This window comes from Taurulus bubalis (genome assembly GCF_910589615.1).
Source record: "Taurulus bubalis genome assembly, chromosome: 5".
NCBI lineage: Eukaryota > Metazoa > Chordata > Actinopteri > Perciformes > Cottidae > Taurulus > Taurulus bubalis.
The window spans coordinates 22,424,826-22,546,721 of NC_136593.1; the positions used below are offsets into that span (position 1 = coordinate 22,424,826).

The 121,896-nt window shown below is 42.8% G+C and overlaps 1 protein-coding gene across 1 annotated transcript; it reads left to right on the forward strand.

Moving 5' to 3' along the window:
* Nucleotides 1-19,830: 19,830 nt before the first annotated feature.
* On the forward strand, nt 19,831-117,813 carry epha8 (eph receptor A8; the record flags this gene model as incomplete). The annotated part of the gene is made up of 20 exons (XM_079218348.1): nt 19,831-19,918; nt 47,055-47,119; nt 63,565-63,618; nt 66,134-66,277; nt 67,286-67,435; nt 73,216-73,531; nt 96,178-96,333; nt 96,516-96,935; nt 102,084-102,208; nt 104,726-104,888; nt 106,152-106,248; nt 108,127-108,194; nt 108,466-108,591; nt 109,133-109,318; nt 110,257-110,318; nt 110,987-111,196; nt 115,490-115,639; nt 115,736-115,926; nt 116,823-116,981; nt 117,699-117,813. 20 exons carry the CDS (start codon nt 19,831-19,833, stop codon nt 117,811-117,813), a joined length of 3,045 nt encoding a protein of 1,014 aa, XP_079074474.1.
* Between the last annotated feature and the right edge of the window lie 4,083 nt (nt 117,814-121,896).

Here is a 121,896-nt window from a genome sequence, read left to right on the forward strand (position 1 = left end):
TGCGATGAGCAAACACAATGTACCACTAGAACACTGAGTGATACTTGCTGGAAATGGCCTACACCTATGTAGATATTTCATTAAAAACCAGACGTTTCCACCTAGAATAGTCATTTACCACATTAACAATGTATAGTGTATTTCTGATTAATTTAATGTTATCTTCATTGAAAAAAACAGTGCTTTTCTCTGAAAAATAAGGAAATTTCTAAGTGACCCCAAACTTTTGAACGGTAGTGTGTGTGTGTGTGTGTGTATATATATTTTGTAGACTTAATACTTGCAATATGCAATACTATACTGAATATTGTTTTGCGACTACTACATTTCACTTCATAATATTACACTTATATGCCATAATATGTATAATGTACCAGCCTTTTTATTTGACCATATTATGTCATACTGTTATACCACTTTACTTTGAGGAGACGTCACTGTTAGTCTAGATCAGGGATTCCCAAAGTGTGGAGCTGCCTCTAGGGGGTGCACGAGAGGAAAAATGTAATGGTGGTCTAATGGTGTAATAATTAATATTAAACATAATAAAAATAAAAAAATTAAGTAGGATTTTTTAATTATAAAATGTCCCTTTGTAAGATTTAAATTTAAAATTAAAAACGTACAATTTAATAAATAGATGCACTTCCGGTCCGGCCGCCAGACTGTCTTTTACTACACACTAGCTAGCTTGTGCACCTAACGTCATTTCATTCATTCAGCAACATCCATGAAAACATGTTAAACTGGCTGAAATCGGGGAAGCTGTCTGGTGGGACATCTGAAGCTATCAGTAATTATAGAGGAGAGGGACAGAGAGAGAGGGAGGAACCGGAGGCGAGAGAAACGGAGAGGTGCGTTGGGGAGAGACCGGGATAAGAAATCGACCGGGAGTCGGAGAAAGAGGAGACGAGAGTGAGCTTGGATTGGCAATGCAGATTGCCCGAAGCCACAGTGCGTGTTGTGCAGTGAGGTTCTGGCTAACAGCTGTCTGAAGCCTCTTATTTGCGCCGCCACCTGAACAAGCATGTCAGTGCAAGTCAGAAGCCCCTTACATTTTTTAGATCAAAATTGGAAGAGTTACAAAACAGCCAAAAACAATTGCAGTCTCATTCACGTGAGAGAGACTCACGTCTCTCACTTTCTCCCTCTGCCTCTCTAGCTCTCTTGCTGCAGGCTGCGCTGCATGTGAACATCCTCATATGGACTCCTCCTTTTTTATTTATATCCGTTTCTGAGCCTATGCATGTGCCACTCTTTGTTCTTTACGTGGCTTACTGTGTTTAAGTAAATACATGTGAAATGCAATCTGCCTCTGAGCCTGTGCCCTCGCCATCCAGGGAGCTGTGCGACTGAGCTGTGCGACTTCGCGGAAGGCGCTTAAAGTTGAGAATATTTCAACTTTTAAGCGCGCCAAAAAACCCCTAGAAAAACGCGTCGTGCGGCATTTAAAAAGCACGCATGAAAGGCGCGCCGTACCATAGGAAAACAATGGTTTTGCTAGCGACGCGTTTTTGAGAGTCGCGTCTGGTGTGAACGGCCCCTTATTGCTCTTATCGCCTTGTGTAACTGAAATGTATACAGCGGACTAAATCTTGTAACAAACGCCACGCGCGAGCAAACAGTTCTCGCATTGGTCCGATTTTACGCGGCTATAAATAGGCTCTGTTGCGTTTTTTTTTAAGGTGTGGGGGATTGGGGGTGCGTGAACCCGGTCGGGATGTAGAAGGGGGTGCGTGGCCTAAAAAGTTTGGGAACTGCTGGTCTAGATAGAACACTGAATAATGTTTCCACCAGTAAACCTGAACATGCACACCTCTCTCTGTGTGACAGTGATTATAACCGCATAATGCCGTGTTCACACCAAAACAGTTGCGAATTTTCGCAACGCCACTTCGCCTATATCGCGCCGCAGGTAAAAAATTCGCTCTGTGGTTAATCCGTTTTTTCTTATCTCTGTCTTGAAAACATTTACTATTTCCTTCATCCACCAGATAAATAACCACTAGTTCTGCTTTATACTTGTTGAGGAAGTCCCACACACGTCGGAACATCAACCACCCCCGTGTCTGGGTTCATAATATTATCCGTAGTCGCACACAGCTCCGACTCCTCCAGGACGAGTGTCTGAATGAAGCCGCTTCCAGCGCTCCTTCAGCGGACCAGCAGTTTCATTCACAGGGCTCTCAAGTGTCACGCATTTCGGTCTTAAGTCACGCCCTCCTGCCACACATCGTATTTCTCACGCTGAAAAAAAACTCTAGGCTATTTAATGTGCCGCAGCGCGCAAATATGACCTGGTCGCGCTGCCCTCACCATGGAGGAATCAAGCACGTCTCCCCCGAATCCCCTGCCAATCAATAAAAAGAAATGGGCTACACGAATAGCCAATCAGAAAAACGTATCTGTTGTATCTGGGTGAAATGTAATCCCGACCGTGCCCCCCACCCCGGCCTGGCGGAGCTTCTCAACGCTGATTGGCTTTCGCAACTCCGCGTCATGCGAATTATTCGCTGGAGTTGAAATATTTGAACACCGGCAAAAAAGCGGAGTTCCGAATATTCGCAACGCCGTTTCGCCTCTATCGCGACGCCCAGCGAAAAATCCGCTTTTTTGCAACCTAACGCGTCTGTGCATTGACTTAACATGTAATCTGGTCGCGCCGCAAATTCGCGCCGCGTCCGGTGTGAACACGGCATAACTATATAGATTATAATTAACTAGAGGATACACTTTTTCCTACACGTAGATCTTAAACCCTTAAATATAAACAGTAGCCCGGCCACCCTACGGAGGAAACTCATTTCGTTTTTTTTATTAAAATAAAAGTTGGATAAAATCTCTATTGTTCTCTCCTTATATGTAGTCAGGTGTCGGTAAGTAGAACTGCAGCGCCGCTGACTCGCCGCTCTCCTGTCTGACGTCACACGCTGCCACGGACTCTCCGCTGCCAGTAATCTCACTCGCTATCTCTCCAACAACGTTAGCTAACGTGTTAGCAGGCTGACTAGCTTGCTATTATTAAACTGGTGGGAGGAAAATTAAGCCACTGTAGACATCTTAACGCTGATTGGCCAAGACTCGCAACGTCAAAGATCTCCTATTGCTAAGATGATCACGACCTCATTTTTTTTTCCGTGTCCCACTCCAATCTCAGAAACGGCGGACAGTTGACTCCCTCTCCCAAAAACAAAAACTTTTCGGATCTACGTGATTCACGTGGATGACATATTTTGGTTTAAAAACGGCGAATTCCGCCGAAAGGTGAGGGATTTTCATGTCTGAAAGTTAACTCATTTCAATGTAAGTCTGGATCTCTGTTACATTTTACAGTGTACGGCACATCTCTACGCTCCGAGCCCAACTCCTTCAAGAATGACTGGGACTGGCGGTGATTCAGGCCACACGCCCGAATGAAATTCACGGTTTTCATGACTATGGTCATTATAGCATCCAGTTCCAGAACCTTTTCACACAGAGCTTCTTGGTGGGTAATGCAATGATAATTTATCAGAAAGTGTGTGGAAGTTAGCTTTTTGGATTTTCTCCTTCACTAGTCCATCCAAGCTTGTTTTTTTTCACCACTTTTCCCAGGGCAATTTAGTTACTTACGCACCTCTCCACTGCCTCAAATGTTCCTCCCGGTCATCGTCTCATGCATGCAGCTACATCCAACAGCTCACTGACAGTCAAGTCTGCCTTCACGGCGCTTATGAAAATGGATAGCTTGCGCTGTATCCGTGGTGTCTGTGCTTTCATCAACAGCTAATGAAAAAGCCATGTAACCGCCACAACTCTTCGGCTAGCTGGATATAAATTCTGCTGCGATCACAGTCTGCCTTTTAATTCTTGGAGGCTAAATTTAGCATACTTGGCTCAGTGTTTTGTGTTGAAATGCTGACGTAAATTGTACTCTTTCATCACCGCCACATGAAGACATACTGGTTTTTCACCTAAACACTCTGGGGTCTGGGGTCATTTTCTGGATTTTACATCATTTTTAAAATTCTCTTTTTAAAGTCACTTGCATATGATACATACATACAACAATTACAGATGAATCTCAGCTATCTATATAATGAGGCACCACTGTCCCAAGGCACAAGTGTAAAGAGAAAATATGACTAAAGCTGAAAAATTGAATCTTGATTTTGGAAATTGTTCATATTTGTTGTGAAAACATAACTTTACTCATGTGGTATAGCGGTTTTGGTGATGGAAATTGGTTTACCAAAGGTCTTAGGTTCACAAAAGCAGTGGAATATATGAATAAAATGGTAGACACATGTAGATAAATGTCAAAAACCAAATGTATTATTATATGGTGGGGATGATGAGCTGTGGCTGGCTTTGAGGCCTGCTATGGTGATGTGTTGGCAGGCAGACGGACGGACAGGGAGACTGCTGCAGCTGCATGTTGCATGTTGTCCTCTGGACCTTTGCAGCTCTGAATCCACTCTGTAAAATACATTAATACAAGTCAGTATGAGTTCACTGAAATAAAGTTAACGGTCATAGAGACAACAGTTGATTACCCACCGTTCATAGCTGTAGTCAATTATCTCCGTTAGCTCTCGTTAGCTCGCGCCGTGTTAGCAGCACCTAACGTGACATAAACACTACTGTTGTAACGATTAACGGAGATCCAACGCTACTAGGCGTACTAAGTTCACTGTAAGAAAGTTAACGGTGATAGAGACAACAGTTGAGTATGCACCGTTCAGTCGTAGACACGGAAGAGACATCCAAAACGGCGCTATCTAGTCACGTGCTAACGCCAAGCTATCGTCAACAAACACACGTTAGATACGGTTTTACAAACACATAATGGAGGTCCAACACTACTGGTCGTACTAAGTTCACTGTAAGAAAGTTAACGGTGATAGGGCAACAATTGATTACTCACTGTTCAGTCTCACACAAACGCTGTAGCCAGCTATATGGCCCGTTAGCTCCGGGTAGCTCCTTGTTAGCGAATCCGTCAGGCACTGAAGCTGCGCCGTCTGTCCCATCCAATATATTTGCTCAGGACTCTTTGCTTGGCATCTTCTGACTCACATTGAAGCTTTGCACACGTCGTAAGACACGTCCATGTACAGATGCTCAGATGCGGAAACCATATCCACCAGATTGTAAACCATATCTATGTGACGTATTATTGTGATGATATAATTTTTATTAAAAACTTAAACACCTGCCCGGTCGCGTCGACGCGGGCCCCGCCCCCAATGGGTTAAAAGGCACAAACATGTATTTGCTTTCCCATCTTTCATTAAAATCTTTCCTTCCCTCTGCATCAATTTTTCTTATCCTGGACATTTTGGGATTATTTATCGATCTTAAAGAAAACCACTTTAGTTAAACGCTGGAAAGGAAACACTGCTATAATTTTGCGGGTCACGACATCGACATGCATTGACGTGCCGTGCCTCGAGTTTGACACCAGTGTTGTAGACTTTGATAGTGTTGCCAACTCCTCAGCAAGAAAAATCGCTATTGGCTGTCCTAAAAGTCGCTAAATGACGTCATCGCCTAATTTGCATAATTGTAATGGAAGCTGTAGGAGACAGGAATATAGTGCTTTAGCAATTGTTTTACTCATTAATGGCAGCTTGCTTTGGGTGGAACTGTTATAATGTTGCTTTGCCTTTTGAGTGTTTTTTAGTTGGCATATGTTTATTTATCACACAAATTTTGACATAAATCTGCTTCACAGTACAGGCAGTATGGCCGTGTATCATCTCCAATAAATGGCTACAGCCAGCGTTTGCATTAAGGGTTTGATTCCCACACAAATATTTTTGAGCGTACAGTTAGACTGAGACATGATGACTATATGTTTAGCTGATGTCACAGAGAGGCACACAAAGTGGACAAGGTGACTGAGGTCATTTATTTTAGTGTAACAGTGAAGAAACATTTACATCCAGCCAGGGCGGGATCAGCGGCGACTGTGCGCATGCGCGATTCATTTTTAGTCTGGACGAGGAGACGTGTGGGTCTAGGACAGTAGATACGTGCGGCGCTTTCTCGGAAGTCCCCAAGACACCAGGAAGTCTCCAATAACACACAAAAAAGTCTCTAGATTTGTCGCTAGTCGCTTTTCACAAAAGAAGTCTCCAAGAGGGTTTGGAAAGTCTCCAAGTTGGCAACACTGCTTTGACATGTCTTCTGTGGTTTTCCAGGCCTTTTTTGTTGGTGAGCTTGCCAGTACATTTCTAATTTTTAGGGGTTTACCAAACTGTTGATAAGTTCAATCCTAATGTTTCTGCTATCTGCCTGATAGGTTTGTGTAGTTTGTCAACCTTTTAATGCCCTAGCTCCTACACTTGCATTGACACCTCTATTGTCCTCATGCTGAGAGTTCCCTTGACCAGCTACCAAATGCAAACTGAACATTTTTAATTATCTTCAGACCTTTTTATCTGCTTAATTTGTCATGAAATAACGAGGCAACAGGTCACACCTGGCCATCAAAACATTTGTCCAACTACTTTTGAGCCTCTGAAAATGTGGGGTACTGTTTAAAAATGGTTGTAATTCCAAAACTGTTAATGCAATAGTTTAGTTATATCCATTGAATGAAAGCTGAAAGTCTGCATCATTTTTAATCTGTGTAGAGTCCTGTAAATAAGAAAATAAGAAAAGTTGTGTCACAGTCCAAATACTTACGACCCTGACTATAAAATAGTATATATATTTGTAGGCAGGTGAAATTTGAAATGACAGAGCTATAGTCAGGGATCTTTATTTCTCGAATACTCTTAAGGAAATAGAGCAGTATTAAATTAATTTGGAATGTTCAATTTATGTTAGGTTTTTGGCAAATTCCACTGTAAACACAAAGATCTCACTTTAACACATTCTCTCAAATCAAGTGCATAAATAAAGTACACAAATAACTGTAGTGGTAGCACTTATGTTAAAACCATATAAAAGACAACAAACAATACCACACAGTTAACTCTGAAATTAAACACATGAAACAGTTGAGTCCATAAATAGAGAGAAATGATTACATTACAACATACTCACTACATTCTCTCTTTGCGTTAGCTCAAATGCACATGTGGCGGCTACGGACACTCACCCCATACAGCACTACATAACGAAAATAAACATTACTGTTAGTAAAATCGACACACTTGAACATAAATGATAACAGAAAGTGTCTCTGTAGGATGGTCTTTAAAATGCTGTCACGGCCCGGCTCAGGCGCCGCAACAAAGTACACGGGAGACGCAGCGTTCCAAACAAAAAGGCTTTATTAGTTAAGCAAGGTGGCTGGAGAAACACACAAGCGGCCGAGAATGTCGACAACGCAGAGCGTGCTATCGCTATCGAGAGCCAGACCTTGGCCGTCACAGAGGCGGAGATTTAGTATAGAAATAACATTTTGAACATATTTACTGACCCGGAAAACAACAAACTCTCCACCGGTTCGTCCCTTATAGCAAAGGATTCCACTTCCTGTTTTGCTTTAAACGTCTCGCTGGCTTCCCTGAGACATTGCCCTCTAATGGCTTTAGTGGTGACAACACCTTTCCCACTGGGTTACATATTGACTGAATATCAAATTTTAAAATGTATTTTGTATTAAATCTAAAGGCCAGGTTGGTTGGACTGAGCAGAACCTTGCAATGAGACCAAGCTACTAAAAACAAAACAACCATTTAGCGCTCCCCATATGAAGGGAAGATGAGGCAGACTGCTCCCATGCTGGGGAAGCCTGATCTATTGAAATAACAGCATTGGTGGCTGGTGACTCAACAAATTGGGTCGAACAGGAGGAAAACCAACCCACGGCTTAATGTTATTTTACACTAGTTGGCTACTGATCCCTACGGTCTTATGTTCAACACAACATTATGCAGTACATTTTCTTAGAACAGCTGAGGCAGCGAGGCCCGGGGCTTCGCCAGCAGAGTGCTCCATCTGCTTCCCAGTGGCGTCCTGCCGCTTCCGTGCCCCCAGTCCAACGCTGTTCTCGCCGCTAGCTTAACAGTCCTTCAGGGCTGCTACAACAAGCTAACTTACGTTGGCAAACGCAAGTATCAAGCTACTGCTCAATTCAAAACAGAAACGTAAATATGGGCGGAAAAAAGTTTAGTAATGTTTAGTTTGCAATTTTCACAGAATATATATATATATATATATATTTTTGATAATGTTAAAGTATAATTCTTTACTATCATGTCAGTTGCTCAAACGTAGTACATACAGTGGTAAATTGAAGATGACATTTTGAAATCATCATTGGACCAACGCAATGTCAATACTGTGTGTAATTATTAAAGACCGACCAACCACAACTTTCTTGCCTGCCGCAGGTGTCACTTTTCCATCAGAATGTAAGTAAAACTTACATTGAGTAATGGTTTATTTCAACAACTTACTCTTTCATATATTTTCACCTTCTCTTCCCCTATAGAGAGCCAAAGCCCAGCCCTCTCCCGGTTAATGCCGAGGGACCCTTACTTTGGAAAGAATATGCACAACAGAAAACAAAACACCGCCATGAATTACACACGCGATGCTTGTCAATTTAAAAGATAATCTTGCACGTCCAGAAAGTCGCAATTGTTGTAGGTTGGACATAGTACCATACATTTTCTTGAGAAACTGTTAGGGAACTGGGAACCACAGGGAGCAGGACTCAGAAACAGACCTTAAGCAAAGTAGTCAGGTTCAAAACAAGGCCTTTACTTCAAGCAGGGTAGTACCAGTGCCGTAACGGAAACACATGAGGCCCCCCTGCAGAATAACCCTGAGAGCCCCCCACCCCATATGTAAGGGATAATGTATTGTCCGGCGGTCATTATCCAAAGATAAACGAACAGGTATGTGAGCGAGTGTGTTTGTGCTCTTTGATTTTTCTAGACAGTCCTTGCCAATCATTTATTCCCGTAGTCCAGGCACTGTTATGGCATGCAGATCTTCTCTCACCAAAAAGCCAACAGGGCTCACAATAGGGCTCTCTGTCAATTTTGGGGGAGTAAAACAGCCATTTGCGTTGTATCTTGGTTTCTTTTTTTGACACTATGATACAAATCTTTAGAAAAACATCTCCCCTTTTTATCTTTAAGATACGGACCTTCACATTTACATGGTCCCTTAAAATGAACTTTTTCATGTCAGCATCAGTAATATCCACCGGGAAATGTGCCCGGTCACCAGGGTAAAGTGTAGTATTAGAAGTTTCATCTGACGCTGTCGCACGGCTACCCGAGGCCTCCTCACTGCAGCCTGGCTCCTCACTGCAGCCTGACTTCGCTGGACTTGCAGAACCTTGGCGCACACCTGGCTATCCCTTATCCTCTGTCACAGAATATGATTTAAGTGTCAACGGTGAATGGGACTTTCATTTTGATGGCCACAGAGATTGGAAGGAAAGGAAGTTTGGAACGTACACAAACCAGGCATCATTCACAGCAACAATCAACTGTCACATAGCAAACTGTGAAGACCCATTCCCCCGGTACTGGGGGAGCGTCTCAAGATTAAGTTTTCAAATAGTTGTATGAACCACAAATGAGTTCTAATACTTGTATTATTTCATATCGTTTTTTTTCAGAATTTTCTTGTGAAGAAAATGTATATTGAAAAAAAAAACTTTTATAAAATATTTTGATCATAACTATAAACATCCAGCATGATCTAATTAAGAATGACAGAAGAATGCTTTTCGAGAGGTTTCCGACATGTTCAAAATGTGTGCTTCAGACCCTTACCAAGGTCTCACATACTATAACACCCCTTGTTAGAAAGAACAGAGCCTAAAGAACCTGAATATGCAATGAAAACCACACAAAAACAAAGTGTTGGGGTCATTTGAAGGCTTTTCAGGTGAAAAACTGTGTAAATCGGTTCAAAAATGAAAAACGTCAAAGTTCTATAAGAAAACTACATTTCCCAGAAGCCAGCCCGGGTGCATTCTCTTCAGTAGACTGTGCATGTGCCGTCTGAGGTGGATCAAAGATCGTCCATTTGACAGGGGAAATGCTGGACCCAGTGCGGGGGTAATCTCTACGGGCCTGGGTAGTACAGACTTGTTCTTTTGGAGTTTGACTCCCAAGAGGGCGCAGGTCGGTTTTTCTGAGATATTTGTCTGTCCCAAGTCACCTCCGATGCATCCCCGGTAAACTGGGCGAATCAAGTCACATCCGGGTGTTTGGACCGTGCTTGGCGAGTAGCAGACTTTTGAATTGGAACAGTATTTGGGCTGGGACGTTTCACAAGTCCACGAGAACACAAGTACAGAAAAGAACGCATATTGAGAAACGGCCAAGGTTTGTGACAGAGAACACAACAGAAACAGACAGTGACAACATAAACTACCCAGAAGGTCTGGGGGTTACAGAAACAGATCATTGAACTATATCTCTCAGCTCGCACAATGTACATCAATCACACCAACCTGCCCGTTACCTTGGGTTGCTAGCTAGCTAGCTAACTTAGCTATGTTCCACGCACCAATGTAACATTGTCTTACCAAATGTGTTTATTCTTTTATTCAGCTGAGACGTGAAAGAATGAGCAAGACCCTGTTGTTAGTGTGAGTACAGCCAGGAAACACAGTGAGAATCGTCACTTAAGCAACGTTTGGGTGTTTAGTCTTACTACTCTCACGTAGTTTCACAGTCGTATACTTTGACAGACTCCTCTGGATAGGCACGTGTTACTAGCGGGTCTTTTCAGCTGTCCGTGTCGATGGGGAGTCTGTTGATTATGTGGAGCGTTTGCGGCTGTAGCTCATGGGGAGAGTGGTCGTCCCGTAACCACAAGGCACCCGGCTCGATTCCCAGCCTCCACATAGTTTGCATGTCAAAGTGTCATTGAGCAAGACACTGAACCCCCAGTTGTTCCCCGGGCACCTCACATGGCAGCACACTGCTCCCTAATTCTAAGGCTGGATCAAATGCAGAGAATAATTTCCCCAAGGGCATCAATAAAAGATCATTTCTTCTTCTTCTTGCAATACGGCTTTCAAACAGCAGACAGGTGAAAGGCGCTGATCGTCTAAGGCAGGGATTCCCAAAGTGTGGAGCTGCCTCTAGGGGGTGCGCGAGAGGAAAAATGTAATGGTGGTCTAATGGTGTAATAATTAATATTAAACATAATTAAAAAAAATAATTAAGTAGGATTTTTTAATTATAAAATTTCCCTTTGTAAGATTTAAAATTAAAAACATACAATTTAATAAATAGATGCACTTCCGGTCCGGCCGCCAGACTGTCTTTTACTACACACTAGCTAGCCTAGCTTGTGCACCTAACGTCATTTCATTCATTCAGCAACATCCATGAAAACATGTTAAACTGGCTGAAATCGGGGAAGCTGTCTGGTGGGACATCTGAAGCTATCAGTAATTATAGAGGAGAGGGACAGAGAGAGAGAGAGGAACCGGAGGCGAGAGAAACGGAGAGGTGCGTTGGGGAGAGACCGGGAGAAGAAATCGACCGGGAGTCGGAGAAAGAGGAGACGAGAGTGAGCATCAGACTGAGAAAAAAAAGAGGAAATATGATGACAATTATCTGGGTCTGGGCTTCACTTGGATTGGCAATGCAGATTGCCGGAAGCCACAGTGCGTGTTGTGCAGTGAGGTTCTGGCTAACAGCTGTCTGAAGCCTCTTATTTGCGCCGCCACCTGAACAAGCATGCCAGTGCAAGTCAGAAGCCCCTTACATGTTTTTCGATCAAAATTGGAAGAGTTACAAAACAGCCAAAAACAATTGCAGTCTCATTCACGTGAGTCTCTCAAAGTCTCACTTTCTCCCTCTGCCTCTCTATCTCTCTTGCTGCAGGCTGAGCCACCTGCGCTGCATGTGAACATCCTCATATGGACTCCTCCTTTTTTTATTTATATCTGTTTCTGAGCCTATGCATGTGCCACTCTTTGTTCTTTACGTGGCTTACTGTGTTTAAGTAAATAAATGTAAAATGCAATCTGCCTCTGAGCCTGTGCGTGTGTCCTCGCCATCCTTATTGCTCTTTAAAAGTGACGCCTTGTGTAACTGAAATGTATACAGCGGACTAAATCTTGTAACAAACGCACGCGCGACCAAACAGTTCTCGCATTGGTCTGATGTTATGCGGCTATAAATAGGCTCTGTTGCGTTTTTTTTTAAGGTGTGTCGGGATGTAGAAGGGGGTGCGTGGCCTAAAAAGTTTGGGAACCGCTGGTCTAAGGAACTGAAACTTTTGTTTTTGTCCCCAATATTACTGATTGGATCTGAAAACATTTTGTAACTCTTTATTATATTCTGCCATGTGCTACCAATATAACTATTTTTGCATAAAGCCCTCTGGCTGTTTATTTTAACCTCATTTTTGCAGCCTGTTATGGCTCAACATGTCTATGCGGGGCTACCTGTTGAGTGCAGCACCTCTGACCCCAGGCTGTGTAAGCTGCAGCGCCCTGATGAGAGTTCACTGACCTCCGTGTTGGAAGGGTTGAGGAGGGGGAGCAGAGAATTGGGGGATGACAAGCAAAACAGATGAGATGTAAAAAAAAAAAAGAAGAAAAGAAAAAGGCATTTGCAGGAGATCGTTTCAGATTCTCTGTATTTCTCCCTTGCTGTAGCCAGAGAGTGGAAAGGAAGAGGAGGTTGGAAATAATTATCTGAACGTGTCAGGACATTGGAGTGGACGGTCGGGTAGCAGAGTCTGACCGAACAAGCCATACAGATGATAAGAAGATTAGATGAGATGAGAGTCTCGGCTGATGCGGCTGGCTGACTTTGTGATAGCAAACACCAGGTAGTTACCTTCATGTTGGGATGTAGCAGAGAGAGGATCCATCTCAACTTGGTTGCCCGGTCTTTCTGGGAAATAAGGTATGACTCCTTTAGCTGTGCATGAAACAAATTTCTTCATTCCAATCTGCTGTCAGAAAAGGTTTTGCGAAATTTTGGCACAATGTGAAACAATTCATAAGGTTTAGGTAACAAACCTACTTGGCTAAGGTTAGAAAAATATCATGGTTTGTTTTCCAATATAAACTTAAAGTGTAACATTACAACGTAACTAACGTAACGCATCAATGTATAGCAACAATACAAAGCAAAAATGTAGAGAATGTAGATACATCTTTATTTAAAAAATATAGTATTCATAGTCATACAGTTGTAAATAAAATTTGGTATTTGTATTAACTTCCTACATTAGGACTTGTTATGCTCTCATTCACCCACTCACCCTCCATCTCTGGCTCTCTCATCAGCTGACTATGGGCCATTTCGCCACAGCCTCCCTAAGACAATAATATATGCAGTGGCGGGCCATCAGGGCCTAGTAAGCCTAAACAGAATCACAAAGTTATAGCTATTCTATAATTACATTTTTAAAATTTTTAAATGCACTACATGTATTATAATTATTTTTTCCCTATTAGCTAGGGGGGCGGATGCGTCGACCAGCTGATCCACTGAATGGCGCAAGTACAAAATCCACGGCCCGCCACTGCATATATGTACCCATTGTGCTCCGGCAGCCCCGGCGTATGTATTTTACAGAATTAAATTGACATTGGCAAAGGGATTGGCAAATCCACCTAAAACCATAATTCTGACCACTTAGTAGACATACAACAATATAGAAGTACTCGATTAACTTAAAGCATTTTCCAACGTCTTCACACAAATATCTGTGAATTAAAGGTGTCACTGGATGTCAACGATTTTGCCTGTCGCCAACTTGGATTACCGCCGTTGCAACGTTTTTATTCGCAACCATTGGAAGACCATATTTGGAATCAATGGTTACCTAAAACCTAGTGGTTTCGTTGCGTAAACAAATCTAAAGACTAATGCCGTGTTCACACCAAAACAGTTGCGAAAATTCGCAACGCTTTTTCGCTTCTATCGCGCCACTGGTGTTTTTCGCAACCATCGCTGGGGAAAGGGGGCGGGGCTTCAGTCCCTTTTCGCCGCGAAAATCTCCTTCTTCATTTCCGTAAAGTACAACAAATAGCTAGAATAAAAGCATATAAATACAATAAAAACTTACCAGGTAGCCCCACGGCTTTGCTGACGGCTCTCCATGCGGTGTCCTTTTTAATTCTATTACGAAACTCGTATGAGTTTGTGTTGTAAAGCACCGGGTGACCGCAGACGGCAACTATAAGTTGGTCCTCCATTTTGCTGATGCAACATAGACGACCGGACGGCGGTGACGAGCGGAGCTTCTCAACGCTGATTGGCTTTCGCAACTCCGCGTCATGCGAATTATTCGCTGGAGTTGAAATATTTGAACGCCAGCGAAACAGCGAAAAAGCGGCGTTGCGACGCCGTTTCGCTTCTATCGCGACGCTCGGCGAAAAATTCGCTTTAACGCAGCTGTGCATTGACTTAACATGTAATCTGGACGTGCGAATATTTCGCAACTGTTTTGGTGTGAACACGGCATAAGAAAACCTACATTGGAAGTTTATTTTGAAAAGAGACTGAATGCACGTTGTCGGTGCGAGGGCCCTAATAAGCCGGCAATCAGCAATAAAAACTGTAAAAGTTATATATTTATTCTGCTGATCTATATCTCCTGGTACTCCTAATGTTGAGGTAATTAAAGGGGCCCTGACTTGAGCATGGACCATACTGGTAAATGTTGTCAAACATTACGAAATACGATAAAGGGAGAAATGCTTTTTTATATATATGATTAGAATTGGCGACGATCACAGTTATCAGGTTAAATGACACCTCTCTGTGTCCTTCTGCATAGTTAGTCACACTGAGGGTGAAATGAATGGGGCTGAACTGATCAAAGAATTAAAGTCGGCGACCATGCTCCAAGCAGCTCTGTCGCTAGCGCGCTATATTTAGCCAACACGCACCGACGAGGCCCACAACACCAGGCACACAGTGACCCCCACCATCTGCTTGCTCACACACACACTTTTAGGTTTTAATGCCAACTACTGCCCATGGATTGCCCAGGTAAACACACACACACACACACAAATGCAGGGGACTCCCCACATCGTCGCCACGGCAATCAAGTCGTTAGTAAATTTCCTCATTATGGTGGATGCATATACTGTACGCGTATACACACAACAAGGCTTCTCAAAGACTCGCTGTGAGAATAGGGAGCTATGGGGAGCCATTTTAATGAGCTTGCCTTAGTGTGTGTGTGTGTGTGTGTGTGTGTGTGTGTGTGTGTGTGTGTGTGTGGAGCTTCAGCCAGTGTCTATAATAACACATCTATCACACATTTCTGTTCCTCACGCTGCTTCGATTACGGTAAAAGGACAAAATGACCCGACAAGCATCACTCCTTTTTGTTTTCACATTTATATTCATGCTCCCGTTCTCCGAGTAATATCATCCACGTTTTTACGCTGGCCGTGGGCATTCTTTGCCACCTCCTGATTCAAGAACAGGAGACTTTACAGCGCTGCCTAAAGCTGAGATGTGACACAGATGCGCCTCTGCGTAGGAAATCAATTACCAGAGGTGCAAAAAGGTGACTAAGACGGAAGATTCTGGACATTTGAAGGACTTTTGATTTTGGTTTCATACAGTAAAAGTGTCATGTTTGGGAGCAAAAACAGAACATTTTGTATCTGTATTTTACAACAAACAGCTCCAAGCCTAATGGAAAGTCATTCCAACAGCAAAATCTTTTTTTTTTCTCAATATCATTCACGCTATGCTATTAATGGGAAGAATATAGATTTCATTCCTCTGCTTTTAAACCCTATTTTGTCAGCCTGCTATCTTACAAAGCATCCTCTTTTTTTCTTCTGCAAAAAAATCCCCTCTGGTCGTGTTTACATCAGAGACTGACATAAATCAGTGATTATTTGTGTTGCGTTTAAGGGTTCAGGGAACGTTCTCTCGTGGAAGACCGTGGGGTGGGGGGGTGAAGATGACAGGCGCACAGCCTATTAGACAGGCAGACTGACAGTGCAGCCTAGTGGCAAAGCGGCGGAGCCTCACGCGCTGCAGATCTGGGACAAAACAGCTGCAGGGAGCAGCGACGTCTGGCCGAATATGACGCGTAACCGTCCGCACTTTAGTGTGTTTGTGTGTGTTCGTCTCCCGCCTTTACGGGGACACTGCACATAGGCACAATGCTCCCCTATACACGCTGTGGAGGAAGCATTCTGAACTCACACAGAAACCCCTGTGTCTCCGAGCCTGAGAGAGGGGGAAGAGGAGGACGGGGGTTTTGGCAGGAGCAGCGCTGCCTCAATTTGGCCTGGACACTCGTCTCAACTAACCCTCCGTCTCCCTCACTAAGCGGGGGGCCAGCTGCATGTATGGTCACACTCGATATTCAGAGACATTCCTCACTTATAGTCTGAGATATCTTTTGGGCGGATTGTGTGTGTGTGTGTGTGTGTGTGTGTGTATGTGTGTGTGTGTCTGTGCGTGTGTGCGCGTCAAGAGCTCCCCTCAATTACGCTTCAGCGGTGGTGTCGGAGGCCGTTTGTCGTGATGGCAGCCGAGCGGAGACAGTGTTGTGCTGCCACTGGTCCATGTACAGTGCAGTTTGGAAACTCGGCACGGCAGCAGTGCTGGCAGACCTCTGAGCTGTGCCGTGACACACACACACACACACACACACACACACACACACACACACTTCTTACTAACATTGGACCCACAGCTACAACTTGTGAGAGCGGCTGGCCACGGTACACATGGGCGATCTGGGCAAACACACTGAAGCCTTTCAAATTATGAAATGTCTTAAACAATTCTAAATGGGATTTTAAAACCAACAAAAGTAAAAGTAGCATTAATATTATTATATAAATATATATTTTCATTATTAATTTTATAATTATTATGTGTTAGTAGTATTAACACTAAGTACAATATCATTATTAGTATTTTTTCAGAATTGATAAAACAAGATCATTACTTTTTAGCAATTGGAATTTATTACTGGTAGTATTAAGAGTAAACTGCACTATATGTGAATTAATTATAACCCTACATCAATCTTCATAATTACTATAATTATTATTTACTCGTATTAATAGTACACAAAGCACAGTATTATTATTAGTAATAATTTATTTTAGTTGATAAAACATGTTTATAATTTTCATCAGTATTATTCGTTTTTGTCATTAATAGCAGTAGTTGTGGTAGGGACAGCACACATATTTGCAATCAACTCTGAAGTCTAGATTCTGAGTAGTAGTAGTAGTATTACCATAAATATTATTGTTAGGAGTACTAGTAGTAACATCTATATTTTCATCATTGAAGTATTTGTGGGAGCAGTTACTCAAAGTTACTTCAAATAACATAAACATTTCATATTTACATTTTATTAGTATTACATTATAATGGTATCATTAGCATCAATGAAAATAGTAATGTCTTATTATGTGTAGTATTATTAGCACAAGCAAGTTGGGGGTGGTAGTATACGTTATAGTAGCAGTGCCAAATATATACAATAACACTTATGTCGTCGTAGTAATACTAGTAGTATAAACTAAGTAATTATTATTGTCAAGCATTATTGATAGCATAATGGTAGTAGCAGTAAGACGAAAAATAAGTCACTATTATACGCACATATTACATCCTATTAGTATCAGTATTATTATTGTGGGTTATTTGGGGCAACTGGGGCAAAGCCTGCCATCAGCTTGCGGCAGGGAGAAAAAATTTGGTTTTAGTGATTACTGAGTAATTTAGAAAGAATAGTTATAATTGTGCTTGGCTCGAGTTGGCGCTATGTGGGCATAGCCCCACTCTCTTACCAAATGTAGTAAAAACAACATTACACATGCACAAAGCCTTTGCCGAATTTGATGCCAAGCGGGCAGATTGTCTGTTGCCCCGCGCCTTTGCAGTTTGTCTTTTGCTGTTAATTGCCAGACGTTGGTATTTCTTTTAACTGCCGGGTATTACTTAAAACCAAAGCACTGGTAAAAAAAAAATCATATTCAAGGTGGAGTGGTGGAGCGGAGTGGGAAAAAAAAGTCTAACTGCTAGCTTGTCAGAAGACGTCGTCTTGTTTCCGGCGTTTGTTTATGGTTGGGGATGGTACCTGATCAAGACCAGGCTTCCAGCCATTCAAGTGTCTTTTTGGAAGGATTACCAAACATGAAAGCAGCAGGACAACGGGGTAAAACTGGGTTTGCTCTGCAGAGCAAACATACAGTTATCCAAAGCAACAGCGCATACAAACAGTGAATTGAGATGTATAATAGCAGGTCGAGGAGAACATCTACTCAGGTGGATTATCACCTGTGTGGAGAGTGTGAACTAGTAAATTGTATAATTGTGCAACTTTAGGGTTTTGCATCTATCCAAATAATTTGTTGACCCACCAGGTTTTTCCGCCTAAAAACACCATTGATCATATTTATATTATTAGTTGAAGTAGTAGTAGTGGTAGCAGTAATACAAATTGCCCACAGAAGTTTTAGTATTACTATAAAGAGTAAGTGTATAACAGTATATTTCGTTTCAGAGTCCATTGTTGACATTAGAAACGGAAACTGACTCACCTCCATTTCTTCCATTCAGTAGTTGTCCTGGAGCTTTCGATCTTATCACATGATTTCCACGAAGAGAACAGACCCAGCCACCACGTCAACCTTGAGGTGAGACTGTTTTGTCAACTGTTTACACTATCAGTTTAAAAAAGTAAAAATCTTCGATCAGCTTTTTGTCCTCACGTCATGGGTTTACATCAACGCAGCTCTGGTCACTTTGCAGCAGTCTGAAGGTGTGTGTATGTGTGTGTGTGTGTGTGTGTGTGTTCGTGGGCATTACTGATGTTGTGGGGACCTCTGTGTACATAGTCACATTGTGGGGACTCGTCTTCCTTTTGGGGACAAAATGCACATCCCCACAACATAAATCATTACATTTTAGGGTGAAGGCTTGCTTTAAGGTAATGTTAGGTTTAGGGTTTAGTTATGGTAAGTCTCCAGAAAATGAATGTAAGTCAATGCAATGTCCTCTAAAGTGATGGAAACACGACTGTGTGTGCGTTGCAGCATAACCAGAGAGAGAAAAAACAATTGATCCGGACAGGTGCTGTGATCTGGCACATTTGCAGAGTTCCCCACTATCACACAAATCAATAAATGATCATAGTCCTTGAACAACACACACACACCACACCATGTGAGGACACACTCCTCTGCACCTGGACATACTATAGATAATAGCTTTATGAATACAATACAGGAGATCGATAAGCGATCATTGTCCTTGAGCCTCGCCGACATGCTGCGGTTCATCCCATCAGTCAGATATTTGCCACTGGGTAGGTGAGTGTGTGTGTGTGTGTGTGGGGGAGGGGGGGGGGGGGGGGGGGAGCAAAGCGATGATGACAAATGGGAGTAAAGAGAGAGCGAGAGGGAGGGTGGGTGAGGCTCATGACCCAGAGAGACAAACAGAGTGAGAGTTGGCCTGGCAGGTAGGATGGGAGGGTGTGGCAACGGAGAGAGCACTTAGCGTTCAGCGCCGGCCGCTCCAGCGCTCTAATTGGCTAGTGAGAGTTTGACAGACACACTTGTTCCCGCCCCCTCCCACCGGCTGCCTACCGAAAGTGTATGTATGTATGCGCGTGTGTATGTGTGTTGTGTGTTGTGTGAGGGAGCCCGGCAGACTGAAGCGAGCCACAGAGGCAGGCTCTAACTCCAACCCAATGAGCTCGCAGCCCTCACACTCACACACACACGCTCGCCTCACCGCCGGCTCTCGCTCCAAACCCTGGGACTCAGTAGGAGACAGAGGAGAAGAGAGAGAGAGAGAGCGAGACAGAGGCAGCGAGTGGCAGAGAGGCAGAAGGGAGTAAGAGAGGAGAGAGGCAGAGGGAGACTGGCGGGGTGAGAGGGAGAACACCATGGCTTCAGATCCGGGGCTGGCTGCGATGCTGCTTTGGACTATATCACTACAGGCTCTGGGCACTGCAGGAACTAACAGCAACGAAGGTAAGTGTGTGTGTGTGTGTTTAAAAAAATACATCATCTATGACTTTGACAGCCAAAGGGATTAACTTCACACATGTGGAGCTCCTGAAAAACCCCAATGCACGGCACAAACAGACGCACTTAGACGGCGCGTTCGCGTGTGACAATCCAGGGGGGATGGCACGACATCAAAGTTGGCTAAGCACAGCAACTCAAGGAAATCTGGGTGACGTCTGTGTGTGTGTGTGTGTGTGTGTGTGTGTGAACTCGTTTTGACATCGCTCATATTTGCCAGTGGGTTGCGTGTCGGGCAGCGAACGGCGCATGTGTCTGCTGCGAGGTTAAGCTGTGACGCCAAAAGTGAACGCCTTTTTACGTCCCCGATCCGAGGTGAACGTCTTCTTTTGAGCTCCTTATATGATGTGTGTGTGTGTGCGTGTGTGTGTTTTTGCGTGTAAGTGTGGCGGTGCTCCCTTAAGCCCCGGCCTGGGTTTGTTTACTTCCATCCTCCTCCTGTCCTTTATCTTTCCACCACGAGACGGGAAACTGTTGTTGTCACTTGTTCAACTAATGCCACACACACACACCACAAAGTCCCCCGGCGCCTTTCTTTCTTTGTGTGTGTGTGTGTGACATAGGTCTGGTCTCAAGAGGTTGAGTGACGGCAGCGATTCGACCCGTTAGGGCCTTCTTCGTCCCCCGACAACAACATTCAGTTTGCCACTGCAGGAGGGTGAGGAAGGGGGGTGAGAGAAAAAAGAAGACGAGAAAAAGAAAAACGAGAGAGATTAGGTGGGATCACCTCAGTGGAGAGGTGAGGGTCAGCGCTTATCCTCTGTTCAAGCTGAGCAAAGTCGGGACGGGAGAGTCGGGCCGCCTCGGGTCCGACGGAGCAGGAGGCGAGACGGGGAGCCCGTCGCCTCGGCGACGACCGCGTGCAGCATCACCGCCCTGTTGTGACTCACACGTCGGGCTTCGTTTCCTTTCTCCCCGGCCGCTGCTCCTGTTTTCTAATACGCTCACTGACGTCCCACGCCAAGCGTCCTGATCGTCCCACCTCCCTCGTTCCGATTCGTCCGACCTCCCCTGTGTGTGATCGTCGCCTATTTTGCAGATTAATGATTTCGTGTGATTGGAGAAATAACGGCAACGCGACCCGGCGCCCGCTCTCCGTTTACCGGGTTTAAATATTTGCTTTATTTGATCTGGATTGAATATAAAGCGCACCTGACCGTCTGTTTCCAAATGTGTAAAAAGAAAGAGTTCCTTGTGCGTTTCACCGTCCCATCATGCGTCCGCAGGTCTGAGCGTGTTTCCGCCGCGTCACTGAAACACAAACTGTTTCTTAATACAAAATCGCCACAACAAAATCTTTGCGATCAGTTTCATCTCATTATTTGCTAGAATTAATAAGGATTTTGGTCAGTATGTCCCGTACAGGTATACAAGTCTTATCTCTGCGTTTACTCCAGATTGTGAGGCACATTTTGAAAGCGGAAGGATCCACTGAAACTGGTTATATTTTCTTTAGTGCAGGGTTTATTTCACACAGATTTTTCTTATTTTTGTGTGGCATTTTTACCTTCAAGACGGTATAGCGAGAGACAGACAGGAGAGGGATGTGACGGCAAGGTTGCTCTGGTGGAATCAAACCGGGGACGATGCGGTACGTCATACCACGATGCTCCTGCAGTTCCATTTTGAGCCAAAACGCTTTCCCAAAAATGATTGGGGGTTGGAGAACCACCTAAAACAGCAACGAGGCTGTCATGTGACTCTAAAACCAAATCCCATTTCAATGCGTCTTGTTTTCCTGCTGATACAACATGAACCTTTTACAGAACAACAAGTTATTATGTGCAGCTTTTGAATTGTCCCCCTGGAGTCCTTTCAGCATGAAGCATACTCCTGGATCTATAAATACAAAGACGACGAAAACTGCTATTTGTCATGTCATGAGACGGCTTTAAAAAAATATAATGTATAGTTGGTCCCATTACGTTTACAGTTTAGTTGACGGGAATGACTCAATTGGTTTATATTCACACTAGTTCACCCTAGGAAACTCACTCTACGGGGAAAAGTCACCAGAGAATTGTGAATATAACAAAATGAGATTTTGCTCCCATCGCCCGCGCTAATTTATCAAAATGAAAACGAGAAAAACTAATCCAATATTTTCAAGATCCTTTAAAAACTTCTTTAATTTCATATTGGAAGTGATTGTGTGTGTGCGTGTGTGTGTGTGTGTGTGTGTGTGGGCCGGGGGAGGTATTGTTATAAGCCCAAACAAATAGTTCATGTCTAAATGACATCTAATGCATTTTATTAAAAAGACGATAAAGGCAAAAATGTCATTTCGCCTCTCAGCTTTGTGTTCGGCTGCGTCGTGACTGCAGGGCAATTAGGAATATTACATGTTCGTGGAGGAGGCGACCTTTGGAACGAGCTTGAAATTAAATAGGTGGAAGAACAGGCAACTGCTCGCACAACCATGAAGAGCTCCACTCGACAACACACACACACACACACACACACACACACACACAACTCTTCAGGGGCACTCACGAAAAAGACAGACGCTGTGTTTGTGTACGTTTGACGTAGGAGCAGAAGGCATGGCCGGCCATTTTGTTTTTGTTCATGTTTGCAGTCGTGCTCATTTTGTGGGGACACAAACACACATAAAGCAGGCGGGTTTCTTAGAAGGCTGCACTCAGCCACCACTACTCTACCACTAATTTGAATGTATATATACACACACGCATACATATATATGTACATATATATTTATGTATACGTATTTGATCCCATCCACATTGTCACTCAAGCGTCCGTCACTCATTTGTTAACGGAGTGCTGTGTGTGTGTGTGTGTGTGTGCACATATATATGTATATATATGGTAAGGTGGAAGGATAGCACAACGGCCGACCTATAATGTTTCGTCATTTCATTAATGTGTTTTCCTTCAATAGAGACACAGTAAATATTAAGTTTTTTTTTTTTCTAATCCAGGAACGGAAAGAAAAGCATAAGCGCTGGGATCAGTGAGAGCAGCAGGGGATGTAGTGGAGGAAGGTTAAAGCTCACTGTACCAGCGTGTGGTTTAGCACTCTTTAAGCGGATGTACAGCTTTGCTTTCTTATCTGAGCACACACTGTAGTATCACAGGTGAAAGGTTAAGATGAGGTCATTGCAAAAACGTATTCTTTTATAAAGTTTTGTATTTTTTTTAAAGTGCTTTCCGATGCATTCTGTCTTCAAAACTTGTTATGAGCTAGTAACAACGGGTTTTCACCTTTGTAATAAAGTGTTTTCTCTTTTCTCAGACCTTAACACTTAAGTTTGTCTCTATAATAAAATAAAAAAAATTGGAGATACATGGATTTTCATTGGACGGGGACAATATTGGGAAAATCTCCTGTCAATTTAACTGCAATCTTGCCGAGTTCAACCCACAACATCCGTCTGTGTCTTTCCCTAGTTTTCCCTTTTTCTCTCTATTGTAAAAAATGGGTGAGACAAAGTATGAGCGAATTATGGAGTCCATCAAAATACATTTTGTTTCATGTATTAATTTATTTTAAGTTTTTTAACAATTAATTGAATAAATAACATAAATATATACAGAAGATACGGTGATAAATATAACTATGAAATTGTGAAATAATTTGATACATTCCAAGTCGTGTTGATTTATTATGATGAAATGTTATGAAATGTAATTGCAGGTCATTCAAGTGACTTTCTATATATTACATAGCCTCCCCAATGACCATTTTATTTCATTTCATCACAAAGTCTGAGAATTGTATGCATTTGGTGTCTTTCACCATACGTATTGAACATAATATTCATTTCATAATGTCATTTATTTTTCTGAACACAGGTTGCAGTATTTTCCTGCGATACAAGGGCACATTTTAGGATTCCACTTTTCAAACTTTGTTTCCTGACACTTTTCTTTGCTGACAACCAAAACAACAAACGCGACACATCCAGTACGTCCTCAAACTAGAACTGCGAAGTCCGAGGAGGCTTTGAACGCTAAACATCAGCACTGAAGTAAAATTCCAGAAAAAATATTTTTCAAGGAAACAATTCAGACGGGAAACTTCGAAATCCGTCGTATTTCGAGTGACCAAAATGGCCACACCAAATTCTGTATCGCTATGTATTCTGTATCAGTATTGAAAATTCTGATAAATCCATGAAGGCCAACCACATATAGGGAGCGTGACATGAAGCCGAACTGTAATGTATCCAGAGGCCCCCATCTGTGTTGTAATCGGGGGTTGCAGTGGGGTTTGTCAGTTGGGGAACCCTAACGGCCAATCCACACAGTTTATATTACATCTGTTACCCGCGCGTTTCACAGAGCAGCTAAGCTTCCGTTTGTATTAAATGTATTGCCACAGGTGGGGGGTCAGGGTCAGGTCAGGTTGTCAGACTTTGTGATGAAACAAAATAAATTGGTCATTGGGGGGAAAACGGCGTTTGAATATCCAGAAAGATACTTTTTGGGGGGATAAAAGCTGGAGTTAAATAAAATAAAAGACCTGCAATTACATTTCATACCATTCCGTCATAATAAACCAAACCCCTAGTTTTAAATACACACAAGTACATTTGTTGTCGTGTTTAGTGAAGCGTAATCTGCAATTGTTTCAATCCTACAAACATCCCCCCCTCACTCGTCATAGGCTGGACGGGGAGAATACAAATACAATGAATCGGTACAAGTTACTGTTGCATTTCTTGAGTTAGTTTCCAGCAGACGGAGTCGCCGTGGATCGATCACGTCTCGTTTACGTCTCGCGTCCAGTGACTCCAAGTAAGATCCAGTGTTGCGTTGCCGGACGGGGGAAATCACATTGCTTTCCAATTTGTTCAGTGAGTATCTCAAAGGCATCGATGAAAAAATGAACTTGCTTGACATCGTCATGTGTGAAACTGGCAATCTGATTATTTTTTTGCACAATATATCGTTCCGGCCCCAGTTCAACACGCTGGTTGTGAGTGTGTGAATCATTTGCCCGTATGGAGGCGATGTCCTTCCTCGAGCATCTCCTCCAATCTGCCGGGCCACTGTACCCGATTAAACTCCTGAAGACTTGTTTCGCACTGTCGCTTTCCCCAGCGAGGACAGAGAGCATTCCTTCAGGTTGCTGTTAGCAGCGAGGAACATGAAAAGACACATGCAGAGAGCAGGACTCGCTGCTAATGAGCAAAAAACGTAGGTGGATGATTATTCCCACATACCTCTGCAGCAGGAGGACCGGGGGGGGGGGGGGGGAACCAGAGGCACGGAACGACAAATCGTATTATTTATTTTTCAATATTTAAAGATTTGAACATGTAATTTAGAAGCAACAAAATCACAGGAAAAACAGTGAATTTAGAGGGAGAAAGTTGAAAAGAAGCTGGGAGCTGCATATTTTTACTCTTTGTGCAATAAAAAAGGCAAAGACAGAATTTCTGTCTGTGAAAAATAAATAAATAAAGGGTTTTGATTTTGATCACCGCTACAGCAGATGCTGCTGTTTGTATTGATCTCTCCTCTTAGTCGAGTATACCTTCTGCATGTTTAGAAACATCACACAAGAGGAAAAATGCGCAAGAACTTGTGGTGATTAATAGCTTGGAGAGGAAACCTTTCTGCAACAGATTACTGAGGAAAAAAAGCATTTAAGCTCTTGTGATAAGTGACGAATTTGCTGAAGAGTGTGGTCCTCAGTGTCTTGCTCAAGGACACTTCAGCAGGCTGACGAGGGAAGATATTTCCTTTCACAGGGTTCATATTGGAGCTCTTAACACCTTTTAGTGACTTGTGGAGCTGCCTCTCTGCACCTTCAACACACGGTGTGTGTGTGTGTGTGTGTATTTATTTATGGATGTATATGTGGACGTATATGCAGATGTATTTGTGGATGTACATGTGGACGCATTTGTAGATTTATTTGTGGATGTACATGTGGATGTATTTGCGGACATATTTATTTGTGGGCGTATATGTGGACTTCTAGATGTAGTTGTAAATGTATTTGTGGATGTACATGTGGACGTATTTGTAGATGTATTTTTGGATGTATTTGTGGACGTATATGTGGATGTTTATCTGGATGCTTTTTCTTTTTCTTTTTAAGCCTCCTGTAAACAGGTGTTTGAATTAAATTAGCGTTTCACTGTAAACACTAGACACAGTGCATCTGAACCTTTTGCATAATGATACTATGGTAATTCTACTGGGATGTTTATATAAAATCAAATAAATTAAACTATATCCTGTCTCATGCATCAAAAATACCAACAGCCTCATTAGTCAGTCTGTCAGTGTGTTTCTTTCTATCACACACATACACACACACACACTTCTGTTTTTGTTTCGCTCAATCACTTACAGCTGTCAGTTCTCGGCCCATAATAGATAGAAGAGCATTCAGAGATGTGGGGTTCTCGGAAAAGTCTGTAAGAGGGTAGGACGTAGGTATCGTTTGTATCATTGCGGGAACACATTTTAAGAAAAGGGGGTCTGCCAATACGGAAAGTTTTCAGTGTCAAACACTTTATTTCCTGCCTTAGGGTAGAAATATAACAAATATGTAATTTAATGCAGTAAGACTATTACTTTAAAACATTTATTCTCTACGTAGATATTTTCTCATTTAATGAAAGCATTAAGTCAGCACACATGTAGGCGTGATTCACTCTTCCCTCATCTCTTGAGAGGTAACCTCTTTAAATGTGCATATGGCACCTAGTCACGTCAATCGATTCATCAGTCATCTGTGTTGTGTTCTCTGAAAAGTCATAATATTTTGAGGAAAAAAGTGACGAAATAGAGTCCTAATCTAATGAAAATAAAGAAGAAAAAAACCTGTCCTGTAGTCCGCTGTGCATTATGTTATTGCTCAGCGCTGTAGAGGAAAGCAGCCGTGGTTCAGGCAGGATAAGAAGCGCCGCGAATTTACTTCTTTGTATCAGTTTAAATAATAATAATAAAAGCAAATGCATGCCTCGGCAGTCTTTGCTAAGAGACCATAGACTCTATATGAGAAGTGGCATCACCCATTGGTTTGTGGACTGCCGTTATGATGCATCGAGTCGTCGCCATCTTAGATTAGTTCAAACAAAAATTGCCACCGATAAACGGAAGTTACCATATTTGGCATGCCGAGGAGTGAGGTAGAGACGCTTTATACGGCTCTGGTAGCGGCAGCAACCTGTCAATCACAGGAAGCCTGCCCTAAAGCATCTTTATGGTCTATTTGACTCTAAATGGGAGCATAACTTAATCATATTCACAACGTTTACTGAGGGAATAAATCAAGGGAGAAGTCATCTTCTATACAATTTGACTTATTTTTCCAACCGGAGGAGTCGCCTCCTGCTGATCAGAAGAGAGAATGCAGGTTTTAGGACACTTCCGCAGCGGCTGCACTCGGCAGACCCGCTGGAGAGGGCCTGTATGTGCGGCGCCGTGGGAGCGCATTTGAAGACCCAGAGGGGTGTTCGCCTCTGTCTTCCGGTTCGCCTCAACACAGGTTTCTGTCGGCCGGCCACCAGCTCCCCTCCCCTTTCCTCCCCAAGGCACCGGCCTTCATTGAGACATCAGCCTTGTTAGCCAGCTGTCGACAGGAATATAGGAGTGAGCAGATCAATACGGCCGCGACTGCCAGTTCTCCAGCAGCTCGCCAGGCCTCAGAAAAGCAGGGGGCCTCTCTTGAGCCCCTTTTCCACCCATTAGCAGGACCTGACGCTGGGCTGGCCAGAGTTCTGCAGCCTCTGGGCCCGCCTCCGCTATGCCCTGTGATCGAGTCTGCATCGTTGGGTAATTCATGTTTCACTTGCTCTGCTACCATAGTGGGGTGGAGGAGACTTCACTGATGTGAGGAAGAAGCAAGAGTGAGAGGCAGAGGTGGGCAACGGCTGACAGCTCTGTAACGGGCTGGTGTTGCGGTTGTGTTAGCGCATCCCTCCTGGAGAGAGATCTCTGTGATGTTCCCCATCGCGGGGACTGATGAATGACGGAGATCTGGCTCTGCAGCAGCAGCCACATCTCCTCTGGTATAGACGGACAGGGGAACACAGCGTGGGTTGGGAAACAAAAGAGAGGCTGCGTGATGGAGGGAGAGAGAGAGAAGGATCGAAGGGGAGAAACAAGGAGAGTGTGAGGTGGTCACGGGGGAGGGAACTAAGTGAGACGGAGGGGGGGTCGTCTGAAACGCATCTCTGCGAGTTCCATCGGCGGGTGTCTTTATCAACGCCGGAGCGGAGCGCTGATAATTTGTCCGTTCTCAATTCCCTTCAATCCATTAAAGGATTTAAATGTTCATTAAGTTTAATAGAAGCCCAGCGCAGGTCTGATACGCTCTTGATAAACGCCGGCAAAACCTGCCAACCTGTTCCAATAGCTGAGGCTACAAAGAACCATCCGAGTAATGAGGTCAAACTCAAGAGTTTGTGCTCGGCTCACTTAGTAAAGAGCGCCCGGCCCCCTCCGAGTCACAGGAACGAGCCGAGAGCGAGCAGCGCGTGAGTTCATCAACAAGTCCTGCAAACTAAACGGGTTGTTCGTCATTACGTCGTCTGAGCCGACCGAATCCTTTTGGCAGGACGGCGTTGTGCCTCGGGGTCAAGTTGAGGCAGTGAAAAGTATCTGCTAGAGGTTCGAGGAAAGAATAGTGTTGTGTTTTAATGAAACAGTTAGGGAATAAGCATGCAGTGGAGTCTAGGGGGGCCCCCAAGGACTACAAACCTCAGTAACCTCATTGGCCACCATACACACCTTTGGGGTGACTTTTTTTCTTCTTCTTTTTTTAATCATAGCACCTTTGTGGTTTTTTAGGCAGCAAACATTTATATTTTAAACCAAACTAAAATCTTTTCTTTTTAACCTAAACATGTCATTTTGTTTCTTAAAATCAACAGATTCTGCATTGCACAGATGGCTCGTGTTGCTGTAAATTCAGAGGTCATTTTTTAGCAATACTCTTTTTGCAAATGAAAGGTTTAATACAGAAATAATGAAAAGCCTCTTACCTAATTCAATACACTGACTTGGTCTGGCTTGACCATTAGCTTATGGTGGTTAATGGTAGCAATGTTACCAAACCTTAGGTCTGACTGACATGAAGTCGGTTAACTAACATAAGTTAATGAATTAATGACTCGTCTACTATCGTCAGATAAACCATAGTTTTGTCACAACATTTCAACTAGAAGTAAACAGAGTGTGCTGTCAAGTGTCGTCATTTGGGTTCACATAAGATAGATAGATGTATACTTTTTTTTATATCAGAAAGAATATCAGAAATGCAAAATACACAATATATACAACAAAACAAAACAGAGCAGCATCGGTATTTGACGTTGTGAGTGAGAACGAGTTGAACAAACACCTTACTAAGAGTTTTAAGAAGTTCTCCTTCTGCTTTTCCATACAACAGTCAACTCGTCAGGTTACCTGACTGTAGTTGTAGGCTCATCTGGGCAGCGCCGAGGACAGTGTATAATGAACAGAAAGGGTGCAGGAGGATAGATTCCTCTGGCAGGTGTGTAGCACGCTCATGTGATGTAGCGAGTCCCGAAACGACCGTGATGCAGACTGATGGATGGCTCCTGGGGCCTGTTTCCATGAGGAAATAATGCATTTTACACCCTGTAATCTGTCCATATATCACGGGTCTGATGTAATTAATATGTGGAGAGAGGGGGCAGATAGCTCATTTCTCATCTAATGAAAATCCGTGTGCACACAATCCAAACAGATGCAGGCACGGACGAATCCACGCATTCGCTCACGCACATCTGTGTGGACGATGTTAACGACGAGTGCATGAGAGTCTTAAAGGAACGGTTGCGTTGAAACTGTCTCGTACACCCGGAAAGGGGAGGAGGAGAAAGTGAACAAATCAAATGGAGGGTATTTTGGCAAAAAAGGTTTGTAAAAGTCTATTTCAATGTCTTGCATCAGTGCCTCGTCTGTGAGTTACCTCCCGCTGTAGTAACCGCAGCATTTAGTGTGAAAAAAGTGTGCGTGCGTGCGTACGTGTGTGTGTTAAAAACGTTCTCCCCTTGTTTGGAGGACAGGATTGTCTGTGTGGTAAATGAAGCCGTAAAAGAACCTTTGGCTGTCCTGACCTCCTGACTTTTGCGGTCACCGTTTTACAGCAAATTCATCACTTGCCCGACAGACATCCAGAGCACAGGGCGAGACATGAAGAGTAGTTTTCATACTCCTTATTGAAGTAATTTGTAATTTTTTTAATTTGCTACTTACTTGATTAATTTTTTCACCACTACCTTTGGGGTAGTTGTGAGATCCTGTTGGAAATGGAGCAAATTTGAAGATAAACTGCATATTGGCAGTCTCTGGAATGTTGCCTAAAAATGACTTACAATTCTTCCAGACAATCTTTCCCGTGTTTAATGGGACGATTTAGTCGTGGCTAACACTCAAACAGAGCCAAAATCGGGGAGTCCAAAGACTTTATTCTCCTCTGTCGCCCTCTGTTCATACTAAATCCACACTGCTACTCATTCATCTACTCACACTCAAACTAGATTAACAACAAAGCCTGTGTATCCCTGCAGGGCCGGAGACTGTGATGACATAGGGAGGAAAAGTTAGCGTTAGCTCTGCGCCGCAACTTCCCACACTCCGACACGTCCTCCTGTGGGGGAAACAAACACATTATTATAAGACAACGGACCCCTAGGCACTGCCTTGCTTAGAGGTCTCGCCACCACTCCTCATGGAACATGTTACAGTTGTCCAAATGTGTCTCTGTTTATTTCCTGCTGCAGTGCAAAGAATATATAAAAGCAGGCAGCTTCATTACATCATCGTGACAGCACTCCAATTTTGCATTGGTGCCAGACTTTGGTGCCAGTTCCAATAAAGGGAATGTGGCGGGCAAGGTGCTTCCACACAATTAGAAAAACAAATAAAAAAGATATTGTTATCAAAATGTGAGGTTTTTCGTGTCTTTGTAGTCGTTTTGTTTCTTTGTGTCTATTTGAGTTTGCTTTGTCCCTTTTGTAGATATTGAGTCTCTTAGAGGTTGTTTTTTTGTGTCTTTGTAGTTGTGTCTCTCTTTTGCCCCGATTCAGAGTTGCTTTGTGTCTCTTTGTAGTCATTTTGAGTCACTTCCTGGTTGGCCCCGTGTCTCTGAGACAGTGCGTAGGTGAAGGCCAGGGGCCCCCTGACACTCTGGGCCGGGACCGTTTGTTAATCCATCGATGTGTGGAATGGGAAGACTTGTGCTGTAAAACTGCGCCATACACCCACGTTCTTGCTCCTGGCGTTCGTTGGCTGCGTGACATCATCAGGACCACATACAAAGAGACAAGACAGAAGAAGAAAAAAGTCACATGCATGCGAACACTTAAAAGATTCATGAACTTTGGTAACGAGAGAAAACTCATTAATCACAATCATTATCTATTATCTCTCAGGGATTACTGGCTTGGCGCCTCCTGTTGTAGGACTAGAGATCGGTCTGAAAAACATTTTCTGAAGGTCTAGGTCTTGTCTCGGTCCGGGATTTGTTTTATTTCAAGATATAAAACGTCCACATTTCTTTTTAAATTATTTGTAACATTATGTGGATAAAAACTTCACTCATTTCTAATTTGAAACTTTTGTTACTGCCCCCCCCCTTCACACCCACTACAACAGGGCTCTCAAGTGTCACGCATTGAGCGTGACTGTCACGCATTTCGGTCTTAAGTCACACCCTCCCGCCACACATCGTATTTCTCACGCTGAAAAAAACCTCTAGGCTATTTAATGTGCTGCAGCGCGCAAACATGACCTGGTCGCGCTGCCCTCACCATGGAGGAATCAAGCACGTCTCCCCCGAATCCCCAGCCAATCAATAAAAAGAGATGGGCGACACGAATAGCCAATCAGAAAAACGTATCTGTTGTATCTGGGTGAAATGTAATCCCGGCCTCCGCCACCCTGCACTACAATATTGTCTTTATCGAGTAGTTTCTGATGGTATACTTGGACAGACACACATGTACAGTATACACGGCAACAACGGTGAAATAAGACAAATCTTCATTTTGTAAAAAAAAAAATGGGAATGTGGATCTTTTTCGGATCAAGTTAACAGACATGAAAATCCCTCACCTTTTGGCAAAATTCGCCGTTTTGAAAAATAAAAAATAAATATATATATTTCATCCACGTGAATCACGTAGATTCAAAGAGGTTTTTTTTTTGGGGGGGGGGGGGGGTCAACTGTCCGCCGTTTCTGAGATTGGAGTGGGACACAGAAAAAAAACTTTCTCCCCAATAGAAGCAATAGAAGATCTTTGACGTTGCGAGTTTTGGCCAATCAGCGTTAAGATGTCTACAGCGGCTTCATTTCCCTCCCACCAGTTTAATAATAGCAAGCTAGTCAGCCTGCTAACAAGTTAGCTAACGTTGTTGGAGAGACAGCGAGTGAGATTACTGGCAGCGGAGAGTCCGTGGCAGCGTGTGACGACAGACAGGAGAGCGGCGAGTCAGCGGCGCTGCAGTTCTACCTACCGACACCTGACTACATATAAGGAGAGGACAATGGAGATTTTATCCAACTTTTATTTTAATAAAAAAAACGAAATGAGTTTCCTCCGTAGGGTGGCCGGGCTACTGTTTATATTTAAGGGTTTAAGATCTACGTGAAGGAAAAAGTGTATCCTCTAGTTAATTATAATCTATATAGTTATGCGGTTATAATCGCTGTCACACAGAGAGAGATGTGCATGTTCAGGTTTACTGGTGGAAACATTATTCAGTGTTCTAGACTAACAGTGACGTCTCCTCAAAGTAAAGTGGTATAACCGTATGACATAATATGGTCAAATAAAAAGGCTGGTACATTATACATATTATGGCATATAAGTGTAATATTATGAAGTGAAATGTAGTAGTAGCAAAACAATATTCAGTATAGTATAGCAGTATTGCATATTGTAAGTATTAAGTCTACAAAATATATATACACACACACACACACACTACCGTTCAAAAGTTTGGGGTCACTTAGAAATTTCCTTATTTTTCAGAGAAAAGCACTGTTTTTCAATGAAGATAACATTAAATTAATCAGAAATACACTATACATTGTTAATGTGGTAAATGACTATTCTAGGTGAAAACGTCTGGTTTTTAATGAAATATCTACATCGGTGTAGGCCATTTCCAGCAACCATCACTCAGTGTTCTAATGGGACATTGTGTTTGTCATCGCATAGAAGACTAATGGATGATTAGTAAACCCTTGTGCAATTATGTTAGCACAACTTAAAACAGTTATGCTGGTTAGATAAGCTTTACAACTGGCCTTTCCAATGCATAGCATCACATGTGTGGGTTCCATTATACTCTCAAAATGGCCAGAAAAAGAGAACTTTCATGTGAAACTCGCCAGTCTGTCCTTGTTCTTAGAAATGAAGACTATTCCATGCGAGAAATTGCTGAACATTTGTCTGGGTGACCCCAAACTTTTGAACGGTAGTGTATGTGTGTGTATGTATATGTGTGTATATATATGGGTATTGACAAAAGAATAATTAAAACCCATAATGATCATAGTTTGTCAGCTTCTCGACGAGTGACGCTGTTCGGCACTGACTGCCCCCCCCCCCCCCCCGCCCCGCTGGTGTCACCTTTTTCACCCCTCATGAGTTTGCAGGTCTGACTGTAAATGTTAGACCCAGTGACAGGCTGGCATGAAATGGCTTGCATAATACTTAGTAAGGAGGCCATAATCATTTTTGACTCATGGCTGAAGTTAAGTTTCTCCAGCTCTCCCCAGGTTGACAAAAAAAAGCATCTCAAAATGCATCAGATTGATGCTTTAAAATATGGAATATTTAAATTTTTCTTACGGGGGAGCATGCCCCCGGACCCCCCTAGAGGGGTAATATCCTTCTCACCCTTTTCATCCCGACCCGTTTTCATGCCTGAGTTAAGGAGTGACTTTTTACTACGCCAGTTATTCCAACTGTCGAATAACAACGCAGTCACACACAGCTCTGACTCCTCCAGGACGAGTGTCTGAATGAAGCCGCTACCAGCGCTCCTTCAGGCGAAAATTAACTTTTTCGCAACCATCTGTACATTGACTTTACATGTAATCTTCTCGCGCAAATATTTCGCAACTCTTTTGGTGTGAACGCAGCATAAGCGTCGGTATCTGACGAGAACGGGCTGTAAAGTCATATAACTGTGTTAAGCATCGGCCCAAGGTTGGGTCCCTCAACAACTAGTGTCCTACTCATGGTATGCATTTCTCATGGCTCCGATATGTGGCCCCCTTTATGATGTCATCCCAATAATGACATTGTGCGCTTGTTTCTCTCAAAGCATGCACACTTCAGAGCAGAAATTCTGATGTGACGCCACTGACTGACAGTAATGATCCCTATGCGTCATTAAGCGCACGCTGGAGGTGATGAGAGCTCTGTATGTAACATGCCAGCTCGCCGAAACCATGGAAATGATTAAAGGGGCGTCGGTGTGAAATAGAGACAGACATGCAGCACGTGGGCTGAGGTGAGCCGACTGAGGGGGGAGAGCAGTGCAGAGAGAGTGTGTGTGTTATTTAATAAATAAAGAATAGAAGCCGTTTTTACTTATTGAGGAGGAAGGCAGAGCGAGAGCCGGGCTCGTATGGAAACATCACAGAGATCTCTGGACTGCGAGGCGAGTCTGTATCGATGAAGTATCACTGTCGTCTCGACTCAACTATTCTCTCTGCTCTGCTCTCGCTGCCTCTCCGTGCTGACCTCCACGTGAACTCCCCTCCGCCATAAATCAATAAGTTGAGGCATGCTTTGTCTTTGGCTTTCGCACCGGCAGACCAATGCTGAAAATCAAAGCCTCTGTCCAGTTCGGCGGGTGTTGCGGACATCCGACCCGGATCTCCGCGGCAGCCCAGACTCTTCTGTTTCCCCTCTACTTTCTCGCCCCCCCTACTCTCTTTCTCACCTCACCTCTTTTACCTGCCTCTATAAATATCTCTGCACGCTTTTCCCCCGCTACGTCTCCGTCCCTCTGGAGGTTTTCCCCAGGGAGAGGAAGCAAGGCAGACCTGGGCAGCAGCAGCAGCAGCCTGCTATTCGCTCCTCTGTACCCCCCTGGGACAGGATGAGCCTCTCCTGGCCCTGAGCCTCCTCCACCCTCCATCATGCAGCAAACACTATGTGCCTTGCAGGGAAATGCAATGCGGGGGTCCCGTGCTCCGGGCCGGGAGCACCTGCTAAATTATGATACCCGGGTAGTGCCGGCCAGCGTGAACAGAATCATTTCAACAGCCGCCCAGCCCACTCTCTGTAATAGTTTTTAAGGCATGAACTCGTGCGCTGTAACGACACATTTCGTTTTTTTAGGAAAAGCGCTATCTCTAGTGCATTTTGTGCTGATCTTATAGGGGGGAGTTGCGCCGGTGTGCTCATCCGTGCCTCATTTCCAGAACAATTCTGGATGCTCCAGCTGTGATAATGATGTGTGCTGTTGCGTCTGCAGAGTAAAAAAAAAGTACTGAGGTTACGGAAAACAGCGAATCCATGCCTGCGTGTTGCAGTGTCGGGTTACAGCTTTGGTGATGTGACATGGGTGTGAGTCCCTGCCTCAGTACTGTGATATTTTTTATTAATACATAAGAGGCACTGCAGGTACACTATAATCTGAAATGTTTCCTAGTTTGATTCTTAGTGAATTACAAAAAAGGATAATACCATCTTGACTCGCGTGTTAGTTTAATATCAGCAAACTCAAATGTATCAGAATTCTGCGCTGTCGTACCGTAAAAAAAAAAAAATCAATCTGGCGAAGTCAATAAATATAAAATATATGAGTCTGAGTAACTATTTCATCAAAAAAGTATCAAGCATGGGACAGAGTCCTATTACTCTGGGAGGATGCTAGAAACGGTTAAAGGCACCTCGCAAACAGAGTCTCGATGCTGGGCCCTGGGTCCTCCGGGGTTTCTGTCCGCTTCTACTTTCATGTATGATCAGGAATTTGGAAATCTTTCTTGAGAATTATATACATGAAGCAACTGGACACTGTAACGAGCTTCACTTTCAAAATGTTTGGGTACGTGAGTGATGGGAGAAGTCCTTAAAGTACTAATACAGCAATGTTAATATGACCCATTACAAGTGCAGCCAAGCTCCTACAGGAGTAAGTATGAACAGCAAAATGTACAAAAAAAAGCACTGGTTCTGCAGTAGGATGTCCCCTGTGGCTGATATGTATTTATGTAATTCACTATTAGATTGGTAATACTGCTGCATTGATACGTGAATAGCATTCTACTGGTTAAGGTGCAGCTGTTTTTAGTTTAGTCCAGTAGTCCCCAGATAAGTAATACAGAAAAAACAATGTTCTGATACACAAAGTATATGTTTTTTTATGTGTCATCATATTACTAAGTTCTACCTAAAAAAATTGTTGATGCCTTTTAATTCTATATATTATATCATCACTGTGATTCAAAAACCTGAATGAAAATGGAAAAATCACTGAGATACATGGTTTTACCTTGGATATGCTAAAGTGTGTGTGTGTGTGTGTGAGAGAGAGATATTTTGGCTGGTTACTGTTGTTTTCTCTGTTTACCACTTTAAACCTCTGAAATCTCATTTGATGCACTCACCATACAAACAGGAGAGTTCAGAAGGAGTAGATGAAAAGTAAAACTAAAAATTGTGGCTTTTTTATGTTGGGGGGGACGTCTGCATCAGAGCGTCATAATAAGTCTCTCAGCAGTCTTCTCCCTCCATCTGTTCCTCTGCACCAAGAACAAAATGCTTACACCACAATGGAGACACAGGGAGAAAAGAAGGGCCCTGGGGAGAAAAACTTCAGGGAGAGTTAGGAGAAAGATGAGCGGGGAGGAGGAGGAGGGAAGAAGGTGAGTGTAGGTGTAGAGGTAACGAGATGAAGTTTTAATGATCCCTGTGGGGAGAATGGGCCACTGCTGCAACATATACTAAGAGAATAAAGCAAGACAGAAAGGAAGAGTGTCAACAGCACTGCTCAGAGGACAAAATGTTTCCATAGATTTCTTAACACCCCTGACCGAACCACAGTGTTCGCTCGTATTTTCTTTTAGACGTAAAGGAGAGTGTCTGGATCGATTCAGTTACGCACTTGTGTCGTTAGCTAGCGCTGGCTGAACCGTTGAAAATAAAGTTCCTCTGGCATTTATGGCCGTTATCAAATCAGCTTCAGGTGCATCGCATACCATCTCCTTCTGGACTGGAGGAGGGGCGACCCTGACGGCATGGACGCTGGCAAAATGGAGGCGTCTTGAAATTACATCGGTCATCTGATTCCAAACGGTGGAAGTGTTTTTATCGGTGTGTCTCATCTGAATTTTTATATGGATACCCGACACTTGACATGACAAGTGTATATGTATGTATGTATGTATGTATGTATGTATATGTGTCATTCCAGGGCGTACCTTGATCTTTGCCCAGTGCATCCTGGGAAGATGTGTTGAATTTGGATCATTAATATCTGGCCTATACCCCATAAGGCTAATGGGATCAGTGTAGTCCTACTTTCTACTCAAGTATATTCCAACACATTCTCACTCCCAGCTCATCAAATACGTAGTCACCGGCCCTGCGCTTCAAACTATGACGCTCTGGGTTCCCCTCAAAATAAACGTAGTCAACGTACAGTTTATACTCGTTACATGCAACTTAAATTAAATTTGGTTTTCCTGGGTGTAAGTCCTGTGTTCGTTTGACCCGCCCTACACAGTTTCTCACTCTTTATACAACGTTCGTTGCTCTAATCGTCGAGTAATGCCGTGGATGGCTTTAGGGAGGAGTTGGTTGAAAGCCTGGTGCGTCTTATACAGATGCTAAAGTTTTCCTCGGTGTCTCGATATCAGAAGCCGAAGGGTTTTTGACGAGTTGGGAGAGAGAACATTTTTATTTTTTTATTTTTTATTAAGGCAAGTACACAAAGAAACAGTGCAATTGTGATACATTGAACATTTTTCTTTCCCCCCCAAGCATTCAAGTCAACAGTATTATTCTTCTTGTGAACAAACTCCCTCCTCGACCAACAAAAACAACAACAACCTCTTAATTGAGAATACAAAAACAAAAATACACGATAGCTGCTCGCATCCTGGCTCAGCAAATGAGAACCTGCACTAGCGAAAGAGTTTTGTTATTAGGTCAAACACAGGCTCGGGGGTGCAGGGGGGCGGCCAAGGAAAGAGTCTGTAACAGCAGGTCGCGGTATACTACTACAACACCTCATCAGGAGAAAGTTGATCAAAATATTGGATGGATTGACGATTATACCTAAAATGTCAGAAATGGATTTTAAAAACGATTGCCAATAATTATCTAATTCTTAACAAACCCTTATAACCAAAACAAGAACAAAAAACAAATAACAACAAAAACACTGTTGCTTTTTACTCATCGTTATTGTAATCATTATTCCTCAATCCCACATCCAACATTCTGCTTCCCCAAATACTCCCTGCATCACCGAATGTATGCTATTACGCAGCTGAAAGTAGTTCCAAACCGATGCACTAATTCCTCCTGTTTGAGTAACAATTTGTTAAAAAATTATAATGACCAGATGTTTAAGGTAAATACTGAGCCTTAAAAAAGTGAACCTATGTATTTGCTTGTCGATAAAGATTTGTATCTTTGGTAAGAACCAATTACTTGGGGAAGAAGAGGCTGGGAGGAACAACACAAGTAGTTCTACATAACATGTAGATCTACAGCATGTTTGCAATTCCACAAAAACTAATCATTTGGGTTGAACTCTGAATATAAGCACTTCATGGTCTTCGTCTTACCGTTGAACCGGGTTAGTGCGACGGTCGCTATCAGCCATTTTGCTTCACAATCATTCTTCTGGCTCAAAGAAAAGAGAGTCTCCAACGTGCATCCCTGCTCCTATCGATCGTCTCTTCCTGAGATGAATGTTATTAGAATGCAGAAAGTTGGACTTGATGGTGTTTTGTCCCACTGAGATTGGTGATGAGTTGGAGGTGGGTCGTTGTGAATAAATGTCTCAGGGCAGCTCACTGTGAACGCTCCTCACTGATGAGAAGGTAGTGATCTGTGACTGAGGGGAGCAGTCGTTGAAGTTAACTTTTAGACGTAAAGGTGGAGTCAGCGATTCTGGAGGAAGGTTGTTGGTATTTGAGCTCAACAGCCAAACTTGTGACTTGTTTAGTTTGCAACCTGTACTTCTTCTGCTCAGTTTCCTGGATTACAGCCATGTGTGGCCTCCAGTGCCAACGTCTCACCAAACAACGCTGCCGTCGAGTTTTTTCACTCCAAACCAGTCGATGGAAACACTTAAAAAAGTTTGCTTATTAATAATATTAATAATTCTAATTATTTACAAAACACTATGATATAGTTGTAAGCTCACATACGGAAATTTTTAAGTGTTATGAATGTATTTGTCAACTATCATAATTGTGTTATAAAACATTATTCTGAATGATTTAAACACATGTACAAATCAGTTACAGGTGTGTTTAAATAGATAAATACTTCATAATAAGTTATTTGTACGTCATATCGGTATAAAATGTTTTATTATATTGTCAATTGTACCTTATCTCTTCATACACTAATTACAGATGCTTCACAAGCTATACACGTTGATAAATGATAATGAATACCATTAATGATAATGAATTACCAGTTATAATGGTCCGTATATCTGCTTAAAACTATATTATAATGTGTTATAAATAATTATGAAATGTTTATTTCCTGTTTAAACATGAATTAGATATGTTTAAAATAGTGTGTTACCAGTTGCCCTTCATGAGAACATGTCTATCAGTTCATAGGGTTTACAACACAAAAAACACGTACTAACATAATGTGGAGGGAAAGAAGAAGGGGGAGAAAGGACAAATCACCAGAAGGAAAGCTGGCATAACGTGTGTCGACATATGTCAGGTTGGGAGAAAGCAGTTGCAGCAACACAAATATGTTATGTATGGGGTGTGATCGCAGGTTGGAGTTTCGGTCCCATGTGTTGTGGTTTATTTATAGCACACTTGTCATCCAGAGGGGCCACACCATGTTGTTCCCTACTCTGTAAAAATAAGAGATTACTGGCTCAGTAAACTTTTCAAAAATAGGTTTAGAGACAGTTTTTTACTGCTGCAATGTTTACAGTACATTTCGTCAAACACAAACCAAATGAGGGGGAGAAAACTAAAAGTGTATCTCAATGTATTCTTAAAGAAATCCTTTATGTGGCAGTGTTATTATCTTTGTGTACTATTCTATGGAAGCATACAGGATGTCCTACAATATGTTTTAATTTTAATTTTAAATAATATTGTAAAGTGAAAAAGAAGATGAAATGAAATCAATTGTGGTTTAACAACCAGGGTAAAAAAAATAAATAAGAATATGGCTAAATATCCTAACTATGTTCAGGGCCTAAACTACCACTAGTGGCCAATAAGGTTTAATCTAATAACCACAATGAGGAGATTACCTCTTTCAAGTACATATACATGTTGTTTTTTAGAAAACTGATTCTGCCTTTTGTCAACAAAATATTATATTATAAAAACTTTTTTTAGCCACACTAGCAGCATGGCTTTAGTATTGGCAACGTTGGTCTGTTGGTTAGTTGGTCCACTACTTTGTGCTGGACTGAAATATCTCAACAACCTGTTGATTGCATTGCCATGGAATTTGATGCGGACGTTCGTGGTCCCCAGAGGATTGTCCCTTGTGACTTTGGTGATTCTCTGACTTTTTTCTCTGGTGCAATCATAAGATCAACATTCTCAATTTTCCCAATGCTTTGGTTTATGACCAAATACCTAAAGATGTTTCCATCCGCCTCGGCTGTACGTTGTGTTTAGTGCTAATTAGCAAATGTTAGCACGCTAACCTAAGATGTTGAGCATGGGAATTATTGCACCTGCAAAATATGCATTCAAACAACCGCATGCTGTAGATTGGCATGCTGACATTAGCATTCAGTTCAAAATATAACCGCCCTCCCAAAAATAAACATGGAGTAGACAATGTTATGTAGGAAAGGGCTCTTAGGGCTTTTGTTGTTTATTTATGCTAGTGAGGTTGTGTTTTTGATACGAACACAAACCATGAGTTTTTTTCCAACCTTCACTAAGTAGTTATGCGCGTTTCTGCAAGCATGATCCGAGGCTGATTCGAATGAAGATACATATAAATGAAACGTATCTTTTTTTCAGGAACGTCGACATCTAACGTATCCCGGGGTTTGCGGAAACATACAGTGCCAACAATTCTTTCAGTCAACTGTTTTTTAAATACTCCCAAACCTCAAGAATACGTGTTGTTGTACAAATGCCTGGCATCTTCGAGTGAGTGACATCCTTACTCCCCAGAAAATAACAAATGACACTTTTCCAATGTACGTCGTGCAGCACAGTCATGCCTGAGGAATCGGGGTCTGGCCTCTCTTACTTTACGGTTTAGCTCTGAAAACGCTTGAAGAGACTTGCTTTGGGCGCCCGCCGTGCCCGTGAACTTGAGTGTCCTTGTGTGCAGCGACAACAGGATCCACTATCCCTCTGTGGGCCTCTCTCCTTCTACTCGCTCACAGGGCCACCAAATTAACAATTTGCAAATCAAAGGAGCCATTGAGCACCCTTAATTCTATTCCACCTCCCATTTCACGTGTCTAATTTAGTTCGGCACACGTCTCTGAACATATCACTACGCGTCATCAGAGCAACTGTTCAAATAAAAATAATAAAAGAAGGCAGCACTTGATGAAAACAATTACTTCGGAGTATTTTTGTATTGGTTTGTGTTGCCTTGAATGAACAAAGGATGAGTGCTTTTTTTTTTCTTTCTTTTTTGAGAGTTAGTAATTTATATGGACTTGTTCTCGTAATGGGAGAGTGGGGAATTGGCGTTGAGACTGCGGAGAAAATGCAAAACAAAACTAGAAAGGATTGAAGATGGCTGTGCGTGTTTGAAAATGAGAGAGGGGGAGGAGGGGTTGGTGTTTTTCGGTGGAGCTCCTCTCATCTCTGCGACGAAGGCTTTTATCGTCTTCTCTGGTCGCGCCGCTGACGAGGAGCTTCACGGGCGGCGAGGAGAGGGAGAGAGAAGAGAAGGCGAAGCTTGTTAGAGAACGCGAGGTGTTGAAGAGATAATTACACAGCTGTCATAGTCCCTGTTTGGCCCCAGAGCTGTGCCATCAATGTCTCTCTCTCTCTCTCTCTCTCTCTCTCTCTCTCTCTCTGTGTACATATGTGTCAGCTGTCCACGTGTGCATTTGCGTGTTTCACTTTTCCCCCCCAAAAACGGTACAATGCACATATTTCCTGTGTACATGTATGTATACATGCCGTGTGTGTGTGTGTGTGTGTGTGTGTGTGTGTGTGTGTGTGTGTGTGTGTGTGTGTGTGGAATAATGGCTGCACTTTTCCCTCCTTTAAAATGTATGGACGTGTCTTTTGGGGTGGAAATGAGCTTTTGAGCATCTGCTCTGTTCTGCTATTTACTCCCTCCATACCTCTCCCTCCTCTGTGTGTGTGTGTGTGTGTGTGTGTGTGTGTGTGTGTGTGTGTGTGTGTGTGTGTGTGTGTGTGTTTTAAAAGGCATCATTGTTGTTGTCGGCTGTATGGCGCTGCGGGCAAACTCCACTTCCTCCAAGACAGCCCATAATTCTTCCATGTTGACTTCAGACACATGCGCTCCCTCTTTCAGCCCGCCCGTGACCACTGCCAGGGACGGATGGAGTGTGTGTGCGTGTGAAAGCGAGAGCAAGCAGGCGTCATTTACGAAAGCAGTGGCGGGGTCCTGGCTGATTTGATGCATGCCCGCGACATGGGTGCGAGGCCGCGGGGCGTCCACACGCGGCCTCTAACCCTACAGGCCAGATTGAGTCAGGCGGGCAATGGATGGAGAGAGGTGGTGGCATTTGGTTGGGGTGGGAGTAATGGGGCGTCGGGGGGTAGCCACCCTGGGAAATATATGTTGTATCTCCGAGTGAGCGCAGAAAAAAAAAGCTCTCAAGTCGACGGACAGTACAGGGCGAGGGAGAAATTGGCGGAGGGGCCGGTTTGCGTTGATGTTGATGAACGGAACGCTGTGAAAACGGGAAGAAACTCAATTTCAAGCCCAGGGTCCTCGAGGAGAAGCACTCGGTCCCTCCTCCACCGCCAAAGCAACGGCTTTAACCTCGTCACTGCTCGCGGAATCGTTCGTTTTCGGCCAGCCAGTGCGAAAAAGAAAGGCCTGTTTCAACCCCATGGTGACGAAAGCTGTCCATAAGAAAGGCAGAGGTGAGATGCACAGTATGAGAGAGCGAGAGTTTCCGGCTGCACTTCTTGTGTTCCTTCATAAAGGATGTGAAGGAACGCGAGGGAGAAGAAAACGAAATAATGAGCAAATTGTTGCCCGTCCTCTGTTTTTTTTCTTTCTTCACACCGTTTCCCGTCACATTAAAGCGAAGCCACAAACACGCCACTGAACTCTTATCGCTCGCGTGCAAGTCGTAACTCAGACAGCTCGAGCAAATGAGATAAATGACTCCCGCCACCTTCAAAGACGGTGGGATTTCTCATTTGAGTGGAAATTAAATTAATACCACTGGGACCGGCTCGTGAATCTTCACACAGCTTGCTGTGGCCGATAACACACCGCCTTGCGTGTTCTTTTTTTCCGGATATATTTGTCACGTTTTCGTTTTTTTGTAATAACAATAATAGCAGTGTAGCAGAGCGAAATTCCCTCGGTGCACGGAAGAAATGATTAAATCCACTTGTGCCACCACACTGCTTTCATTATGTCACTTTGGTGGGCCGATGAAGAGCACTCGCGGGAGTGTAATTGGCGGCATCCATTTGTGACCTTGGCTAGAGCGCGGGAGGGGGGGGGGGTGTCGCATCATCAATATGAGACGGCGGGATGTTGGCGCCCTGAGGGGTGGGAGGGGAAGCAGAGAGAAGGCTCAGCGGATGGAGGGATGGAGGGATGGGTGGACGGTGGCACTGCCATCTGTCTATGTGTTCTGACCCACTGCCCTCCTCAGCGGCCCGGTGCCCAGATTAGGAGGAGCGACACACCGCCTAATTGCGACACGTGTGTGTGTGTCTGTCTGTGTGTGTGAAGCGCCGGTCTTTGCGCAGAGGAATTACAGGGGCTCCGCTTGGCGTGATTACTATGGAAAAATACACCCGTCTTATTAGCCGAAAGCACGGAGTGGAGCCGTAGCGAACGAGGGTGCTCCATTCCCATTACCCCCTCCAATTTGCCTCAATGAATTGTGGGTATGGACGCTTTTTGACCCACAGGAAGTGACAAATTGACACTTCAGAGCGAAACACAAAACTATCTGCAGGAAACTGTCACGTAGCAAGACTTCTTGCTCTTGAAATTCATTATTTTCAGAGTGCTGGGCTCCTGCTATCCAGAGCCACCAAAGAGACAGATTGACTGGTATCTTCTTAATAAAGTGGTCAAAACTCGTGAATCTTTTTGAATACCGAATGTTTCAGCTACAGTGGGTAAATCTTATAGAAAATAACTTTTTATCATATATGCCCAAACTGTCTCCTCTGCCTCCTTTTAGTGCTCCTCAGGAAAACGACCAATCAGAGTAGAGGAGTCTCTGACGCAGCTGTCAATCACTGCTCATGGAGCTTGTGAATTCAGATCAAACTTACAAACTAGGCGGCGTTGATCAAGTATGAATCAAGATTCTGTTACTGCATTGCAAATGTTGTCCCTCAAACATTCAAAATGAGAAAGTTTGTGAGCCAGCCGCCATGTCGTTGACGGCGCGGCCAAATTCAAGCCCCGCCCACCAGTCGGAGCAAACCTTTTGCAGTCAAACGGTTCACTAAAATATGTTTCTAAAACATTTGAGGCCAGACATTGGCAATGCAGTAACATAATCTTGATTCTTATTCAATTAGCGCTGCCTAGTTTGACAGTTATATTGTAGTTTACGAGCAGTGATTGACAGCTGTGTGAAGAGCCTCCTCAGCTCTGATTGGTTGTTTTTTCTTCGGGCGCGGTGGAATCATGCAAACGCCATTCGGAGCACTAAAAATAGGCAGAGGAACCAGATTGTTCCACAACGCATCTGTCTCATGTACTACTGCAAATGTTGGAAAAGCATTTTTTTTATAAAAGTTACCAACTGCATCTTCAAAGCTGCAAATGCCCGTTCTGTATTTCATCCTGCGTCCTGTATGATAAGCAACATACAGGAGTTTATCGTCCCATCCTCACAGGTGCAATAGGCCCTTTTACAAAGAACACAGGTGTAATTAATAACATTAATTACGGCCCTGTTCCATTTCAGTGGGCCGTGGCCCTGGTGTTGTGCCTGCTGGCTGCGATACACCAAATGGAATGGGACCATAACTAATTATATTATCACACCTGTGTTTACCCTTACATGACAAAATGTCTGCTGTGAAAAGAGCCTCTGAAAATCATGTACGTCAGTCAATCACTGCCAGAGAAGACTTTTAATCAGGCGGAAGTAAACACACCTGTGTAAGTGCACCACGGCTTTAAGTAGGCACTCGTCAGTCAACGTGCGTGGGTCGGTTGCTTTTCTGTTCTCCCTCTTTTCGGTCGTGACAGTTTCATTTTCCTTTCTGGACTACGAAAAACAAAGCCGTGTCGAAAAAACTCATCAATAGGAGTAGAAAGTATTTCGGACGTGACCTTTTACGCCCCCGTCGAGGCGGGAAACGTTGCATGTTGCAGCTTTAACATGCAGCGGAGACGAGCAGGGAGCAAGTGTCAAGACGGAAAGATGAGGGATGAGAGACGGAGGGCTAAGAAATGTGAAGCGGTTTTTGTTAAACTCATTCTAATGTGAGAAACATCGCTCGGCTGCTTGACAAGCAGCCCTGGGGCAGAGATCATATTAGTGTGGAAGGAGACACACACACACACACACACACACACACACCTGTTAGAGCAGAAGAAATGGACACTGTCAGTGGGTAGAATTAGTGATTTATGAAGTTCTCCATTCATTTTCCCCCCCCCCCCCATCTGTCCATCCCGTTTACTTGTAATATCCTGCCACCCGGATCCAAAGGTGCTCAGACAGAATGTGAAGTGAATATGAGATGCAGCAAGTCTGTATACAAAGTCAATGGAAAGACGGGAGTGGGCGCGAACTTGCAAATTCGCTACAGACGGCGCAAATGGAGGTGAATGGGTTTAACTTAAAAGTGGACATATCATTAAAAACTCACTTATGTGTGCACATGCATTTGGGTATCTGGAGCTGATTAATAAGATAATGACCCCGGTCAGTTGTTGTGGGTTAGATCAGAAAACATGTGGCTCTTTCAAGAGGGCTACTTAAAGAGACAGGCACTGAAACCAGACCGAGGGTGAATACAGACACATTCAGACTGAAAGTATGAAACATTATATATATATATTTTTAAAGCATTTTTAATGGTATGAACCCAAAATTCAAATATGATACATCCCTTTTAAAGTAAAAAAATATGCAGGGACTGCTGAGTATTGAGAGAGGAGGAAGATATGGAGAATTACAGTGGTCAACTCAACTGTTTGTCTGTTTATTGTATAACTTTTATGTCACTCATGAGCTCAGCCTAATACTAGGTGAATTAAGGTAAAACATATATAATATATATCCTTAACACCTACTTGAGATGAACTTAGATGTCTATTGAGCTGTTGTTAATAACTTTAAAGAATAAAAGGAGCTCAACAGCAATGCCTAGTTGTAGTCGGATCTTAATATTTATTCAGCAGTTTATTGGATATTTTCCGGTGACTTTCGGCGCGCAGACACTGCACCGCTCTACCTCTGCACATTTAACAGTAAACATTTTATATCCTGTTCTATTCTGAGCCTGGACCACCGAGGTGCCGGCTCCGAGCCGGTGAGCCGGGTCAAGGTGACGTCACGCGCTGCGACGCCACCGCCCGGAGTTGCCTGCGACGACCGTCCCGACTCATCAGTCACACCTGTCAGACAGGTGTATGTGCCGGGTGCCAGTGCCCACAGAGGATGGCGATGAAGGACAGGATGGATGAGGGAGAGGGGGGCAGAAAAAAAAAACAATCATTTAAAGTTCATCTGTTGTTGTTTTGTTCTTCTCTCTCTGCAGTGAACCTACTGGACACGACGACGATCACAGGAGACTGGGGCTGGCTCACGTACCCGTCACATGGGGTAAGAGCAAAATGTCCTCAACATGCTCACGTAACAACAGCACAAAGAAAATACACATTCAAACAACTTTAAAAAACGCAAATGCCAAAATGACTACAGATGTCGAATAAATGTCGACTCAGCAGCGCGTTTGCTGGGTAATCCTGATTGAACTGCATCTCTGTGAAGTCCCCGACTGCACACCTTCCCGCCACAACGCGACACCTGTTGTGAAGCTATTTTTATCCCATCTGAAGGCATGTGAGGCGGTGATTTTCCACCGGTGCTTGTTAAACGGGATCCGACTGCAACGACGGGCTAATTTACGTGTCCGCCCGTCGCGGCAGGACAACGGCGCTCAATCCAACATCGGCTCTGCCATGTTGGCGGAATAACACAAATCACGGAAGAGCAGTGTGGGGGAGGGTGGGGGGAGTAGGAGGGAAGAGGAAGAAAGATGAAAAAAGAGAGGTGAAGGCGAAGGCCCGACGTCGCCACATTAGCATATTGTAATGCCACGCTGTGATTCCCCGGTGTGATGAATTAGGACTTCAGTCGCGATCTTCACAGCCAGTGAGATGTCACCGCGGCCCCGGCTGAAGCGGGCGGTACGTTTAACTCGCCTCACGGCCACGCGCAACAGAAGGCGGTGTGATTGAGCGGCGGCCAGGAGGAGCAGATGGGTTGTGTTTCAAGTCCTGGGAAAGAGGGCTGGAAGAATCTCCTTCCGAGTTTTGAGAGAAGTGACTCCTGAGCAGAGGGCCATGACAGTAAGATTACATAAAGTCTCGTTTTATTGGTTCAACACGCCAGAAATATTCCCTCCTGACTCGATGAGAGACATATTGTTCATGCTGAGCTCCTCCCGCGCAATGAAACGCTCGGCTGAATGGGCTCAGGGCCGGAGCTCATCTCCGTGGCGTTGTGGTCGAGGTTACTTACGTAAGGCGTGTGGCTCGTGCTGAATGGCGAGATTCTGAGGGAGGCGAAAAATGAGCCGCGCGATGTTTTTGTTCTCACAGACAGCTTTTTTTTGTGCTGATGCTGAAGTGAGTCTACAGGGGCAAATAATGGCTACATTTATCTTTGAAGGTGAAGATTCATGTAACTACCCAGTTGCTACTTAGTTGCTGAGGATGTGTACAAAATCACTCCTCTGTGCATTCAAGGTGTGATGTGCAATGTCTAGCCACACGATTTAAAGAAATAGCATTTCACCTCTGCTCGGTCCACACACTCAATTTCTCAATTTACAGTTATTTGGAAAAAAAACACAACAAGAATCACAATACATTAACATCTGTGACATGACGACTACAGTTTAACCTCGTCACATGCAGTTGATAAGATACCTCTAACAATAAATAATAATCAATAAATATTACACCTTTTAAGTTGTTACCAAACTTTAAAAAGAAAAACATGGCACTCCTTGTACTGTCCTTGGCAGCCGCCCGCTATATGACTTTATACACAGTCAAAGTAGCCATTAGCCAAAGTCACAGAGTTCAGAAGGGTCACAGGAGAAACTGCCTCTTCGCTTCTCCCAACACAAAGATGACGAGACATAAATACGTCCCATTCTTCACACTAAATGCGTCTTCTCTCGCGCACAGAGTTGGCCACCTGTTAAAAAGGAGTTGACTTAAGTCGCAAGCTGTATTCACTTATTAAATGATAACTTTAAAAGTCAAACCGTGAGAGAAACACTAAATGTTCATGGATCATATGAAAAAGCGAACAACTGGCCAGATGCCTGTGACTGGCCTGAGATCAGATGACTGCGCTCCTCACGGCTACACATTACGGCTCAGACACAGAACTTAGATAGCTTGCGTGGAGACAGCCGTTCATCTGCAGTGTGAGTAAGTCGATATGCTGGAGGAAGTGCTCTCCTCCACGTGGGAGGGTCCATTCACTCGGAGGAGTGAGCGCCATCGTAGCCCGGCTATGTTTTCAGCTCAATAACGAGGCTTTCAAAAGGATTCCTCAGACAGGCTATCAGAACGGGCAGCAGCCCTTTGTTGTTGACTCTGTTTTCAGTTTTTTCCGCCGAGTGGAAACCAGAGAAGTACCTATTGGCACTGCTAAAGACAACACTTTATGGTTTCATTCAACTCAAAGTATAGCTTAGCATAGATGTTCACAACTCAAGATGTGTTCGCTATATGACGATGCAAAAAACACCGAGGAATAAGTTTGGATTTTAATTTCATGACAATAGTCCGAGCCATCGAGCCGAGGGCAACTGCACAGCTGGGTGATCACAGCATTGTTCAGATTAACTGCAACACATATATCTTTAAAAAGATCCATATGGCATGTGCATATTGAGTTGAGATGGACTTCAGTACATGTGAACTTTTTATTTTAATTAAACACAATTTGACCAAATTCACAATCACACTCATATTCCACTATTTTCCAGAAAAGCTAAATATTCTGAATTGTATTTGGTTCATGTAAACATCATATTCCATTTGGATATTCTGAATTAGACCTCCGATTGAGACATAAAAACCCAGATATTCGATATTATTTATCTTTATTAGCCATATGAACTGCTTAGTAGGAATAATGTCTTTATTTTTGTAAATGAGGGCAAAAATCCTGAATCTTTTGTACATGTAAATGTAGTGTGTGTGTACGAGAGAGAAACACATCTCTGAGACCTCATGGGCTCTTTGATAAATGGATGTTTTGACAGCTTCTAACTCGCTCACACTCTGTCTCACACACACACACACACACACACGGTCAACATATAAGGTCTTTTTTTTTGCCATCCCGACAGTTTGAGGCGTTATGAATGTGCCATGCTAGCAGCATCAGTTCTTCAGCTGCCTTCTTCTCCAGGCGGCGGCCGCGGCGGCGGCGGCTTCTTTGATGGTCTTAGGTCGAGAAAATGCAGCTGCAGAGGAAGGAAAAGATTTCCGTCGCCCGGCGAATGTTGAAGCGAAGCTGTTGTGGTTTGGTGCTTGCGTGTGTTCTACATTGGATCGGAAAAAGCTGGCGAGAAGTTTGGATTCTGCAACATCACGCACAATCTATTGTTGCTATAAATACATCAAACCTGGCCCTGCTGTTATCCTGCGTTTTTTATTTGTCATCTTTACAGTGAAGCGTTGTTCGGGAAGGGGACTCGCATGTATGTCCCTGTTAGTGAGCGAGACAGCAGGGCAAAGGTGAGTGAGCGAGCGTAGGAGGAAATAGATGGAGAGGTTGTCCACGGGGAATACAAGCGGAATAAGTGTCAAGTCCCTGCTGGAGGAAGATGGATTAAAATTATCAGCGTGAAGTTTCCTGAATGGGAAGTCATTTTCGGACGGTGGACAGGGGTCGGGGTCGGAGACGGACATTTCCCTCTTCCCTCTTCCGCAGCTCAGGCAACTGTTTATCTTTTCATTGTACTCCTCGTCGGATGAATTCTCGTTGCATTTAGACATACTGTATAGCGTCTTCAAAGCTGCGCTGACTCAATATTTTGATATTAATGCTGGGGTGGGCAATGTATGTTAAAGACTTTTTTATGTTTTATTCTCTTTCCGTCCCAATGTTGCACACTAGTACACAAAGGACATCCAGGCGTGCATGAGTTTCAAAGAACGTCTTTACTGCCTGCTGCAGGCTGTTTTGGTCTACTGAATAATTAACACTCTCTTCTCTTATACACATATACATAGAACATGTCCGCTTGTACTGACTCATTCTGCACAGTCACATAACGCTCACAGGCTACAGGTGGTTAGCATACTAGCTTTCTCGTTAGCGGGGTTCTAGCTAGGTGCACCTGACCCCGGACACGTTGTCAACTCTCAAAACTCCGATAAGTGCTCATATTTGCATTTCTTACAGTCATTCTCACAGTTATGATACATCTGTGTCACTACTTTTATGCAGTTTTCACCACTTTTACTCGCCTGAAAGCACAGAAATACATCAACGCAACCGCAGGCTGCTCCCCTCGCTGTCACCAAACATTGATCTACTAAACCAGTTCAGTATGCCAGGTGAATAAACAAAACAATTGACAAACAATAACACATTATAAATGAATGAGGATTTTTGGGGGTTTGGTGTGAAGTCATGTGACCGGAGTTTGTTTATTGCCTTGTTGTAGCGTTTCTTTGCATTTACGCTTCATAAATCATGAAAGTGGAATTCATCTGTGAGGATTATTTTGCTGAACAAAATGTTTAATTGCCATAGAGTTTACTTTACAATCAAGATGTCTCAGCTCACACAGAAACGGAGGCCACTGTGCATTCTAAAGAGCAGTGGCGGCTCCTAAGGAGGTTAGCACAGATGCTGCAGAAGCGTCAGTGCTACCAGTTCAAATGGTTTATTTTAATAAGGGGACATTTATTTTAAACGTGCCAGACTTAGCCAAGAGGCTATTTTCCATCTTTAGTCCTGAGAGGCAGATGTTAAAAAAACAAAACAAACCTAAAAACAGAAACAAGATTAAATATACAAGGATTATAAAATGTTGACGCTTTTAAAATGCGTGCACAACAGTCAAACACAGATAAAAGACATGCAGGTAGATGAACCGGCAAAGTCAAAACAGACAGACGCGAGCGTGTGAGAGCATTACTTTATTGAAAGAAGAGCAAAGAACGACACTGAAGGAACAGATGTTTTCTCTCTTTTCCTGACTGGCTTTGGTAAAAGTTAACTGCTGTTGCCTCGTGTCCGCTGCATGTGTAAATGTTGCGAACACCATCAAACATGTGTCCCGCCGCCCTAAATACCCAATGGAACACCAACTGTGCATCAATCCACGGCTGAAAGTAGTCCGGAAAAAAGTCATGATCCATATCCTCCTGTTTGAGTAGTGCATGCTTCAAAACTACAGTGGCCAGATGTTTTGGGGGAAATCAGTGAGCCTCTTCAAACTACATACATCAGGATGTTTTTTAAAGATTTATGAATGGGCTCGGGGCTGAGAGCCACCGGCCGGGCAGAGACGGCATGGGAACGCGCTAACACAGCGCTGGTTTTGGCATTTTCGTGGGATTGTTTTTTTTTCCCCCGGCAATATGATAAATATAGAATAACAGCAGCCTTTTTTCTTTACCAATCAAGGCAGTAACTCGCTTTACAACACCGAACTGGGGGAGAAAGAGACAGAGACATCATCAGGCTGTGAGCTCATGCTCATGAAAGATGGATGTTGAGAGAGAGAGAGAGAGAGAGAGGCAGATTTTTTTTTTTTGCAATGTTACGACGAGATTAAAATGTTTCCAGGAAAATAGCTGAAGACTGTCAGCTAGCACTTACTGTTCAATCAGTGGTGTGTGTGTGTGTGTGTGTGTGTGTGTGTGTGTGTGTGTGTGTGTGTGTGTGTGTGTGTGAGAGGTCTTTATTAGCGCTCTGACCTCTCCCTTCATACGAGTCTCGTTTGGATGACACCATGACAGATCACGTCTTCCACTCACAAGGGGCCTTCTTTCCATCCAATTTATTCAGGCAATGCTTAGAACGCCCGTGGGCTGTCCTGGGAGCATCTTTCCAGTTTTTTCACTCTCTCTCACACACACACACACACTTTCTCTTGGAGCTTGTCAGATAGGGCAGGAAGACTTCATTATCCTCCAGTCCGATCTATGTTGGCCATGACAGGTTCATCCACCGGCCACCCAGCAATCGATACGGCTGACAGTACAGGTAGTGTGTGTGTACGCATACGTGTGTGTGTGTGTGCGTGCGTGCGCGTGCGTGTATGTGATGATTAACGTAGGCAGTGGAAGCCATGATGTGGATGAGCTGAAGTGTCAAAAGCCCACAGTCTGTTGCCATTTCTAACTATTTCTCCAGCTCCCTGTTACTTCCTCTGACTCTGACACACACACACACACACAGACACACACACCTTTTTCTTTGCATATTTCTCGCTGTATCCACTGACGGTGTCCCCCACTGCTGGTTCTCACTCACAGTGAAACGGAAGTTAGAGCATTTATTTAGACTCAGCAACTGTGACATTTTATTTAAACCTACAATTTAATCATTTTTCTCACATTCATAATAAGATCATCATTTTGTTACCAGTCGGGGGCTTGCTAGGAAAAAAAGAAGATTTAAACTTGAACAACTCTCGCAGATGCAATCATCACGAAAGCGTACGTCACGTAAAAGAGCCAAATAAAAAACTAACACAGTGGTCAAAGTCGTCATCCTGACAATTGAAGGTGTGTTGTTGGATTCCTGACGCGAATGTGCGAGAAAACATTCCACCTTTTTAAAAGTAGCTTCGGTAGCTGCCGGGAGCCTTTGAGCAGCACTGTGACGTCTTCATACATTTTTCTCACGTATCCTACGTGTTCACTGGCCTACAGAGACTCATTCTGACAGGCACCCTTCTTCCTGTGTGTTTAGGTCCGTGCACCCTGCCCACATCACAAGGGAGATATTTTGGGGCTTATTCCCTCCAAAACATCTCCTTGAATGACTCTTTGAATTGGTAGTACAAGCCCATGGGCCCCAAACCACCTTAATCTGTCTCTGATCACACTATCATACCCAATTTTTGAATTATGTTTTTATCGTTGCAATTATCTTGTCAGTTTATATGACAAACGAGGCGATCCAGATGTTTTTCTCCAAATTGGAGCGTTCGTTCCACTTCGACTTCATCCAGCAAGGTTGAAGAGAACGCTCATTTCTCATCGTTTCACGGGGAAAAAGAAACTGTCCAGATTCAGACTTTATACAGCGGAGAGGACGACATTTTAAATTTTTGGGGGTGAGAGCGAAAAGTGACGCGACAAAGCAATGAAACACAAATGAGACACTGAGGTACTGCCGTACAAACTGAAAGCTTTGACGTAATTTTAGTTTTAGTTTAGTTTAATTTTAGTTTTAGTTGACTTTTAGTAAACTGTTAATTGATCAGTCATTGAGCAGCTTGTTAATTATTAGGATAATGATAATAATTTGTGAATTCTTAAACCTTTTAAAACTGACTCAAGTTGTGTTGAAATCAGCTCTGACAAACTTTCGTTTGGTTTTACGTTTCTTTCTGCTGCTCTCAGCAGATCTGAATAAACACTTCTGTAACACACCTGCTAGTCCTTGAACCTGTGCTGCTCCCCCGATGACCGTCCGCTGTGGCGTAATCGCTCCCACGAGACGGCGGCTGCTGGCAATACACCTCTGCAGTGGAACCATCTCACTTAATAAACCCCCCCAGGTGAAGGCAAAGATATGCTCCGGGCACTGGATCACCGGAGCGGCTGGATGTGGCGTCTGTAAGACCGGTATAGGAGTGTGAGTGTGTGTGTGTGTGTGTGTGTGTGTGTGTGTGTGTGTGTCTGTCTGTGTGTGTTCGCAGGTGGGTTGGTAGAAGGAGTTGGGCCGTCTCAAAAAGCCCAGCCGAAGCTAGCATGATCCCGGTTTGGATTTACCGATCAGTCGCCTGAGGAGAAGCTGGCCAGCTTGTTGAATGAGAGCTTCGTGGCGGACAGACCGCCTCGGCCTTTGCCGGGGTTTGATAGACGGCTCCATTCTGCTGCCGGGATGTTCGGCTTGGAATGAGATGATTTGAAATTTGTAGCTTCTTTGAGGCTCGTACAGTCCTGTGAGCTGTTGCACTAGCTACCGAGCTAACTAAGTTCCCTTATAGCTATAACTAAGAAAAAAAGGAAAGCACCATAAAAATTACTTTCAACATTTAGATTTTTCCTATAAATGCTAATAAAGTCCCGCCCGTTGACTGTAGAAGTAGATGTAGTCATCGTGACGTCACCCATTGGTTTGTGGACTGACGTTTTGAAGCCTTGAGTTTGCCGATTTAGCCGTCGCCATCTTGTCTGTTTTGCAACCGATGAAAGAACGTTAACCTTATTTGGAAGGCTGAGGAGTGACGTAGTGATGCCACACGCTGCTCTGGTAGATGGTCTGTTTTACTCTAAATGGACCATACTGTACTAAATTAACATCCTACTGTATTGAAGAAGACTTGAAACAAAAGATTGAGACCATAAACTCATGTTTACAATGTGTACTGAGGGAATAAATCAAGAGAGAAGTAGAGTCATCAATCAGACTTATTTTTGCAACCGGAGCAGACTGGCCAGTAGAGATAATGCAAGTTTTAAGACACTTCCTCATTGGCTTCACTCGGCAGAACTGGAGGTTGCCGCCTGGTCCCGCACCCTTCTGGTGGATCACCATATTTCTGAAAGAATATGTAAACGTCAACGGCTAGAGACGAATAACTTTTGGATTTCAATTGAATTCTGCCAAGAATTACACGTATGATGTTTGTTGAAATTTTGCACATCAAGAACGTTGCTCACACAGAACTAAATTCATCCGCTAACGCAGTGGTTCTCAAACCTTTTCTGTCAGGCCTCACTTTGGAGGAAGAAAAATGTTCGGGCCCCACCGCCCCAACAAAATTGTAACATAATGGTCCAACTTTTTGTGACTCCGTCATCCGTGCTTTTTCAAATAATAGAATAAAGAAAATTGACATCCCTTTCAAGTAAACCAGATTGCTTCATCAGACAAAAACTAATACCATGTGCAATCACTCTGTTAGAACAATCCAAATCAAGTTCTATCTGTGCAAAAAATAACTAATATTTGGCAAACAAATGACCTATTGTGGCTGCAAATAACCTGTTTTGCACTAAATATATTTTCAAGATAACAATAATGTTCAACCTGTGCAAAACAAAATGAGTGCAGATGTGTGAGCCATCAGTTGTATCAGTATTAGTGGCTGCAGTGAGCTGCTCTCCTCTAAAAATATGTATTTATTAATGACGTTTTATGTCTGTGTACTTTGTACTTTTGTACTCTATAAAGTTATCATGTAGTGTGGGGAGTGTTCGTCCTGAAACCACAAGGTAGCCGGTCCGATCCCTGTTCTCTCCATAGTTTCATGTTGAAGTGTCCTTGAGCAAGACACTGAAGCCCCAGTGCTTCACAGCAGCACACTGCTCCTTAATTACTAAGGATGGGTAAAATGCAGAGAGTAATTTCCCCACTGTGGGATTTATAAAGGATTATGAAAAAATATATATATTTTAAGAATCTGCATCTCCCCCGCCCCCACGCCCCACCTGAAATACCTCCACGTCCCACTAGAGGGTCACGCCCCACAGTTTCCATATACTACTGTTCTGTGCGCTTGTATCATGTGACGTACGCCGTGCGTGTTGGGAGATGTAGTCCACTGAGCGGTTTCACACAGAACCAAATGTTTTTACGTAAGCGCCTCACATGCGCACCTCATGGAACGATTCAAACAAGATCACAAAATGATTTGTCCCTCGCTGTTCACCAAACATATTTTTTCCCCATAATCAGGTCCCACGGGCGACACGTGAAGGTGCAATACTTTGCCTCTCTACCCCCCCTACACACACACACACACACACACACACACAATAAAAAAATTGAATCTCAGAATAGACATTACACCGTCTCCCCCACTGATCCCAGACCAGTGCAATTAACACTCCTATTCCAGAAAGGTTATCGCTGTCAAAGAGCCAACAGACAAGACAAGACACGTGCACACACACGCCCACACGCACACACACACACACACACACACACACACACGGAGAAGCAACGTTATTAAGTCTGTACTTGTTGTGTGGCTGATATTATAAGAGGCAGAAAGGTGTTGGGCACAGCCTAATATTTCCGACTGAGTTAATATGCAGACCTGTTACTGTTACTTCACACGGAGCCCAGCGCTAAGCCTGGAAATGCCACCAGTGAACACACTGCGTGTGTGTCACAGCTATCACACACCAGCAACTCTATCTTCATCATCCTTTCCCTCTCTCTCTCTCTCACTCTTTGAGTTCTAAAGAAAACCTCCATCAAACATACTAATCTGAAATGAGATCTCTCAAACAGGACACCAGGCTTCGGCTTTGTCTTTCTTTTGACGCCTCTCCTCCTAAAACATGAGTTGTCTGCAGCGTATGGACGCTTGAATGCGAGACAAAGGCGGCAAAATAGAGTGGTAGTAATGGATTACCAGAGATCGGATTGTCCCATAACCTGAAGCCTGACAGGTATTACATTAGTTATTGGACTGATTGGTTATTGGATTCCACAGAAATGTATGAGGAGGACCTTTGACCTTCCCGTTGTTATTATTAGTGAATATAGATAATCTTCTCTGAGGTAATGTAATCATACATTTCCTGTATAAACTGAGTTATCTCTTTAGCAGTGTGACAAAACAATTCCAACTGTTAAAACGGTGTTCATCAGAGGATGCCATTTGCTCTTTTTGTCACGGAGATGGCTCTTTTGACGTGTGAGCTCATAGCTGTAATGGATCAATTCACAGCGCTTTTAGGACTTTGCGTCCACATTGTCAAGTTAAGCATCAAAGTGTATACCTGATCTTCGAAAAAAACGGATTCAAGGCCCTCCTAGAAACTAAATGATGTGTGCCGTGACTGCAAAGTGATGAAAAACATCAATGCTGGTGTTCATTTTGACATCTCTTACCAAATTGTATAAAATTCTACATTTCACAGTTGAAAATAGTTCAACACGCCATCTACAGTTTTAAATCAGCTCTAATCTCGCAAGGTTAATGTCGAGGTAGTATCGTAACCAGAGTCACAATCACAGCACAGCATGAGCCTCACGAAATCTGGTGAGTCCGTGATAATGACTGATTATGGGGCCACATTTTACTCATTTAGCAGCTGGCTAGTTAGCTAGCTAACGTTAGCTTGCTGGCGAGTTAGCTAGCTGTGAGTTAGCTAGCTAACATTAGCTTGCTAACTCTAACTCTTTCAGGCTCAGACCTGAAGGTGAAGCTAAACTTTTTATTTATTTAAAGTTATGTCACAAAAGCTGTTTTCATTTGAATAAGAAGCTTTTCTAAAAGTATCTTGCAGTCTATGAGAACTATTTTTGTATTACTATTTATTAGTGTTTTTTAATATAAAAGCTAAGAACCAATTAGCCAGTTCCATATGCTCACCCACCGCCTACTGCTCTATATTAAAAATCCATTTGACGGTAATGATACAAAGACTCTGACGAGAAGAATTTTCTGCACATGAATTAACAACAGCTGTCACATAGCAGTAAATTGTCACCCCGGCCCTGTCACCCAAACACGATTGAATATGACTGTTTTAATTTAATTTCAGTGTTTATGACATTAGATGTGCCTATTGTATATATTATTGAGGCTTCTGTATGATGAGACAAATATAAGACAAGTAAAGACAGTGAAGGTCATTCATACCAACCGGCTGAGTGTAACTTGTGTGTCATTTTTGTCAGCCAGTTTGTTTTATTTTTTAATTGGAAAAGTTGGTAAATGCAATAACGTGTTTGTTTGTGTGGTCTGGAAGGCCTCGGGGCGAATCTTGCAAGAAATGCAACGTGTATAGGATGTGAAAGTTGAGCAGGAAACATTTCCCATCAGCACATCAGACTCACTGCAAGAAACGTTACCGTCTAAACGCGCAGCTACCTTCATCTTCCTCAGAAACAACAGGGATGAATAGAGCCTTAAACACTTTCTATTGTCCTCTCCCACCAGCGGCACATAATCATCTTTTCAACCAGGTTCCTCTCTGTATTTGTTAATCAGTCTTTCAGTCTCCCTTTCATCTGCTTTGGCACCCCACTCTCTTTCATATCATGTTATGAATAGACAGAAATTGATTTCATGCTTCAGGGCCTCGGGTCTCGTACGAGTAGACCCCGAGATTTAGACCAAAAAACAAACCACTTTCATTCTGCTCAACATCAGCGTTCTCTGATCTTCAGGCAACTCGGATGGCAACTTCTTTTGTCATAAGTGGAAACACTAAACGGTCTGAATAAAACAAAAGAGATTGAGATTAAAGAGAGACGGGCTGCGTGGAGAATGGGAGGAATCGAGGAACGCGGATCAGACGTGGTACGTTAATTGCCAAAGAGGAGGCTGAGCAGCAGCTTGACTTCTTGACCCCAGAACATCCCGATCAGAAACGCAATTAGCAAGAAAACTATCACCCGTCATCATCGGTCTGTGTTTGTATTTTATGTAGTAAAGATAGGGACGATAACAGTAATAATATCAGGTCACTTGGGGAACAACACATCCTCATACCTAACCGACGGAAAAGGTAGTTTTCCATTGACTCCCAAAACAACGTTTAAGACTGTTCTACAGTATATAACAGAACTACTTGTTTCAGGTCAAGACAAAGATCATGGTCTAGGTTAAAGGAAGTTAACGTGACATTCCCTATGTGATGTTGTCCATGACTTGGCTTAAATAACTCAAATTTGACTTTTGGACACAAACAGTGGCCTCCTGGGTGAAAGTCCTGTGTTTGTTTGACCCATTGACACATAGTAAAACCTACCCAGAGTACACCTACACACAGTGGCACTTATTGGGCCTGGTTAGACGTCTTCTCAGGACTATGTGGGCATGTACAGTCTTTGCTTGATTGACATCTCCCTCACTCTCTGTTAGCTTTGTTGCAGCTGGGAGGGCGGGACAACCTTATCATCATTACTGGTACATAGTTTAGTGACGCCACATTTGAACCCAAGCAGTGCATTAATCAGCGAGTGAAAACGCAGGTGCGCGATGCCCTTTCAGAATGTCATAAAACTAGCAATCAAAGACAGGAACATTTCATTTGAGTAATAAAACATGGCAATCATTTTGCAACATAATGCCCTTAGCCTTTGGACAATACTGCCCAACTTCTATCCGTGGATGTGTTTGTATACGCAAAATACCGGCGTAATGCGTTGTTATCAACTGGCAAACCCGGCTGGAGCAAACCCCATTGAGTTTTCCAACTTGTTGTGCTGGAATGCAATCGACTCGTCATTCCCAGCTCCAACTCCTGATTTGTGAGGTAAAGGGCATTACACAAGGGGGCCGGGCTCAGGGATGCTGTCGAGTCAATACAAAAATCGGTCAGTACCATCTACACACTGTTTTAACAAAAATTGTAATGAAAAAATTGTAATTGTAAATACAAAGTAAAGCCAATTACTTTTTTTTGGCCAACATTTAGTGCTAATGGATACTGTCTATGCTGTCTTTTAAAAATGTAATCAAACCTGAAACCAATTTGTAGAGCTCAGCTTAAAAAAGTCTGGACATGGTTTGGAGATAATGGAAACATCCAGTATATATACCTATTCTTGTACTAATGTGTACACGCAGTACATTTGCATCAGGTGTTATGTTACTGGGTGTATGAGGGAACAGTTTTATGTCTTTGATTTCTCCTGATGAAAGATCCGATGACTTGACAGGCAAGGAAACAGATGTTCAGTTTACAGCCAATTAATGTCTCATCCTCTCTCTCTCGGTCATACTTAACTCTCCCTCTCTCTCTCTCTGTCTTACATACATATCTGCACACACCCACACTGCACTGTCAGTGGGCCGCTCCGTGAAGCACTGCGTTTCTGTTGTCGCCGCGATAGAGAACTCTCTTATCGTGCTCTCACGAGATAAAAACGCCCCGCTGAATCTCTCCGACTTCTTCTTCTTCCCTGGATGTCTGCTGAGAATGAGCAATACTTTTTTCCCATTATTTACAAGACTAAACAATAATCTTATCCCCTCCCTGCTCGGGAATTCCTGACAATCTGCTCTTAAGCTGCTGGGATTTTTCCCTCCCGTAAAAAATTACATATAAAAAAAAATCGTAAGATTCCCCCCCCCCACCCCCTCCAAAAAAAAAAAAAGGTGGATAGTGCAGCGATGGCAAGACGGGAATAATGAGGGCGATAGAGAGGTTATACACCCCACTAATTAGCTGAGGTCCTCACAAGTTCAAGGACGGTTTCAATTTAGCAGATAAAGATGAGAGGATGAGGAAGGGAGGGAAGGGTGAGACTTCCTACATCTTAATTATCCCAGTGGTTTTTGGCTGGCGGTGCCTCGGGGAGTGTGTGTGTGTGTGTGTGTGTGTGTGAGGGGATCGGGGGGAGGACGAGTCGAGGCTGAGGAGAGGACTTGGAGGGCTTCCATACAGAGCTCAGTCGTCTTATCCGAGGCCGAGTTCAGCCGGGCGCGGCCCCAAAAGCTTCCCGGGGTCGACGTTTTCCCTTTCAATTACTCCGCCGCTCGCGCGAGCATCGCACAAACCCTGGAGGCTCATGGGTAACACCGGGGTTAAACACATGTGTGTGTCCTGCTATTTATACACACACACAGATTGGCTATGTTTACACTGAGACGAAATAATCAATGCGGCATGTTGTCGAAGGTCGACATTTATTGGGAGATTGATAGAACTGCTCTTCTCTCGGTAGAGGAGGAGGAAGTCATATAGTTTGGCACAGAGTGAGTCACTGGTTCTATTTACGCCCACTGAGATATTTATTTTTCATTTTGTGTATTCTTTTTAATCCCCGAAACAAGGACCTTTCTCTTTTCCTGCACCGGCCTGCTTTACATCAACACACAGGGCTGGTCTTAGTGTTTTCGGGGGCCCCTGGGTAAAATGGATTGGACTGTTTTTTTTTTACAGGTATAGAGAAGGGAAAGAAAGCTGCTCTCAATCTCCTGGAGTTTGGGTTGAGCTGTTTGCATGAACTTTTGACACCGTGCAATTGAGTCCCTATGTTACTGTGAATAAAGCCAGTTGACAGAATTTTCTTATTTCCTCTTTGACTGAGCCGTGGTGGGTCATTCCAATACAGGAGCGGGAGAGTATGTTATTTCCCCCCCTGACATCCAAATGCAGCATGTAACCGTGCAACTGGATTTGCACTGACAATGAAAACCATAAGTAGAAAGTGTACAATGTTTGCTAGCGGCAGTACGTTGTCGAGGAGCAAAGCAGGAAACTTTAACAAGTTTGATTGGATGTTTTTAAAGGAAAATTAGGCTACACTGTTTTTACCTGGTTTTTATTCTGATAAATTAGCCATCCATACATCCGAATGGTTAAAAACTGAAATCATCTCAAACACTGAACATGTGTGTTGGAACTCCCTTTCGCGAGAGTTATAAAAAGAAAAAATCCTATACTGATTTGGAATTAAAGGCTTTGAAAAATAAACGTAAAAAAACGAAATACTTGCTTTTGAATATTTTTTGCAACAGTTGCAGCACTTTATTAATAAAAGTGTCAGTAGCGACTCAAACACCGAGATCCTATTGACCCAGAGCCGCGTCAGCTTAAGTTACCGTAAGCTATCTTATTGAGTTTCCTTTCAACAAAATGCTCTGTTCTGAGTTCCCTCTGCTTAACAGTAACAGTGTTTATGTGCCTTTATTGTGAAAGGTAAAAAAACAGAAGCAGATGATCATATGACTTGAATTAAGTAATGAAGTTTGATGTCTTGATTCGACTACAGAACCTTTTGTTATAGTGTAGTGGATGTTTTTTCTTTTTATGTGTCCATGGAGAGCAGATGATTTTCAGTCATCTTCGGTCGCAAAATAAAAACACATCTTTTTCGACTATACCTTGAATTAGGAAAGTAGCACCGTAGTAGCACTTTAGTAGCACTTAAATGGTACTTACTGATAGCACTTTGTAGTTTAACTTTATTGAAGAAATTGTACTTTCTTGATTCTCGTTGTTCGAGTTTGTACTCATGTTTGAATGCACTTATTGTAAAGCGTGAGCTAAATGAAATGTAATCTTGGCCTTCATTGCAAAAAGCGTACCTGTGGACATACAAACCGATGCATTCAAACTACATAACATCTGGCCATTTCCCGCACTCCCCATCTGTAGATGAAAGTATTTGGGAGTGCATCTTATATCTCACCACAATACACTCAGAGGGGTCGGGAGTGACCTTCCTCTGGGTGCTGGCCGTGCGCTAGGAGGTGCAGGGAAGTGTAACGCACATTAACACATTTCGAATTACCAACACATTTACCGTTCCTCCTCGTAACGCTATTATTGGCCCGCTGGCGGCACTCGACAAACAATGTAAATCTAATCACATACATAAGGGGCATCTCATTAAAGGAAAATGTGTCCCGATGGAATTACATGAAGTGAATTCCAACATGCTGGAATGTAGAACACGTGATTGCATGAGTTGACGGCAGCTCTCCCGGAGAGAATAACGTTAGCATATTTCAAGCATTAATCTAAAGTTTAACAGTGTTTGATTGAGATTTTTAGACAAAGAATTTGACTGAGGAGATTTAATTTAACAAAGTTAAAATGTGTGCATCGCTACTGTGGACAAGGGAACTTGAACCGTAGCGTTCCGTCTGCTGAGAGAGATAAGTGTAGCGTACCGTAACACCTGCCACGCTACGACGGCTGCCGCCTGTGAGACAGGGAGTCGTCACATGTTTCATTTGATGTCAAAACTAATAATCTTCCGAGGCGGTTAGGGAGGGAGTCACGTGGGAAATATAGCCGGCAGCCGAGTGATTTGCTGCATATGAATCTGTAAAAAAAACAAAAAAACGTGGAGCTGAACATGTGACTGACCCCAAGAATGTTTTCTTTTGTTTCCTCTCTGCACAGTGGGACGCCATTAACGAGATGGACGAGTACTTCAGCCCCATCCACACGTACCAGGTGTGTAACGTTGATTATTACAGGAAGTGGAATATATCACTTTGATCTCTGGGAAACTGAATTATTTAAAAACACAAACTGGATAATTAATCTCCAGTTATTATTTTATATTTGTTGGATTATATGGTAGTCATTTTCATAAAATTATACAAAATAAAGATTATGCAACAATTCTTGCTGGTGAACAAAAGTTATGGTAAATTAGTAATTTTTCAAGGTCATACATCGGTGTGTATAATGGTTGTTGCTATGAGCAGGCGGGTTTGTTTAAGAACACAGAATAATCCTCAACTCATTAAAATGATATCACATATGGCGGCCAGGGCATGAGTCCAAGTCCCCAAACTAAATCCCAGGACATTTTGACTCGACACAAATAATGGTCTCTGACAATTGTTTATTCAGAGCTCGGTGTTAAATGATATTGTCTTATTGATTTACAGATGATAGCAACAATTCTGTAGTTTCAGCTTCTTAAAAGTTTGCAGGTTTTCTCAGTGTAGTAAAGTAATGCCTTTGACAGTTGGACTGTTGGCTGAACAATATAAGTAATTTAAAGACTTCACTTTGGGCTCTAGGAAATTGCAATGGACATTTCTTTTACTTTAAAATTTGTTCTGACATATGAACCAAGGCCGCATTAAAGTACCATGGCCCCCGGAGCTACAACTTTTACAAGGCCCTCCCTCGTTCCCCCAAGCACCGTCACAACTCCACGAATGCCGGTCTGACCTGAACGAACAACGGCACACACTGATGCATCGAATATCACTCATATCACCATTATAAGCAAAGGTAGCCTCCGGGCCAGCTCCCTGTTGGCCAGTAATAATAAGTTGAAGTGCAAATAAGTCTTAACAGCTTCAATAAAAGGGAGCATCTTTCTGTCCACCCACAAGTGATGGCAAAAATATGAATATGAATCACGAGTCAATCAATAACAACGGAAGTTATTGATGTCTGGCAAAGTTTTCATTAGGTTGGTAAGGTCAGGAGTACAGCACAAAGTGTTCTCCAATAAAACTCTGGGTGGGAGGGGGACGCTTGATTAAGTGATGAATAAGAAATGTATTTAAAAATGGTTTGAGTCATTCCCGGGATTTTTTTTCTCCTAGAAACAGCCAATAAAATATCAAAAGTGTTCTTTAATTGTAGGTCATCCAGCCAAGTCGCTACAACCAGCAAAGCACAGAACAAAAAGGACTTCAGTGTCGTCAGTGTGAGCAGATAGAAGGCCAGGACATGTTGCTTGTGTATTTCTAAAATGCTGAACCAGTGTTACACATGCATGTGGAGCATTATAACATTGGCATAGAAAGTAACTTCCACGTCATCATAAGTTGGTCAAATGTCAGTGTTTAGAACCTACACTGCATTTGATATTGTGTGACACTGGGTCCAGTTCGGTTACAATATGTCACAATATTTGTCTGTAGACACAAAGCAGGAAGCACTTTATGATTTAAGCAACACTTTTCTCCCAGTCTACCACTCTGAGTGGAGGTTCATCTTCATGTCAGCTCCGGCTCCCTCACCTGAATATATATTAGCTGTTGTGAAGCAACCCAGTCGGCAGAATTTTTTTGGCACTGTACATTTCTGCAAACAAAAAATATGTTTCATATCAGCCTTGTGTCACTCTTGCAAAAGCACACAATGCCACGTGGATGAATTGTGAAACGGTTGCTAATGTTAAGGTAACAAAACTATTGAGAATCAGAAGTGTTTATTGCCAGGTTAGTTGAACGTACAAGACATTTGACTCGGTAAAAGTTGCATAACAATAAACATGGATATAGAATAAGAGAATAAACATATAATAAAAAGAATAAATATATGGTAAATAACAGACAGATAACAGTATTTTAAAACAAATACATATTCTAAATATATATTTGGTTCGGGTTAGAAAAAAATAATGATTTGAGTTCAAATAATACAATAATATTAATGACACAACAATGTAACATAACCTTAAAAATGTAACTTGGCGGACTTTCTTACAAAATGTTATGTAAAGAGCGTAACAACGCTAGATAACAAGCGTAAGGTTTACTTTTGGTTTCACACTAACAGCGGCCTCCTGGGTGAAAGTTAGGGCTGTCCTCGGCCAAAGAAATCCTTAAGTAAGTCATTGAGCATGAAAAAAAACCTTAAAAAAATTAACCAAGACCAAAACAACCTAATAGTTGACGAACCGACTGAAGGCAGCCCCGGGGAAAGTCCTGTTTGTTTGACCAATCCATCACCCGTCCTACATAAACGTCCACATTCACTGTATACGTGGTTGGCAAAAATATATAATGCCAATATGTTTCACTGCTGGCTGGGCTTTGGGAGGAGCTAGGCTGTGCTCTGCTCTTCAAAACAAATACAGCACAAGAAATGACATCTTTCAAAATCACAAAGATGATAAGAAGAAGACACACGGAACCCTTACAGACTATAATGTTTGTTTTTATTGACTATGTATGTTGCTGCTGGAGATTACAACCCTTCCTGTGCATGTAATCAGGTCTGTAACGTGATGAGCCCCAGCCAGAACAACTGGCTGAGGACGGCCTGGCTCCCCCGAGACGGAGCGAGGAGGATCTACATCGAGGTCAAGTTCACCCTCAGAGACTGCAACAGCATGCCTGGAGTACTGGGAACCTGCAAGGTAACACTCACATGGTGCTATTATGACTTTGGATATTTTGCTCACTTTTTTAAAATGTGAAAATAGCAATGGTTCCATATAATCAATATCTGTATCTGGTATATAGTATAGCTCCCCATATTCATTTTGATACCTTAATGTGCGTATTGGTTGATGCCGAGTACCAATCTGACACAAATGTGTTAAAATGAATATACATGTAAACAGACCACTGTCCCAAATAATAATTTCAACTTAAATTCGGAGTAAACTGCCAAATATTTTAAATGTTATCTTTTGACTTTGTTATTGTCCTCTATAGTACTTAATTGCATAAAAACAGAAAATTTAAAATGTTATTGTATTTTTATCTAAATATTTACTTGTTAGAAAGTTTAACAGGTCATAATATATATTTTATATTGCTGTAAAAACATCTCCAATAACTGCCTTTATTCAAGCTTGCTGCCAAAAATAAAATTTTAAAGATCTATTGGACACGTCATGATAACGTAATTTACCTTCCCCCATTTGTAATTTTTGCTCAACGCAGCTTGAACGCATCATAATGTAATTCTATTGCGACCTTCTTTCACATTAGTTGTCAGCTTCGTTCTTTAGTCAAGCAGGACTGTGCTGCCCGCCTGCTGCTAGCCGCTGGTAGCTAACGTTAACTAGCTTTCCTCCTGCAGATTTCAATTTCAACACAGATTAGTTGTTCACAATGTAACATTTTCAGGGGGGAAAAAAGATACACAAGAGTGTTTAACAACAGGTGTGTAGAGCTAGTTCAGAGGCAATTCCTGATATTGGTATGGGAACAACTCTAGTTATGAGCTCATTTTAAATCCCAAATATAGACCTGACAGACCTTTTTGCAAAAGTAGAAAAAAAATAGTTTACACCACCACCAGAGATGTTTTCAGTCCATCTAAAGCTTCTTGGCATATTTACACTTGTCTTTATGTTGGATGTACTTTGAGTACATCGGGTAATAATGCATTTGTTACTACCTTGTTTATTCCACAGGAAACCTTCAACCTGTACTACTACGAGTCTGACAGAGCAGTGGGCTCGACCGTACGGGAGAACCAGTTCATTAAGATTGACACCATCGCTGCTGACGAGAGCTTCACGGGGGTGGACCTGGGAGTCCGCAGACTCAAACTCAACACCGAGGTATGAGCAACAGCACGGATACCGATTGATACAGCAGGTACATGTCGGTCCAGGCTCTTTGACGCGTACGTCTCACTTTCTGAATCATACATTTATTCCAAATTCTAACGCACACCTCGGTAAGACAAGACGAGCTTGAAACATCCACAGACCCGGAGAACCTCTTCCAGTCTCATCACTCAGGCTGTGTTGTTCTCCGTTCTGCGGATCTGAAGAAAGAAAACAAACAGCAGGGCTCAGCTCGGTATCGTGGGAAATACTTTGATATTGATAAAAGCTTCAAATTTGATACCAAACAGTGGAGTTTTACTCTTTTATTGGTACCTTACATTGTTACAAAGATAAGGATCTGAAAGACGTGGTATAATTCATCGAACACCGACTTTATATTTGCGACACATTAATCCTGAGTTAGCTCGTGGAAACACAAAAACTACAAGTAGGTCGGGGGCTTGTTGGTACAGGGGCTTTGCCGTTGACTTTTTAATCTTTTATGATTCCTGAGCTCAGCTGTAGAACAAATATAAAAGTCAACAGATCTCAGGAAAAGACCAAAAACAACACGACGGTCCGTCTCCCGATACTGTCTGTGGCTCTCAAGCCACATTGGTTCCTCCATTGGTTCCTACTGAAGGGTTGTTGATTTTGAACAATTATTTTACATTCTGTATAACTTCTCATGTAGTTTACCTTCCTATTATATTAATTACATTTTAATATAATTTTAGTTAACATACAGTATATAGGTACATTTCTAAGACTGATAATTACCTTGTCTGACATATTTAAATTGACCTCTTCCATTCTTTTTTCTTTTTCTTTCCCTCTGAATAGATCAGTTAAGACATTTATACGTGCATGTCATTTCAAAAAAATTTAAATGACAATGCCTAATGCAACGGTTGATCCTGGTGATGCAACATATGTTGAATTCCTGGCATTCACAAGATGAAAAGCAAGAAAGATGTCCCCATAATAGCACCGAAAGATCTGCAAAACTCATAATTAGCTGTCTAATTAGCACACACACAGTGTTTATTTAGGAGCTTGGGGAATCAAGTTTGACGGTGAAAAATATTTTCAATCCATCAAATCCTTTTACAAGCAAAGTTGCTCATTGATCAGCATGAAGAGACTGCTCCTAACATTGACATTTTGTAATAATAAGACAAACAGATTTGTCGTATCAAGAAAAAATTCCAATAACAGTCATTTTGGTGAAGAAGCAAATTTGTGTTTTTAATGAACAGCATACCATTTAAATAGTTCTGACCTGTGAAAGGACTGCGAAGCAGAGAGACCAACATGGAGGACACCATTCCCTCCTCGGTCGGAGTAATAACTACTTCACAGATAAAGAAAGGTTTACAAACAGTGAGACAGGAGTCCATGGTACCAATAGGACTTTTTGATTAGACCAAGCTAAACTGAAGAGCTAACGGCCGTTAGCCAGATCGTTAGCTCAGATAGCTTAATTTCCCCTCAACAACATGGTGAACAAAAAGCCCGGGGGAGGGGGGGCAACAGAGCAGTGGAGGGAAAATAGAGAGAAATAGAGAGTTAGTCCATTAGAAACAACTAGACTAGTTCTACAGCTTGAAAAAAGCCGTCCTTAAATTTTCATATGCTTCCACAGCAAACTTTTGAAACAACATTTTGAATCAAATCCTGGGAGTTAACAATATAATCAACTATGATATGAGATGAAAAACAAGCGAATAAAAATGTAAAAACATCCATGGTTTCTGGGTTGCCGTTGCAGGCGAAGCAGATGATTAATGACTGCTGCCAAAGCACAACACCAAACACCAGTCCAGAGATTGAATTAAGGCTGCGCTTACACGGCTTCCAACGTTTTTTTGTCGGGGAAACCACTGCAGAAACCACTGTTTGAGCTTTTAGGAAGAAACTTTCCAGGGAGAACTTTCCAAACTAAGTTTGTTGAGTAAGTGAGGCACAATTACACAGAGGTTTCATATGTATCCTGTGTACAGAACTGAGAGTAGATTTAGTTATATGGCACAAATGAAGCGATATTGCCTTGTGCTTTAGGCTAGAGCAGAGGTGGGCAAACTACGGCCCACGGGCATTTTAATCCGGCCCGCCGAGTATTATAATTATTATAACATAAAAAAAAAAAAAAGTTATAGTAAAGACCGCTGTAGCGCTTCTCCGTTCCCAAGTTCAGTTTCCCGAAGCACGATGACCACAACAGACCAGCGTTGATGTTTCTTCATGCTTATTTATTGCACAGCGCTCTTTTAGGCACGAAAAGCCTAAAAGAGCGCTGTGCAATAAATAAGCATGAAGAAACATCAACGCTGGTCTGTTGTAGTCATCGTGCTTTGGGAAAATCAAGTCGGGAACAGAGAGGCGTTACAGCAGTTGTTACGCGCCGTGCGGACCGCTGCCTGCCGTGTTCTGCTGAACTAGAGCGACACACAACACTTGCTGTGCTGCGCTGGTCAATTCCACCCCCTATCCCACTGATCCCACAGACAAGGGCGACACTTTTTTATTTTTATTACCGTAATATACCGCAAAACACTGAAAAGCTCCACTTCTTAGCGGTCAGAATCCTTTTTAATTATGGCGTAAAGCGTTAACTTTAGAAGAATTACGGTAATATGAGTCACTTTCTGTCGCTGGAGACAGGGTTTGTACTACAACAGTTTTAGAGTTGTAAAATGAACTGACAGCTGCATGCAGAGTATTTTTCCTCAGTATAACTAACATCACTAACCACATTCGACCCACGGAACTGCGCCACCCTGCGCGCTCAGGTCACGTGACATATAGGGTTCTGTCTGCCAGCCTCCTGCCATCCTCCTGCAGTGATCCCTTCTGTCACAATGAGTGGACCCAAGAAAAGACAAGTCCACAGTGAGTGCAGAGTCTTTAGTGAGTGGACTGCTAAGTATTTTTTCACCGAAGTACGATCAGAGGCAGTATGTCTTATTTGCCAAGAAACCATTGCAGTATTAAAAGAATACAATATTAGCCGCCACTTTTCCGCCAAGCATGCTAACTATGCTAGCCAACAGTCAACGACAGAACGGGCGGCTACTGCTAAGAGGTTGGCAGCCAATTTAAAGAGTCAGCAAAATATTTTCTCCGCCAAACTGCTATACAAGAATCAAGCACCAAGGCAAGTTTTTTGCTAGCATTCAAAATAGCAAAAGCCAGCAAGCCTTTCTCTGAAGGAGAGTTTTTTGAAATAATGTATGGTAGAAACAGCAGGTCTCTTATGTCCAGAGAGCAAAAACAAATTTGAAAAATTCAGAACAGTGACTCGGCGTGTAGAACAAATTGATGAAGATTTAACCAGCGAGTTGAACAAAAAAGCTGAGTCATTTACGTTATATTCTCACGCCGCCCCCTGCCGGCCTCGCCGTCGTCCAGTGTAGAGCCACGGGTCTCCCACCGCCCAGCACCCCCTGTGGCGGACCACAGGCTCCCCACCTTCCCTTTGGCTCCAATGATCTGTTTTACCAGATACTCATACTCTCATGTGGTCTGCATTTGGGTCCTAAACATTGTCCTCCCGTGACAGGTTCACACAAACACTCTCCATCCATCTGATACTGGCCCGGCCCGTCTGTCAATTTTTTTTATTCAATGTGGCCCCTGAGCCAAAAAGTTTGCCCACCCCTGGGCTAGAGGAACCCTCTCTGCTAGTTGTGCAACGGATCGCATCGGAGTCACAGGTCGGATCACGGATCAGCACAAAAGAAAAAAAGGAAGGAAATATAACATTTAGAGATTCTTGATTGTGTTTTTTTTGCTGATCATTGATGAACAATATTGTTGTTTGATTTTGGCAGCTGGTCTACAATGCTCCAGACTTTTTTGTTCCACCGTCCTGAAAATAATTTCAACCACTCTGAAGTCTGTCATCCATCAGACTTGTCCTTTTACTGAGTTAAAGTCATTTATGGTGTTTTTTTTCCTTCATAAAGACACACTATTGAAATGATTAAGGAAATAAAAGATTGGAATTATAATGATTAAAACAAATCTTATTAGTATTTTTAAGGATGTATTATAAGCAGCTCAGAGTTATTGTAAATAGGTCTTAATTCCCACTGTAATATCTATTTATGTTGCTGTGAAAACATCTCCTTCAAACTGGATTCATTCAAGTTCATCAGCAACACTACATTTTACGAGATTACATTTGAACACATCATGATAACATTAGAATTTACCATTTTACACACTTTCACTGAACAGAGCCTGAACGCATCGTAATGTAAACAAACGGAACATTCGTTCTCCCGTCAATTTAAACACAGATTGTTTTTACGTTGTAACTTTATCAGAGATCGGCGACTAGAAAAGCATGAATGATGTCTTGAACTCATATTTTACTGAAAATTGGCGGATTCTGATCGTCAGTAAAAAATATATTTTGATGATTAATGTTAAACTGGAATTATTCCGCGGTTCAAATGCGTGCCGAACCGCGAGGGGAGATCCGTACGGATCACGGGTCAACAGTGGCCCGTTACACCACCGCTTTTTGCATAGCTACTCCTCAAAATAAAGCTTTGTCTTCTTGTAGTGAATTGTGAGCTGTTAGACTATTGAACATTTCAATTATTCTCATAGGTTTGAAAAATAATCAATCCAGTATTTCACAACAAAAAGCATCAATTAAAGGCCCTGAAAACCTATTATTCTTAGTGATGGAGTTATACCAAAAAAAGAGCACTTTTGGTTAATTCACAAGATGATTTTTTCTTTCTTTTCTCACAGCTTTGAATTGGATGGGTTTGGATGAAAAAAGGCAAATACTACCGTAGACCAATCTGAATTGAGCAGTTATTAATCAGCTGCCAGGGAAACACACGGGTAACTTCTGACTGAACTGTTGGCAGCTTGTCGACGCCAGATTTTAACAAGGAAGAAGAATGCATTGAATAAAAAAGCAGATATCTCTGGGTCTGCTTTTTGTTTTTAATTTGTCCATTTGAGTGCAATATTAAATTAGTGGAGAACTTGTTTGGGAGACTTTAAAGAACAGTTTAAAAAAAAAAATGTTTGTTTGTGTCTGTAGATTTTCTACCGTTGTGGTTGGGAACCATTTTCCTTCAATTGGGCGCAATCGTACGTTAAAGTACAATATTGTGAATGTTCGCGCTACTGACTGTTTTTTGGGCTATACAAATGAACTGAATGTAAATATCTCGCCGAAAATTATTATTATTAGAAATTTAAATTACATTTTCAATAATGTTTCAAGGGAAACGTATTTCCTTAGTTAATGTTTTAAATTGAAGCAAAACAAAAACCGCAACAAAACTATTTGGTTTGGTTTCGTAAAAGATCTTGTTTGTCTGAAATAAGTATGTTTGTTACTTAAGCTAAATGCATGACGTAAAATATTTGACAATTTTACGCGGGACACAAACAGCAGCCTCATGTTTGTTCGAATTCCTTTCAACCTTTCTTGTTCGAAAAAATAGCCGTCTCGAAGAAATCATGTAAGCAACATCTCTAGAATGTAAAAAAAAGTGTCACGCAAATTTGGAAAGGTTATATCAGAGACTGGGATTAGAATGTTTTTTGTGATATGTCAATTCACTGAAATCCAGGAGGAAATATGTTCCCCTCAAAACGTAAATTGAAAATGCGGTTTTGTTGTATGGGAACGTCATTTGTCAGGAGAACAGGCAGCAAGTACGGCCTTTCGTGCCTTCTTTTATTCGTGTCAATAAAAAGAGTGTTGACCACATCCATCGTGCTGACCTCACGTCTCAAACCCTTCTCCTCCCCAGGTGCGAGGCGTGGGCCCCCTCAGCAGGCGGGGCTTCTACCTGGCCTTCCAGGACATCGGCGCCTGCATCGCCCTCACCTCCGTGCGGGTGTACTACAAGCGCTGCGTGGGCGTGAACCGCAACCTGGCGGTGTTCACCGATGTGGTGACGGGCGCCGACTCGTCCTCCCTGGTGGAGGTCAGGGGTCAGTGTGTGGACCACGCGGAGGAGAGGGACACGCCCAAGATGTACTGCAGCGCGGAGGGAGAGTGGCTGGTGCCCATCGGGAGATGCGTGTGCTCCGCCGGATTCGAGGAACACAGAGACTCCTGCGTGGGTGAGTCGACTCAGGGTGCTTGGTTTTATGCCCAGAACACAGTCGGGACCCGACCCCGACCCCGACCCCGACTCCGCCGGGTCTGAGGCGATCCGGGTTGTCGGTTCTCAAATTTCCCCCAAGGCTTGGTTTAATTAGGTCAGTTCATTTTTCTCTGTTTTCATTTTTCATTTTTATGCAGACCTTTTAGTCTGTCATGTCATTAATAATGTGTAACTTATAGTTATATAGTTTGTGGGCTGTGCTGAAAATTGAATAAGAGAAATGTGCATGTCGGAGATCCAACACTTATATCTGTTTAGTGTTATCCTGAATCACGATTTTATTCTCGCACCCATCATGGACCCTTTTATTCCCTTTCCACTCTCCCACCCCCAGTCATTCTCGGCTATGTTTTAGTCAAAATCATATATTGAGAGTTTTCTTTATTGATTTATTTGAATGATAAAAGAGGCTGCTTCTTTCAGTAATTTGTAACGGTTCCATGCGTGCGATAATGTCACTGCATTAAATTCAAAAGCAAAAGCTGTAGTTTTAAACGAAACATTTAGCCTCTGTAAAAAAAAAAAAAATCTATGTCACACTGCTATATACTTCTATCTATATTCATAAAAATATATATAATTTCTTTACAAATTTGTTTAGTTTTTTTAAATCGGGCTCAGTTCCAAAACTGCGGCACTCGTTCGGGCGCGGGTCTTAAACTATGCAGGTTTATCCATAAGCATAACTGTATGAGGGCTGAGCACGCAGATGGAGAGCTTTTCCCAATAAAATAATTTGACTGTAAATTATATTATATATAGCCTACACCGAAACGACCCATTGCTGGTGTGTTTTGTTTGTGGAGGGAACGCAAAAAAGACCAAAAAAAGATTGTGTTATCGAACATGTGACCTAAACTTGAATTCAAAAGCTAAACTACGATACTCAATCCATGTGCCGCTCGTGGAAACTATCAACGACGATATACAAATGATCTTGGTAATTTTGCAACATAATAATCATAATGAGGGGATTTTTTTCCTGTTCTGTCAAATGTGAAAAGGACTTAAAACACAAGTGTGAGGTGCTAGTTGATGTATTTTTGCAGTTCCCCATTGAAAGGTGAATGAACCGTAACATAGGGACAGTAACCAGTAAACCTCCTGTCAGCAACAGCTGAAGACTGCAAGAGACCTTTTCCAAATTAGTCCACCCAAATCATAATAATAATCACTTGTAACGTGTCTCTGCGTCGTATTAATGCTCGTAATGTCCTATTTACCTATTTATCAGAAAGAACAAATTCACGCATGAAGCAAAGTATCTTGATCTCATTTACAGAAGAATAAAATGACACAGCAGAGCTAATATCTCCACTATCCGTTCATATCATGAAATAATGTCTGTAGGTGCACCAGTAATGGGACTTTGCCAGCAATTGTTAAAAAAAAATGCATTACATTGTTATTAAAAGTTATGCTGCCTCTATTTTAACCCTATTTTTAAAAAAAATGGATGAAAAACTGAATCTAAATAAAAGCTGCGTTACTGTTAACGGTCAGGGGAGGATCAGGGTGTAAAGTAGAAGCCGGAGTTATGTTAGTTATCGGGCCATATAGCATGATTTGATATCTTTATAATATGAGGAGGCTAAGTATCTATGATAGAAAACGAGAACACTAAAACAGGCCATAACAGCTCATGGGGCCCATTCCAGTTCTCTTTTATGTCCCCATATCTGTTCAGAGAGCTGTGCTTCTCCTAATAATGGGTTGTGTTCTTTACAGCTACTCAACACGGAGTCGCATTAAAAAGCTGAAGGAGTTCCCCGTCGGTCCGTATGACTTCATATTTACTCCAGTGAACACTTACCAAGCACAGAGCAACAATGAATCCGTCTTTCTCTTCGACCAAAGGAACCAAATTCATGGATAGATTCTGCTGAGAATGCTTGAAAAAAAAATGAATAAAAATCCTTTTGGCTAGTTTGATGAATTCCTCTCAACCTTTCTATTTCCAAAAAATCAGCCGTCTCGAAAAAATCATGAAAGCGTTGAGAAAACGTCTCTGTATGTAGAAGAAAAAAAAATGAAGAAAAAAACCTTTCGAAACGACACGCGAGTTTGCAAAGGTTATAACCTTTTTTCTTTTTTTTTCTCCCGGGGAATTGAGAAGTCTGTTTGAAGTTCTGGCTGTGGGTCCTGAGAAAGGTTCAAGGTCTGGTCAAAAGCTTTACCCCGAGGTCGAGCAGGTAAACACTGAGCGTCCGTCTGAGCTCAAGGTTCCTGCCCATGAACGAGAAGTGAGACGTTTCAGATGCAAAGATGCTTGATTCGTTAGTTTTTTGTCTTTTTTTTGATTTTCCGCAGGGGTTTTTGACCTCGTGCGGAAGACCTGCGCGCATTTCAGGTTGCCACGGGTTACAGTGATTAAAACCTATTAATCACAGAGCGATGGATAATTAAACGCTAAAAGCAGTTTGTCAGCCAAACGAGCCGAACGAGACACGCAACACCCCCGTACACACACACACACACACACACACACACACACACACACACACACACACACAAATGTCTGTTTTGTCTTACCAATCTGAGGCCAGCGCCCTCTTTATTTAACACAGCGAGAGCTCCTTGTTGAAATGTGTTCAAAAGTGTGGGAAGTGTGTGTGTGTGTGTGTGCCCGTGTGTGTGTGTGCACGTCCAGTTCAGAGGGCCACTTGAAGACGTTCTATAATTAGTTGCATCCAATTAGCATCGGCACGGAAAATGCAAAACACATCCCATAAAGAAAGCTGAGAAAAGAGAAGGTTGGAAGGTTAGAAAGAAAACATCAACAAACAAAAACCACCTGGTGTCACGTTTTGTTTATAACGGAGCCCATTTTATCAAGGGGGATTTGAATGTAACACACTGTTTTTTTTACTGTAAGTGTGTAAAGCATAAAATCGTCTGCAAATAGCCCCCCCCCCCCCCATCCCGGTACTCCATTCACCGTCACACCACGGCAGCCGGAGCAGAGAGAGAGAGAGAGAGAGAGAGAGAGAGAGAGGAAGGAGCTCCTCTATATCTCCTGCGCTGACGTCTCGTCTCTCTGGCGCCAAAACTGGGTCGCCGTGCTAATTCGACCCCCCCCCTCTCCTCTCGCCAAAAGCCCGCCGCAGTCACGCACACACGAGACCAGACGAGACGCGGTAGAGGAAAGGGGCACGAGATGCTGAAAGGAAGACGGCTTAAGTGGCGAAGTATGTGTGCGCACCGAGAGAGAGAGAGATTTCATGAATGTGCGTGAATATGTGTGTGTATGTGAGCGTGCTTAAGTGGTTCTCCCCTGACAAAGGTGCAGGTCTCCGGCTGAGAGCACGACATGGTGTGTGTGTGTGCGTGCATGTGTGTGCGTGTGTAGGGTTGCGTGACATGCCGTTGAAAGTGTCACAGCGAGGGAGACGATGAAAGAAAAGAAGAAGAAGAAAAAAAGAGAGGAGAGGAGCGGGGGAGAGCGGTTGACTGGACCCCTCGTCCACTTGAGTTTACATCAAAACACTGCGTGTGTGTGTGTCTGTGTGTGTGTGTTGTGCATACATGTGTGCAGGTGCGTACTGTACTGTGTGTCTCAGTGTGTGAATGTGTGTGTCTGTGCCTCCCGGTGCCAGCAAAGAATGGGCTAAAGTGCCCCATACAGTGAGAGCGATCAAGGACACACTGATATGAGACACACACACTTAGGCTGGTCACATCTACTCAGCTCAGCCGGGCCCACCCGAGCCTGACACACACACACACACACACACACACACACACACACACACACAGTCACACACTCTGCGTACTACTCACACATGTGGGTTAGTTCACTCCTCTGCTCGGTCAATGGACCACAGCCTGTCCTCCATAGTCTGTGAACTGCACCGGGCCTCCTGGTACTTTCATGGTTTATGGTTGAGTTGGTAGGAAATAACACAACTCGGCTCCTAGGAAAGAAAAGCGCGCACTTACTGGAAGTCTTCCGTCTAGAATGAGTACAGCCTCCCCCTTTATGTTCCCGCTGAAGTCCTATAGTGTCACTTATATATTCTGGATCACCTCTTCACTGAAGCTTTATGATGCTGAGTTAAATATTCAAACCTAAGATGATTCATGCAATCCTTATTTCATTTTAGTGACATTTTAGGGTTTTTACAGAGAGGATTTGGGATTTTGGGATTTTATCACTTTTAACAAATCCATTTGGGCCAAATGTTTAGGAATATAATGTTGGACAAATCAGGCTGTTAGTGACATCTGAATAAACCCCTCTGTGAAAAAAAAAAAGTCTGAATATTAATAAGAATGAAAGAGCTGCTTTCTGGCTCAGAGCCTGAGAATAAACTCATCGAGAGAAAACAGCCTTTAAAGAGATGTTTTGATGTAATATTGCATACTAAACTAATAGATGTCAACATGAAACTTTCTCAGTTGATTACTTACATTAAGATGAAGTATTTCTGGTCTCAGAAGTTTTCAGTTTAAATATGCAAATGTGGCATTATCTAGTTGAAGTTATTGAAGAAAAATACTGTAGCATGTTCAAACTGACCGGTGTAAGAAAAACAATGTTTATGCCTGCTTAAGCACAAATATTGTATTATTTCAACCATTGATCGTGCAATTCAATGTGGAGCTTATACGGTGTATGCTAATTGCTGCACTGGGAATAAAAGTCCATTTGAAAGGCAGATTTTTATTAAACTAGTGTAATTCAACTCACCCTGCAGGATTTATTTTTTCCCCCTATCTCTATTGTGCTATTGTGCTATAGTGCTATTGTTTGGCAGTTCCACATGTTTATCATCATAGATTAGTTTGGCCTACGGATTTGTTTGATCCCTTTGTAAAGATAAAATCACGACTTGTGCAAACAATGACATTTGGGAAATTGGTATGTCAGCAAGAGCCAATAGCAGAATAGAAAGGTTATTTCAGTGTTTGATAACATTTGAATCTGAAAGGATTATTTAATGCAACATACTATTTCGACTGTAGTATTTATAAATCCAGGGTGCTGACACTTTTCACTGAGTTAGGTCTGGACAATATAGCTGAAATGGTCACTACATTAGTCGGAATATTTTTCCATTATGGATATATATATCATGGGATGGCAAAGGCAGGCAAATATCACAAAGTTATCTAATTGATGTGCAATGCAGTGAGCTGTTATGTTCAATATTAATTAATTAATTTCTCATGTGGAACATTTTACAATTTATTTTCATTTTGTAATTATAATTTCCTTCACGAAAGATAAAAGATTTAAAAAATGAATATGAAAAATATCATAGCATTTATGTTGCCATCCAGACATCAGGATTTTTTTATTTTTAGCATTGCACATTTCTGCAAACAACGGGATACGATAAATGAGGACGGACAGAGCAATATATAATAGTATATTGAACGAACATATCGAAAGTTACAAAGTATAACAAAAAGTATAATGAGCGTTGGGGGTTGGTGGGAGGGTTCAAACAAAAAACAAGACTTTCACCCAGGAGACCACTGTTTATTCTCCGTGTGAAACCCAAAGTAAACAATGACTTTACGCTTGTTACGTAGTGTCGTTTTACTTCAAATTGTTACGTAGCGTCACGCAAGAAAGTATGCTAAGGGCTCTTGTTTTTAATTTATGCTAGCTTTGTTGTTATTTTTATTTATATTTTACATTTATTTAACCAGATCTAGAATCTAGAATCAGTTCATATTTGCAATGCCCACCGGGCCAAAAAGGCAGCAACAGGAGGCACGCCGTTACAAAAGAATATAAAAAACAGATGCATCTCAATGAATCCCAAGCAAAAATAAACACATCATAATATGTACAATATATTTTAAAAAGTATTCCTAGAGAAGCAAATTCAGAAGCAGTAAGTATCGAACGAAGGTGTGGAGTTTTAGCTTCTTTTGGACTCGTTCCAGGCGCTAATACCAGTGGATTAATCTGCGGGTGTGGAGGGATGGCCAGCTGACTGGAGCGTAGCGGCTGCAGTGATGGGTGTTGAAAGGGGAGGTGCGGTTCTTACACTACGTTGTTTCCTCATTATTTGATTTGAACATAAACCATGATATTTTGTCTAACTTTAACCAAGTAGTTTGGTAACTCAACTCTAACGGTGTGTTTCTGCACGTGTGATACGAGGCTGAAATCAAACGTATTTATGAGACGTTTTTGTGGTTCCAGGAAGAAATAATTCAGCCTTTTCTGGGTTGCAAAGTGTTTGCTCGTCCGTCCTTTTGTGTCACCCGGGCAGGTCTTGTAATCCGTCACCTCTCCCTCTTAAGCAGACAAAATGATTGGCTCCTCTAGCCGCTTAGGGCCTCTTTGACTCTCCTGCAAGCAAACAGTCAGAGTGAGGCTGAAACAGTGCAGGGAAGGGATGGAGAAGGAAGAAAGAAAGGAAAAGAACAGCAACAGTAAAGGAGAGAAACTAAAGGAATAAAAACAACAGGGACAGAGATTATGAAACACAAGTCAAGCGAGAGAGGGGAGGCGACACTCCCGACACATAATGTGATCGTTATCTGTCAACGTGGCACCTTGGAGAAATATCAGAGGAAGACAGCAGCGGGCGACAAGAATTTAATATTCTTCTATTATATATTTATATTTCATCACACACACAGAGGAGTTGAGGGCTTTGTCCTTTCTCTGGCCTGCCAGCACCTCCTCTCTTCTGTCACTGCTCCTCACTTTTGGTATTTTCCTACTTCAAGCATATGATGACGTACACACACACACACACACACACACACACACACACACACGCACACACACACACACACACACACACGGGTCATTGTAACTCCAGAGACAGAGCTGTGATGGCCATGTTGACAGGGTAAAGTATCCTCATTGGCCCGTCCAAAACATCTGCTGAAAAGTAAATAAATAATTTCAGGGAAAAATCGTATCGACAACCATTTCAATCAACAATTCCAGTAGCGCTTTATAATAACTACACACTATTAAGCATTAGTAAAGCAAGAGTAAACACTTCATTCATCACTTATAAAGCATTGCTCCAACATGAACAAGCTTGACTATTATGCGTTTCATGATTATGATTATTAATCAAGAATAAAACATTTTTAACTGTTTATGAATTGCATACTTATGAGTTAATAATAAGTGTAATAATGGAACAATGCTTAATAAATGATGAATTAAGTGTTTACTCTTGCTTTACTAATGCTTAATAGTGTGTAGTTATTATAAAGTGTTACTACAATTCCTGTTTGTGTACCGTGTGAAACCAAAATCTAACGTGGATCAAATGTAAGCTACGTAACAGACTTAACTTATTTTAACCACCTTAACCTAACCAAGTATTTTTCTTTTTGCCTGAACCTAAACTAGTTGTTTTGTTTGAACTCACAACAGAAGGCACATTTTTATAAACTGTGCCCGTTTCACTTCCCCAACATGACCGTATGAAACGTTAGCATTGTAGCGATAACAAACAAAATGGCCGCTAAATTGAAGCAGTTGATGTGTCGATTGAGTTTGGAGCACCGAAGGCATTTGAAGTGTCAGTTTAAGTGTTAGCATTAAAAGGACTTGAGGTGACAGGGGGGTAAGAGCTGAAAGCAGTAGAATCATAGCCTACTTTCAAGTTAAAAACCCAGTAGGCAGTAGAATTGTCAGTTTGCATGTAAACATTTTGAAGCCGTTAAACCGTTAAAGAGTTGAAGGCAGGCGACGTCCACTATCAGTCAGTGGAAACAATATTAGTTTCTACTTTCAGAATGTAAACCGACATGAAACACTCAGTTCAGACAGCTGTATTTATAATACAAGTAATCTCAGTTCAGGGGCGGAAATTAAGCTAATAAATGGAATTCTGCGGCATGTGCTGAGCTCTGCGTCTTTCATCCGAAACCCACTATGACTTCCTCAAGGCTGCAAAGTTCCTAATGAAGACGCAGTTAAGTGATTTGGGGGAACAGATGATGGTGAGAGCTTCATTATTCTCCGGCTCACAACCACTTGAGAGGAACACGATATTCATAATTGCTGTCAGAATCAACTTGTGGCGGCCCGCTATCGAGAACGTATATAAGGAGCTCAAATTGAGGCGGTCTCCCGGGAGTGGGAGACGGGGGAATGCGAAGTGATCAAATTAGTTCCGTCCTCCTGGCGGCTTGTAAACAACTGCTGATCAACAACATTGTTACTGTTTGGAGGCAAATGACACCGAGGCTCCAGAAACACACCCACGCTCACAGCCTCGGGGCGGGAAGCTGCCTGGTGTGATCGCACACACACACACACACACACACACACACACACACACACAGTGACTTTGCATTGAGTGACACAAACTCGCATTTACTCAAATTTGAATCCTCCATCATTTCACTGGGTATTTGTATCTACATCATTTGAACTCTGAGAGAGGAGGTGGTGATTTTTTCTCTCAAAGGAAATGTTTTTTTAGTCGTTTTCTTTTTAGCCACCGTGTTTTGTTGTTCATAACTCTGGACATCTGGGAATGCCTGTACCTCGCTGGAGAGCAATCTGGCTGGGAAATAAAGTACAAGCAGTCTGATGGACAGATACGGTTAAATATGTTGTTGTTGTTTTCAGAAGATCAGACAAAACTGTAAAATGTGTTCCATAAAACGTGTATTGTAAGCATCCATCTTACCCATGTTTTACTTTCAAAATGAGTTCTTCCAAACCAACAGGCCAGGCACTGGAGCCGGGCCACAGAACATTTGCCATCAATATGATTAGCATGTATAATGTAAGAATTATCAGATACCTGATATAGGTCAATTTTGCTTTAATTATCCCTTTTTAAAGGACTGGGTAAGCCCACCCCTCTCGTGACTCTGGGTTAGGCAGCAAACCTACATGGTTAGGTTTGAAAACAGTTTGTAGTTTGGGTTGAAATAACTAAGTTTGTTAAGTAACTTCAGATTACGTACGTGACATACTTGGGTAATTTAAATTGAGAAAACTTTGACCTTTTTTTCTTCTCCACTGCAGTGTCCTGGGTGAAAGTCCTGTGTTTGTTTGACCCATCAGTATCCGACGCAGACGGCGACACAAACTTTGGTGTTTGACACCCTGGTAATAAGATCCCGGGCTCAAGTGTTTGTTCAGGTCTGGGTTTTGTGCCCCGTGCCGACTACTTCCAGCTGGTTGGAGAAACATTTGACAAATCAGGGCTTTGTTGGCAGAACATAAACAATACAAATCTCCTTTCATATCCAGCTAGCTATTCAGGCAAAACAGAAATAAAAGAATGGTGAAAAGTATATGAGGTTCTACTCAGCTGCTGACTTGGTAACAAGTCTTCAATCAAGACATTCCTCCAAAGGGAGTTCGCCGTGTCTGGCTGCGTTCAAGTGATGCTGCCGTGTTCCCAGATCTCAGCATTCACTTTTGTCCAAAACAATGTAATCACAAGCGACACAAATGATGGCCAGGACCAGGGAAAAACACCACCCACAAGTTTTTTAATGAGCTGGAATGGAAATAGTTTTTTAACGCATCACACGGATACAGCGCAGTGAGCTGCAGGGCCCGACTAATGGAAACATCTCAATAAGCCTAATTAGGATATTCCACTTTGCTGCAGTTAACACTGCGCGGACACAAACACACATTGAGCAGTTATCGTCCACGGAGCGATGTCAACCTCATCATCGGATGCGGGTCGAGCAAAAAAAAACGTTCCAAAAGGACGACGCGACAGCCGTCCAGCTGCCGCGGCCTTAAGCTGTGCGTCGGGAAACGTGTGTGTTAATGCGCAAATGTGTGTGTGTGTGTGTGTGTGTCCAAATGCGGGAGCGTCGTTAAACGTTTAAGCGCTGTACATCTGTTTGTTAAGAGTGCGTGCATTGGGATTTTGTTGTTGCTGTGCCAAGACTAATTAGTCTTTCTGTGTGTCCGGATAGTGCTCATCGGTGGACGGATCGAGGGATTTTGATTGGTCAGCGGGCAGAGGGGAGCAGGGGAGGGAAAAGGGGGAGAAGAGATGAGAGGAGGAAAGGGAGAGGAGAAGAAAGGCGGAAAGGAGGTGAGAAGAAAGGAAAGGGGAGGAAAGGAGGAAGGGAAGCAAAGAGAGGTGTGTGGGAGAGGAGACCGGGAAGGAAGGAAGGAAGGGAGTGTGGGTGGGTGTGTGTGTGTGTGTGTGAGCGCGAGCGCAAGGGAGAGCGAGAGCGAGCGATAACAGAATGAATCATATCTCAGCCAGACACAGCACTGTTGTGTCACTCAAACTTCCCCCCAATCTTTGTTGTGATTGGCCGAGGCCCTATCTCCACAGCAGGTGCAAAGGGCTACACGTCGGTACACAAAGCAACTTTGCTGACACACACGTGCCAGCCACACAAAGACACACTCGCACACAAACAAATCCTCTTATGTTCGGCTCCATACGAATGCTTAATTCAGGAGTAAAAAATAAAATAAAAAGCTGCACCGGCCCGAGAGAGCCGCTCGGCAAACTATTGATTGAGTGTGTGCCACCCTTGGCCCCGCAGTAGCCACCCGTGTCCCAGTCCGGTGTCTAGCAGCTATTAGCACTGACAGTAAAGAGACAGGCAACATGATAGCGGATCACTGAGAAGCTGGCAGCCTCCGTCTGAGGGGACTGCGGGACTTCTTCAAATGATTTCCTGCCCCGACTTCTTGTCGAGTTAAAGTGATGTGCGCACGGGGCGCTGTCATTTACTTCCCCCTCCTCCAGGCCTCCACTGAAGGGAGCGCAGTTTGTATGGATGTGGATGCTTGAATGTATATGTGTGTGTGTGTGTGTGTGTGTCTGTGTGATGAATTGCAATGATGTTGGCATTTAAAAATGCGGCAGAACCAGTGGTGACATCGTCAGCAGGGAGGAAGGCTGAATATCCCTCTTCCATCAACGTCAGGCGATTCCTTGGATAAATCAAACTGAGACTATAGAAATACAGAAAGTTTATTGTATGTGATTTGACCAGAGTATGCTCAGTGTGGTAAGATGTCAGCTGTAATAAGTGAAAGGCTTCATCTTGGAAACGCTACATTTAGTTTTTTTGCATGCTGGGCTATCGTTCTAAAACTCGCATTCTCTCCAATGGCCATCAGGGGGCGACTCCTCTGGTTACACAAATAAGTCTGATTGTATAGAAGTCTATGTGAAAATGACTTTACTTCTCACTTGATTTATTCCCTCAGTAAACATTGTAAACATGAGTTTATGATCTCAATTTCAGTTTCAAGTCTTCTTCAATGCAACATGATTCATTCATTTAGTAAATTATGGTCCAGTCAATCAGAGTGTCATCTAAACCACCGCTGCATCTCTCTATACTTTAACAAGAGTTAATAAGTGGCGTATTCGTTGGCAGTATTCTCAGACGTGTATTCATTAGCACGCATTTGGTGCTCTGGGGAGTATTTACAGCAGCAGAACGATATATGTGGGACTGTGTGTGTTCATCGTAATGAAGGAGCAGGTCGGCCAGTGGAACGGTGAGGCTTAACGACGTGTTTTAACAGGAACAACACATATCAGGTTCCATAGACAATACTTGCTGGATCGTCACATTGTTATTTTTGGTCTTTTCATGAGATTTGTTGACAAAAATAAATAGAAAAATGTCCGAAGAACAGACTATATATTTTACATAGAGTTATATGCAACAGCATACTGGAATACTGTAGCTTTGTTGTGTCAGCTTGAGTAATTTGACTAGACAGAAATATATTTAGGAATATGCACCATTTAAAAGGGCCAACTTGTAAGATCCAGCGTCGAGGTTGCAGATGGCAACCACCTGAAATGTTTTGCCCAAAACCAAAATGTTTTGTCCTTTCTGGACAACTGTGGAACCATGAAGGTGCAACATGGCGGCCTCCGTGAAGAGCGCCTTCCTCATGTGTAGATATAAACAGCTCATTCTAAGGTAACGAAAACACACGGATTCTTAGTTTCAGGTGATCATACACGAGAAATTATACACTTAGAATAATAAAATATGCCATTAATAGACCCCTAAATGCTACACACTGGCCCTTTAAGATTAACATCAACTGAAATAATAAGGGTTTGGTGCTGCTGTAACTGCCCTCATCATTGCAGTTAATGCATTTCTTTAGTGCTACATATTAGATCCACTTGGTAATCCATTAATCCAACGTTAGAAGGACACTTGAACAAAACTTTTTGTCAGCTTTCATGACATTCTATCGCTTTTGATAGAGATATTTTTAGCTTTGGAGGGAAGTCATAGTTTGATAGGATTTCATGAAGGGTGAAGCAAAGCTTTTAAGCAGCGTAGTACCACTTTATTTTATCAATGGCAATTTGAAAGAGAAACAAGGGCCCGTTTATTACTGCATTTTTCACATTGCAGGGATGACGTCTTATTCCAGGACATGAAGTTTGTCATTAACAGTTAGTTCCGGGTGAAATATTATCCTCCACACTTCGTTGGAGAAGTCATTCCTCCTTCTGACCGCAACAAACAAGCAAAAGACCCAGATCGGCGAAAAACTTTTCACAATTACAGATATCACAGGTTAATCAGACCATTGGGAACAGCTCAGATTGAGCTTATTTTCTTTTCTTTTCGTCTGTACATGTCTGGATCTGAGTTTCAAAGTTGTTCTGTCTGTACTTCCCTAATCCGAATGTGGACTCCCACCTCGTTATGTGAGCTGCTTGATGAATCCGAGAGGACTTGCACCTTGTTGTGAATGTTAAGTGCCGTTTCTTTTGTTGTTTTTTTCCCCATCCTTCTGAGACAGATATGTTGTGACTGGAGACCCGGCTGTGACCATATTAGCGCAGCGGGACTCTGAGCACCTCTCTCACTTTGTCCTTTTCAAATATATCTCAAAAAAAGAAAAAGGAACAGTTGATTAATTTCCCCTCCGATGCACAACAGCAATCGCTAATGTCGGAGAAAAGGGAAAAGTGTAGCCCCCTCCGCTGCCTCTCCCCACGCATTTCCCCTCTCGCTTCCATTTCCGACACACACGCTTCACACCGTCTGATCTCCTCAATCCGCCGCTAATGCGCCTTTCAGAATGCCCGTCGTTTTTTGAGCTCCCCTTCCCCTCGACCCCAACATCCCACAACCCACACCCCACCCGCTCCCTCCATCAGACACAGTTTAATGGTGACAGCCGCTCAATCGGATAATTAACATCCGTTTAACGCTCATTACCCGGGATGTATTTGTCTCGTTTGATTTGTAATTACCAGGCGTTTTTCACAGGGAAAACACTGCAGTAATGTTTCCTTTGTGACGGCTTCATTGATGGAATTGATTTGAACCCAGCAGGGAGGCCAACAGGGAGGCGAGGAGAGGCAAGGAACACATATGGACCGGAGATATTGACGCCATACTTGTTATTTGTCTTCGTCTCGCTCTCGTGTCAGCGTTCTTCAGCCAGACAGAAAACTCTGACAGCTAGAGATGAATCAGTTGGAAGTATCTGTACCATGAATTCATTATTCAGTTACACACAAATGAAAGGAAAACTCATTCACATGTACTGTGTGTATAGAAAAGTATACTCCACAACTTCAATTCCAGCTGTTTTTTCTACAACAGCATACATATGTGAACTAATTAATTCTCAAAGCATAAAGAACCAACATGGATACACATTATACACATTGTACACAGATAGATTCTTAAAGCATTAAAACTGCATTCATCGATTTATTTTTTAAGCCACGAGGGGAGTGCAAAACATAAACACACCATTGACATAATATCATCTTAGTTGATGCGGCTAACGTGTTAGCAAACACTGCCTTATACATACTTCTAGCAGACATAGAATGTACTTTCACTTGGAGTTGTGCGTCAGTCCACCTGATAAGTATTAGTCACACATTACCTCCCATTTTTTATTTAATTTGTTTTGCTCTCAACCAACTTCTGACATAAATATAGCTAGCTAGCTGCTAGCTTTGCCTGTCATTTGGTGGTGGGCAGGTAGAATAAAGTGAGCTTTTTGACTTTCTGCTGAAAACAGCCGCCTGCTGCTGTTGAAACCAAGTTGAGATTCCTGATAGCGAACTTAAAATGATTCCCTTCAAGGCAGTAAAACCAAAGCAATTAGCTAAAAGGTGCTAAAGCGTCTCGTAGAGCTGCTGGGTGCACATGGTATGCTAATTGCATCCATTGTTAATGTAAAGAGATACAGATTAGTGTAGCTGTAGACAATAGCTGCCACCATTCTATTATTGGCAGCAGAGACTCAACACGGGGTGAAAAAAGAGTTTGAACTGAAATGTCCCCGCAAACCTCAACATTGTTCAGTTGTTCAAATTCTGCGGTGCTCATTCTTCCACACGCTTGATAATAAACACTGTCTGTCCTTTACTTGTAAATGTAAGCAACATTTATTTTACTTTACACCTCGGTGCCTCTTAATTGAAAATTAGGCTTAACTTTAACATATATGTTTGACTATGAGCAGTTGGACTTTACGTATAGAAATACTAAGAAGGCAATGGTCCCTCTCTCTCTCTCTCTCTCTCTCTCTCTCTCTCTCTCTCTCTCTCTCTCTCCACACAGGTTCTCTCAATAAGGTCATATATATATATATATATATATATATATATATATATATATATATATATATATATATGATAGATGGTTTTAAAATGTGCTGTGATCATATTGCCAGAGGAAACCCAGGTTGCCAGTGAAAACAAACAAATGCTGTTTCACTCGAACAGTTTAAAATTTGCCATTTTTCTCCAGGTGATTTGCTTTCAGTTTCAGTTTGGTCTTTGGTGTTAGGCAGCCTATTGTGGCTTTTATTTCAGTGGTTGGTCTTGTTCCCACTTTACGTCTAATAAATGTGTCATTTCTTCTGCTGATATGTTTTACATTTATATACTTTTATATACAAAGAACATTCAAAATGTTGTTCCCCCCCTCATAATGGCTTCAGCTTGTTTGTGTTGGGCTCAGAGGACAACACCGACAGTCACTGAAATCATCCATCAGCCTATCCTCCTTAAAGGATCCCTAACTAGTCCCATCCATTCTACCCCCAAGGTCATTGATCACCACGCACCTAGACGTACCGCCGTGTAAATTAGACGCCCACTCGTTTTTTCAGTGGGTTGAGGCAGAGCAGGCGATCCAGCTGTTAGTATCTGGACTTTGTGATGTAACGCGAGGGACGATGTGGATGGCGAGTGTCCCACTTCCACAGTTGATCTCGCCGACACGTTCATCCATCACTCAGACAGCTTTGGCGGCTCGTTAGCGGCTTCATGGCGCTCCCAAGGGAACCAGAAAAGCAGTCGCCGGCTTTGGGAGCGCGCTCGATTCTTTGCGAGGTCTGGGACATCAGGACTTGATGTGTTCCCGAAGCACACGGAGAACTTTTAGATCTGCTCTTGTTGACGGATACGTTTAAAGAAACATTTGTGTCACTTGCTGTCCTGAAACCCAGTTCAGTTGTTTTTTTCCAGGAATAATTGGTTCCATACTGTAGCTGAAATAGCCACCATGGACAGACCATCAGATATTGTCTATGTTGTGTTTGACATGCAGGGCGGTGGAGCTCAAGTCTAATCTGGAGTCCTGTCTCAAGACATATTTCTATTATCTCGTACTTTGCCACTGGTCTCGACTATTATTTTTTTCAGTTCCACACAGACTTTTTGAAATTGAAATAAAAAATATTACACGGACTGTTCTGCATAATCATTACAGAGCCAGTATCCTCAGGATTTATGTCCACCCTGGACTAATCTGCACCTCATTGCACCAACGTTGCTTTATTGACTGTGACCACAATCCTTTCATAACCTTAGGTGTTTTAGTATGGATGATTTAACATGTTGAAACATAATAATAAACACAAATCAGACAAAGAAATAGTGTGAAAAACAATACACATTGTTAAATCACAGCTTGGGGACAGAACCATGGGTGGAGCTTATCATCGCTGCCGCAAGCTAATGGCAGCTGGTGACACAGGAAATGCAAACATACAAATAAACATAAAACGTATAACAATGTGTATTTTTTTCACCTTTTTTTTTGCATTTTAAATCTTTAATATTTTAGTTGCTTCGAGGAATACTTCATCCTCAAAAAGGTTAATGTACGCAGCGTGTTGCCTTGCATGAAAGATTATTATGTTTTTATTTTATTTTAAATTTCAATGAAGAAATGTACTAACTGTTTTTTATTTTCATTGTGGATTTCTAGATGTACTCACCAGCCAAACCCAGATTGCACCTCAGACCCGGCTCCCCTCCGCTGCTCCCTCAGTCTCCTCACGCGTGGGACGATGATGTGCCCCTCCCCATTTTTTTTTTCTTCTCCAATGTATTTATTTGCCCACTTATACAGGGAATAAATCAAGGTCAGCACACAACGCAGCACGCTGCTATTAAGATTCATTGTAATGCAAATTCTCCCGTAGCGAGCGCACTACATTGACAGGTGCTGACACGCCGGGGCAACACGCAAACGGCCACACGTGAACACACACGGAGAAACACGCTCGTTTACCAACTTACAGATTCTGCAAACACTTTCCCTCAACCGGTGCGACTTTCTCTTTTTCTATATCGCTTGTCTGAAAAGTCCTCTGCTCACTAGTTTCATTAACATTATTGTACAGTAAAATCAAACGTCTACACTAAAGTATGATAAATAATGGTAGGGAAAAAAGTTTTGTCTCCAACTGTCCAAGGACCTTAGAGTGGTAATGTCAGTGACACAGAGATGCAGGGATTTTGTAGACACAGCAACTCAAGTTCTCAGAAAAAGTTGTTTAATGAACTGTAACATTAATTGATAGGACCCAATTGCTGAGAACACACCTCATGCATATTTTCTAGACTTAAAAAGCCACATGTCGATCCTGCTGAAGCCAAAACCTAGAAGACTAAGAGAGAAACATGAGACAATAAGTGACTGCACCGGTTCAAAAACTCTCTTAAATGAGACAAAACCAAAAACTGCATATCAGAAATGGACGTAGTAATCGTGACGTCCCCCATTGGTTTGTGGACTCAAGTTCGCGATTTTGCCGTCCCAGCATCAATGAAAATGTGATTGCCCTGCAATTCAGCATCTTGGTATCACTAAATAGCGTACGAATAACACACCAAGACATTTCGGGCATTAGCACATCAGGACTTTCACCCCGGAGACAGATGTTCATGTCCTGCGTGAAACCAAAAGTTGTGTTTGAGTTCAGAATGAGAACGCGTTGTTAAATTACAGCCAGAAGTGCGTAGACACAGGAAATGCTCTTTATACACCTTCCCAGGAGATCATGAGGTTGCTGTACTGTAGGTGAGGCCTAACAGAGCAAATGTGATGAATGAGCCGTTGAGTCACTTTCAAGGCTTCGGCTCAGTTTGTGCTGGAAGGAAAGCGCTCACTTTCTGTTTTGTGCCGTAAAGCAAAGTGACAGCTTCCCTCTCGTATATGAAAGCACAGCCTGCTCATCTGTCATTTTCCAAAGGTCTTCAACAATGATGCGGTGTATTGACATTCAATGCTACACACATTGTTTTTAAGGACATATTCTAACATATATAACATGAATACAGACCTTCCTTCGACAGCTTAACTTGTCAATGGGAACAGGAGCCATTATCCCTGTTCCCATTGATCACTTTGCTTCTTGCAGGGGTCGGCATCTTTACTCATCTTCTACTGATGATGATAATGATGATGCATTTGAAATCATATCTTAATATTTCCCTCGATCCAGAGCACCGAAGGAGCATCAGAAGTGAAGTGAAAGGTTATCACAGCTCGTCTCGACACCAGACCGCCTTCCCTCTCGCCTTTGAATATTCACCTGCGTGCTGATAAATTCATGTTGCGCGCGTGCGGTTACTGCTTCAGACACGCGGCACATGCATTATTATAACCCTTTGCGTGTATATGTGTGTGTGTAACTCTCGGTCAATCTGTCAGAGGCTTCAAAAGCGCTTTGCCTGCCTCTCCCCTTGATGAACGAGCCGCTCCGATGTTTATCGTGACCGGCTTCTCAACTCAGGGGCTTCACAAAAGAAAAAGAAAAAAAAGCATCAAGGGATGGAGGGATTAACGGGATAAAGAGGGAGGGAGAGAGGAAAACAGTCCTGGATAAATATTGAGAACATAAAATAGTTTCTGGCTCCTGTTAGTTGGGGCCCCGACAGCGACAGAGGAGAGCGCCAGTGGAAATGTAATGCAAATCAATTAAAGGCTCAATATCCTGGTACTTAATGTCGCTCTAAGATTAAAACATTTACACTTATTTCACACTTCGTTTGGCAGTAGTAGATACCAAAAAGCTTTAGCATGTGGAACTGTTGATAGCCAGATGAAGTACTGAATAATAATCGGGTATTATAAAGAAAAGAAGAAGAAAAAAGGGCCATTTTAAGAAGCCCTCCAGGCATGTGAAAATAATCGGCATCAAATCTTTTTTTCCCCACAGCAGGTTTTTAATTAATCATTTTCTCATTGGGAGTTACTTGGGGGTTAAACAAAGTGGAAATGAAAAATAGGGAGATAATTCCCCCATTCTCCACCACTTCCGTTTTCCGTCACGCTCATATGTAATCACTTATTGCAGCCAAGAGAAGAAGAAGAAAATTCTCTGAACACTGTAGCATTTAAAAGTAGAAGTCAATCTCATTCGAACCTGAATCTGAAAACATTTGGAAGTAAGATTTTTAATAGAAACTGCTGCGTTTATAGGACAATACTCACTTTTGTCAATTTGACATATTCTCTTATTACACTCTCCTCTTATCACTTCACTTTCTGCATTCGTGTGTTTTTCCCTCCACTTTTGATCGTCTGCACTGTACTGATTAGTTTCACCCTCATTAACCCTGCAGTCGACCCGACCTCCTGATCACCTGTTCTCACTCCCCCCAAATTAGTCTCTCTCTACAAATACCAGTCTCGGTCCTTTGTTTGTTCGACTTCATGTGTTTAGAGTTTTGCTGCTTGCTACCTGCCTGCCTGCCTATTCACACAGGATTAGTATTACCTCAGGAGCTCTAGTACTTTGACATAATTGCTGAGGTTGTCTGTGATCTTAATCCCCAATCCTGTGCAGATCTGCCATGCCCGAGATTTGTCAAATAAAAATGTCACTGCGAATTGGCTGCAATATTTTGTCAAACACATATACTTTAAAAAAGAGGTAAACATTAAACAACGTTCTGCCAAGTGAAGTCAATGTGTAAGTGTCTTAAAACCTGCATTCAGTCTACTGACCATCAGGGGGTGACTCCTCTGGAGAACCTCTCTTGATTTATAAACATTGTAAACATAGTTTTAAGTCTTCTTCAATACAGCATGATGCTCATTTAGTAAATGATGTTCCATTTAGAGTCAAATAGACCATAAAACAGACTTTAGGGCGGGGCTACTGTGATTGACAGGTTGCTGCCGCAACCAGAGAGTTGTTTTGCAAGGTTTTCCATTTTCTCAACGACCTTTCGGATAATGCGTCCAGTAATGACAGTAATGACGAACAGCCAAGTGATTAGATATATTAACTTTAGCCTCTTCATAATAATTCCATATCGGAGATATTGGCAATTTCTATGTCTAAATATATCTAAAAAAGAAACCACGGTTAAACAGATACATGTGATTTAGCTAATTAAAAAGTACACACTGTTAGTATCTGACTTCACATGCAAACTTCTACTGTATGTGATACATTAAAGATAACATATTATATGGTGTGTGGATACGAGGCTAACAATGGGGTTAATGCAAGTCAGCAAAAATAATGCGTCTTTTTTTCTTTCTGTTCATTGTGCCGACACGAGAGCTAACGCTGTCAACAGTGCATTGGGGATTGTATTGCATGGAGGAAGCTTTCTTTTAAGACCGTGGTTACTTCCCTTCAGCAGGCCTACTTGCTGGTGACGTCCCAGGATAAACAACGAGCAGGCAGGCCTCTGAATCCACCTTTTGGCAGATAGAATGGATTTTTGTGCCGTAGCTCAAATGTGACTGCAAATCCCGCAGGTCCCTTTTGGTTTGTCAGCATGACAACCGGATGTTTGTGAATACAATCCAGACGTTTTTAGTTTTTTTTATCTCGGCACAGAATTCCTTGGAAAACATTGCAAGCAGGACAAAGTGTCTTTTTGTGTCTTTTCTAAAGAAATGTCTCTGCTCCCGGGAAACATCCATGTAGGTTTAACTAGTTTTTAGGTTTGTTTGGTTAAGTGTAGGCAACAAAAGTACTTGGTTAGGCTCAGTAAACGTGAAATAACTACAAAAGTAAATTAAGTCAATGTTGTTTCACACAGGACATGGACAAGTTATTATAAATTGTTCTTTGTTCTCTCACGGAAATATTCTAAATAATTAACGCACTTTCTGGGGTGCATCAGCGGTGGGAAGCATTCATCTGACACAGCAGAGCATGATCACAGATTAAAAGTCAAATTTAAAAATGTAAAAAAAATGTAAAAAGTCATTTCGTTGCTATCTTCCAACATCCAGGGATCTGTAAACAACCTTTTAAGAATCTATCCATATCAAAGACTAGAGCATTTTTTATTTAATTTTTGTTTTATTCAATAATTGCAATGTACAATTTTATAAGTTGACAATAGCAAAGGGCAAAATACATTGCAATACAGTTAATCCCGTTCACTAGAGCTTTCTTTGGAAACAACCACATTTTTAAATGGGTAAAATAATGATTTACATGGAACCTGAACAATGGTGGGGTTGTGTCAATATACATTGAATATTGTGATGTACACAATGGCGTTTGCAGAGCCGTTGAACGCTAGTGGATCAAATAAGGAACAGAACTTTCCTCCCAGACATGCTCTGTCATTCAGAACAGGTGAACGCAGGGTCGCAGCCCATTTGTCAGCTTGTTTTGAGTCCTATTTGTGTCGCGTCACAAAGACAAGCTGGTACAGGGCTGTTTGACCACAGGAAGTCAGGAGAGGCGTGAAGCACATAAAAGGTGCCGCTTGGGATGTTTTTTCTGTATTAAATAATTAAGGATCCCGCTGAGACATTCAGCTTTTCCCTTGTTGACCCTGTCCATGTCAAAATCTCTTTTTGTATTTTTACCCAACAGCATCTAATAAAAAAAGAGGCAAACAATTGTTGGTTTTATTCATCCATATTGTTTCTCTCTTCTCCCTTTTCATTTCTATTTCAATATATATGTCTGTCAAATCTTAATTATGCAGAAAGAGTGCAGTGCCCGTTCAAAACAGACATGCTGAGAAAGGGCAGAAGGCTTGTTGTTGCTGCTGGCAGATAACTTTTTGTATGAGAACACACCAGGGGCCAACTTAACCTGGGCCTCCCAGCTAATAGGATATAAAAATGATCAAATTATGTTTCAATTCCAACTCATCGTAGCCCAAAATAATATAAAAAAGACCCCCAAAGCATTTAAAAGATATGTAACTGGCCTACTGTGTACTTCAAATACAGAGGGAAAGAAATGTAAAACTACGTTTACCTGACAAAGAAATGTCACTTATGTTGCAGATTCAGATTTTACTCACAAAACAAAACAATTAAGATATAATTAATTATCTATTCAAATATCCAGCATCCTATTGAGGTTATAAAGACGAGAATATATGAATAATTAGGTGAAAATGAAATGGCTGTGAAAAACTCAGCCTATGAAATTAAACACCATTACGCACCATATCATGAGAGATCTAATCACATGGTTGAATAGCACATCCAGTGTGTGTGTGTGTGTGTGTGTGTGTGTGTGTGTGTGTGTGTGTGTGTGTGTGTGTGTTCTCTGCTCAGCCATGGTGAACTTTTGCATGTGTTTTTTTCGGGTACAATCATCGAGAACGGTTTCGTTCCTATTCAAACGGCTCCAAAAAATGTCTCCGTCAGAAGCCCAGAATACATTTTTAACGATTCGCTTTGTTATAATTTCACTCATGTTGGTTATCCAATTTCATGGTTCCTTCAGCACCTTTTGAAGTCTAAGCACCTAGAATGTCCCTCTGTGAACTTTAACAAGAGAAAGGCTAGGAAGACGCTGCATCTGTAAACTAACACTCAGCATTCTGGGGAAGCATACATTAACCCGGACGTGAGCGCGCCCGGCGTCCGCCGCTGCTGCTGCTGCTTTCTGAGCGTGTGCGAGGTTTACCCCTGCCCCATTTACCATGGCAGAAGCCTATTAACCGCCTGGAAAGAGAATATATTTATCAGAGCGGCCCTCCATTATTAATCAGTGCAGAGTTAAAAGTGAATACGTATCAGAGGAGCTGAATAAGGTTGAAACACGGTCTGGATTCTGAAGGGGTCTCACTGGGAGTATCAACAGTGCACAGCCTTTTCAGCCTAAATCTGAGCAGAAAGAAATACGACTTTCATCTCCCCTGCTCCACGGTCTCTACGGTTACATGGCCTGTAATTATACATAGATGGGGGGAGGAGGTTTATGTCCTTAAAATGATTGCTTTAGAAGAGATGACACAGTTTTGAAAAAGTTGGTATGCACAGCTTCCTATAGGGCTGTGATTGACGCCTTTCTGGCCACACTCAGTGTTAACATGGAGTGATTATGGGAGTGCAGAGTCCTTCCTTGCAGAGCTCTCTATTTACTCTATTTGTTCTTTCTTTCTCCCTATCTCTCTCCCTCTCTCTCTCTCTCTGCAGCCTGCGAGGTGGGATTCTACAAGCCAGTGGCGGGCGACGGCCTGTGCGGTAAATGTCCTCAACACAGCCACTCGGAGACCAGAGCCGCCCTCTCCTGCCCCTGCGACTCCAACAACTACAGAGCGGCAGATGACCCACCGGCGGCTCCATGCTCCCGTAAGTACAAACACACGGTGTACAAGATCGCTTAATCCTTCACAGGAAAAGACCGACGCACCCGCAGACACACAGCAACTACCGAAGGATGTGCCGAATGCATCTACGCCTCAAAAATCCAATGAATTTATTTTTGATCGAGCCTGTGAATGAACTCAAACCTCCGTGTTTCTTTTCTCCAGGCCCTCCATCTGCTCCGGTAAACGTCATTTCCTATGTCAACGGGACGTCTGTGAATTTAGAGTGGGATCGCCCTCTGGATACCGGAGGTCGCAGCGACCTGAAGTACAGCGTGTTGTGTCAGAAATGTTCAGGGGAAGGCGGGCCCTGCGAGGACTGTTCGTCCTCCCCGGGCGCCGCAGTCGGCGGGAAGGCAGGCGGAGGGATGAGTGCCGGGTTCGGAGGGCTGGTGGAGCGTCTGGGCACCGCAGCGGTTCGCTTCGTTCCCCGCCAGACCGGGTTGACGGAGCCCCGGGTGACGGTGCTCAACCTGGTGGCTCACACCAACTACTCCTTCCGTCTCCAGGCCATGAACGCAGTGACGCACCTGAGCAACGAGCCATCGACTTACGCCTTGGTCAACATCACAACGAACCAGGCAGGTAGGGTTCGGAACAGTGACAGTTTCTCATCTTGGAGGCATGAGCTCATGGCACACACTAATGGCCTTTTATTGAACTTAACGACACTTAGTTAAATGTGTCCACTGTTTCAGGAAATACAGCTACTGCAGTTTCCAGCACCAAACAGCAGACAGACAGCTGGTGAACATGTGGAGCATTTAGCAGCTAAAGAGCCATATATATATATATATATATATATATATATATATATATATATATTGTCCTCAGGAGCTGGGGGAGAGCCAAAATCTGAACAAAAAGAGACTGAATATTAGACATTCACTAAGTGGCCAGAAACAATACTCAAAATGATTATTCATAGTGGTCCATAACTGCTGGGTGTGTACAAAATAAGCAACTCTTTGCAAATAAGTTTGCATTATCTACTTGAAAAGTTTTAAGATATATTTTCGATAGGTTTTCCCCTAAGTGTTTTTGCGTACATACGTTAGCGTATCCAGTGGCCCTTGGCAGGATTATATTCCATAGCAGACACAAGACCGCCCGCTTGCTTCTAGGCTCCAGTTCCTTACATCTAAGTTGCCAAGCGCACATGCAGTAGTTCATTATTTCTTTTGCATGCTACCGATGCTACACCATAGAAAAACTATGTTTATCGCAGGCATTTCAGAGACAAAACAACAACATCCAGCTAAATAAAATGCTACAATATAGCCAGAATATAACTTCAGGTCCTGGGGCTACGGGTGTCTTGGAGACCCTTCCCTCCCTTCACAATATGCCACAGCAACATTAATTCAGCACCCTCCGTCAGTGGACAGCGACAAATAGTAAACGGCGTGCCCTCCCGATCAGTAAATGTGTCGCTGTCCAGTGACGGGGGGTGCTGAATTAATGTTGCTGTTGCATATTGTGATCACATAGCTTTGTCTTGACTCATTGCTGACATTTTGTCTGATATTGATGTGTTTCATATTGTGTTTACTGATCAGGAGGGCACTTCGTTTACTATTCGTTGCTGTCCACTGACGGAGGGTGCTGAATTAATGTAGCTCTGGCATATTGTGAAGGGTGGAAATGGCCTATTAAACCAGATATTTCTGCACAGTTGCACATAAATATTCACAATGTTTTTATCTAACAAAACATTTTGCTTCAATCCATATTTGTTGGCATTTAGCCTTTCAAAAACTATGTTTTCCTTGCCAGCCTATGCATTAAGAAACCATTATGCTTAGGATTGTATTGATTGTATGTTCTTGTGTGAGCCAAACATTTCCAATAACTCGAAAGTATTGCGAAGTCCAAAAGCATTGTTAAATGAAAAAGGAATCCAAAGATAGGATCCGCTGTTGTAACAATTTTATTTTCAAGATAATAGGATTACAGGTGTTAGAGCAGCTGAGCATAACTACTTCTAAAGTCATATAATGTTCTGAGATGGGGATTTTTTTCTTCCACCAAACCAATCAAGCTACATTAATTAATATTTTGAACAAAAGCTTTAAAATAATTGCTGTGTATCATGCAGCTTGTTCTCCACCAGATTGTTCAGCAACTCTATGTGTGTATGTGTGTGTGTGTGTGTGTGGGTGTGTGTGTGTGTGTGTGTGTGTGTGTGTGTGTGTGTGTGTGTATACACAAGAACTAAGAAACATTAATCTGAGTTTGTCTCCCTGGGCCACAATGTTCTTGAGCTCGGCTAACTTTTCCTTGCCCTGGCCCCTCAGCGCATTGGACTTTGTTATAAGTTGGGCCATCCGACCACCAGACTTGCCCTCGGCTTCTTCCTCAAACCTGTCTGGCCAGACCTTCAGAAACCTCTTGGATGTTAATGTCCTTTTTCTTTCATGGGTCCTCCAGGAAATCCCCCTGTAGCCTCTCTCTTCTCTCTCGAGGTGGACCAGGCTGGACCAGGCTGTTACCACAGAAGTCAGGAGCTCTTTTGTGAGGAGGAACTTTGGTACCCTCCCCCCGGTGTAGAATGACAATAATCCCACACAAGCCTGTGTGTCCTCCTGCATGTGGCAAGTCTCCACATCCTTGTTCACAGAAAAGCCTCTCTCCACAAAGGCCTGTCCATGGGACAAAACGGCACAAAGCCCAAAGCTCCGCATTGGGCTTTCTGAGGAAACCACACAAGAAGATGTCCAGCCTCTTTTGTATCGACAGGAAGGAGAGGAACTCTGCTCCCACGGGACGGGTGGGCTTCAAATTGTTGGAGGATAACATCACCTATGTAACTAACGACAACCCTGATGATTTAAAAACCTTGTGTGCAACCTTGTAACCTTGAAAAAGAAAATAGATTGATAAATCATGACTTCATATCAACAACGTATAGTGGCTATAATGGTGTACACTGTCAGAACCTCTTTTTACAGCCTCTCGTTTACAGCACCACGTTCAATGGACTACTTACTTTTTTTTTACAGCTTATTCCAGAGTTATTCCTACCAGCATAAACACCTCCTGCCAGAGGTTTGTCCCACAAAAACATCTGAACAAGACATTTAATCGGCCCCTTGCACCTGTCTGGGTCTCTGAACATGACAAAAGGGTTCCGGACAGGGCGTCTGCCCAACCGTTGAATATTTGAGGCGGCTCTTCTCCCGCTCTTTTCTGACGATATTTGACTTTTGCTGCTCTAGACTCTTGCTGTGCTGCTTACATCCTGAACATGATTTTGAAAAAATATCTTTAACTCGATGTCAACGTTCTTTAGTTGGAGATATTTCTTCTTGTCATCTACATCCAGTTTGGTTAGCTGGGCTGTAGCGATGTCTTGGAAGAGCTCTCTCTTCATAGAGTCTAAGCAGACCCTGTCTAAACACTCTTAAACTGCATCAGAAAGTGTGTTATCATAATTGTAATGCACGAACAAAGGACTTTACATGTTCCTCATTAACACAGTCTACTCATCAATGAGGTCTAATCAGTAGTGACAAGAGCTTTGCGACGCTACCCACATAAATCATAACCTTGATCAACTCAGCCAAGTCTTTGCTGAGGAAAGGCATCACTTGCCAGTCTGCTGGATCCTTCTTCACGGTCCTGACGACAGTCATGTAGAACTGAAGCTTGGCCAGGATGATTGTCGAAGGCTGTCGTCCCAGGATTTGGGAGTTTTTCTTCTTCTTCATGTCGGACCCTGTGAGCATAGGAATGACGCTCTCTCTACCACGGGCGTGTTCTCGATCCACCGGTGGCCACAGAACGATTAAGGGATGGCGTTGGATTTGGTGACAGCACTGTAATCCTCCATGTCTTTATGTTGCGGGAGAGTGTGTTTATAGCTTTCAAAAGTTTCTCCAGCTGCCACTTGAAGAAGGAGAAGTCACTTTTAAAGTCCACAGATCCACACACACACACACACACACACACACACACACACACACACACACACACACACACACACACACACACACACTCAGCTCAGCAACATCCAAAATGGTTTTGTTGGAGAAGTAAAACAACTAAACTTGAAATTCACATTGGGCCCATCCATCAGGCTGGATATTAAGCTCCTGAGGTCAAGTTGGTCCTCACACTCCTGAGGAAAATAAAAAATACAACATTCACAAGTTTCTAGGTCAAGTTCAAGCCAGGTTCAGAGTCTTAATGCGTTTTTATTTGGTATAATACTGTACCTAGTACTGGGTTGTTGATAAGCAATGGAAATGCAAGAAATGATGAGTAGGGCTCCATTGCTGTTAACTTTCTTTGTTAAGGGCAACGCGACCTCACAGAATTATGAGGAATTGTCATGACCTTATTACAGCGTATCACACGTCGGAGTCATCTGTGGCTTTATGCTTTTCTGACTTCCAATACGACTCACTTTCATATTTAAAGATCCACATTTGAGCAGGCGTCAAATTTGTTATTTTCAACAGGAGTCTCACGATCAATGTGAAACAGTTGGCAGCTCTGGTTCTATGGGGAAAGATGTGTTCACTGAGCTGGGAATCCAGGATGGCTCAAGTTCTCACCATAAACCTGTAATGTCCTGGTTTCAAATCTGACCTTGAATCACTCACTGTAAATTATCCAAAAGAACAGAAATGGCTCAATAACCATCTTTACAAAAATAAAAGATCAACTTCGCCCTTGGGGCATGTTGGTTGCTCAGTTGCAGTCACATCATTTTTGAGTTTGAATCCAGCCTTGGCCCTTTATCACACATTTCTCTTATCCTCTTGCCTCTCCTCTCACACTTATTGTCAAATTTAGCAGAAGTGCCAAAATAACAATCTTCGGAAGAAATGTGCTGCCTCGACGACATTTTTATGCTGATAATGAAAAACCAGTTGAGGCACACACGCTTTGTTTCTGTAAGGACTAGTAGGAGTAGCTGCCACTGTCAGCAGACAGTACTAATGTCCAACTCTTGACACTTCTGCGCAACACAAAAAGTAACAACAAAGTATCAACTTTCTCTGCATTGTGATTAATGTTGCAGTAATCACCACAAACAAAACTGCTCTTGATTGGTTGGCACACTGCATTGGAGTTTGTTCAACTTTTGAAAGTTGAAAACATTTTAGTCATTTTGTAGTACAGTTCATGTTCAAATTAGAGTTCCAGAGTGCAACAAGGTTCGCATGGAACTGCAATGAAACTGTCCTGGGGAAAAACACGGTATTGAATGGAATACAGTAAACACAGTCTCTGAAACTGGAATCCCCCCCTACCCCTGATGCCCCTTTTGAGGTCTAAAGGTTGGCCTTGTTGGTGGTGGTGGGGGGTGGGGGGGGGGGGGGGGGGGGGGTGTTAGTGTCTACACACACTGGAGACTACTGCTCACATCCCCATTCCTACCAAATGTTAACCATAGTGGTGGCAGATCATTTGTAGCAGTTTGGAAGGCACCGACAAATAATGTTGTCGTGCTGATTGAGGCTAATCGGACGTGGGCTAATCATTTAGCTCCAAGGACTTGCTGGGGCTGAAACCACATGATGTGAACTAAGAGTTTAGAAAGTCTGCGCCAACTAGTTGTCCAAGCAACCTCAGTGTACAATAAGTGATTTTCAGGAAATGCAGCCGTGCCTGTGTGAACATGATTTAACTGCAGGGTAAAGTCATTGCCTCATGATACACCTGGTCACTGACGAAACCCGTCTGGAACTGACAAAGCAGTAATCTCTCCTGTTTCTTGCGCAGCCCCCTCTGAAGTGATGGCGATCCGGCAGGAGAACACCAGCCAGAGCAGCGTGATCCTGCTGTGGCACGAACCCGACCAGCCCAACGGAGTCATCCTGGAGTACGACATCAAATACTACGAGAAGGTACTTGAACCAGCTGCAGCATCCGCACCGCTCAAGAGCTGCACTGTTTTTTAGGGATGCTCATTTTCCAATATAGTCTGGCAGCTTTTAAGAGGGGGGGGGGGGGGGGGGGGGGGGGGGGGGGGGTGAAGTGACACTGTATCTGCAATACCTGAGGAACATAAGCTCATTGTCTTCAAAGGGCTGCGACTAAACTGAGCCAAGATATATGTGAATGCGGAGGAGTCGTTGGATAGACTCCGGATAACTTAATCCCCCGCCAAAAAAAACAAGGTACCGCTGGCAGCTCAGCTAATTGAAAGGAAATGAGGGTCGAGAGAGGAAGATGAGACGGCGTGGATTCCACCTCAGCAAAAGTGACGATGACAGCAAGAGGCTAGCGGGCGCTTAAGCCTTGCGACGGGGCTAATTGCCGCGAACGTGCACGTCCAGTGTGTGTGTGTGTGTGTGTGTGTGTGTGTGTTTGCGAGCGCGGGATGATAGGAATCAGCTAATTGCAGCGGGAGCAGCCTGGAAACAGACAGTCTCATAGCCAAACAAGCAGGAGTGCTGCGGGAGTGATGGAGGATTAGCTCGTCTCTTGCGCTGGCGTCTTAATCTGGCCTTGTCTTGGGGAGTGGAGACGCCGGCGGGGGGGATTTCAAGTGGACAAGTCAGCAATGTACTTTCTTAAGGTTTCTATAGGGCTGCACTGAAACAACAATGAGTCACAGCGAGGGTGGCGGTCGCTGCAGCAGCAGCACACTATAGAGGATGATAATGAAGACTAAAAAATTGCTCTCATTTCTGCACCCGGCACTTCTTCTTAATTAGGCTCTTATCCTTTTTTTCCGAGGACACATGAATGATTCACTTATTCTGCTGTTTGGGTGCACCTTGCACCTCCTTATTATTGCTGAACTCGTATTACCTTCCACACTCATAAAGGATCTGCGAATTAAGTTCACAAAAAGATGCTGCGGCAGGCAAGGCGAGGACGGCAATGGCGAGGACGATGATAAACTTTGTTGTTGATCAAGTCTTCACAGGACTAAATGTGTTCCTCGAAAACAAGAATCACGCTTCTTTCATGAATATGTACATAAAACTTTGCACGGCAGATGGTGGTATAATTTTCAGAATTCACATTTGAACATATGAGGCATCACGATGAATTATCTGAAAGGATATAAATAATCCTCAAAGTACCTGTCATTTTTAAAAAAGATTCCTGAGATAATTACCTGCCAATTACATTTGAGTGGCAGGCTAGGTTGCATTCATTTACGCAACGGCAAACAACTTCAGAAAAATAGTCAAAGACCCCAAACAGCGGGGGCGGTGTCTTAGTGAAGCTGTTAATGAGCGGCAGATCCAGCATGACCTGACCATCTCCACCAAGATACTGGTGCGTTTTCAAAGAAAAACTCCTGAGAGTGTACGTTGTTTTAATACATTCAGTTGAAGCATTTGGACTGATGGCATGACTTTATGTGGTGCTTGATCAAGGCCACATTAAAGTACAGTGGGCCACCATCACGACTCGGCTAGTCCTCGCCCAACCTGCACAGACATCAGAGGCGCTACATTTGCACGCGGTAACGCATCGACAATCACGTTGTTGTTCATTCACAGAAGAGATTTCTGTCTGGTGTTGGAAAGATTTTGGAATGTGGTAGTGCTGGTGTGCTAGTGCAGCGCGTCGTCGTTCCAAACGAGCGAGCCGACGTCTTGGACCCCGGGAGCGCTTCTTCATAAGCCAGTGATCGCTCGTTGACTGCGTGGGAAGTGAAGAAGAGTTTGGTTTCAGTATATTCAGCATCAAGCCGCAAAAGTGAACGGCCAGCTGCAGGCGCTGTGCTGGACTCGGTTCGCTGAAGCTCCTCAAGCCCCACCCCCCCCCCCGAGCTGCCGCGCAGAGCGGTGTTTACTTGTTTATTCAGAATTCATTAATGTTGAGCGTGTCAAATTCAAACCTGCACTCCCTTGAGCACCTTCCAACACACCTGCCAAACATAAAGTAGCTCAGATAAGCGACGGACACACAGACAAGCGGACAGAGATTCCTTGATTCATAGTTAGATGCTAATTAAGTGACAGTAGCGATGACACTAATCGGCAACACCCAAATATGCAGCCATTTAATTTATGGTTAAAGAAACAACTAAATCCCTGTACATGCATTCAATTGATGCATTGTTTATTTTACCAATCAGTGAGGTTGTGTTTAGTTTATTGATACCCTCATGAATGAATCAGTGCCACTACTCCAATAAATATAGCATAATAATGAGAAATAATACAGATATATTTGCAGTAAAACTGAAAACACCTTGTATTCTTCCCCTGCCACAATCTTTCTTGGGATTCCCCAAAATAATGTGTTATGAGGTTTAAGTGTAACCAGCAATGAACTTGGTTACATCAGATGCATTGAGGTCATGCTTTGGGCTGTAACATGTTCATTTGGAGCATCAGAACTTATGGATTGTTTTTCCCCCAAACCTGACCTTTTAAACGTGTCCGGCTCTGTTACAGGACAATGAAGCGCACAGTTACTCCACTCTGAAGTCTAGAAATACCAGCGCCCGGGTATCAGGGCTGAAGCCGGGCACCAAGTACATCTTCCAGGTCCGAGCCAGAACGTCGGCGGGCTGCGGACGCTTCAGCCAGAATGTGGAGATCCAGACTGGGAAAGCAGGTATGTGTGTGTTTGGGGGTCTGTAAGAAACAGAAAATACATTGCATCACAGAATTGTTGCTCAAAACTCATATGTCGTTTAATACAGTTGAAAAAATCCGGTAAGAAAACAGTTTGTTGTGTTAATAAGACTCCTTAAACCCAGGCCAGACTGCACAGCATGGTCCTGGGCTAAAGTGTAAAATGTCAGCGAGGCTGATAGCCGCCCCGGTCCATCCCTCTGTTCTATTGATCTAAGCTTTGTTAGAGGGTCACCCCTATCAGCAAAACTGCAGCCTATCCCGGCTACAAACAGCTGTACACAGTGCTGGGTGGGGGGGGGGGGGTTTCACGAGTCTGTCCACCTGAGGCCAGTATAACACTGAAAGTTAGGACTCACTGAAAAAACTTTTATTAGAACATTTCTCTTTCCTAATAGGGGATTTGGCAGAGAACCTGCGGAGCAGACTCTAGGTCTGCAAAGCTACACCTCCTGCGTGGTCGGAGTCCCAGTGCTGTTTCACTGACTAATAGTCTCCCTTCATTCTGCTGCTCACTGGACCAGACTCTGCTCCTCTTGATACTGACTCTGAAAACAAGAGGAGGCACACGCACCCCCGCTACCATACATGCTGAGTAATCAATAAATCCTAAATGAAAACCAGATTAGCCTTTTTATTGTTGTGTCCATTCCGTGTAGTTCAGTCTTACCGAATGTTGACACTTTAACCGTGTTCATCTCACGGCTCTAGGGATGGCAAAGTCTTTGATCCAGAATGTAAAATATATCTGCTCGTAAGATAAGAGCAAACGTTTGACAGACCACTCCTCGAGGATGTATCCCAGCTGTTTTGAATCCTGACATTTTTTTGTAAATGCCACCAAAATCACAATGTACTTACGAACACAAATGCAATAGTTATTCATGTATCAGGAGGGTGGGCGCCACGCTGAACCACTGCACATTACTTCACTTTATCTTTACTTGGCAGATTTTTTTTGCTGACATATTAATGCTCTGGATCCTGCGTATATAACTTGTATTGGTAGAGCCTGGGACAACATTCAATCTTTCAAAATAGATGAACAACATTCGCTGAATATTCCCTCCCGCCACGCACAAAGTTTCATAAATGTAAACAGGAGGTAATTAGAAAAAGCTGAGCTCTGCAGATTCTTGTTTATCTTGTTTGACCACGACCACTCTACCTGTGTTTGCTGCCGTGTGTGTCAGTTTAAACTGCCAACTCAGCTAACGCGGAGCATGTCTGCGTGTGTTTCCAGCTCCTCTGCGCTACAACACCATGACCATCACCTGGATCTGCATGGCCCTGGTGTCCAGCCTGGTCACCTTTCTGGCCATCTTCATCTGCAGGAAACGGCAAGGCTACACTTTACCACACTACCCATCGCTGCTGTGTGTGGAACACTTTCTTACGCTACTCTACCGTATCCCTCTGTGTAAAATGTTTGCTTGTGATCAAAAAGCCCCCGTGTGCACTGTGTTCCTCCCTATCTCCCCACATGTGGTACTGGCTGCAAAGTTAAATGAAAGTGGGGTTGTAATCTGAGTTGGGAGGTATTCTCCCAAAATAGGGATGAGTCTCATTTAGGCCTGTGACTGGGTCTTAGATGCTAAAACACCTTTAGTCTCCCTTGTCATGTTGAAATGCTCATTTGCTTTAGCTTCTCTCATCCCCTCAACCCTCCCTGTTCTCTCACCACCTTGTTTAGCTAATTTCCTAAATCGTAATTTCAACCTTGTAGTGTTTTTAATTCTGTTGATTCATGTCCAGCCAAACACTCCCACTTATCCCATCAACCCCACCCATCCTCCCTTTTTTTATGTTTTCAACTTCCATCTCTGGAATGCTGCATCAAATAATTAATTCCAATGCCCTTAATTCGTACTTTAATGTATATTAAGTTTTGAATTTCCATTCTGTTTGAGAGGGGAAGGAATTGTCGAAGGATTTAAATGTGTTATCCAGGCAAAATCAAGTTGTCATAACTGCAAAGTCCGTTGTTTTCAGTGCAACTAAGATAGAGGATAAGAAAAGGAAAGCTTCACTGATGGTATAGTTAAATTTTTTTCATGCGAATTTTTAATGTATATGCTAAAAAAAAAGAGGGAGATAAGGGAAAAGTCAACTATGTATGGCAGAAACCAGCAGGTACAATTTATTACAGCCCATCGCTCCAAAAATACACAGACGCACATGGCTAATTATTATGCAGAATGACTGCATCAGAACTTTTTACAGAACGAAGAAAAGTTCTGCCATGTTCCGTAAGCTCCGTTAGCTATGTTAGCCCGTTAGCTGTGAGCTCTGTTAGCTCAAAATAGGCTTAATATACAGTCATAAATGAGCACAACATTTTTTGGGCAGTAGACAATATTAGCTGTGGACAGACAGGGATGCAAACACGCACACACAGGGCCAAATAAATAACCTCCTGGCGGAGATATTGATTCAAATATAAGTTAGGAGGTGGGAGGCACAGAGTTAGATCTAAACACTTAACCTAAACTAGTGCTCACACATACAGGCTGGTGAATCGACAGGATACAAACATTGTAAATTAAACCCTCAATGTGTGTGTCAAGTTGTCGCCAACCACCAACGTGCCCAACAGCAAAGACATGGCCAAAGTGGAATTCCCCGACATAGATTAAATTGAAACTTTATGATTTAAGAAAAACATAAGTAGCAAGTAGCAAATTCATGGCAAATAGCCTGAGTCAATGAAACTGTTTTTCTTTTGTGGCTTGTAGTGTAGCTTACTCCTTTTAACGCAAAGTAAAACAAAAATATTTCCCCATTTCCCCAACACCGACCATATGTGTGAACGAGGGTTTAAATCTCCTCAAAGCCCTCCTGAGATGTGTCCTTCGTAGCATGAATATTTGATGTTAATCATTTAAACTTGTAAACATGGAAGCGTACGCATAGAAGCAGGTCTGTTAATGTGAAAAGGGAACCCCATGATGATCATTATTAGAAGGCTCGGTTCCCCCTTGTTGCCTGTGGAAACCCTAATTAACAGGGAGAACAGGTTGACCGGTTGCTCCTTTTGCATTACAAAGTTTCCCTAAGTGATGAATAGCGCTTTTGAAGTTCATAATTCATTATGAACAGCTATTGATTTATTCATTATGAGCCGAGTTTGATCGTACAAATGTTTCATTATTGTCCTGTATTCATCCCACTGTGTGTGTGTGTGTGTGTGTGTGTGTGTGTGTGTGTGTATTGTATAGACACTGTGGCTACAGCAAAGCCTTCCAGGACTCTGATGAGGAGAAGATGCACTACCAGAACGGTCACGGTATGTGTGGCCTCACTCCTCAATTATAATCACTAAGCGCACGTATTGATTAGACTGCATGTAATAAAGTTCATACTTCCAGCAAAAAATGTTCAGCACAGGATCCCCCGCTGTTTATTCTCTCTCTATCTCTCTCTCTATCTCTTCTGCTTCTTTCTGTGCGCCAGCTCTTTTCTTTCATCAAGTCTTCCCTCACACAACAGCGACGAGGGGCTCAGTCGCCGCTCTCATTCTCCGATATGTGACCGAATGCTAATGCTGTTTATCTTAGTGTCATTCCCCGACGCGAGGTTCTACATCGACCCGCACACGTACGAGGACCCCTGCCAGGCGGTCCACGAGTTTGCCCGAGAAATTGAAGCTTCCAGGATCAAAATAGAGAAAATCATTGGCTCAGGTAAAAATAAAAAGTTAAACCTGTGTGTGTGCGCACATACACACACACACACACACACACACACACACAGTGAGAATCGTTGGCCGGGGCTAACTTAAAATCATTGGCCAGTGTAAAGGCTGCGGTGTGCAGCAGAGAGGAGGATGGCAGAGCGGAATCAGAGCGTTGCGTGAGGCTGTCAATCAGAGCTCCTCAGACCGACAGGGAATACTAACTCTGTGTCGGCTCCACAATACACCGAGCTGCTGGATGTAACTCCTGCAGACATGAAGAGAAGTGTAGACTTGAGGAAGATAAATAAGCAATCACACTTTTAAAGTTCTTCTGAGATAAGTATTAATGAGAAAGAGGCTGATGGAGGATTAGCTTACTTCTACTGTTGCACATATGGACGTGGATTTCTCTTCTCAAACGCAGCAAATTTACTTTAGACACATTTACAATGATTTCTTATATGTTATATGTGGCACATATGTGTACAGTGCATGTGTGATGAGTGGATTAGTGCTGAATTGGAATCCTTTCTTGTGTTTTTGTTTAGGGGAGTTTGGGGAGGTGTGCTATGGACGCATGAGACTCCCGGGGAAGCGAGACATCCCCGTGGCCCTGAAGACCCTGAAGGCGGGATACACGGATAAGCAGAAGAGGGACTTCCTGGCGGAGGCGTCCATCATGGCCCAGTTCGACCACCCCAACGTCATTCGCCTGGAGGGAGTGGTGACCCAGAGTATGCAACCGCTAAAACTATATATTAGTGTCAATATAGTCATTTTTAAGAGAGTTACGACTGTTAATGAGCATGCTAAATAATAGTGAAATACATTTCTAGGTTACATAGGCTTTAGAACTCTTCTTTTGACTTGTAAAGACTTTAGGGGGAAAAGGGTTCCTCGAGTGCCTCTGTGGCTAACTGTGGAAAAGAAATAGCTTTTTCTCTGATATCGCAAAAGCATTCATTCATATGTTTTATCTGTGGAAATAGGACATCATTCTTTTGGACCTCACATACGCCACAATCAGTGTTGAACATGCATGTAAATAAGTATTTAAAAGTATTAAATATCCTGCAGATATGTCTCATTCCCAACTGGTCGCAACGCCTTGGCGTCACTTTAACTCACTAGTTAGTCCAACGCGGCGAGTTGTGAGGCTCCACGACGGTCTCTGTTTTAAACAACGTGAATTAGAAAAAAACTACTTGGTTAGGTTGAGGGGAAACATTGTGGTTTGGGTTCAAATGAAGCGGCAACTCCCGGTGCTAAGAAATGAAGCCGACACAGAAGTGACAAAAAACTGCAGTTCCTCAAAGGACCACTTGAGGCCGGCCACAAAAGCGAGTCAATCAGCTCCACAGACGATCCACCTCTTTGCCCACTTTCGCCAGAAACCTATGGGGGACGGATATATTTCATGGTTAAAATAAGTATGTTCGTTACGAAAGCAAAGTTACAAAGCCAACATAGATTTTTGGTGTCATATGTGACACGAACAGTGGCCTCCTTGGTGAAAGTTATGCGTTTGAGCTTGTAGAGTCTCATACAGACGTTAAAGGATGCCTTGTGCGTCGAGGTCCGTGATAAAGTGTCGCTAACTGAGGACCTGGGAATGAGGCGGGTCTGGTTCAGCGTAGGAAGGAGTCCTGAAGGTTCCCGTTTGTTCCCTCAGGCAAACCGGCGATGATCATCACTGAGTACATGGAGAACGGCTCTCTGGATTCCTTCCTCAGGGTTGGTATTGAAGCAGTAAAGGTTCCTGTTTTCATTATGTCTCTAGTGCAAAGCGCTTCTTCTGTTCTCTGTTATTGAGTAAGTGGCGATCTTTTTCTTCTCTGTTCAGCTATGAAAGCTATAACTATCACGACTTCTTAGCTTCCTTTACAAAGCTCTAATTCAAGCTGAGCGGATTCGTTTACAATGGAATTCCGGAAGGTTCTATAAGTGTTGGTGAATTTTTTTCCCAACACAGCAGGGAGAATGTACTCAGCGTACCTGGTTTTCACAGGAGAGCAACATCACTTCACGTCACATGCTTTTTATCAGAGAACCATTGTTGCCAGGCACCAGTGGTTCAGAGCAGCAAAAGTGAAAGTTTTCTCATAATCGAGATACAAGTTGATTTAACATTGTGTCACATCGACAATGTCAAACAGCTCCAGTATTTGCGTATATGAAGATACCGTGGATTATTACTTAAAAAGCAAATCCATGTCATGTTTTCTTCTCTTATCTGTACTCTCCTCTCTATCTTGATTAAAATCTCTTCTCCTATCACGCTCCTCATCTGTTCTGCTGCGCTACTGTCATGTTTTTGTTTTTTGTGTGATCTGCCATTAAAAATCTCTCTCCCTACCTCCTCCCTCCCGATCTTTCTTTTTTCCCCTTCCTCCTACCCGTAGAGGCACGACGGCCAGTTCACCATCATCCAGCTGGTCGGTTTGCTGCGCGGCATCGCGGCCGGTATGACCTACCTGTCTGACCTGGGCTACATCCACAGGGACCTGGCTGCCCGCAACATCTTGGTCAATAGCAACCTGGTGTGTAAGGTGTCTGACTTCGGCCTGTCCCGGGTGCTGGAGGACGACCCCGACGCTGCATACACCACCAGTGTGAGTTTTCACATTGAGGCAAGCATTGATGCAGCGCACACACACCCTCACACAGCTCTTTAAAGGAAGCGGCGATCACGTGTAATGGGTATGAAAACACAACCACAGTTTAAAACATGCATAAACTATTCCACTTAGGTCGTATAAACGCTATATGTCGAAATTACAGCCTCATGCAAACTTGCATAATGAGTGAGTTCCAGGCAGCGAGGAAGACCTTTTCAGGTTTTTAACGGGTGCTCCAGCGACTTAGTAATGCACTTCCATTGGGGGACTCCCAAGAGACATTGAAAATGGTTTTGTAAATGTAAAGCAGCAGAGGCGGATATATCTGGACGGGTGAAATTTCCCAAAACCCTGGATCCTACGTTTCTCTTATACAACCTATAGCAACCAATAGAACACCAATCAGACTTTTTTCTCTCCAGATACAAATTAAGACCATAAATATATAAGAAGTATATAGTCGTAGTAGTAGTAGTTTGTTGACTGCAGTTTTAAAGCGGTGGTTTGGTGTTTAGGCCGTCACCATCTTGGATTTTGGCCTTTTTTCTTTCAACCATTTAGCAAAAGTGTCCATGTTTGGACAGCGGAGGAATGACATTGAGATGCCGTATCTGGCTCTGGTACAGGCAGCGACCTGTCAATCACAGTAAGCCCCGCCTGAAAGCATACTCTGCTTTATGGTCTATTTGATTCTAAATGGACAATCATTTATTAAATGAACATCATATTGTATTGAAGAAGACTTGGAATTATAGATTGAGATCGTACACTTATGTTTACAATTTTTACTGAGGGGATAAATTAAGAGAGAAGTAGAGTCATTTTCTTATAGACTTCTATACAACCAGACTTCTTTTTGTAACCTGAGCAGTCGCCCCCTGCTGGCCATAAGAGAGAATGCAAGTTTAAGGCTTCGCTTTTTAGAACTTGAGGTTGCCGCCTGATTAAGATTCCTAAACTTAGGATATCCGTAAATGCCCATCTGGTATTGTGCAATCTGTTCCCCAATTTAAAGGGACACTCCATTTTATACATGAAGTTCAGTTTACTAGTCATAGTTGGTACTTCTCTGCCCATGGAAACACTTCTATTATACCGGGCTCTGGGCGCACAAATAATTATTTTTAAAAATAACCCTGATGATTTCATCCATTTTTAATAACATGTCATTTCAGTCCTCCCTTTCTTCGCCACAACATAATTATGTAATGAAATTTGATGATCAAAAGGTACATAAACTGTACTTTAAAAGAAATTCTAGACAATAAAGGTTTCAGTACGGTTCAGTTTCACAAAAAAAGCTGCCGTCAAATTAATATGCATTATTTGTGAATCACTTGCTTGAAGTGACGAGTAACAGCAGCAGCAGCTTTAATTCTTTAAACCCAAGCCAAGATAATTACGTCACTATGATGTGATGACAGAAGCCCAGGGAGGAAAGTGACACAAATAAATAAATTCTGATACATTTTTTAAGTCTGATTAGAAATGTTTATGACTTAAAAGCACGCTCTACCTCTCTTACAAAAAAAACTAAAATAATTAAGGGAACTTAAAAAGATTATCTTGACAAAAGCTTTTATATTCACCTGTTCACACACATGAGAAAACAATTTAGAAAATGGATCACCAGATTTCTTTCTTTTTTCTCACTTTCTGAGACAAAGTTCCTTCAGAGCCACAGAAGACATCAATCTACTGAGTAGTGCTCAGTGCTGCCTTTTATGTATAAATTGAGTTCCAACTTTAAAACTGCACTTTAGCAGTTTAACTGTATCTTATTTATCTTTCTTAAATAACTTGTATTCAAGAGGGCAGTTCCACTGAAATCCGGCCAAGAAAAAATGAAAGTTGGACACAAAAGCCACACAAATACAATGAAAGAAACTGAGAGAAAAGTGAAATCATCTCTGAGTGCTCCAGCAGAGAGCAGGCCAATATCAAACCTCCAGCCCGGTGAGCACAAGTGTATTAAGTCTTAACTGTAAAATAAAATAAAGCCAAGCTCCTTGCAGTGTCTGACGCTATCAGCTCGCAGCGGATGGAAATCAGCATTTGACACATTTGTCTGTTACAGTCTGTTGAAGCACGGCAATCAGATTACAGGACGCGAGGTGATTACATGCAGCATCACAGAGACATGCTGCTGTGGGAGGAAAGGGTTGTTAATGATGATATTACAGACGCTATAGTGTCATCTGGAAATTAATGGCTGATCATGGCTGATGATAAACACGGTTCTCGTTACTGTCCGGGAGTGAATGAAAAGCTGCCTTTTGGATGGAATCTGGCAGCAAAGTCCCTTTGAAGACGCTGCGAGTGCCGAGACCCCGAGTGACGGATCCAGGCCTCCAGCATGTTGCAGGTGTTTATGGTTTAGGAGGACGTCAGGTGTGTGTCTTTGTGTAACGGGCTGCGTTTTGAGAGCAACCTTCGGATGTTTAAAATAACCCACTTGGGAGCGCTTTGTTTGTTTCAGAAGCGACGCGTCCATCCGTCAGCCTAATTAAGTGTCACTTTTATATCAAGAGTATGGTGTAAGTAGTTCACATACTTGCTAACATTTGCAAGTCTATTCTCGTCTCGGCCCCGCAACACATGTGCCCTGTTTAGTCATTTTCCCACGGCGTGTCTTTTAACTTTCTATGTTGTGGAGGTAAGTATTGATTTCAGTGAGTACTTCCCTAATCTTAATTTTATGCAACTTTTTACCTTAATGTCACCTCATCTCAGCGGATGAATTAATCTCATTTACTTGTTGATTAAAGTACTCAACATTATACACAGTCGCTAAAATGAGCCGCTTTCACTAACTGTAACATATAAATGCTCTTTACAGATTAAGACAGTACTAATAAAGCGATTATATGATGTACATTATATCATATGAATAAGGCTTTTCTGCATGAGTACTTTTGCTTCTTCTTTTTTTAAACTAAAGTCTATTTCTGTACCTTTTACTTGTGTAGGGTCATGTTTAGACTGTGGTAGTACCGCTTTAACTGAACCCGTGTGTCATCAGGGACATGTTTGGCTTGTTCAGTTAACAATCATCTTGACTGCATACATTTCGGAAAGGGTTTTCTTTTTTCTAATTTTGAAAATTAAGCCCCAGCTCCTATAATAGGTTTATAATAAACTGTTTAGCCAAAATACTCTCAGACCCTGAAGGACAAAAATGTCCCCATTGAAACCGATTCAAAGCACAATATTTGATCCCACGTCCATTACAGCACAACATCGAGCATTCTATCATTTCAGGCTTTCAATCTTGAGCTCTGGACTCGTTTCTTGTGGATTAATAAAAACATGTCAGGGTTAAAAATCGGACAATATTAGTTAAATTGATTTTTTTTTTGATATATGACATCAGAGCAACTTTATATAAAGGGATGCACAAACATTAAACCAAAATAATGAGCTAAAAGACATTAAAATGCTCCGTAGAGCTGAGAGGAACTGAAGTATTATGAAGTGATAATCTTCTGCTGACCCCTTTCAAATGTATATCGTAATTTGATCCACTGTTAATATAAAAATATGAATTAGTCTAACTTTAAGTTCGGATCCATTGCATTTACTTGATTCAACAGAGAATATTGTACACACACAGATCCCATTTCTTTACTAAACGTGTTTTTGATCACCCCCCAGCTGTCTTTAAACAGATGTGGGGTCTACCCTCCCTGGTAAATGTTGAGGCTGAAGAATTGTCTTGTTCACTGTCCCCACCTGGATTTAAAGGTTAAGGCCAGCATCAATCTATATCTTCCTTACGATCCCAGAGCAAGACCAAAATCAACAACGAATCACACTGTCTGTGACACTCAGCTACAAGTCCCTTGTAGACATAAGACATAAATCTTTTTTTTTTTTTAAAGGCTCAATCATTTTCATAGACAGCTGGGCATTGTAGTTTTTAGCAAACCTCCCTCAAAACTTAAAAATTGTTGGGTACTATTTTCATACGCGGATGAATACACATTTGGTGCAGAAACATGTCAACCAGTGCAACAATGTGGCTCATTTATGGGTTTTTGTTCACATTTTTGGACAATAATGGAGCTATACGGCATCGAGGAATAAAATATTTTAATACAAAAATCAGGCCTTTCACACAAAGACATTCTTTGATAGCTTTGGTCTTTTCATGGGATTTATTGACAATGATAAGAAAGAATATCAAACATAGCAAAACTAACCCCTTTATTCTGCGATCATGAGGTGGATTCTATAACTAAAGAGGGCCTGAAACACCCTGGTCAATCGTCTTTATTCTCCCAGCAGGGCGGGAAAATTCCAATCCGCTGGACTGCCCCCGAGGCCATCGCCTACAGGAAGTTCTCCTCCTCCAGTGACGTGTGGAGCTACGGCGTGGTCATGTGGGAGGTGATGTCCTACGGAGAGCGACCGTACTGGAACCTCACCAACAGAGACGTGAGCGCTGTTTGTTTCACCAACTAGCCGCGCTCACCGCGTCGTTCGCAGCAGGCGCTGTAGTCTCGTGCATATATTTCTTTTCTTTTTCTGCAGGTGATCAAATCCGTGGAGGAGGGCTACAGGCTGCCCGCTCCCATGGGCTGCCCCGGTCCCATGCACACGCTCATGCTGGACTGCTGGCAGAAGGACCGCAACGAGAGGCCGCGCTTCTGCCAGATAGTCACCGTTCTCGACAAGCTAATCCGCAACCCGGAGAACCTGAAGTCCATGGACACACTCTGCAGGTGGGCGGACCGCTGAATAGATCCACGCTTTTACCATCGTGTCACATGCCGAGGAGTCTTTTGATTCAATTTGGCCAGACGGTTTCTCCCCACATTTAATCAAATATTGGTTCGCGTGATTAGCGGATTAAGCTGCAAAAGTCAGAGCGGGACGCCATCTGCGTGGGGCTGAGAAGATGATCCGCCGGACTATGTCTGGTGACGGGCTGTTAGGCTGCTAAGTAGCCGTCCTGGTGTGGGAGCCGGGGTGAATCCAATCTCATCCCGCTGCGTTCAAACATGAGCGCGGTGGGATGAATTTGCAGCCCAAAAGTTTCCCTCAAAGTTCTCCGGTAAATTAAGCGAGGGGCCGTGGAGCTTTTTCCCAATAAGCTCGTTCTTGATAGACGCGGCGTGCGCTCTGAGTAAAAGCCCGGCTGCGATATTGACATCGATTGCCGGCGAATCTGGGAGCACGTTTGAGAGGACACCCGGGGGCCGAAGACAGACCTGGGTAAATTGCTCAGTTTGGGTTCCGGGTCCACACGGAGCCAGTGGTGCACAACGCCGTGCGTATGTGTCGGCGTGAGGAAAAGGAAGCGCCGGAGCAGTGTTCAGGGTTCCTCCCTGAATAAATCTACCCAAAGCAGCCATCCAGCAACCACAGCCACCACCTCTTCTCTATCATTTTAACCGCTATTGATTTTCTGCCTCAGCTACAAGCGCATTTCAAAGCCCTCCCCTCCTCTTCCTACTCCCTCCCGGTCGCTCTGCCTCTTGCTCACTTTTTGCCTATTTTTCTCATTTTCCCACTCTCTCTAACTAATCTTTTTGTCTTCCCATTAATCTTCCTCTCTCTCTCTCTCTCTGTCCATCTATGTCCATCCGTCTCTCTCTCCCCTCTCTTTGTTCCGCAGTTTAAACAGTCCTCCGCTGATGGATAGAGCTATCCCAGACTTCAGCAGCTGTAACTCAGTAAACGACTGGCTGGACACCATAAAGATGAGCCGCTACAAGGACCACTTTGCGGCAGGGGGTTACCAAACTCTGGGACACGTCATAAGCATCAACCAAGGGTGAGTGCTGACGGTGGAGGAGGGTGATAACAACTCCTGTGGTTCAATCTGACGAGCGTCTATCACTGAGCTCCAGTCACAAGCAAGAAAAACCCTCAGGATCTTAGCTTGTTTCTATTTCAATCACCTTCAGGTCTTTCCTTCACAACTATCCTCATCTCTCCTTTAATATGCAAGTGAAAAGAGTCTGTAAACGATATGATCATTTGTGCTGGCCACAAAAGTGAAAAGCTGGTAAGAAAAGATGGAGGGGGAAAAGTCCCTCCCTGCACACTGCTTTGCCATTTAGTTTTTTTTTATCCATGTCAAGGTACTGTCAGTGAAGCTAAACAGTTCCTGTTTCACAGTATTCAGATAAGGCGAGGGCCAACGACACTCACGCAGTGTTTTGAGGCACCTGAGGACTTACATCCCCTTGCATGGCGAGTGCAATCAAAGGAGCAGAGACATCAGCCACTTCCTGGTGGCCTAGCGATGAGGATTCAAACCATTTTACCCAAAATCCTCGGTACAGTTCGAACCGGGGTGATGAAATGTTCAGTCAGTTGCAATCTGCAAACTCACCACTAGTTGCCAGTAAATCCTTCACACTGCTCCTTCAGTTACATAGCAACATTATCATCATATCATTTCTTTCTTGTTCTCTGTTGAATTTACTTGGCCGTCACAGATCACCACAACTCAGATGTGTGTGTTTCCCTGCTGTGTGTCGTGCAGGGACATCCAGCGGCTCGGCGTGACACTGATGGGCCACCAGAAGAAGATCATGACCAGCGTCCAGGTGATGAGGGCGCAGGTCCTCAACAAGAGTGTGCCGTCCGTGCACGTATAACTCCCACCGGCGAGGTTTTCTCTCTGCTAAAAATCTAGAAACCCAGGCTTCCACAAGGTCTAGAGGGACTCCGTGGAATTCAAGATGATCTGATGAAGGGGAGAGGAAGATGTGCGGGAACTTTACAAGACTTTTTCTCCCGAAGAGAGTGAAGAACAAAATGTGAAAGGTTTTAACTGTGGAGCGAGTAAAACACATGACTTCTTTGGGACAAGTCCGACCTTTAATTTTTTTTCTTTCATTGTTTCTTTCCCTATCCGAACCCATTTTTTGAGTTTAAACATCTCCTTTATAAATGGAAAGACTGCCTTAATTACCACAAATTATTTGAAATTGTATCGCCAGCGGAGAGAAGATAATTTATCAGTCCTGAATTTATCTGAGAAAAATGATTTACTGAACCAGACGATAGTACATGGAGTGATGTAGAGGGTGGGGATGGGGTGGTGGGGGTTTCAAATATCCTGACGACACACTCGTTGCCTCTCCTGCAGTACTAGCTCGAGGGGCCTTGAGGCCCAGAATGAGGCTCGAGACCGAGAGAAGTGGAGAAGAAGTGAGATAGCGCTCACCCAAGTTGCCAGATCGTCTCCATCAGCGGAGAAGACCTATTTCACCCCAGGCTATTAATACCAACAAGAGGCACATTTCTCCGCCGTCTAACCTTGATGAATGACCCCCAGGAGGAGCCCCAGAGCACCTCTGCCCGGTGTGAAGCTGCGCGGCGCACAACTCGCTGTCCTCGAATGATGTGTGTGATTCAGTTACAGTGCACTTTATTCTACAATCCCTCTGTGTTGTGGAGGCTTTGCAGTTGTGTCACAAAACTCCTCTCAGCCACAACTGGAGTCCATGATGTACAAATTGAAAATAGTACGTAAATAATGACTACTAAAATATAAAATCCGAGAAGAGAAAGAGATGTATAGCATAGTGTAGTAAGTTGCTCGCTCATGAGATTTCTTTCCCAACTTTCTTCACTGTGACAGAAGAAAAAATATATTTAAATTAGATCCAAATAACTTAAAATATATCATGATCAATTTTAGTATATTTGGGGATTTGTTTTTGATACCTCTTATTTCAAAGGAAAGCAAATCTATCTCAGTTTTGAGTGAAGGTTTTTTCTTGACCTTGGGAATACTAGTTTCATAAGTTAATCTTTACAGGTGCTCTATACAGGATTCAGAGCATTAATATAGCAGCAAACAATATAGTGGCGACATGCCAACCAGAGCAGAGAATGAAGTCGCTCTCCCTCTGTGCGCTAGTGTTGCAATACCAACTTTTCCTTGCTTTGTTTACATAGCCGGGCCGGCCCACGTGCCTTTAAAGTGCATGTGATTCTGTGTTGTGCTGCACTGGCTAGCCAACGGCCGGCGTGCTCTACTTGTGTCGCCGTGGAGGCGTAGCGTCCACCCGCTGTTTCCCCGTCATGCAAACACCGTTAGCTCTTTCAGCACTGTAGCCGCTGTTGGATTTGTTAGCTGCTAGCCGTCCGCTCAGCCGTGTCCATGCTGAGAGCCGTTTGGAGGCGATAGAGGTGCTCTGAATTCTGAATTTAGAACCTTTAACCAAAGGTTTACTTACTACCACTTATATACGACTAGCCATCATATTTTCACGAAAACTGAGCCTATTTTCGTGTGCTGGTGAAGATGATGAAGCTGAAGTCAGAAGCAGTAGGTGGACCCTCGGTTAAGATTATTTTGTCAAACTCTTTCAATCCTATTGTTGATCTAGTTCAAAATATTTGAAACTACTAAAAATATATATATATATATATCTATTTCAAATGTTATAAAGTCTATTTCAAATGAATCTATAATATATTACATTATATACTTCTCAAGGCGTGTCAGTCAGAAATACATCTCCATGAAGCTTCAAGACATTTTTTAAATGAATTTGGAAGACCCCATATATTGAACCTGTACTTGACATGTATGATAGTCAATGTTAACATCAATTAGTTACATTTTGTATTGTTTTCAGCCAAGTAGCTCATTTAGGCAAAGCAGCTGGTATTAAACATGGACGTATAAAGAGAACTGGATACAGCGTTGGAGGCGGGACCCCGTTGATCCCTACGAAAGTTGCACTCTAGGGCATGAAGCAAATTAAGTTTATATGAAATATACATTATTAAATTAAATCTGGGTATTAAATTACCTGGATCTTCCGCATCCATGGAGCCTATAATGCCAAGCTCACTACTTTCGATCCCGCATCGCTCACATGAACGACTCGTAGCAGGCCCCGATGTATTAATGAGACACATGAACCAACTGGTCATGTTTAACAACTAAACTCAGCAACATATCAGATTGAGGATGGGAACAATGAACCAAACCAAAACTTGTGCCCATGGATGTATGATATGAGGTTGTGCACTGTGCCTTTGCCCTGCGTGTCGGCAAAACTACGTTAAATGATGTCCATGTTGTGCTTCCAGTGCCATTAGCTACTAGCTAACAGACGGTTGTTTGGAATAGAGATGGTAATACTTCCACGGTACAGGCTTTACGGCTTACAACCCATGGATGTATTACAAGATAATACAAGTGGCAAACTACAGCCAAATATATTCATTGTTACAGACTCATACAGCTGGCATTAAGCCGATGGACCGTATATCCTATGAGCAGGCAGGTTGGCGCAGTCCCGTGGGTTCATTATGCCAAGGGAAAAAAAGTGGATTTGGCTATCAGTGCAGTTTACAACTTTAAGGACCTAATGATTTAAATAAGGGCTATTACAGGGTTTGTACTGAAAAGTTGAATTTTACAGACCTCTCTTTGCCAATGTAATTCTATGGGAAAAAGGGACGGACACCATGTCCATTTTGCTTCAAAGTGTCTCTTCCTGTATCTCTTCATACATCCGTGGTATTAATGCTAACTGGCTACTAGATGCTAACTTAAGCTTCTACTTCATTATCTAGTGTCTATGCTAGGTGTACAACAGGGTGGAGCGCTAATTAGCGTAGCACGTTTTTTATGTTACTTAAATGCTGCTGGAATATAAAATCAGTCAGATGTGTTTGTGAAAGAGTTAGCAGTAAAAGAAGGCTCAGCAAAAATATCCATCGGTGGAATTCCCAATGTTGGAGTCAGTAAAATTTGACAGTAATTCATCAATTTGTATAAAAATGTATGCTAAAGTGGTTCATGATTGCCCAACTTGCAAAAGTGTGTGCAGCATTTGTATGTCCTTCAAATTCCCCTTAAAAAATTTGAATCATTAAAATTCCCTAAATATTAACCCAACATAACTTTACTGTACATCTTTTTAGCTTTCAACCAAAATTAGACACGCTTTAGGGCGGATCGTCCACGACACCCCAAGTTGTTATTTGAACGTATCCGGAGTAATATTTAGCTGGGAGGGTGTGCTACACCTGGAAGCCCTCTTATTCTCTTGGGATTTAAAATTAATTAAATGGGACAGAAATGCGTCAACGTCAGCACTAATAGCATTCAGTGCAATAACTATTTACCCCAGACTACACATTTTTCTTTGTATGAATGCGGGGGATATTGTACACATAAGCTACACAGACTGTAAAATAAAGTGTTACTTCTGAATAAATGTGATCACGCTGTTATGCCTCAGTGCTGATGAAAAGGTGAGGAAGAACATGTAAGTAGAATGTTTGTATCTAAATGCTCTCTAGAGTACATAATCTGCCCTGATTTATACCCCCTTCCCCTCTCCGTGCCATCAAGAGAATGTCTTTTTCTTGTGCACTTCCGTAGGTTTTCCTCTAGATGATTGATGTCAGTTTTTATTAGAGAAGAACCTCATGATGTTTCTTGATCATGTATTATAGTGGCATTTCACGACTGGTTTCAAAATATTTACTTTTTTCTTTCGGATGCTTTTGAAGACACTGGACACTGGACCATATTTTATAAAGTTAGGATATGTTTTTGCTAGATGAATTGATTTATAATGTATACAGCAAGTTCAGTCACTGGGAGGAAGAAGAAATCAACAACGGATTTATTCACATGTCATTATTTATTCATGCTCATTTGTTTTTTCCAAATAATGCAACTCTGAGAGGTTTTCTCGCGGTTG